General features: G+C 41.2%; 9 protein-coding genes, 2 long non-coding RNA genes and 1 other non-coding gene across 12 annotated transcripts in view; 6 read left to right on the top strand and 6 right to left on the bottom strand.

Moving 5' to 3' along the window:
- Positions 1-24,804: 24,804 nt before the first annotated feature.
- Positions 24,805-25,173, top strand: LOC103839721. Its single transcript, XM_009116207.1, has one exon. It carries the CDS (start codon positions 24,805-24,807, stop codon positions 25,171-25,173), a length of 369 nt encoding a protein of 122 aa, XP_009114455.1.
- Positions 25,174-48,803: 23,630 nt separating this feature from the next.
- Positions 48,804-53,252, bottom strand: LOC117133326. The gene is made up of 7 exons (XM_033289312.1): positions 53,136-53,252; positions 52,826-53,065; positions 51,866-52,074; positions 51,214-51,814; positions 50,558-51,103; positions 49,580-50,380; positions 48,804-49,466 (listed from the first exon to the last, which is right to left on the bottom strand). Exons 1-7 carry the CDS (start codon positions 53,250-53,252, stop codon positions 48,804-48,806), a joined length of 3,177 nt encoding a protein of 1,058 aa, XP_033145203.1.
- LOC117133523 (DNA ligase 1-like) lies at positions 49,831-57,723 on the bottom strand. The gene is made up of 2 exons (XM_033289925.1): positions 53,136-57,723; positions 49,831-53,065 (listed from the first exon to the last, which is right to left on the bottom strand). The coding sequence occupies exon 1, from the start codon at positions 57,659-57,661 to the stop codon at positions 56,471-56,473; it is 1,191 nt and encodes a 396-aa protein (XP_033145816.1). The 5' UTR covers positions 57,662-57,723; the 3' UTR covers positions 49,831-53,065; positions 53,136-56,470.
- LOC103848220 lies at positions 55,275-56,374 on the bottom strand. Its single transcript, XM_033289311.1, has 3 exons — positions 56,211-56,374; positions 56,030-56,132; positions 55,275-55,949 (listed from the first exon to the last, which is right to left on the bottom strand). The coding sequence occupies exons 1-3, from the start codon at positions 56,372-56,374 to the stop codon at positions 55,275-55,277; spliced, it is 942 nt and encodes a 313-aa protein (XP_033145202.1).
- Positions 57,724-60,927: 3,204 nt separating the features above from the next.
- Positions 60,928-82,429, top strand: LOC103849432 (U-box domain-containing protein 35). Its single transcript, XM_009126197.2, has 9 exons — positions 60,928-61,100; positions 61,174-61,241; positions 61,310-61,428; positions 61,502-61,671; positions 61,748-61,799; positions 61,900-62,176; positions 62,254-62,355; positions 62,454-63,662; positions 63,736-82,429. Exons 1-9 carry the CDS (start codon positions 60,944-60,946, stop codon positions 63,805-63,807), a joined length of 2,226 nt encoding a protein of 741 aa, XP_009124445.1. The 5' UTR covers positions 60,928-60,943; the 3' UTR covers positions 63,808-82,429.
- On the top strand, positions 73,605-74,966 carry LOC103849431. Its single transcript, XM_009126196.2, has one exon. The coding sequence runs from the start codon at positions 73,605-73,607 to the stop codon at positions 74,964-74,966; it is 1,362 nt and encodes a 453-aa protein (XP_009124444.2).
- Positions 82,430-83,851: 1,422 nt separating the features above from the next.
- LOC103849428 (PHD finger protein ING2) lies at positions 83,852-86,191 on the bottom strand. The gene is made up of 8 exons (XM_018656045.2): positions 85,840-86,191; positions 85,675-85,746; positions 85,395-85,609; positions 85,158-85,221; positions 84,480-84,724; positions 84,351-84,389; positions 84,135-84,267; positions 83,852-84,064 (listed from the first exon to the last, which is right to left on the bottom strand). Exons 1-7 carry the CDS (start codon positions 85,883-85,885, stop codon positions 84,157-84,159), a joined length of 792 nt encoding a protein of 263 aa, XP_018511561.1. The 5' UTR covers positions 85,886-86,191; the 3' UTR covers positions 83,852-84,064; positions 84,135-84,156.
- A 320-nt stretch (positions 86,192-86,511) lies between these two features.
- On the top strand, positions 86,512-101,187 carry LOC117133524. The gene is made up of 2 exons (XR_004457381.1): positions 86,512-96,174; positions 96,433-101,187. It is a non-coding gene; the product is annotated as an uncharacterized LOC117133524 (long non-coding RNA).
- A 2,609-nt stretch (positions 101,188-103,796) lies between these two features.
- LOC117133865 lies at positions 103,797-103,902 on the bottom strand. Its single transcript, XR_004457906.1, has one exon. It is a non-coding gene; the product is annotated as a small nucleolar RNA R71 (small nucleolar RNA).
- Positions 103,903-121,800: 17,898 nt separating this feature from the next.
- On the top strand, positions 121,801-130,155 carry LOC117133512 (protein FAR1-RELATED SEQUENCE 4-like). Its single transcript, XM_033289916.1, has 2 exons — positions 121,801-126,362; positions 126,435-130,155. Exon 1 carries the CDS (start codon positions 123,998-124,000, stop codon positions 125,465-125,467), a length of 1,470 nt encoding a protein of 489 aa, XP_033145807.1. The 5' UTR covers positions 121,801-123,997; the 3' UTR covers positions 125,468-126,362; positions 126,435-130,155.
- On the bottom strand, positions 127,640-129,411 carry LOC117133325 (uncharacterized protein At3g43530-like). The gene is made up of 5 exons (XM_033289309.1): positions 129,076-129,411; positions 128,840-129,007; positions 128,541-128,733; positions 128,042-128,468; positions 127,640-127,967 (listed from the first exon to the last, which is right to left on the bottom strand). Exons 1-5 carry the CDS (start codon positions 129,409-129,411, stop codon positions 127,640-127,642), a joined length of 1,452 nt encoding a protein of 483 aa, XP_033145200.1.
- A 6,214-nt stretch (positions 130,156-136,369) lies between the features above and the next one.
- Positions 136,370-144,179, top strand: part of LOC117133514 — a 12,480-nt gene continuing 4,670 nt past the window's right edge. Inside the window, exons 1-2 of the long non-coding RNA XR_004457371.1 lie at positions 136,370-136,469; positions 139,360-139,396. This is a non-coding gene — a long non-coding RNA (uncharacterized LOC117133514). The remainder of the gene's footprint in view (positions 136,470-139,359; positions 139,397-144,179) is intronic.

The following is a 144,179-nucleotide window of genomic DNA, read 5'->3' as shown; positions in this document are numbered from 1 at the left end:
TGGCTCAACGCCATGCAGGCAGTTCCATCAACCTACCACCTGGGTCTCAAGTTCCCAACGCCGAGCGGAGTCGCGGCCATCTGGGGATGCCAAAAACAGTCGCGACTGTGCTTCCTCGCGGAGCATAAGTTAAGGCAAATCACAGCTTCCACAAACGGCAAACGCGCGAAGATAGATCGATCTTCAGCCAAAAGCGCCCCGGGAGAAGACGAAGTAAAATCGTCTATCAACGCAAACGCATCGGACGTCGAGGCTCGACATAAATCCGAAGCCCACGCAACAACTGAACCGGAACATCCGGAAAATAGCGTCGACCCAGCCACGATCGACACGGTCAAGGCGGACATCGCGACATCTACCGCCGAGTAAGAACACTCGCGGCATGAAACAGAACTACGAGATGGCTTGATCCTCGAAAGGGGTACGTAGGCAGCTCGTCAAAAGACGAGTTCAGCTATCCCCCTCTCTAAAAAGGGGGGGGGGAGTGGGTGTGTATACTCGTATACTCCCACTTAGAAAAATCTTCATTATTGTAATCGAGTTTGTAGAAACTTCAAAAACTTTTACTACAATACGTTGTCTTTTCTTATCGAAAACGTTTACGCTTCAGTAAAACACAAAAGAAACTTTCAGGACACGCCTGAAAACGTTAAAACTCTTGTCTGCGGCCCCTTCCGGCCCAAAAATCGTAAAGATTATCATCTTTCAAAAATACACGCATAATCCTCGAAATAACTGCGAGACGTCGCAAAAGTTAAAATTCGAGGACAATGCTAACAAATTGTCCGAACGCGACCACCAAAAACCTTACACCCCGTTCGTCGATTGGCCCCGACGAACACGCCAGCCGTCTTAAACAAACGCAATCCGATCACTCTTTTGATCTTTAAAAACGTCCAGCACAAGGACAAAAGCGCGCTACAACAAAAATCCGAAATTTTGGTTTAGCACTTCCAGTTGATTCTGAGAAGATGCTCGATTCGTACCATACAAGTCATATAAGCCGAGAACATATCGCGGACTTTAAATCGGTGCGAGTCAGGAAGAAATCGCAACAGGAAAAACGATAGCCGGCTAGTCACCGCACAAACCTTAACCGAAAGTAAACCTAGGTCTTGCCCTAAACCCAACGCTCTGGTCTCAAACATCTCAAGGCATGATATCTAAAAGATACGAGATCATAAACCATGTCTCTCCGTTCGTATCTCAATGTTCTCGAAAATCGTAAAGACAGATAAATTTTTACGAAAATCACGAACGAACCAACAGATTGAACGTCTAATTAGAACTACATACGAGACGGCAACTCGTATTTACTTCAACCCTACTCAGGAAAACTCGAAACAAAACATTTATCATATAAATAAACCGCGTAAAGCGGCAAGGGATTCAAAGCCACCAACGGCCAGTCCCGGAAATACAAATACGGCCATCTAGGCCTAAACGAAATCCAAATTCAAAGGGCCACATTCGGCCGAAAACAAGGATAACTGATCCATCCCTCATAATCCAAAGTCAAAGTCCCCGGACAACGAAGCACCAAACGCATCCGCGGGACGATCCACTTCCTCGCCACCATCGTGAAAATCGGTCGGAACCTCCTCGGTATCAGGGGAAACCGGGATGGAATCCCAGAACCCTTGAATCCTCTCGTCGATCGGAGGGATAAGCGCCTCAGCGTGGGCACGGTCACTCATCCCACTCTTCATCAAGCTCATTTCCTCTTCAAACACATAGTCATCGGATCGCATCCTCCAAAGACTTCCGACCGAACCACGGCACTCGCGAAAGTCACCCACCGAGGTAAAGGCATTCTTGAGGTTCCTGTACTCAACCTGGAACTGAGATGCACGAGTCTTCATCACCTCGACGATTTCTCTTTTGCCTTTCCTCTCCGCTTTACGAACAGCCCGCGCATGATCACGAGTAAGCTGCGCCTCTCGCTCCAGCTTCTCGCCTTGCACGCGAGCGAGATCCCGCTCCAGCTTCTCGCCTTGCACGCGAGCGAGATCCCGCTCCGCTTTCTCCGCCTTGAAGCGGTAGACCATGGCTTCTCTATGGCCCGCCTCGATGGCCGAGCCCAGCAAGCTCAGGCCCTGCAAAATCGATTGGCATGTTATAAATATATACATAGGACAATCACCAAAAAATTCTCAAAAAAAACTAACCCCATTGATGATGCGAGATCCTTCCGCAACGACTCTCGGCCTCGCCGATTCTTTCGTAGGAGGAGGAGCATCGAAACCCGATGGCAGCCCAGCAAAGAAATCATCGAAATCCGGAATAGGGGTCTCGCTCGAACCGCTCCCGTCGCCGTAAGCAAGGTTCGGATCCCATCTTGGAAGCATAGAGTCATCCATCGAAAACTCTATGTCGCCAAGATCGACATCTTTTCCCTTCCAAGAACTCGACTCCGGCGCAGCTGTCGGAGCTTCGACGGGATTCTTGTCGTCGGGTTCGGAGTCGCTTCCTGTGTCCGCGTCCAAAGCAGGATCGGGTTGCACAAATCTCAGTGCCTTCCGAACTCTCTTCGGCGTAAAAGAAGTCCAGAAGAAGGGACCATTCCTGAGAAGATCCCTCACCGAAATGATGTCCTCGGGGAATGGAGCAAAAGGGTTGATGAAGGGACGATCATTCGGCAACCTCCGGAACAATGGAATGCAACTCTCTTCGACGGATGCAGCGTCTATACAGACAAAGAAAAAGAACTTCTTCCACGAGTTGAAGTTCGAAATAAACTTCTTAACCACTGACATAAATTTCCGAGGGACCAACCTATGCTTATCCGTATCCCTGACAAGTTGAAGCCTCAAAAGCGCTTCATAATGATCGACGGAAAGGGAAAGGCCATGCTCGTAGCTTAGGATCAGGATCCCAATAAGGTGCTGAATAGCAAGGGGTGTCAACTGACTTATCGCAACTTCGAAACGGTCCAACACTCGGACGAGAATTTCGGGTATGGGGAACCAGAGGCGACAACGCACAACGAACGCCTCATAACAAGTAAAGTAACCCTCCGGGGGATTGTTAGCACATTCCCCGCGGCAGGGAACCCGGAATTCCACAGCATCCGGGATGTGGTAGAACGATCGCATCGTCGCGAGAAACTCGTTATTAGTCCTGCTTGCATCCTCTTCCTCGACTCCACGATGGACCAGGACCGGGAACGGATTCTCCTTGGGAGGGGTCAACGAGCCATAATGAGCAACCCACCATGCCTCGTTCTCGGCAGGATGCACCGAGTGAGGCACGAACTCCATCTTCGGAACGACGAGCTCTTCATAAGGACTTGCGGACGAAGACCCTTTTTTCGCAATCTTTTTCTTGCTCGACATCTTTACACTTCTCTTGAGAGAATAGAGGAAAAGGGTGGAGAGAAAGATAGAAAGTTCTTTTTTGAAAGATCTTAGAGAAAAACAAGAAAGTGAAAACATTATGGAACAAGTTACCTCTCTTTTTATAAGACATGAGGATTTACTATTCAAGCTCGGACTTTCGGATATTAATTCCATCCATCACGCCTAACTTGCCAAACATGCCTAACCGCACGCTAGGATCCTACGATACATGATCCTAACAGGCTGGGGGGCTAACTGTTGGGGTCAAAAACGGTTACGACGGAATTACCACCCGAAAATCCTCGGAGATCATATTTTCGAAAGAGATAGTAAAAGAAGAGATGTAATTTTCGTAAAAATAACCTATACGAGGTTTTTACGAAGAAGTATCCTTTGGGAATCAAACCGAACAAACCAAGCTCGGTCGCTACGTATACACGCCGTCTGGTCGCTACGTAGCAACCAAACCCGAGCCAGGCTCGGTCGCTACGCAGCGACCGAGCGCTCGTCCCGATCGGTCGCTACGTAGCGACCGAGCGATCGTCCCGCTCGGTCGCTACGTAGCGACCGAGCTCGAGCCAAAGCTCGGTCGCTACGTAGCGACCGAGCAATCGTGCCGCTCGGTCGCTACGTAGCGACCAAGCGATCGTCCCGCTCGGTCGCTACGTAGCGACCGAGCTCAGCCAAGCTCGGTCGCTACGTAGCGACCGAGACCGAGTGCTCGTCCCGCTCGGTCGCTACGTAGCGACCGAGCTCAGCTAAGCTCAGTCGCTACGTAGCGACCGAGTGATCGTCCCGCTCGGTCGCTACGTAGCGACCGAGACCGAGCGCTCGTCCCGCTCGGTCACTACGTAGCGACCGAGCTCAGCCAAGCTCGGTCGCTACGTAGCGACCGAGCGCTCGTCCCGCTCGGTCGCTACGTAGCGACCTAGCTCAGCCAAGCTCGGTCGCTACGTAGCGACCGAGTGATCGTCCCGCTCGGTCGCTACGTAGCGACCGAGTGATCATCCCGCTCGGTCGCTACGTAGCGACCGAGCTCAGCCAAGCTCGGTCGCTACGTAGCGACCGAGCGCTCGTCCCGCTCGGTCGCTATGTAGCGACCGAGCTCAGCCAAGCTCGGTCGCTACGTAGCGACCGAGCGATCGTCCCGCTCGGTCGCTACGTAGCGACCGAGCTCAAGCCAAAGCTCGGTCGCTACGTAGCGACCGAGCGCTCGTCTCACTCGGTCGCTACGTAGCGACCGGGCTCGAGCCAAAGTTCGGTCGCTGTGTAGCGATTGAACCTTTCCGAACATCGATGCGACACCAGTCCATGCATTCTCGTCAAACCTTCGAATGCTATCTCCCGAAGACCGTAGCAAGCTCAGTCCATGTTTCCCGCTATTCTAATTCATCGATCAAACTTCGCGGATTAGAAACCGTGGAAAACTCGTAGTAAACGTGTCGAGTCGGAAGACGGCCCAAAGGGACCTAAAACACGATTCGAAGCCCATCCTACGATTTTCCTACCCAAAAGCTCGTAAACCACAGCATGGTTTACGCTTGGCCCACGAGGAAGGATAAATGTCAAGTTTCCGCAGATAAATACGGAAGTTTTGAAGATAATTATGAAGATCGGGAAAAATGGAAAATCTCCATTTTATGCAATGACGGCTTAAGGGCAGAAGAGTAAAAGCGTAAACCGACCTTGGAGCTAGTATATAAGGAGTCCTAGGCGAGGAGCAGAGGAGAGAACTTTTTCAGAGCAAACTTAGCACTTAGAGCAATTTAGGCAATTTTCCGTTTTTGTTATTTCGAGCTGCGACTCAATTAGGTTTAGCCGTCTTAGGGTTGCTAGAACTAGGAATCTCGCCGACAGCTCTCGAGCCCAGGCTTATACCTTATTGTAACGCCCATACGCAGATTCGGAATAAGATCTACTTTGCTCTCTTTTCGATTTCTTATTTTTATCGTTGTTATTCTCGTGTTCTGATTGCTTAACGTGTGGTAATTAACAGATATCCGGGTCCTCTGGGAAACTAGGGTTTTCTTAGTTTCCTTATTTAAACGGAAATCGACAGTGTGAATTTCGGTTCCCACACTCCTTATCTGTAGTTGAGGGTTCCGGTTACCAAGGTTGGTCCTTGAGGAACCAAGGAAGATGTTTTGGATTTATAGCTTCATCCTTCAGGGGGGATTGCCTACGTACCCTTCAATGATGGATCAAGCCGTTCATAGTTCATGTATTTCTGGAGGCGCGGAGCTTAAGTGGGCGCGTCGTCTAATGGGCACATGGCCTAAGGAGCACGTAGCTCTGATGGAGGCACGTAGCCTGGATGGGCACGTGGCGTTGTAGGTGATAGGACTCATCTGTTCTATGGGGCACATGGCCGAAACAGATGGTTGAGTAGTCGATATGCTTCGGAGAGCATGGAGCTTTGATATGCTTTGATGAGCATGGAGTGTCCCTGTCAGTGTGCCGGAGATCGTGGCCTGGGCCAGTATGTGGAGTTGTAGGCGTGCTGCAGAGAGCATAAGACGTCATCTTCATGGTAGTAATCGTAGGGATCAGCCTGTCATAGGCCTCTCATAGGAGAAGGTCTTCTCGGGGTGAAATATAGCCTTGGCGGCTGTAGAGTTGATGAGCTCTGGAGCTGGATCTTTTTCTCTCATAGATGGACATCCTCCCCCTTCTTTAGGTTTAGTAACCTCTCTTTATAGTGGAGGTCGTGCCTTTCTCTTAGGGTTTGGAAATATTCCATATATCCTTAGATAAGAGAATCTTTCTATTCTTCTTAATGGCGGCTTATCATATTGGAATACTTCATCTTTTTCTTGGATTTAGGAAGATTCCTTCTTCTCTAAGCTGGTTACCCGATAAATGGAAGATTTCCATTTATCTTAAGGCAGGATAAATCACTTGGTCCGGAAGACGGAGAAAGGTCCCATACCAGGGTGCAGGGACCCGTGACCGGAGGCAGGACCCAGACCTGGGGGCAGGGACCCGTGACCCAGTGGCAGGAACCTAGACCCTGGGGCAGAGACCTGGATGACGGAAGCTGGAGTAATCTCTTCATGGAATATTTTTCCCCAACAGTTTGCCCCTTATTTTTTGGCTTCATGTTTGAAGGCAGAAAATAACATGACTTTCTTCATAGGACTTTATAAGTTGCACCGTAGTATCACGCTGCCTTTGTTGATCGTTCTCAGATGTACTTGCGCTCGGTGTGAAAGGATTTGCAGCCTGGTTGGAGATGTATGACCTTTGATTTGGATGACCTGGAATTTGAGAATCTGGAAGGACCACAATGTAGGACCTAGTAAACGCTCTAAGGGTGGACATCACCGTCGTGCGAGATCAGGTCGGGCCTGTAGGACTTTCTTCTTTTCCTTTATAAGGATGAGACATTGCCCCTGCGGTGGGGATTTGCCAGAATTGGCAGAAAGTTTGATGAAGAAGCCAGGAATGCCTGCATAAAGGGTGATGCTTCTGCTCATACCCAGGTGCTTGTGCTTCTCCTGTGGCTGTACTCAGCCTTAGTTAAGGCCTGACTTCAGTTTGCGTTTCTTGAGGCTCTCTGGCTCCACGAATCGTGTGGAGGAGTGTATGGGTCAGGACCCAGGAATTCTAAGAGGGAGAATCTTGGCGAGACTAAGGACCAGGGGTTCTCATGCTTGATTCTACCGGCCTTGTGTGTTCCTCTCGAGCTCGTAAAGGCTGTAATGGACTTTCAGGAGCGTCTCCGTGCCGGTTTCCTTGCTGCGTTTATCACACTTGATGCTCCTTGAGGTGTTGATGTTGTAGCTATAGCTTCTTGCGTCGTCCCTGGATTGTACCTTCACTTTTGGCAGAGGGGACGTTCAGCATGTTCGCCTTGCCGCCTGGAGATAACCTAGTTGATTCTTGGTACCGAAGTAGATTTCTTGGACATGTTGTTTGCGGCGAGTAGTAGTTTCCATGCCAAATAAAGGAGGTGGAAACATTGGTTGAACTCTGCCATTGATTCTTGGCCACTCTCAACTATGTAGTATCGCAATCTGCCCATTGGAGGTAAGCCACCATCAATGCTGGGATGACCTTGCGTCGTGCTTTCATGGAACCCAGAGGATCATAGGCATGCTCTCCCAAAATCTAGAGGTTTAGAGATACTCTGAAACCCATAGGTTCGAGGATGTGATCGGAGGTTGTATAGACTTTCATCCAGGAACCCGGAGGCTGGATGGACGGACTTTAGTCAAGGAACCCGTCACTTGCATGAACCTTAGTCCAAGAACCCTTAGGTTATAAGGATTTTTGTCCGGGAACTTGACGGTTGTGTGGACCTTCAAGGGGACCTTCCCATATATCTTTTCAACTCGAAGTCGTCTTCGTCGGGTAGAATGTCGTTGATTGCTAGGTAGGCTTTTTGGAGCAGTGTCATCCTTTGCGTCGTCCAGCTATCCTTTGGGAAGTCTTAAAGACGGAACAAGATGTGTTAGACTCGTGAACCTGGAGTATAGGGATGCTTCACATTCCACCTTCCATAGATAGGTTACTCATGAATTTTCTGAAGAGATAGCAGGTCTCTCTTAGGGACCTGGAGATTTAATGGCAGGATCTTGGGATCGAACGAAACCGTGGTACTGCTTCAGAATCTGGAGATGTTGTTGGGACCCGAAGGTCGTTTCTGGAGCCCGAAGGCTGCCCTAGACCCGTAGATCGCCTTTAGAACCCAGAGGTTGAGTGAGGACCCACAGGTCGATGGGGAACCCGGAGGTTCCTCTAGACTCCAAGGTCATATTCAGGACCCTGAGGTTATTTAGGGACCCGGAGGTCGATTGGGAACCCGAAAGTTCCTCTAGACCCTTAGGTCGTATTTAGGACCTTGAGGTCGTTTTGGGACCCGGAAGTCGATTGGGAACCCAGAGGTTCCTCTAGACCTTGAGGTCATATTTAGGACCCTGAGGTCGTATTAGGACCAATAGGTCGATTGGGAACCCGGAGGTTCCTCTAGACCCTGAGGTCGTATTTAGGACCCTGAGGTCGTTTTGGGACCAGGAGGTTGATTGGGAACCCGGAGGTTCCTCTGAACCCTGAGTTTGTATTTAGGACCCTGAGGTCGTTTTGAACCCAGGGGTTGCTTCTTGACTTTGAGGTCGTTTGGGAACCTTGAGGTTCCTTCAGACTCTGAGGTCGTTGTTGGGCCCAGGGGTTGTAAAGAACCTGGAGGTTTACCTTTTTCAGGTGCTGAAGAAATTTGTTCAAGACTCGGAGACTGCATGGGGACCCGAAAGTTCTTAACTACCCAGGGGTATTTGATTTGTATTTTAAGGGACCGTATTCTGCCATCCTAGGTGAGGCCACTATCCGTACCTGTTGGGATTTCGCATTCTACCGTTCGGAATCTAGTCACTGTCGAGCTCCCGTGCTGCATGCTACTTTCTGCAGAAAGCCACTATCAGACTTAGGGGTGCTGGTTATGGATTCGGAAACCCAAGTGCCAGGCTTTTTCTTCTTTCCACGTCTAGAGAAGCAGACATTTATGTATTGCTCCCTGCACGTGGCAGTACTTATGCAATATGCAAACTCCCTGAATTAACCCGGAGGTGTCATAGTACTCTTGCTTATGGGGCCCCGATATTTTTATGGCTCTAGGCCTATATCGGGGTTATATGTAGTATGGCTCTAGGCCTATATCTGGGTTATAGGTAGTTTTGATAAGCATACTCAGGTTGATCAGACCTATTCCTACTTTAAGTCTCATACCCATTGTTATTGTCGCTCCGTATACAAACTCTGAGTTTGAATACAGTACATTGCGTTTGTGTAAGAGTTTGGAAAGTTTTTACCTTTCATTTTTACTTGGTGTTAAGGATAGAAGCAGAGGTCGGAGCCGGAGCTTCGTAGTCGGAGTCGGAGTCGGAACTTCTTCATGCGTGTGTATGGAGACCAGGTTCTGCCCGGAAACAAGAGTAGTATTTTCCAAAATTATTTACTCCCAATAGTTTGCACCTTATCTTTCGATTTCATGGGTGAGGTCGGGAGATAACATGTGTAGTTTGGCCAACCGGAGTCGTTTCATCCCAGCATGCTTATAATGGACAGGACGCTGCTTCCCTTTTTCTGATTTCTTCTTAGGCCTGAACCGTGTTAGAACCTGGAGGAGAGTCGTTTTTCCAGATGGTAGACCGGGGTCTTGATCAGTACTTCTAGGTTCTGGACCTGTTCGAATGTGATCTTGTAAGATTCGAGACCTTGATCTTGTATTTCGGTGGACGACAAGATTTGCTTTCCGGTCTTGTAACCCACTTAGGTTTCTCCCAGTGATGTAGGGTTCGACAGAGATAGACTTGCTGATGCTTCAGTGAGCTTTGACACTCGTCAGCTGGATACAGGGTCCTTAGACCTGTAACAGGACTGTGGGAACCGAAATTCGCACTGTCGATTTCTGTTTAAATTAGGAAAGTAGGAGAACCCTAGTTTCCCAGAGGTCCCGAATATCTGCTAATACCACACGCCAAGCAATCAGAACACGAAACGAGAACAATAATAAAATAAAAATCGAAAAGGAGAGCAAGACAGTTCTTATTCTGAATCTGCGTTTGAGCGTTTACAACAAGGTAAGTGCCTGGGCTACGAGAGCTGTCGGCCAAATTCCTAGTTCTAAAACCCTAAGACGGCAAAAATCTAATTGAATCGCAGCTCGAATAACAAAAACAGAAAATTGCCTAAAATCTCACTAAGTGCTAAGTTTGCTGTGAAAAAGGTCCTCTTGTGCCTCTCGCCTAGGACTCCTTATATACTCGCTCCTAGGTCGGTTTACACGTTTCCCCTTTTGCCTTAAGCCGTCATAGCTTAAAAATGAAGATATTCCATTTTTGTGTATAAGCGATCCGTGCTCAGTTCTACGGAATGATAGGGAGAAGGAGACATCTCGCCGTAGTGTATTCTCCCGCCTTGATAGTTGATGAACCCGCTTGCTCTTAGGAGACTGCCATCTAGATATGGGCCAGTATAGGTCGTCGGTGCGTTAGTAATAGCGGAGGAGATTGGTCGTTAGGCATGGACTGCTTGTCTATGGTGAAGGCCGCAGGGTCTTCTGGGTCTGCAATTGATGGTCCCAATTCCATGGTCGGTCCCTGGGTGCCTCCTCATCTGTGGTTAAGGGTTCCAGTTACCAAGTTTGGTCCTTGAGGAACCGAGGAAGATATTTGGGATTTATAGCTGCATCCTTCAGGGGGGGATTGCCTACGTACCCTTCAATGAGGGATCAAGCCATTCGTAGTTCATGTATTGGTGGAGGCGTGGAGCCTAAGTGGGCGCGTAGCCTAATGGGCACATGGCCTAAGGAGCATGTAGCTCTGATGGAGGCACGTAGCCTGGATGGGCATGTGGCCTTGTAGGTGATATGAGTTATCTTTTCTATGGGACACACGGCCGAAACAGATGGTGGAGTAGTCGATATGCTGCAGGGAGCATGGAGCATGGAGCTTTGATATGCTATGATGAGCATGGAGTGTCCCTGTCGGTGTGCCGGAGATCGTGGCCTGGGCCAGTATGTGGAGTTGTAGGCGTGCTACAGAGAGCATAAGATGTCATCTTCATGGTAGTAATCGCAGGGATCAGCCTATCATAGGCCTCTCATAGGAAAAAGGTCTTCTCGGGGTGAAATATAGCCTTGGTGGCTGTAGAGTTGATGAGCTGTGGAGCTGGATCTTTTTCTCTCATAGATGGACGTCCTCCCCCTTCTTTAGGTTTAGAAACCTCTCTTTATAGTGGAGGTCGTGCCTTTCTCTTAGGGTTTGGAAATATTCCATATATCCTTAGATGATAGAATCTTTCCATTGTTCTTAAGGGTGTCTTATCATATTGGAATACTTTCTCTTTCTCTTGGATTTAGGAAGATTCCTTCTTCTCTAAGCTGGTTACCTGATAAATAAAAGATTTATATTTATCTTAAGGCATGAGAAATCACTTGGTCTGGAAGACGGGGGAAGGTCCCAGACCTAGGGGCAGGGACCCATGACCGGAGGCAGGACCCAGACCTGGGGGCAAGGACCCATGACCTAGAAGCGCGTCGATCGATATTCATATTGGATAATCAATCGACGGAGCGAAAAGTGTCTCGACCGATATCCCTATAGGATTATCGATCGACACTGCTATTGATCGAACACATCTGTTTGGGTTATTAGATCTAGTTAATAGACGAGTTCAAACATGCGATAGCTGATGGACTTGTTGAATTGACAGTTGAGCTTTACATTATCATGCATGCAACTCATTAAGCATATGTAGGATTATAATTCCAAGTTTCCTGAATAGAAACCCTAAGTCTAGCTATTTTTTTTTAAGCACCAAAACTGCAAATTTACATTCTAAATCTTAAAAATTTCTTACTTAACAAATCATATTAGATCCATTAGGTTCCCTAACTCACTGTGAATTCGATCCCTAAGTACTACAACTCGACCTCTTATTTGAGAGAGTATAAATCACTTCTTAGGGTAATTTGAGTGATATCAAATTTGGTGCCGTTGCCGGAGAGCTTTGATCGCCTATTGATTTAATTTTTGTTAAGTTTCTTATATAATTTTTTTTTCTTGGACTTTCAGGTACATGCTCAGCAGTACTAGAAGCAACAAGAAAACTCAACTACTGTTCTCACCAGATCCTGCAAGCTTGGAGCGTTCAATCCGCAAAAAAGCACACTCCTCATTGATCGATAACACCACGTGTTCATCGATCGATTTCTATTAACCACTGTCGACCTAGACACTAGTCCCGTCGACCGATACTCGCTCACCACTATCGACCGAAGACACACATCTTCCGTCGACCGACATCCTCCAGCCAATATCGATCAATACTTCAAACCGAACATCGATCGATACTGAGCCGCGAGACATGGTTGCTACTTTGATACTTGTAAGAGATGTCAGAGGAAACCTGCATGATCAGGAGAGTCATCTGCGTAATGCAGCAGGTCAGAGGATAGATGCTCAGGGGGCTGCAATCCCTGATCCCGATACTGATGCTACAGGAGCCACTCTACCTGTATATGAGGCTGCTCGAACCAGAACGTTGGCTGACTATAACCGTCCAGATCCGTTCTACACCAACCGATCAGTCATTCGTCCTCTCACTATTCAGAGGGATTTCGAGTTGAAGCCACAATACTACACACTCGTGGGACAGACACCCTACTATGGGTTATCTCACGAGCATCCTATAGACCATATGGAGAGTTTTGAGGATCTTATATTTGCTATTAAAGTCGAGGGAGTCTCTGAAGACTATCTCCTATGCAAACTCTTCAAGTACTCACTTGCTGGAGATGCTTCCTATTGGCTTAAGCAGTTACCACCAGGATCTCTAACATCCTGGGACGCCATCAAGAATGCATTCTTATGCAACTTCTTCGATGAAGCGCGTGCTGAAAACTTGAGGAGTAAGATTGCTACATTCACTCAGGAGCTTGCAGAGCCATTTAAAAGCTCTTGGATTAGATTCAAGTCTTAGCAAAGAAATTGTTGATAGACCATGGATTTTACCCACTTTTAACCATGATCTATAAGTGTTTTAATATATATTTACTACTATATAGAGTCTATTTAGACTATTTAGAGGTTCAGGTACGTTCTGGAGAAATATAGTGATTTTGGAGTCTTTTGAGGTGCAGAACTGCACAGATGTGTCAGATGTCTAGCTATGGATGGAGACCTTCCGACCGATAGATGGAGCTCATATTTTTACAAATGATAGATCTTTTCGTTGGCTTTCCAATACCACCGGTTTGAGGTCAATGTTGGGGTCAAAAATGGTTACGACGGAATTACCACCCGAAAATCCTCGGAGATCGTATTTCCGAAAGAGATAGTAAAAGGAGAGATGTAATTTTCATAAAAATAACCAATACGAAGTTTTTACGAAGAAGTATCCTTTCGGATTCAAACCGAACAAACCAAGCTCGGTCACCGCGCATGCACGCCGTCCGATCGCTATGCAGCAACCAAACCTGAGCCAAGCTCGGTTGCTACGTAGCGACCGAGCGCTCGTCCCGCTCGGTCGCTATCGGTCGCAACGTAGCGACCGAGCTCGAGCCAAAGCTCGGTCGCTACGTAGCGACTGAGCTCGAGCCAAAGTTCGGTCGCTACGTAGCGACCGAGCGATCGTCCCGCTCGGTCGCTACGTAGCTACTGAGCGATCGTCCCGCTCGGTCGCTACGTAGCGACCGAGCTCGAGCCAAAGCTCGGTCGCTACGTAGCGACCAAGCGATCGTCCCGCTCGGTCGCTACGTAGCGACCGAGCTCGAGCCAAAGATCGGTCGCTACGTAGCGACCGAGCGATCGTGCCGCTCGGTCGCTACGTAGAAACCGAGCTCGAGCCAAAGCTCGGTCGCTACGTAGCGACCGAGTGATCGTCCCTCTCGGTCGCTACGTAGCGACCAAGCTCGGCCAAACTCGGTCGCTACGTAGCGACCGAGCGATCGTCCCGCTTGGTCGCTACATAGCGACCGAGCTCAAGCCAAAGCTCGGTCGCTACGTAGCGACCGAGCACTCGTCTCGCTCGGTCGCTACGTAGCGACCGGGCTCGAGCCAGAGTTCGGTCGCTGTGTAGCGATTGAACCTTTCCAAACATCGATACGACACCAGTCCTTGCATTCTCGTCAAACCTTCGAATGCTATCTCCCGAAGACCGTAGCAAGCTCAGTCCATGTTTCCTGCTATTCTAATTCATCGATCAAACTTCGCGGATTAGAAACCGCGGAAAACTTGTAGTAAACGTGTCGAGTCGGAAGACGGCCCAAAGGGACCTAAAACACGACTCGAGGCCCATCCTACGATTTTTCTTAACCAAAAGCCCGTGAACCACAGCATGGTTCACGCTTGGCCCACAAGGAAGGATAAATGTCAAGTTTCCACGGATAAATACGGAAGTTTTGAAGATAATTGTGAAGATCGGAAAAAATGGAATATCTCCATTTTTATGCTATGACGGCTTAAGGGCAGAAGAGTAAAAGCGTAAACCGACCTTGGAGCTAGTATATAAGGAGTCCTAGGCGAGGAGCAGAGGAGAGAACTTTTTCAGAGCAAACTTAGCACTTAGAGCAATTTAGGCAATTTTCCGTTATTGTTATTTCGAGCTGCGACTCAATTAGGTTTAGCCGTCTTAGGGTTGCTAGAACTAGGAATCTCGCCGACAGCTGTCGAGCCCAGGCTTATACCTTGTTGTAAACGCTCATACACAGATTCGGAATAAGATCTTCTTTGCTCTCTTTTCGATTTCTTATTTTTATCGTTGTTGTTCTCGTGTTCTGATTGCTTGACGTGTGGTAATTAATAGATATCCGGGTCCTCTGGGAGATTAGGGTTTTCCTAGTTTCCTTATTTAAACGGAAATCGACAGTGCGAATTTCGGTTCCCACAGTTTGGCGCTAGAACAAGGGGGGGGTACGGATCAATCTAACCCGCAAAAGCCACACACAGTCAGACATGTCAACCAACGACGCGGATAACGTGCAAACTCCTCTTAACGGAGGCAGCGGCACCGATCTCCACACTCCAGTAGCGGACGTATCCGCGGCCAACGCGCAAGCCAACGCCGCGACGCTCGAGGAGTTCAAAAAGATGTTCGCCACCTATGAGAAAAGGTCGGAAGAACAGGATAAGCTCGTGAATACCTTGACCAAACAGGTTGAAACCTTAACGGCAAGGACCCAAGCAATCCGTCCCCGCGGAACAACCAAAATCCGCGGGAAGAGGCTCGACTTCGCCACCCCACTCGATAGAACATGAGTCGCGCGGGAACGACCTTCCGGTCAAAACCCTAGCGAGAAATCTCCCATCGAAAAGGGGAACTCTGAAAGTCTTCCGCCCCCTGCAAAGGACTCGGAGGATAACGAAGCCGAACACATTGACCTGGATCCTAGCGATGTCTCCAACGACACCGACGAGGATGTCGACAGACATCCAAGAAGGACCAGGAGCCGATCTGCTCGGGAAGGTTCCCCGTTCGAAAAACCAATGACGAAAGAAGAACAGATCGCCTATTGGAACGAACAGGAGGAGCTGGCTGAAAGGCAAACCGAGCTTAATCGCAGTAAACGCCGACAGGCTCAGAAATCTACTGACGAGACATCGGACATCCGCGATCTTCGCGACTACATCACCAAGACTGCGGCAGAAGTGAGAGCCGTAAAGTCTCAAATCCATCATGCTACTAGTGCTGCCCCCGAGATCGATCGACTGCTAGAAGGAGCTCGAAAGACCCCCTTTACCAGTCGCATTTCGGACATGAGGGTGTCCGATCCGGGAAAGATCAAAGTACCGAAGTACGATGGTACGGCCGATCCAAAAGCGCATCTTCAGGCTTTCCACATCGCGATGGGAAGAGCAAGACTGAAGGACGGCGAAAAAGATGCCGGCTATTGCCGCCTGTTTGTTGAAAATCTGGAAGGAGCAGCGCTCGAATGGTTCGCACGCCTTCATCGCAACACCATCGGGAGTTTTCGACAGCTCGCATCGGAATTTCTCAAACAGTACTCTGTATTCATAGACAGAGAAACCTCCGATGTTGACCTCTGGAGTCTCTCCCAGAGGGAAGACGAACCCCTCCGCGAGTTTATCAGTCGGTTCAAGTTGATAATGTCCAGGGTCAGCGGGATAAGCGACAAAGTGGCCATCGACGCGCTGAGAAAGACGCTCTGGTACAAGTCGAAATTCAGAAAATGGATAACTCTCGACAAACCGCGAACGATCCAGGGCGCCCTCCACAAAGCAACGGACTACATCATAGTCGAGGAAGAAACTAAAGTCTTATCGCATAAACATAAGCCGGCAAGACCATCCTCGAAAGACGCAGATCCGAAGGGAAAAAAGAAGAACTCTCGTAACGACAAGTACGTCCATCACGAGGGGGAAGATCTCCAAGGGGCGCATAACTATGCGATCAATTCGGATCAAGGCCGGACCACGGGCAACACATGGACTCGCAATCAAGGGTATGACGAAAACACCTTCTGCGAGTTCCACCAATCCCGAGGACACTCCACGACCAACTGCAAAGTCTTGGGAGCAAGACTGGCCGCGAAGCTACTCGCTGGAGAGCTTTCGGAAGTAACTAGCGTCAAGGATCTCATCCTCGATTCTGATCGGCCTCCAAAGACGGATAGAAATCCGCCCGCTGAAAAATCCCCTCAACGAAACCAACCTGGGGATAAACGCGGTAGGAGGCCGGATGACAAAGGGAACGATAACAATCGTCGCAGAGTCAATATGATCATCGGAGGATCACAATACTGCGGCGATACCGTGTCGGCCATCAAGGCTTACCAACGGAAGGCAGAGTCAAGTGCAAATTGGCCTACATGGTCTCCTCCTCGAGACGGCCAAAGTTGCTCGATCACCTTCACAGAGGAAGAAGCCGGCGGTATCGACCAACCTCACTGCGACCCGCTCGTCATAGATCTCGTCATACGAGATTTAGAAGTCGGAAGGGTACTCGTCGACACGGGAAGCACGGTCAACGTAATCTTCCGCGACACTCTCAAGCGGATGAGTATCGAACTCGGAGAAGTAATTCCGACGCCAAAACCGCTCACGGGTTTTTCAGGCGAAGTGTCGATGACTCTCGGATCAATCCAATTGCCAGTCATGGCAAGGAGATCACGAAAATCGTCGAATTCGCGGTAGTCGATCATCCCGCTATCTACAAAGTGATCATGGGAACCCCATGGCTCAACGCTATGCAGGCAGTTCCGTCAACCTACCACCTGGGTCTCAAGTTCCCAACGCCGAGCGGAGTCGCGGCCATCTGGGGATGCCAAAAACAGTCGCGACTATGCTTCCTCGCGGAGCATAAGTTAAGGCAAATCACGGCTTCTGCAAACAGCAAACGCGCGAAGATAGATCGATCTTCAGCCAAAAGCGCCCCGGGAGAAGACGAAGTAAAATCGTCTATCGACGCAAACGCATCGGACGTCGAAGCTCGACATAAATCCGAAGCCCACACGATAACTCAACCAGAACATCCGGAAAATAGCGTCGACCCAGCCACGATCGACACGGTCAAGGCGGACATCGCGACATCTACCGCCGAGTAAGAACACTCGCGGCATGAAACAGAACTACGAGATGGCTTGATCCTCGAAAGGGGTACGTAGGCAGCTCGTCAAAAGACGAGTTCAGCTATCCCCTCTCTAAAAGGAAGTGGGTGCGTATACTCGTATACTCCCACTTAGAAAAATCTTCATTATTGTAATCGAGTTTTTAGAAACTTCAAAAACTTTTACTACAATATACGTTGTCCTTTTTATCGAAAACGTTTACGCTTCAGTAAAACACAAAAGAAACTTTCAGGACACGCCTGAAAACGTTAAGACTCTTGTCTGCGGCCCCTTCCGGCCCAAAAATCGTAAAGATTATCATCTTTCAAACACGCAAAAATACACGTATAATCCTCGAAATAACTGCGAGACGTCGCAAAAGTTAAAATTCGAGGACAATGCTAACAAATTGTCCGAACGCGACCACCAAAAACCTTACACCCCATTCGTCGATTGGCCCCGACGAACATACCAGCCGTCTTAAACAAACGCAATTCGATCACTCTTTTGATCTTTAAAAACGTCCAGCACAAGGACAAAAGCGCGCTACAACAAAAATCCGAAATTTTGGTTTAGCACTTCCAGTTGATTCTGAGAAGATGCTCGATTCGTATCATACAAGTCATATAAGCCGAGAACATATCGCGGACTTTAAATCGATGCGAATCAGGAAGAAATCGCAACAGGAAAAACGATAGCCGGCTAGTCACCGCACAAACCTTAACCGAAAGTAAACCTAGGTCTTGCCCTAAACCCAACGCTCTGGTCTCAAACATCTCAAGGCATGATATCTAAAAGATACGAGATCCTAGACCATGTCTCTCCGTTCGTATCTCAATGTTCTCGAAAATCGTAAAGATAAGTAAATTTTTACGAAAATCACGAACGAACCAACTGATTGAACGTCTAATCAGATCTAAATACGAGACGACAACTCATATTTACTTCGACCCTACTTAGGAAAACTCGAAACAAAACATTCATCATATAAATAAACCGCGTAAAGCGGCAAGGGATTCAAAGCCACCAACGGCCAGTCCCGGTAAATACAAATACGGCCATCTAGGCCTAAACAAAGTCCAAATTCAAAGGGCCACACTCGGCCGAAAACAGATAAAAGGATAACTAATCCATCCCTCATAATCCAAAGTCAAAGTCCCCGGACAACGAAGCACCGAACGCATCCGCGGGACGATCCACTTCCTCGCCACCATCGGGAAACCCGGTCGGAACCTCCTCGGTATCAGGGGAAACCGGGATGGAATCCCAGAACCCTTGAATCCGCTCGTCGATCGGAGGGATAAGCGCCTTGGCATGGGCACGTTCATTCATCCCACTCTTCATCAAGCTCATTTCCTCTTCAAACACATAGTCATCGGCTCGCGTCCTCCAAAGACTTCCGACCGAACCACGGCACTCGCGAAAGTCACCCACCGAGGTAAAGGCATTCTTGAGGTTCCCATACTCGACCTGGAATTGAGAGGCACGAGTCTTCATCACCTCAACGATTTCCCTTTTGCCTTTCCTTTCCGCTTTGTGGATTGCCCGTGCATGATCACGAGTAAGTTGCACCTCTCGCTCCAACATCTCGCCTTGCACGCGAGCGAGATCCCGCTCCGCTTTCTCCGCTTTAAAGCGGTAGACCATGGCTTCTCTATGGCCCGCCTCAATGGCCGAGCCAAGCAAGCTCAGGCCCTGCAAAATCGATTGACATGTTATAAATATATACATAGGACAATCACCAAAAAATTCTCAAAAAACTAACCCCGTTGATGATGCGAGATCCTTCCGCAACGACTCTCGACCTCGCCGATTCTTTCGTAGGAGGAGGAGCATCGAAACCCGGTGGCAGACCAGCGAAGAAATCGTCGAAATCTGGAATAGGGGCCTCGCTCGAACCACTCCCATCGCCGTAAGCAAGGTTCGGATCCCATCCTGGAAGCATAGAGTCATCCATCGAAAACTCTATGTCGCCAAGATCGACATCTTTTCCCTTCCAAGAGCTCGACTCCGGCATAGCTGTTGGAGTTTCGACGGGATTCTGGTCGTCAGGTTCGGAGTCGCTTCCCGTGTCCGCAGCCAAAGCAGGACCGGGTTGCACGAATCTCAATGCCTTCCGAACCCTCTTCGGCGTAAAAGAAGTCCAGAAGAAAGGACCGTTCCTGAGAACATCCCTCACCGCAATGATGTCCTCGGGGAACGGAGCAAGAGGGTTGATGAAGGGACGATCATTCGGCAACCTCCGGAACAGTGGAATGCAACTCTCTTCGACGGACGCAGCGTCTACACGAACAAAGAAAAAGAACTTCTTCCACGAGTTGAAGTTCGAAATGAACTTCTTAACCACTGACATAAATTTCCGAGGGGCCAGCCTATGCTTATCCGTATCTGTGACAAGTTGAAGTCTCAAAAGTGCTTCATAATGATCGACGGAAAGGGAAAGGCCATGCTCGTAACTTAGAATCAGGATTCCGATAAGATGCTGAATGGCAAGGGGAGTCAACTGACTTATCGCAACTTCGAAACGATCCAACACTCGGACGAGAATTTCGGGTATTGGGAACCATAGGCGACAACGCACTACGAACGCCTCGTAGCAAGTAAAGTAACCCTCTGGGGGGCTGTTAGCACATTCCCCGCGGCGGGGAACCAGGAATTCCACAACATCCGGGATATGGTAGAAAGATCGCATGATCGCGAGAAACTCGTCGCTACTCCTGCTTGCATCCCCTTCCTCGACTCCACGATGGACCAGGACCGGGAACGGCTTCTCCTTGGGAGGGATCAACGAGCCATAATGAGCAACCCACCATGCCTCGTTCTCGGCAGGATGCACCGAGTGAGGCACGAACTCCATCTTCGGAACGATGAGCTCTTCATAAGGACTCGCGAACGAAGACCCTTTTTTCGCAATTTTTTTTCTTGCTCGACATCTTTACACTTCTCCTGAGAGAATAGAGGAAAAGGGTGGAGAGAAAGATAGAAAGTTTCTCTTAAGAAAGATCTTAGAGAAAGACAAGAAAGTGAAAAAATTATGGAACAAGTTACCTCCCTTCTTATAGACATGAGGATTTACTATTCAAGCTCGGACTTTCGGATATTAATTCCATCCATCACGCCTAACTTGCCAAACATGCGTAACCGCACGCTAGGATCCTACGATGCATGATCCTAACGGGCTGGGGGGCTAACTGTTGGGGTCAAAAACGGTTACGACGGAATTACCACCCGAAAATCCTCGGAGATCGTATTTCCGAAAGAGATAGTAAAAGGAGAGATGTAATTTTCGTAAAAATAACCAATACGAAGTTTCTACGAAGAAGTATCCTTTGGGATTCAAACCGAACAAACCAAGCTCGGTCACCGCGCATACACGTCGTCCGATCGCTATGCAGCAACCAAACCTGAGCCAAGCTCGGTCGCTACGTAGCGACCGAGCGCTCGTCCCTCTCGGTCGCTACGTAGCGACCGAGCTCGAGCCAAAGCTCGGTCGCTACGTAGCGACCGAGCGATCGTCCCGCTCGGTCGCTACGTAGCGACAGAGCTCGAGCCAAAGTTCGGTCGCTACGTAGCGACCAAGCGATCGTCCCGCTCGGTCGCTACGTAGCGACCGAGCTCAAGCCAAAGTACGGTTGCTACGTAGCGACCGAGCGATCGTCCCGCTCGGTCGCTACGTAGCGACCGGGCTCTAGCCAGAGTTCGGTCGCTGTGTAGCGACCGAGCTCAAGCCAAAGCTCGGTCGCTACGTAGCGACCGAGCACTCGTCTCGCTCGGTCGCTCCGTAGTGACCGGGCTCGAGCCAGAGTTTGGTCGCTGTGTAGCGATTGAACCTTTCTGAACATCGATACGACACCAGTCCTTGCATTCTCGTCAAACCTTCGAATGCTATCTCCCGAAGACCGTAGCAAGCTCAGTCCATGTTTCCCGCTATTTTAATTCATCGATCAAACTTCACGGATTAGAAACCGCGGAAAACTCGTAGTAAACGTGTCGAGTCGGAAGACGGCCCAAAGGGACCTAAAACACGACTTGAGGCCCATCCTACAATTTTTTCTTAACCAAAAGCCCGTGAACCACAGCATTGTTCACGCTTGGCCCACGAGGAAGGATAAATGTCAAGTTGCCGCGGATAAATACGGAAGTTTTGAAGATAATTGTGAAGATCGGGAAAAATGGAATATCTCCATTTTTATGCTATGACGGCTTAAGGGCAGAAGAGTAAAAGCGTAAACCGACCTTGGAGCTAGTATATAAGGAGTCCTAGGCGAGGAGCAGAGGAGATAACTTTTTCAGAGCAAACTTAGCACTTAGAGCAATTTAGGCAATTTTCCGTTTTTGTTATTTCGAGCTGCGACTCAATTAGGTTTAGCCGTCTTAGGGTTGCTAGAACTAGGAATCTCGCCATCAGCTCTCGAGCTCAGGCTTATACCTTGTTGTAAACGCTCATACGCAGATTCAGAATAAGATCTTCTTTGCTCTCTTTTCGATTTCTTATTTTTATCGTTGTTGTTCTCATGTTCTGATTGCTTGATGTGTGGTAATTAACAGATATCCGGGTCCTCTGGGAAATTAGGGTTTTCCTAGTTTCCTTTTTTTAAACGGAAATCGACAGTGCGAATTTCGGTTCCCACAGTCAATCATCATCCTGTAGCAGAAGTTATGCCCGTTTTACTGAGGAGTGGTCAGTCTGCCTCGCGAGAGGAAGCTGTCGAGAAGAAGAACATATGTCGATCGACGCAGAACTCTTGACATCGATCGATATGGATGCCAGAACGTGGGCCGAGCATATTTTATGACTGATTGAACGTGGGCCGAGCATATTTATGTGTGTTTCTAAGCCATTGTTGACGGCTAAGCTTTCTTTTATCCTTATTCTCAGTTTGGAGAGAAAGGAGGAACTCCTTTAGAGTCTTCCTGGAACTCTATTGTGTTGGTTTTATATTATATATGCTTTTCATCTATTCTTTCTATGATTTTTGTGACAAACTTCATGTCTGAATAGATCCACCTGTTAGGTCTAGGGTTCAAATAGGTTAGAGGGATTAGCCCCAACTATAGAGTGATAAGTTGTGGTATTCATAGATTCATTGTTCTTAATGCTTGTTCCAGCCTTGCTAACTAGAATATTGAACCTAGGAATCTGCATGAGTCAAGCATCCTTGGCCATCCAGCCCTGAATCTAATCTGTCATACTAGACTACTGGAAAAAGGCTACCGCTGAACTAGAAAGCTAGTGAGCATTATCAACCTGTGCCTAGGGCTTAACTAGAAGCATCGATCGATATTGTCTTCTGACAATCGACCGATATTGTGAAAGGTGTATCGATCGGTATCCCTATAGGACCATTGATCGACACTTTCTTGTGATCAGTAAACGAAAAATGAGATCCAAGATCTAGTTAGTTAACCAATGAAACATTGCCATCGAAGATCACTGCGTGTAAGGGGTTGAGCTCTAATATATCATGCATGCTGTTGGGAAAAAATATTCCGGTATTATTTCCCCCAGCCTCCAGGCAGGAATCAGATCCCCGAATCCCTGGTAAATGAGTACCCGGGGTCCTCGCCGGAGGAAACCTTAAGCTCGGTCCCTGGACCCTGCTTCCTTCCAAGAAATGGAAAACTTCCGACAAGGAGAAACCTTCCATATTTCCGAATATGAAAGAGTTTAACCTAATGAAACCGACTTCTAGACGACTATATAAGAGCTACAACAGCCCTCAAGCAAGGGATCGACTTCTCCAAGGCTTAGAGACTAAAGTTAGACGGCTAGAACTAGGGTTTATTCAAAAATCATTGTAACCTCTCTTGTTCTTGTCTATTCATCTAATAATACGTCTCTTCAAGCCTATTCTCTTGTTATTCTCTTCATACATCCTTAAAACCTCACGAAGTATTCTGAAATACTCACTAGACCGCAAGGTTCACCAGCTCATTCATCGTTATGTGGTACTCACAAAGAGCCTACACAAAAATCCCCTAACAGTTTGGCGCTAAAAGGAGGGGAGTAATCTAAGCTACGTGACAATGGCGGTGGATGAGCAAGACAATCCATCAGAATTTACCCCAAGAGAAGCCGAGCTTCAACGACAGATCGACGGACTGCAGGGCCAAGTAACCGACTTGCACAAGGCTCGGGAAACAACCAAACATCTAGAGCTTTCCTCCGAGGTTCAGAGCCTGAAGGAGAAACTTGGTGAACACTCCAAACAGCTGGAGTTAAGCGCCAAGAAACTCAACCAACTACAAATGGAGAACACTGCACTCCGAAACCAGAACAAAGCTCCCAACACGACGAGCAACAAGAATCGTCGCTTCAACACTCGGGTTTGACCTATGGGAAGCCTGTGCACTCCCAACACCGGAGAAGGCACCACTAACACGACTCCCGCATCTGGGGCGGCCGGGGCAACACGAGAAGGGATCAAGGATCACCAGATCTATGACCTGGAGGAAAGTGATTCCGAACATGAATCCGAGAAAGAAGAACCCGAGAAGACGACAGCCGAGTCTTCCATAACCGCCCATCTGGAGCAGATGTTTTCCAAGAGGCTCGACACCATGCAATCCATGGTGGAACGTCTACCAGAAGTAGCTCCCCCAATCCAGAGGAGCAACCCCGACGCGTACACAGATACTCCCTTCACGGAGGAGATTGCCTCAGTCGAGATGCCTCGGAAATTCTCCTTCCCCAGCATCAAGATGTACGATGGTACCGGGGACTCCGACGATCATACTGCACAGTATAAACAGAGGATGCTAGCGGTTGCGCTCCTCAAGGAGTCCCGTGAAGCTACCACGTGTAAAGGGTTCGGCTCCACTGTAATTGGACCCGCCTTGCAATGGTACATCAATCTCACTATCAGGTCCATCTCTTCCTTTGCCGGCCTGAGCGACAAGTTCGTAAAACAATTCGCGAGTAGCAGGAGCCTAGAGAAGATTTCAAACGGTCTCTACGAGATCCTCCAGCATCGAGATCCTCTACATAGCCCGTTTAATCAAGAAAAGGTAGCGGTCCCTGAATGCAGTATCCCTACCGCAATCTCTGCCTTCAAGAGAGGCCTACTTCCAGATGGAGGGCTCTACAAAGAGCTAACCATGTACCCTTGCAAAACCATGGAGGATGTGCTATCCCGAGCGTGGGCACATGTGAAGTGGGAAGAGGACGTCCTTAGCCGCGCCAAGGCTCAACCCAAACAGGATCAATGGTCCACCCGATCAGACCGGGGAGACCGAGAAGAAAAATCCTCCCAAAAGGGTACCAAGGACTCCGGAAGCAAGAACCGGGGCAGGTTCCAATACCAGCCATTAAAAAAAGAAGAGGGGATGGCTGTATCTACCTGACCCGATATCTCCCATCTCTTAATATCCACACCATAGCTGGTCAACACACTGAGGCAGATGGGCCAACAGGTCAAGTGGCCCCCAAAGATGAAAGCACCTGACTCGTTCCGGAACCAGGGACTCTGGTGCGACTTCCATCTTGATCACGGCCACAAAGCTGAAGACTGCGTCTCCCTGAAGATCGAGGTCAACAAACTGCTCCAAAAGGGGTATCTCGGAGAATTCCTTTCAGAGAAAGACAAGGCTCATCTTAGCAAAGAAGCATCAGGGAAATCCAAAGGAGACGCACCAAGCTCACCACCTCGCCAGGACCGGGTGATTCATGTCATCTCAAGAGGCTCTGAAGTAAGTGGCGTGAGTCATGCAGCTGCGAAGAAGACATTCGTCTCGAAGGCAAGTCAAACCCCACGGGTCATGCATCAATAAGAGGTAAAACATGGCCTAACCACTGGGGTATCTCGCAAGCTGATATCTCGTACGGTCTCCGGAACATGATTTCTATATAATTATTCTATCTTTTATTTAAGTATTATGTTTTTCTACTCATATGTACGCTGAAAGTCTACAGACATAAGTCTATATAATAAAATAGTTCCGACTATAAGGAGAGCATGAATACCATAATACTTAAAGCGGCAAACGAGCTGGATCTGGTCAAAGAGACCTCTGATCCTGGCCAACCCTCAATGATAAGTGGCACGACCACACAAAAAGACAAAACGGATATGAGACATAAGGTAGGAATGGGTCTGCGCAAGCCCGAGTATCCCGTTAATACTACCTAAAACCCATGTATAGCCTCAGGCATATCGGGGTTCCAAACTAAAATACCAAAAAAGTGAAAGGTACCTGTATTAAAACGCTACGTGCTGAATTAACACAGGGGACACGAGGTGTGACACCCCCGATCTGGTCTAAGTATAAGTTGACTCGACCAGCCGTGCAACAATCAAACAAGAACATGCACAGCCGATCACTCGTAACTGAAACCAAACCGAGAAGCCACAATGTGTACATAAACGACTAACCTGAAGTTCCCGAAATAAATCCAGGTACCTTAGGCCAACCGCCTAAGTAAACATATCCTATTAGGTTCAACCCGAGGCTTTACAACCTTAAGAGTAATACCCAATAGTTGGTTCGTCCGGACAAGGACTAATATCATTTGGAACCCGTACTTTAAAAATATTCGTTATACAATATATACTTATTCATTTAAAAGAATCTTACAAAATCTTATAGATTAACCTCGAGGTTTTCGGTCAACAAACATTATACATAAAGTAAATCAAAACGACTGCAAGGATAATAAAACTACCGCTGGCTAATGCCGTTCCTTCCCGTCCTAGAGTAATGGTCTCCCACCTACTGGTTACCTACATATCAAATGAGTCATGAGTAACTAGTTTACTCAGTGAGTCTAATCCCACACCCAACACACATATCAATAGTATCCCGAGCAAGCGACACCATTTGAATGCAGTGGAATTATATTCCATAATTAATATAATTATAAGGCCTCTCAATCCATCCATGTGAATCTATCTTAAACATCACCTCCACGATACCCGCCAATCACTCACTCTTAATATATATATATATGCTAAACCCGGAAAACCACCAAGGCTAACCGAGCCTAACGGGGAATAAATATAACCATCATCTCCATCAGATATTCCAAGATAGAACATCCAATGCTGCATGCAGTTACACGGCCTCTAGGGTGCGACCCCATCATCGTGTCTTCATGACCTTGATCCGTATCGCAGGACCAATTCACGGCAATGCGGGACTTTCGGGAGATTGAGTATACAATAAGACTTCACATGATTCACACTTATTAATAGAATACTTATAGATTAGTACTTGAGAACAAGTACTAAGGCTCGGGATAACCTCAAAGAATTATTCTTATTAATTCTTAAGTATTTAAACTATATAAATACTTCATATATAAATATAGATCAAAGGATAATACTTAATCAATCAACCATAATTACTCTTTAATTAATCCATGATTAATCCTTAATTAATCAATGATTATCCCTTAATTAATTCATGATTAATTCTTAATCAACCATATTCAATATGCAATCATGCATACTCATTCATAATTCATTCATCATCTATCTAGACTCACCTTTAAATCCATGAGATTGGCTAAGGAAGACTAGACTCGAGCTCAAGATAATCACACTTCACTTCTGGATCACTCTCGGTTCAGAACCATCACAAGGATCCGGCTGATCCGAATACTCTCCTTGGCCATCTGAATTCAAAACATAACAGTTGGAACATAAGGTTCACTAGTCTGGTTCAAGAAGAAACTCAACTCAGTTCATAACATTTCAGTTCAGTTCTCTCATATCAGTTCGGTTCAAGACAGATTGATACCATGTTCAGCTTGGTTCAAGCTTTAACAATTTAACTCGGTTATACTCAGACGACATCAGTTCAAGACAATTTCAGACCATAGACAGCTCGGCTGAGATCAGATCAGAACATACTCAGCTCAATTCAGTTCTAAATAAGATCAAATCAGTTCGGTTTAATTCCCATAATTCTTATCAGTTCGTCTACTGGTTCTATGAGACTGATTAAATCATAAACCAACCAAGACTGAAGAGAACAAGACCATAGACAACTGATCCTGACAGGTTAACCAACATACAACAATTGGTTCTCATCAAAACATGGCTGAATCAAGAAGCTGAAGCTTACCGGTTTTACTCAACTAATTAAACTTGAATGGTTGTCTCTCTTCAAGCTAAGCACGAATTAACCTGATCAACACCACAAGAATCCATGGTTGGATTTATTCAGAATTTATCTCCAGTGTAGGCAAACCAACAAAACTTCTCACAGAAACTGATCCACAACCATCTTACCGATCAAAATCAAAGGCTGAAGAACATGGGTGATTCTCTACTTCAGGACGCCAAATCTTCAGCTCTTAAACACTCCAAAACTCACTGATTAAATTCACAGAAGGGTGAGAAAGGGTCATCCATGCTCACTTCTCTTCTCTGATTTTTTTTTGAATTTTCGCATGAGTTTTTCTCACAGATTTTTCTCTTTTCTTTCTCTCTTTCTCTCTGAAATTTTCTCTGGTTTTTCTTGTGCAACTGGACGTCCAGAAGAGAGAAGAAGGTATTTTATAGCATGAGGGGTTGCTTCAGCTGAGGGTTTGCTTAAACCAAAGCAAGTTGCTGTCCTTTCCCTCCTTTGAAGAAATATTATTTTGTTTTTATTAAACAAGCAACCAGCTTGTGACTTTCATGTGACTTTAGTGAAGCAAGCAAGCAGGTAGGTGCAGCTCATCTGACTGATTTACTGAGAAAGCAAGCAGAATAGCTGGTGAAGGTATTAGACTGGTCGGAATTTAGTTAAGAAACTTAACGACAATTTCGGACAGTTTTCGACTAAAATTTCTCATCCTTCGAATCTCGTCTTGCTTTCAACTAAGCTTGTCTAGCTTAAATAAAATTCGACCAACATTTTTAACACTCTACCAGAACTATCAATGAGAGGCCTTTCGACCACAAGACAGTCCCGTCGAGGTATTAATTCACCGGGTCGACTTTATTTTTAAATCTGATCGACCAACTCCAAACTGGTCGAGCGGAGTTTTTCTCGACCAAAAATTAACTGGCTCGTGAGGGTTATTACACGAGGTATAATTGCCACTGAGCAAATGAAAAAGTCCGGGAGCACCTTAATAATATCATGTTTCTCCAGACGTGAAAAACAGTGTAAGTCTGGCACTTGGGTTTTCACCCACACCAGACCCTCTAAGACTGATAGTGGCTTTCTGCAGAAAGCAAAGTGCAGCACGGGAACTCGATAGTGACTAGCTCTCGAGCAGTAGTATATGAAATCCCCACAGGTACCAGTAGAGGCCTCACCTAGGGTGGCAACATACGGTCCCTTTAAAATACAAAGCGAATGCCCCAGGTTTATCTTGAACTTTCGGGTCACCATGAAGTCTCCGGGTCTTGAACAAATTTCTTCAGGACCTAGAAAAGGTAAACCTCCAAGTTCTTTATAATGCTCGGGCCCAACCCCAATACAAAGACGAAACCCGCGGTTAGATCAATCTTTAAGAAGACCTCAAGGTCCAAAGACCATAAGTCTAAAACAAGACCTCAGGGTCAGGAACCTATCGGTTCTCTTTATAACTTAATTCCGGATTCTGAGAATTACATGCTCAGATAGGCTTTTAAGGTCAGGAACCTACGGATTCCCTAAAAAGAACCTCAGGGTCCAAGGACCATGAGTCCAATTCAAGACCGCAGGGTCCAGAATCTACGAGTTCTTAAAAACGAACCTCCGGGTCCCAACGTCATTTAAAGTCTCTAAGCGATCCTAGGGGCCTCGAAAGAGATTCAACCCTATGAGACCTATGAAGTCCGATCGTCGTAAAATCTAGAGGTTCTAAGGAATCTAGACTATCAGCATCCCTGAATCCATATCTAAAAAGCCTAGAAAGGCTCAAGGCTACCGAACAGTCGGATCAACGCCCAACTCTCCAGTTTTTCAAAGACAATTCAAGACCCGGAGGTCATCTAAGCAACCTACAATCTTCCGAAAGAGAGATGCGCAAACAGGAAGCAAGCACCATATAAAGACCTGAAAAAGAAGGAAAAAGCAAATCCGCAATGCATATTTCAAAAGGCCACAGGAGGGCCATTGTTAAAAACAACAAAATAAAGGCACAAAGGCCTGGTTTAGAGTTTTAAACCCTCACCGAGGGCAGTTACAAAATAAACCCCTTCGCAGGGTTGAAAATACAGGCAATAAAGGTAGAGATCAGTTGGGAGGCGGATCATCAGTAGAGGGTTCCCACCTGTCAGTCTGACCACTAAGCCACTCCCACATCAGCTCCCAGCGGGCCACGACTGTAACACCCCCGAACCGTCCTAGACATATGGTCGATCAACCGGCCAACAATCAAACAAGAACATGACCGATCGACCGTACAATACCCAGGGTTGGAGATGAAAGGCCAACCGGCCAGCCAACAATCAAACAAGAACATGACTGACCGTCCAACCCAACACCATGGTCCGGAAGCGCTACGTGACGGGCTAGGGACAATCCGGTGAGAGTCACAAACTTTACTCCACGACCTAGACCAGTTCATCCACTAACTCGTCCCGCTGCGTCAAGGCATAAGGCTTTGCAACCCGTACCTATTGTTAGCGTTTTCCGTTAGATCGAGGCCTAAGGCTTTTCAACCCGTACTACGACCTAACGTTGTGTTAGACCGGACTAGTCAAATATCAGAGTACTCATGAAGCGCATATAAAACAATTACTTTATTGATTCGAGAAATATCCATACATTGATATAATTCGAGACCGGTCCCGGCCTAATGCCAAATCGAGTCAACTAAACACAAATCCACAATACCGTTTACAAAAGGCATGAAAATCTACACCGGCGGTCCTAACGTCCAGCACCAAGCTATCCGATCATCCTTACCTAAAGCGACCTGCAAAAAGGACAACGGAGTTGGATGAGTAACCTAATGTTACTCAGTGAGCTGGCGGCCTCTACCCGCAGCCTAGACTCTAACCCGGACAACCCAAAATAACAATCAATCTAGCCCTAGCATGCAATAAAAGCTAAGGCTAAGCAAACCGTTACTAAGTTAGACTTGGCCTCCTGCCATGATCTAGCTTCAAGTAACGGGAACCTGCATAAAAACAAGTCAACAACCAATCCCTAGTTAACCATATATACGCCTGAGTTCAGTACTCATGTAGTGTTAGACACTTAGACTATACAAGTATCACTAGTCGATCGACCAACAATCAAACAAGAACATGATCGGCCAACCAATGATACCGCATAGCTTTAATATCCACCACCCTTCACAAGCAATCCCTCAAACACATACAGGACAACGTCGGGCCTACAATAACCAAATACACACCAAGCCTAATCCGGTACCTAAACCAGACTTAGGACTTAATGTCAGAACCTGCAAGCAAATCAATCAACCACAATCACAATAATAACTATAACTACGACTCGATCTAACACGTAACACCGTATATCGGTGCTACCCTAACTCGAGGATCCCATAACCCTCTATGACACACTAACACAACACTCTAACCTGGGCCCTGGTGACATCGTGTTCCTCCTCTCTATCGGCAATATCCTATCTCCCTACCACATAGGCCAGAAGAAGGAACTTTCAACCGACCGCGGCCCACAGTCCTTCGGGTCACCGCGCGACAGCCCACAGTCCTTCGGGTCACTGCCACATTACACCGTCGTGTAATCACTCAGCCATAGGCCATGATCCCGTCTCTCTGAGTCTTCCCGATCCAGCGAATAAGGGGTTTCCTTGAACCCGCTGGGTACGAGGCCGAGGAAACACTAATCACCCCTACACAAGCCTAGTATGGGCGGGTTACGCACATACTGTCGGCACACTCACAACAAAACAAACTCAATCTAGAACCTAACCTAAAGCCAAAGTTCCAGATCCTAACTAGACACTCGACTCCACAAGACTAACCATAGTACCAGTAGTCCGGCCTATATGGCCTAAGACCCTTAGTACTAATAACTAAACAATAATATCAATACTAAACAAATAAATCAAACCGTTACCCAGATAGTCCAGCCTCCCGCTGAGAAACTATCTTTAAAGATAACGGGAACCTGCACTCAACAATATCAACACGCAATAATAGAAAACATGATGCATCCTAGCCCTAGTCCTAGTCAGGTTATTAACTCAGTCTTAATTCCATTCATCTCAGCTTAGCCCTTGCTAAACTGAGTCCGGTTCCATAAATAAAATAACCCTAAGGACTCTACCATTCAATAGCGTGATCATTCTAATCTATATCCAGACTCGATCTACCCTAAATTCCAAGTGGAATTCAAACAAACCAACTCACAGTGTTCTAGGCGAGAAGCTGCTGGTTGATCAGAGAGGACTTGGCCAAAACCCAAGGGACGCCTTGACTGGACTGGACTGGACTGATCTTGACTTGGACATAACCTCGGCTTCATCATGAAGAAACTGACACGTCTGGACAGACTGATCTGGACAGAATCTCCTTTAGCTGCTGGACAGTTCTTCGGACATTTTGGCGGAGTATCGAGGAGAACTTCGACTGATCTGAACCCATGGAACTGAACTAATCTTGGACAGCACCTCCACTTGATTGTAGGAGAATGTGACTGGCTTGGACGGATTGAATTGGAGAGAGCTTCCGCGTCACAATCGTAGAGAATCGCCGATTGGACGGAACTGGCCTTCTCGGTGGAGTATCGGTCTTCAGAATCGACCATACTCTAGAATCGATCACTTCCTTTCTCTCTCGCTCTCTATAGCCACGTTGACTTGACTCCCATCTTATCTGATCTTCACTTGATTGACCTTCAGTTGGACAGAACCTTCCCAAGGCGATGACTCGAAATCAATAGAGAACTGATCTCGAAAACTCTCTAAAACTCTCGAAATAGCTCGGAATCACTTGCTTTCTTTTTCTACTTTTCTCTCAAGGTTTTAACTTTGTTTGGACAGGTCTGGATGTGAAGAAATGAGCTGGGGTCGTGGGGTATTTATAGGAGACACCAGCCAATCAGCTTCAGGTTGGTGGCAGCCCGTGTGTCGCTCCGCATGGCTCCGGACGCATGCACGGCGACACCTCATGCTCCACATGGCTGGCTGCATGTCCAGGACACATGCAGGACGCCACCACTCCTCCCAGATGTCAGGCTGAATGACTGGAGCTCATGCAAGGCGCCACAGCATCACACACATGTCGATCAGCATGCTTCGGTTGCATGCGTCGCGACATCTCGTGCTTGGCTAATCCACCTCGTGCTCCTACATGTCTTGCTGCATGTGCAGCTTCCATGCACGGCGACACCTCGAGCTTCTCTTGACACTCAGCTGGTTAGACAGTTGCCACCACGTTCTTATCCCTTCTGATCAAGCCACCTCGAGCTTCTCGGTTTCTTTGCGCGATTTCGACCCTTCTTGTGAATTTCTGACCCGCGATCAAGCCCGAATATTTTTCCGCTCCCATTCTGATTCTCTGAATATTTTTAATAAACTACAGATGATGTCTGATATCCCTTAAAAATATTTCCCGGGCTTCCTCAAAGAATTTCGTAATACCGAAATTAGGGTTTTCGCCCAACTTCGGGTTTTCCCGTCGTGCTTTAATCCCGTCGTGCTTGCTTCCCGTCCTGCTTAATTCCCGTCCTGCTTCCGACTTATAATGTCTTCAGAATAATATTTTACTGATACGAAGATATTCCGAGAAAACTTCGTGATGAAGAAACGTCAGTCTTCAAAAACGCCGAGCTTCTAAACCGTCGTGCTTCCAAAAATGTTATGCTTCCAAAACATCCTTCTGATCAATCTAACACTTTTCTAACCATGGTCCAGCAGGTTATGGTTCACCCATGATCAATTCTTCGACCATCCATTGCCCGCGGTACGACCACTAAATAATAATATTTTTTTTTTGTTTTTTAACGGGTTTCTACAACGACCTTGGCACCATTCACGGCCATGGTCTTATCGACATCAAAGGTCGCAGCGGTATCCTTCAGATCAATCAGCTCCTTCTCCCGCAGCCGCCAATTCCCCTGCTTCCTCTTGATTCTTCACCTTAAGAGTCAACTCCTTGATCTCCCTGTCCTTGGCCAGGACGGCGTCCTTCTCCTTGCGCAGTTGGGAAGTCAGATTGTCCATCTCCACCTTTGTGGAAACCGCAGACTCTATCCTCTCCCCGAGATGATACAATTGGGACGCAACCTATAAACAATATCCGATCAACAGCCAGAAATCAGAAAATCTCAAAAGCATTACCCAAGCAAGTCACCCTGAAGCGACTGGATGGCTGTAGAGGAGTCGTCTTCTGACGCCAAAAGCACCAGAGTAGAAGGAAATACCTTCGTATTGAGATTGTTCAGCAGTGTGGCCAAATCGTAAGGAGCAGAGGGAGAATCCTTGGGAGAAGAACCCGACACTTTAGATTTCTTCTTGGAGGAGGAAGGAGCTGCAGCAGCACCTGCGCGACGCTTGTTGCTCCTGATGAACTGCACTTCGTCATCAGTGGAGATAGCTCGCTTAGGGGCAGCTTTCTTTGCGGACATCACCTCAAGAGCTTTCTTGTACTCTGCCAAAGTCTCGTCACCCTTATATCCTGACATCCCACCTAGCACACAAAAGCAAATTAAGTCAGAACAACGACTACAAGAGGAGATATAAAGAGAAGTAGGAAGCTTACCCTAGACGCTACACTTTAATGCCGCTTCGCTCACAAGAAAGGAAACCTGACGACACACGAGAGGAAGCTTCGACACCTGCTCGATGGTGTTCCTCCCTGAAAAATAGTCAACACGAGGCAAATCTGCATCTAGAAGATAAGACCGTTAGTATAACATCGTCAAAATCAACTCTCTTGACTCCTACTACTAGCCTACCCTCTAACTGCCAAGTGGCTGAAAAGCCAGGAAGATACGAGAAGGCGAACTTCTCAGTCCAATTTCCCTCGAAAGCCATAAGCTTTTTCCTATCTTTCTTTGGAACCTCCCTGACTGGAGGCTCCTTGCTTCGAGGACGCAGATAATATCTTCACTCTGAACTATTCAAAGGAACAACGGAATAGGAAAACAGGACTTCGGCCACTCCAATCACAAACCCGTAAAGATCGCCTAAATTCTGCAAGGCTATCAAAGTCCTCCAAGCCGGAGGATTCAGCTGAGCTGGAGAAATTCCTAGGGTTTTGGATATTTTAGCTATCAGAGAAGGAACATGATCCCTGAAGTCTGAAGCGAAATAACCCTCATCTACGCCTAAATCTGAGACCACCTCGCCTGGCTCAGGTACTCGGATGACGACATCATCGGGAAGATTGTATTTCTTCCTCCAGATTGCCACTTCCTCAGCCCTTATTACCGAAGGAGGACCAATCGGGGGATACTGGCTACCCTACACCGGCGAAGTGTTCCTGGTGACGAAGGCCATAGGATTCTTTGCAGCAGCGATCAGATCCAGAGAAGAATCGGAAGAATCCATGGATTCCGTTGGAACAACCCTCAACCTTTAGATCTAACTCTACTACCTATGGAAGAAGAATCTGGATCTTCTCCATAAAAGAGAAAAAGAACAGAATTACCTGCGGAAAGAGAGCCAAGAAATTGGGATATGGAGATCGCGAGAGATTTTCGAAAAGGAGAGAAAAGGAAACTAAAGAAAAAACGGGAAGAAGAAATGAAGAGATAGGGCCGAAAAACCCTAGAAGTTCCTTACACGCGTCAGAAGGAAAAGCCACGTGTGGATTCGAATCTTGAGACGATGTGGCTAAGCTCGCCCCTTTTCCCGCCAAAACTTCGGACCAGAGGGCAGGGACCTTGAAGATCTCTTTGCTGTCTCCCCGATTCAGAGATCTCAGCTTCCAAAATCCCGGGTTTCTTTCAACAGGGATCTTTTTACTTTCAAAGACAAAGCGCCCTCAAATCTTCTCAAAAACCAAGGAGTCTCTCCCGAAAAATCGAGGGGTGATGAGGAACCAGTTACCAGCCAAATCTCTGACTCGCGCGTGAACTGCATGACAAAGCTCCAGCCTTGTCATCTCCAAGAAAATAGAAGAGACTACTATCAGATATCTGTGGGAACCGAAATTCGCACTGTCGATTTCCGTTTAAATAAGGAAACTAGGAAAACCCTAATTTTCCAGAGGTCTCGGATCTCTGCGAGAGCCAACGACAAGTGACCGAATATATGTGGAAACCATGAAAGGTAACAAACGAGTTTATAGAAAACAGTAGATCTTATTTCGAGTCCGCGTAAGAGCGTTGCGATCATTACAAGAGATCATAAGAGCTTTGGCCGCAAAGGCTGTCAGCGAGTTGCTTAGTTCTAGCGGCCTAAAAGCTCAAACCTAGTTGAGTCGCAGCTCGATAACAAAAGACGAAAAAGATACATAAAGGTTTTTGATAGATTTCGGACTGAACCTTGTTAAAGGCTGCCTACGTACCCCTTTCGAGGATCAAGCCGAACGTAGTTCAATTGATAGAGCTGGACAAGAGACCGAACTGCCTGGGCGAGTTCGTCTAGTAATTGAGTGCCAGTCATAGAAACCTAACTTGTCGAGAATAAAGCCTAAAGTTTCTAAGTGCAGAGAATCCCGAGTCTAAAAAGTTCTCCCCATGCCTCTGGCCTAGGACTCCTTATATACTAGCTCCAAGGTCGGTTTACGCTTTTACTCTTCTGCCCTTAAGCCGTCATAGCATAAAATGGAGATATTTCATTTTTTCCGATCTTCGTAATAATCCTCAAAATTTCGTATTTATCCGCGGAAACTTGACATTTATCCTTCCTTGCGCGCCAAGTGTAAACCGGTATTATTTCCCCCAGCCTCCAGGCAGGACTCAGATCCCCGGATCCCTGCTAAATGAGTACACCGGGTCCCCGCCGGAGGGAACCTTAAGCTCGGTCCCTGGACCCTGCTTCCTTCCAGGAAATGGAAAACTTCCGACAAGGAGAAACCTTCCATATTTCCGAATATGGAAGAGTTTAACCTAATGAAACCGACTTTTAGACGACTATATAAGAGCTACAACAGCCCTCAAGCAACGGATCGACTTCTCCAAGGCTTAGAGACTAAAGTTAGACGGCTAGAGCATAATGAAGTGTTTGAATACCACATGCTCTGCAAGATCTTTCCCTATTCCATCTCTGGGGATGCATTCAGCTTGTTCAGTCAACTGCAACCAAGATCTCTAACCAGTTGGGATGACATTGAAACAGTCTTCCTTTACAAATTTCTTGATGATGCTGAAGCAACTCGAGAAAAGGAGAAAAATGATAGATGGGAAACGTTCTTGGCATCGTTAGATGAGGAGAATATGATTCCAGTAAAGCTGCTCGACGACTTTATTAGGGATGAACAACATGTGTCTAGAGAGCTGAGCATAGTAGAGGAAGCTGGTACTGAAGACGTGACCTCAAAATCGACCGACGGCAGAACCTCAACGTCGATCGACATCACGACGTCAAGGTTGCTCGACATCACAGCCTCAACATCGATCGACATAACGACCTCACCATCGATCGACGGTACGACATCAGAATCGTTCGCCCATACAATCCCAACATCAATCGACGGAGATTCCCGTTCCTATCGAGACCACTTGAAATCCCTGAAAGTTTGAGTTGTCCTCAGGACATTGCAGACTCGACCCATAAGCACATTGATGTATCAAGTTGTTCTCCTTCCCCAGATGTAGAAAAAGGGATCACCATGGAAGATTCCTTGGAGCTAGAAGAGTTGGAGGATGGAGAAAAGCTTGAAGATTTGGATTCGAGTAGAGAAGTTACTATGAAATACTTCTTAGAGCTGGAGGAATGGCTTGAAGATATGGATCAAAATTCGAAGAAGAAGCTTGATGACGATCAACATACTACGAGAGGAGATCTGGAAACTTCACCAAAGGCTAGCATCGATCGACACCAACCTGATGAGATCGATCGACAAGAACCCCACATCATCGATCTACACCCACCCGAAATCAATCGACACCACCAACCAACTAACGATCGGCACCACCAACTTAATATCGATCGACGCCCATTGCTGGACAATCCGCCATGTTGCATAGTTGAGATGGAACCGATTGAGGAAAAGATGTACATGTCTAAAGCCTCACACCTTGCTGTCCCTAAACATCCGAGACCACCTATTTGGACATAAGAAGCTATTGGGTTTCACAAAACAGTGACGAGGATACATGATCCTGGGAAGATTGTGGTTCCATGCACTGTATTTGAAGCTGAATCTCCTATCCCACCAGATAGAAGTATGCAGTTCAGTTCTTACATTGAGGTATTGGATGATCATCGGCACGTAGAAGCTTCTCATAGAGGGTTGCTGTTTAGAGATGAAGTCGATAAAGACCCAGCAGAAGCAGCATCGATCGACACCAACCAGATACCATCGATCGACACTGGACGCGTATCAGAGCATAAGAAGTTTGATGTGTGTGGAAATCTTATGGATGGAGATACCACCACGCGATCAGACAAGTCTGGGGAAAGAAGAGGAGAAATTGGAAGAAGAGAAAAAGGATCAAGGATGGTCCTCAGGTATCATTGATCCCTCACGTCTCAGATTGTGTCAGGAAATCTAGAGTGCGCAGCAGATGCTTCTCACATCCATTTGCAAAGCTTCGAGCACTCCTTCTTGCTGAGATGATAGACAAATGAGAGAAGTCTATGGAGGAGGCTTTCACACAAGAATGATAAAGCTTCAGAGAGTAGACATTGAGACTTGTTTGGAGCATGTTCTCATTCCCATCCGGACTAAATCAGATCTCCAAAGTCAAGCTAAATGACTATAACAAAGCGCTGAGTGGGAGGCAACCCACTATTAGGTTTGTTTTAAATTTAGTTTTATTTTAATTTATTATTAATTCTTTGTTTTCTAATGATTTCTGGTAAAAAAAAAGACGGTTGAACACTAATGACGGCACTGTAGTAGAGGCAATATAGCATGGAAATCGATCGACACTGCAGCAGCGTTATTAGTTATCTATTACTGACTTTTACTGACTTTTAGTGTTTTTATTTATATTAGGTACTAGGAAAAGTTACAAGGAAGATGAGTTCTGCATCAGCATCGACCGAAACTTGATCATTGTTGCTCGACAGAGCATCACAAGTATTGATCGCCACTTAGCTGTGTTGATCGATACTCACATCATTGCAGGTATACTCGCGAAACCTTGTAAAATATTTTCCTTATGATTTATTTTCCCACCAATTCTTAGACTGTATAACACTAGAGATAGTGTTGTTTAAGTCTGGGGGAGGTTCTACTAATATTGTATTTAGTTAGGTATATAAAAAAAAAACAGATCCGAGTAGACAATTGCTCAGTACATCGACCGATGAGACCAGCTAGATATCGATCAATAGCACTTCTTATCCATCGATCAATTGTCTCTTCATTGTGTCGAATGATTGCTCTAGCCATCGACCGATGAGACCATGTCCCTATCAGTCGACAACACTTCATCAACAACGATCAATTGTCAATTCATTGTGTCGATCGACACTGAGCAGGTCACCGACTAGATATACATTGGGAACAATATAATTTAAGTATGGGGGATGTTTACTGATATTAGTGTGTTCATGAGTCTTATCAATGTTTTCAAAAGAGTTTTACTGAGACAAAAAGGGGATAATGAACTTATTAGATTTTCGCTTGTTATCTAACTGATACCACTCAAATTACCCTAAGGAGTGTTACTCTCGTCAAAAGAGGTTCTGATGTAGTACTTAGGGATCGAATCCACAAGGAGCTAGGGAACAATTAAATCTAGTGTTTATTAATTCTAAGAGTTGTAAATGTTTAAATGGAATAGCAATAGTAACAAGCGAAGTAAATAGTAAATGTAACTTGGTTGGAAATGATATTAGATGCATGGCCACTATTCAGGTGTTGGAGATTATAATATCTATAGATGCCTATTTGTTGCATGCATGATATGTTAGGACTCAACCGCTTAACTCAGTGATCAACTGTCGCATGTTTCACTGGTTAACAAGCTAGATCTCGTGTCTCAACGGTGAGTATGTTGACAACGAAAGAGTGTCGATCGATGGTCCTATTGGGACGTCGACCGATACACCTTTGCCTACGTCGACCGATAGTCAGTTGAGGACATCGATCGACGGGTTCTAGCCATGCCTATGCGCGGGTATGATATGCCCTATTAAGATACTAAATTGGCAGTTAGCCCTCTCTAGCAGTCCTAATATGATAGATAGATGTCAGGATGGGATAACAAGGGTGCTTGAGTATGCAATCATATGATCAAGTTCTAGTTAGCAAGGCTAAAACAAGCAATGAATACAAATCTATCATGAATATCACAACAAGCCAGATCTATAGTTTGGGGCTAATCCCACAAACCTATCTGAACCCTGGATCTAATAATTGAAATACTGAGACATAGCAAAGCAATTCATAACAATGAAGAAATGGGAATTAATAGTATAAATGAAAATAAATGAAAACAAGGAGTTCCAATCACAAGTGATATTTTCTCCAAAACTCTCTCTCTCTCTCTCTCTCAAAGTAAAACTGTAACAAAAAGCTCTCTCTGCCGTCAAAACATTTCGGTAGTATATAATCTACTAGGTTAAAAACTCGTCAGGGCATTTTCGTAATTTGGCTTGGCCTTGGGTTTTAAGTCCGCTGGATCCAAAATGTCGCGTGTTTAATGTCTTGACATCGATCGATGGTACTTGTGTACATCGATCGATATTGATATTCATTTGTCAAGGCATCTCTTGGTGTCGATCGACATCACTAGATGCGCATCGATCGATTGTTCTTCCTCTCGTCGACCTCTACAAGGTCAGCTCGGGTGAAATGTCCTTTAAGCTCCAAAATGCTCCAAAGTCATAGCTTTACTCCGAAATGCACCTGAACCTGAAAACATACCTAGAAGAGTAGAAAACATAGATATATATATATAGTAAAACACCTATATACCATGGATGAAAACGGGTCAAATCCAAGGTATATCACTAACCACCCTTTAGCACCATTCTAGACTTACGGATTGCAGATAGTACTAAAGATACTAAAGTGGATCAACCTGTCAACTATTCACACTTGCTGAGATTGTTTGAAGAAACCAAAGCTGACCTACAACACTAAACCTGACACAACTGCTTGTCTTGGGGCTTGGTATACATGGGATCGGATTCTTCACTTTTTCTCTCTCTATTTTGACTCTAGATTTATAGGTAGAGATAATTAAAAATAAACAAAGAGAAAAGAAAGAAAAAGAACAAGAAAAAGAAAAAGAAAAAGATATATATATATATATATAATAGATGTTAGTTAGGAGGAATCTGAACAGGACTTGGTGGCTAAAACAATTAAGTCTTGCTTCATAAGGATTCCAACAAAAAGAATTCGAACGGGACTTGGTGGAGGCAATCTTTAAGGCTCGATTCATATAAATTATTGGATATAGTTCAAAAAGAAGTGAACATGATTTGGTGACAACCACCATTAAGGTTTGATTCATGGAAGCAGACTTTGACTGAAGAGATAAATTAGTAGAGAGAAAAGATAGGAACTAACTTTTACCTGCAGATCTAGATACTTGTTTGAAAATCCTTGCATCTTGTGATCGATACTCCCAAGGTAAAGCCTACACTTTTATTTATCTTAAAAAATGAGGTTGGTAGAGGGGAATGTCAAACAGGATTTGTTAAGTTGTTGGCTAGGTGAATTTAGTTGCTAAGCTAGGATATGGTATAATGTACTTTTGTGATTAGGACCTTTTAGATGTGGATTGCAATATTGTAGAGGTGATGATATAAAGTTTTAAAACATGTGAGTCCCTGTTGTTTTCAAACCTCTTTCAGAGAGACTGCCCGTTTGTTTTGGTTGAGGACAAGCAAAAGAGTAAGTCTGGGGGAGTTGATAAACCATGGATTTTACCCACTTTTAACCATGATCTATAAGTGTTTAAATATATATTTACTACTATATACAGTTCATGTACGTTCTGGACAAATATGGTGATTTTGGAGTCTTTTGAAGTACAGAACTGCACAGACGTGTCAGATCTGTAGCTATGGATGGAGTCCTTCCTACCGTTAGATTGAGCTCATATTTTCACACAAGATAGCACTTTGAGTTAGATTTTCAATGCCACCGGTTTGAGGTCAATCACCATCATGTAGCAGACGTTATGACTGTTTTACTGAAGAGTGGTCAGTCTGCCTTGCGAGAGGAAGCTGTCGAGAAGAGGAACGTATGTCGATCGATGCAGAAATCTTGACATTGATCGATATGGATTCCAGAACGTGGGCCGAGCATATTTTATGACTGACTGAAGCCCATAAGCTACCCCAAATTACCAGAATACCCTTGGACGACCAGAAACCCTATTTATGTGTTTTCTAAGCCATTGTTGACAGCTAAGCTTTCTTTTATTCTTGTTCTTAGTTAGGAGAGAAAGGAGAAACTCCTTCAGAGTCCTCCTCGAACAACATTGTTTTGGTTTTATATTATTTATGCTTTTCATCTATTCTTTCTATGATTTCTGTGACAAACTTCATGCCTGAATAGATCTACCTGTTAGGTCTAGGGTTCCAATAGGTTAGAGGGATTAGCCCCAACTATAGATTGCTAAGTTGTGGTATTCATTTATTGATTGTTCTTAATGCTTGTTCTATCCTTGCTAACTAAAATATTGAACCTAGGAATCTGCATGAGTCAAGCATCCTTGAACATCCAGTCTTGAATCTAATCTGTCATACTAGACTACTGGAAAAAGGCTACCGCTGAACTAGAAAGCTAGTGAGCAATATCACGTGTCACATCTCGAAGAATGTTTTGCACAATTAAATTCCCATAACATGAAGTTCAACCCGACAAAATGTAGATTCGCCGTGGCATCGGGGGAATTCCTCGGCTACTTGGTCACATACCGCGGCATCGAAGCAAATCCAAAACAGATCAACGCACTAATCGAGATGGCTTCACCAAAGAATAAGCGGGAAGTCCAAAGGTTGACCGGCAGAATCGCAGCTCTTAACCGATTTATTTCACGATCAACAGACAAGTGCCTGCCCTTCTACGACGTCCTGCGATGAAACAAAAAATTCGAATGGTCGGAAGAGTGCGAAAACGCCTTCCAACAGCTGAAGTGTTATTTAGCTACTCCTCCAGTCCTCGCAAAACCTCTAGAAGGGGAGCCTTTATTCTTATACATCGCTGTGTCGGCAACGGCCGTAAGTGGAGTCCTGATCAGGGAAGAACGCGGGGAGCAGAAACCTATTTTCTACATAAGCAAAACCTTGCTGGATGTCGAATCTAGGTACCCATTGATGGAAAAATTGGCATGCGCGGTCGTAACATCGGCCCGAAAACTAAGACCATATTTCCAATCCCACACAATCGTCATCCTCACGACTTTTCCCCTATGGACAATTTTGCATAGCCCAAGTCAGTCAGGCCGACTGGCCAAGTGGGCGGTCGAGTTGAGCGAGTACGACATCGATTAACGACCGAGGACGAGCGCAAAATCACAAGTGCTCGCAGACTTCTTGGTCGAACTTCCAACGGGAACAATAACCAATGAGGAACCAAATTCCCCCTGGCTCCTCCACGTCGACGGATCCTCATCCAAGCAGGGATTGGGTATCGGAATCCGTCTCACATCTCCAACGAGCGAGATCTTGAAACAATCATTCAGGCTGGAATTCCACGCCTCGAACAATGAGGCCGAATACGAAGCACTAATTGCAGGACTACGTTTGGCTCACGGCTTAAAAATACGTAATCTCCACGCTTACTGCAACTCCCAGTTAGTGGCCAGTCAATTCAGCGGAGAGTACGAAGCCAGAGACGAACGGATGGACGCGTACCTCAAACTGGTCCAAGGTCTAGCTCAAGACTTCGACTGTTTTGCCCTTACGTGAATTCCCCATTCCGAGAACGTCCAGGCAGACGCCCTCGCGGCCCTAGCATCAAGTTCCGACCCAGGACTTAAAAGGGTAATTCCAGTCGAATTCATCGAACATCCAAGCATCGGACCACCAATCATCGTTAATCTCATAGAGGGTCAAGATGACGAGGAAGAAGGAATTACGATACAACCACCATCGGAGCAATCTGATTACGGCTGTGATACCCCATGGCTTCAGACGATTCGAGACTACATTGTCGACGGGCAACTGCCCGCCGAAAAATGGGTAACTCGCAAGGTCCGAACACAGGCCGCACGCTACGTGACAGTGGACGGCGAAATTTACAAATGGAGATTCTCCGGACCACTCATGACGTGCATGGAAGGAGAAAAAGCGAGAAAAGTAATGGAGGAAATACATTCCGGTTCCTGCGGCAACCATTCCGGTGGAAGATCGCTAGCCGTAAAAATCAAACGCCATGGATACTACTGGCCAACAATGATCGGAGATTGCAAAAAAATCGCACGAAAATGCGAAAAATGCCAAAGGCATGCACCAACCATCCGACAACCGGCCGAAGTTCTTTCCTCCATCACATCGCCCTACCGCTTTATGCGCTGGGCCATGGATATTGTCGGACCTTTGCATAATTCGAAGCAAAAGCGTTTCCTTCTAGTCCTTACCAATTTTTTCTCAAAATGGGTAGAGGCGGACTCATACGCACGTATAAAAGATGTCCAAGTCGAAAATTTCGTATGTATCATCTGTAGGCATGGAGTTCCTTACGAGATTGTAACTGATAATGGGTCTTAGTTTATCTCCACCCGGTTTGAGGCGTTCTCCGAAAAATGGAAGATACGACTCAACAAGTCAACTCCCAGATATCCGCAGTGCAACAGACAGGCTGAAACAATCAACAAGACCATTCTCGACGGACTGAAGAAACGCTTAGAGGCCAAAAAAGGCAGGTGGGCCGACGAACTCGAGGGAGTCCTCTGGTCTCACCGTACAACCCCAAGGCGAGCAACGGGAGAAACTCCCTTCGCTCTGGTATACGGCACGTAATGCATGATTCCCGCAGAAGTAGAGTTCCCCGGAGTTCGAAGAAGGTTATTACTCGAACGAGAGGAGCTCAACGATGCTATGCTCTTGGATGATCTCGACCTCATTAACGAGCGCCGAGATCGAGCGCTCATCCGAATCCAAAATTACCAGCATGCCGCTGCAAAAACTATAATTCCAACGTACGAAATCGTAGGTTCAATCAGGGAGATCTGGTCCTTCGCAAAGTCTTCCAAAACACCGCTGAACGAAACGCGGGAAAACTCAGAGCAAACTGGGAAGGTCCCTATAAAATCGAAAATGTTGTCCGACCAGGTTCTTACGAAATAGCCAACATGCAAGGCATAAAAATTCCTAGAACCTGGAACGCGATGCATCTCAAAAAATAATATCACTAAACAAACCAATTCGCAATTACTGAACTACGAGACGGCTTGATCTCCGCAAGGAGTACGTAGGCAGTTTGCCGAAAGGCAAATTCAGCTGTCCTCCCTCATTAAAAAGGGGGGGAGTGGGTACGTATACTCGTATACTCCCAAAAATCGCGGCCAAAACTTCTTACCACGCTCTTGGTGTTTTCGACTTATCAAAACATCCTCACCCGTAAAATCAGTACGAGGTCTTCGGAAATTAGTCGGCCGTTTAGGAGAAGCAACCTTTAGCATCGCGAGACATCGCAAAAGATGCCTCAAAGGTTATTTCTTCCGAACAGACGAAACCTCCGTCACAAAAAAGACATATATATGCACACATTAACACTTATTTTGCGCAAAAAAATCAAAAAAATAAAAATAAAAGAAAACAACGGCATTCGCCACCAAGTCCGATGCTGATCACATCGAACTCACAAACGTCCTAAACAGACATAGCCATCTCACGAACATGACTCTCTTACATCCGACACAAGGATAATAGCGCTATAAAAGAAATCCAAAATTTTGGTCTAGCACTTCCAGTCTCCGGAGAGATGCTCGATTCGTATCAAACAAGTCGTATAAGCCGAGAACCTATCGCGGACTTTAAATCGATACGAATCAGGAAGAAATCGCAACAGGAAAAACGATAGCCGGCTAGTCACCGCACAATCCTTAAACCGAAAGTAAACCTAGGTCTTGTCCTAAACCCAGCGCACTGGTCTCTAACATCTCAAGGCATGATATCGAAAGATAAGAGATTCCTAAACCATACCTCTATGTTTATATTCGACATCTTCAGCACCCCCGTAGAATTCACATCTCGCGGAAAAACTCTCGAAACAGATCTCGAATGAAACATTTCACAATCGAAGAGGGATATGAGACGACAACTCATCAGCTTCCTCCCCGCTACACACAAACTCATAAAAAGCGCCATTCGATTATCTTACCATAAAAATAAAATCCGCGGAGCGACAGGGATTCAAAGCCACACAGCCAGTCCCGAAATACAAAACAAGGCCATTCAAGGCCGAAACATAAAAACATAAAAAAAATCTCTCGCAAAAGATCTAACCCAAGTCATCCTCATAACTCACGCCCCCTCTTCACCCGCTGCCTCGTCCAAGCCTGGAGCTGCGTCACCTCCGTTTTCTCCGACCATCGGGTCTTTCCCCTCTGGGTCTTCTGAACATGTCGGAAGGAAGCACGCGGATTTCAGATCAGCGAGGATGAGACCGAAATCTCCATCCACGGCCGCCATATCTCCCTTGCAGCCGGACAGTCGGGCCTCTTCGGTCTCCAAGGTCGGGGGAGTCTCACTTTGGAACAACCGAACCACGGCCATCCCGCCCTCAATCGTCGCCAAAGCTAGGTCCCTGCGCAAGATACACTCGAGACAACCCAGGGAAGCAGAAATCTTCGCCAAGCGAGCCTAAAACTCTGCGCGAAGGGCATCCGTGGCCTCTTGGATCCTGCGGCTTGCTAGTCCCGCATCACCCTCGATCTGACGCTGGAGCCGACGCACCTCCGAGGATTTGGCCTTCCTGGCCTTCTTTTCCTTAAGCAAGGAACTCGCCGTCTTCCCAAGGTCCCTCTCGAGCTCTCCTATGGCGACCTCGAGCTTCGACACTTTCGCGGAGTGAGAGTCCTTGACAGCCGTCAGCATGGCCTCGGTTTCAGACCATCTGCCCTGAAGGTCCACCAACTCCCCGGAAAGGCGACTGGTCTCAGAACCACACTCGCTGATCATCCCATCGATCAATGATATGAACTGCGAACGGTGAAAATTCTTAAGACTAAGTCCGAGAAAGAATGCACATAAGGCGATCTTATTAAAACATACTGACTTATCAAAAGACTGATTTACGGTTTCGGTCAGGTTATGGTTACATAGGACTGAATTAAACCAACCTAACAAGAAACTCCATTAACGAAAATTTTATTGTCTTGATAGTATAAAGGTCTCGATATTTGTTTGAACCTTGACTTATTTTCACACGCCTAATAAAGGACGGCATAATTGATTGAAGTGACTAATATTAATTTTGATTTATTAGTTCGGATAATCACACAATATATAAGTATCCCTATATGTATAATAATGATAATGAATCTCGATATTATCATGGCAGCCAAAAATTCCCACACGCATAATAATGTTCACGATTTTCGATACTGGAATATGAACCGCAACTTTTGAAATAATTCTGATGCTGAGTATAACGAAAATTCGAGAAGGTTGAATAATATAATACATATTTACAAAGGCTTGTTAAATACTATAATTCATGTCCTTTGGAAAGCATCTCTACAACTCTGATAAGGCTGAGTTAGTGTTAACGGGGGCTGAATTAATTTTTACTAAGGCTGAGTTACGTTTGAATTAGTACGAAGTTTTTATACTATAATTCATGTCCTTTGGAAAGCATCTATACAACTCTGATAAGGCTGAGTTAGTGTTAACGGGGGCTGAGTTAATTTTTACTTAGGCTGAGTTACGTTTGAATTAGTGAGAAGTTCTTATACTATAATTCATGTCCCTTGAAAAGCATCTATACAACTCTGATAAGGCCGAGTTAGTGTTAACGGGGGCTGAGTTAATTTTTACTTAGGCTGAGTTACGTTTGAATTAGTGCGAAGTTTTTATACTATAATTCATGTCCTTTGGAAAGCATATATACAACTCTGATAAGGCTGAATTAGTGCGAAGTTTTTATACTAATGTGGTCGAATTTTTAAGAAAATAAACAAAATCTCATTCAAAAACCAAAATTATCATGTCCAAACTCTTCAAACATGTCGACAAGAGCAAGCCAAACTCTAGTTATCATCCACTCAGGCTTATCGCCACCCTGCGCCCAACACCTTTTCAACCATCGCATTTGAGATCGAAACATCGTTCTGGCCACCAGATTGAAATGCGTCCATACTAAAAAATTATGTCTCGGATCCCAAGTGTTTGTCCGCTAAAAAAAGAAGATAACAGAATATTAGAAACCCAGCGTTCCTTTAAACATATAACTGCTGTTTAATGGAATATATATACATAATCGGTGCTTACAGCGAGTATAAGAAACCAGCGTTCCTTAAAATGAGCGGGGATGAAGCGGTATGTCGACCACTCATGAACCCATCCTTCTCGAAGAATATTTGGGATCGCCTGCGAAAGATCATGTAAAAATCTAAACCACGTAACAGAGGTTTTGTCAACGTAGACCCCTGGACTAGGGTTTAGAACCGGGAGGTTTTCCCGATCTGCAGAACTTAGAATGGCATTCACACTGCTGGCGAACTTTAATGACCAGCCAGGAACAATCTCCATATCCATATGGTTTAGGTTTTTATAAAGAGTGAATGATAGTGGAAAGAGAATGAAAAGGGAAATTGGACATATATAGAGCCCAATTGAAATGCGAATAGTCGCCAAATTCAAAGAATAAAAATTCCAAGTTGCTATCTTATTTCCCCGCCAAACATCTACATTTATCAAACGTGGCGGCCGAGTTATATAGCCTATTACGGCTGATTTAATATTTGGGATTTAGGGTTTAGTATTTAGAGTTTAGGTTTGTTTATTTAGGGATTTATGTTTAGGATTTGGAATAACGGTGTGATAAATATAACAAATAACATAAATTTAGTCTTAAAATGCATTGTATATAGTTTAGGAGAGTTGTATTATGATCACACTCTATATCTACATGTAAGGTTTTAAGTAATTGTAGGACAACATATACCTCAAGATAATGATCGATTCTAAACTCGTTAATTCAATAAATAAGAGACGTTTGGTTGATTATATATTCACTTATTAGGGAATGTTATAACATTTTGAAGTATAAACATATCAATTATTTTAATTCAGGGTATGGTTTGAGGTATGGCTGACTTTTATCTACCTTAACGGCTGCTTTATGAAGACGAATCGGCTGACTTATTAAATATTTTCCAATCTTAGGGTATGGTTTGAGGTTTGGCTGAGCTATATCTACCTTAACGGCTGACTTAATAAAATAAAACAACAATAAACAACTTAAGGTAATTGGAAAGTCTGATTGAAAATAACAAACACAGATTCATTTGGAAAGCTAATTGTTCTCCGCCCTGTTTTCTCCTTCATTGAGGATCTTTGCCGCCATCTTCAACCGTAAACCTTGAATATTTTTATCGTTTATCCCAGCAAAACTTACACCAAGCGCTAGACACTCCACAAACTTCAACGCATACACCCCACAATCGCCAATCTGGGTGTTTTGTGGAGTGTACCTTTTGCTCCTCCTCCTGAATGCGAATTTCTTCCTACTCGGGGTTCGGAGATTGGCAGGAATGTTTTGATTCAAAATATCGGGAAGCATAAGCGTTATCGGTTTAAATGAATCAAGCATTTTCTTCTCACTTTTGGCTGTTACCTCTCCAATGATTGAATCATAGTAATCAACCTTCTCCTTCTTCAGATCCACGTGAAAAGCCACCCAGTGATTTCTGCCGGTTTGAAGACATCCGTACAAGTGTTCCACGTGTTCATACCACTTCAAGTTTGTTTGAAAGTTAGAGGGAAGCTTACCGTGTACAAGATTTTCATAACCATTCCCTGTGAACTTCATCATATTAGGTTTTATCTTGAACTGCTTGTAATCGTCAACCCACTTAGACAAGAACCAAGGATCAATGAAGGCAATTCGCTTGGTCCAGAATGGGGTGGGATCTCGCATGGACCTCTTAATGAGGACGTTAATATACGCAGAGATATGCTACACAATAGATATTAACATGTCAGCCGTAAACAAATATATAAGTCAGCCTTAATAGAAGATAGAAATCAGCTGAAAGATCATGTAAAACTCTGTCGTAATTATAGACTTACATCATCAAACAACCATCCATATTGGCTATGCGGCCACGGTCTTTCAGGGATGAGTATGCTGTAGAAGTCACCCTCACGAGCGGAAGATCTTACAACTCTTTTCTTTGCTGGTGCTGGTGGTTTGGGTGGAATTCTCGAGATGTGTTGCATAAGTTTATCTAATACAATCGGATCAACAGGTGCTAGAGGGTCATATATTGCTGATGAAGGCTCAACATTATTCCTCATGCACGTCGTTCCATTGTCTCCAATGTAAGGAAAAACTGGTCTTGAAGAACCTTCAGACAATGCAAACCCTTGTGGAGATAATTTAACTGTTTTCTCCAGATATTCTTTTACTATAGCAGATCTAATCAATTCCTGACTCTCCATAGGCGACTCCGGCAAGATTTCATTCTCCTCCGCAAGAACTTCGTCGGTCATTACAGCAAATTCACTGCCCTCTACAGAATCTTCAACCTTGCATCTTTTTACATTGGCACGCGGTGTAGTTATATTCTTTCTCTTCTCATTATCGGCTTCTTGATTTTTTAACTCAGCCAGTTCTTCATTCATTAACTCAGCCTGTTCTTGATTCTTTAACTCAGCCTGTTTTTCATTCATTAACTCAGCCTGTTTTGGTTTATTTAACTCAGGCTGTTTTTGCTTCATTGAGGCAGCCGCTTTTCTCTTAGCGGCAGCTTTATCCTTCCTCTTCAACACAGCCTCTGCTTGCACAGCTTTTTTCTTATCTTCTGCATCCTCATCCTTTATAGTACGGTTGCGCGTGGAGTGGCGACGTAAGTCTTCAGCCTTAGTTGCCTTTGCAAGAGAAACATATAGGAAATTAAGAACATTAGCACCCTCATTTTCAGCATGTGTTCCAAACTCCTAAGCCAAAGTTTTTTTCATCCCTCTCTCCTTATCAAGCTCGTTGGACAAATTGTTTCTAGGTCTCATATCCTTTCCAGGGGTTTCAGCTAACAGTGGACTACAGACAGACTTCTGCTGGGTATTAGGCTGTGGTGATGACAACGGTTCAGGTTGTTGGTCGGCGACGACGTTTGAGAGGTTATCTTTGTTTTGGGGATTTTTTCTTCTTCCCATAACTTTCAGACGCTCCTCCACTGCAACTTTCACCATGTCATCTATCGACTTCTGGTCCACCAATGGTTTTTTAAATCGCACGTCCATCAGATCAAATTTTCTGGAAAGTTTATCCAGAGTACTCGCAATGGCCATCAGACTCGCGTTGTTCCCCGAATCTTTATTACCTTCCTCTTCGCTTGAACCGTTTCCCGTTGCAGCAGCTTCACCCTCATTGGTCTTAACTTTATTATGCTTCTTAGTGGGTGGCTCAGCTTTCTTCTTCTTCTCGTTACCCTTCCCCTCCGCATTTCCATGCACTTCCCAAAAACCTTTTACAAATCTACCTGCATGTATGTCTGTTATCAAGTTAATGAGTTGTGGGTCGTCAGGTTGACACGACCATTCAGGAAACAACTCTTCGATTGACTCCTTCGAAACCATTCTCCTAACACGCACCTGTAACACCAGGTCATAATATAACTCAGCCACCAAATAAACACAACACTCAGCCATTAAGTCTAATAAATCAGCCATTTAAGAAATCAAAACGCAGCGTTACACCTTACCTGGCTATGTTGTTTTATCTCGGCAGACAACAAGTTTTCGAAATTTGCACGAGTACGCTTTCCACCCCATCGTAAAAGTGGAACGTCTTCATTATTCACCACTCTCCCAAAACACTCGCCAAAGCAGACGATGGATTCATACGCCCAAATCAATAACGCATCTTTTAGGCCGCTTAATGTGTATGACCCCCTGTCTGGAGCCAACGTTTTAATAGAGTCAATGAGAACTTCGTATGCAGTCCGACCCCATGGATACGACTTCATGGCTTCATCGTCAAACACTCTTTTGGCACTTTCAAATGGCACCCGAGAATTTTGATGCAAACAATAAAGTACCATGTGTTGAAGAACTAATAGCCCTAACCATTTACGCTCTTCAAATGTCCAACTCGGGCAGACCTCTATTGAGTTCTTCAGTTTATCCAACGTGGGTCCCCTCCCAAGCGACACCTTCAGCTTCGCCCAAAACGGTTTGTATTTATCAGGATCATGTTCAAAACTTTCTGTTGGCAATGGACCAGTGTTTAACCCAGTTATCTCACCAAATTCTACCAAACTAAACCTGATAGGCTCATCAACCACCAGACTCCATATCTCCTTCCTATGTACTCACAGCTGTCTACATAGTAGATAGTGTACTGTTCTACCAGACCACACGCTTCGGCGTTCAACTAGCCTAGCAACTACTCCAATGGGAGAGTTCACCAGTGCTTTCCATACATCTTCTCCTAGTGCTTCTATAATATGAGGTAAATCTCGTGAACGGAAATTGTGATTAATGTCTTTATTTTCTAGGTTAGAAGACCCTACAGGATAAAGTCTTGGAGGGTAACCCCGTGATTTAACATCAGAAACATCCATCTGAACAAATAAACAAACAATAACTCAGTCACGACATATAACAATAACTCAATGAATATAACAATAACTCTGCCACAACATTAAAATAACTCAGACACAACATAACAATAACTCAGGGAAAACATAACAATAACTCAGGGAAAACATAACAATAACTCTGCCACAACATAACAATAACTCAGCCACAACACAATAATAACCTAATCACAACTACACCCTAACTCACTCGAAACATAGCCCTAACTCACTCGAAACAACACCCTAACTCACTCGAAACAAAACCCCAAATCAATATTTAACGTCGCGACATCCTACCGAAAAGACGAACTTGTAGATATGAATGCGGCGAAGACGATTTCGTACAAACGAACGATAACGATAACAGAGATCTCACAGTTATTTTTAGGAAGAGGAAGTAAACACAATGTCGACGGCGATTTAGTATCCTTGCGGTTCCTTCTCCGTTTCCGACAATGTTTTTTTTTTCTAATTGTTTTGTCAATCAATGTTACTGGTTGATGAGACTATCTGAGCATAAAAGTAAATAAAACTAACCAAAGGCTATTTATGTCATTTACTAGAGGTAACAAAACATTCTCGCTTTTATCAATTTGATTTAACGGCTGAGTTATATATTAATAAACGCATAGTTTTGTTTACATACGACTGAGTTAAAACAACTTAAAAGTTAATAAAGGCTGAGTTACATAACACGCGAAAGCTGACTTATGATGACAAAACATGACTAAACAGAGAAGTAGTAGTAGCAAAATATCGCCATTCCAGCCATACAAACAACCACATTCCTCAAACACCTACTCTCACTCAAACATTCGCCTCCTTTTCTCTCAGATTCTGTCTTTACTCCATTCGCCAACCGAGCAACGTTAACTCGCAACTCCGAGATGTCTCTATTCATGCCATTTATCACTGCCTTAATATCTTCAACCTCTTCCACCAAGCACTCATCCGCCCATTTGAATAAATGACTCTGTTTTCACCAATGTTACCAGATCTAAGTATTACGTTTCCGAACATGGGAAATAAGAACCAGAACTAACCTTATGATATCCTTTTGCACAGCAATAGTACAATCTTCCTGGATTTGTTTCGCTTCCAGATGTAAAAATGTCAGATGGTGCACCACACCAACACTCTTTCGGCGTTCCTCTTTCCATATTCCTACGTCGTCTGTAATAATTTCCTGAGGTGAAGGATGAGGAAGACATTGTTAAAATAGATTTCAAAGTCCTTGAAAACTAAAAATTGTTTTACTTTGTAAGAAGAGATACGACATCACACATATAGTACTATTAAATATATAAAATACAATATAATATCAGTGTCTCGATATTGTAAATGAAACATATATATAAAAACTCGTAATAATGAGTCTCGATATTATCATGGCAGCCAAATTTTCCCACGCGCACAATGATGGAACTTCCCATATACCGCCTCTTAAAATTAAATCGATGCTGGGTTATTTAAATACAATGATGACTGAGTTATTTAAATACGATATGCCTGACTTATTTAAATAAAATGATGGCTGAGTTATACCTTAATTATATTAGATATGTGGCCGAGATAACATTCACAAACAGAAATAATGCGTTTCAAAATACAATTACGGCTGAGTTATTGAAACAAGTTATGCCTGAATTATATAAAATGTGTGGCCGAGATTACATTCAAACTAGTTGCGCCTGAATCATTGAAACAAGTTATGGCTGAAATAATGAAGTTCAAAATACAGACACGAAAAGACTTTCAGGAACCAAAATTATCTGGACCAGACTCTTCAAACATGTGGCAGAGATCAAGCCAAACGCTGGTTAGCATCCAAGTTGGCTTCTCGCCTCCTTCCGACCAAGTCCACCTCAAATGGCGCATCTGACAACGAAATAGACTTCTGGCCACAAGATTAAAATTACGCCAAACTGTCAAATGATGCCTTCGATCCCATGTGTTTGTCCGCTACAGCAAACAAAAAATACAAAGATTACAGACCGATGGTATATATTAATATATATGAACAAATGTCGGGCCTTACAGCGAGTTGAAGAAACCAGCGTTCTATAAAATGATCGGGAATGTCGCAGTATGTCGGCCATGCATGAACCCATCCTTCTGCAAGAATCGTCGGGATGACCAGGGAGAGATCAGTTAAAAATTTAAACCATGTAGAGCTGGTTGTGTCAAGCAAGTCACACGGACCAGGGTATAGAACATGGAGGTTTTCACGATTTGCAGAGCTTAGTATCGCAAAAACACTGTTCTCTAACCTCTCTGAATTTCCAGGAACAATCGGCATGGCTTTTGATGGGGATAGAGAGATATTGTTTAGGTTTTTTCTAGAGAGATAAAGGCGTAAGAAAGGGTATTAGAGAGGGCACTATATATAGAGAAACATAGAACGTGAAACGGCGGGAATTGAAATTTCTCAAAATTTATTTATCTTATTTCCCGCCAAACGACAACATTTAACAAACGTGGCATCCGAGTTATATAGCTTATTACGGCTGATTTAATATTTGGGATTTAGGGTTTAGGGTTTAGTATTTAGAGTTTAGGTTTGTTTATTTAGGGATTTATGTTTAGGATTTGGAATAACGGTGTGATAAATATAACAAATAACATAAATTTAGTCTTAAAATGCGTAATATATAGTTTAGGAGAGTTGTATTATGATCACACTCTATATCTACATGTAAGGTTTTAAGTAACTGCAAGACAACATATACCTCAAGATCATTATCGATTCTAAACTCGTTAATTCAATAAATAAGAGACGTTCGGTTGATTATATATTCACTTATTAGGGAATGTTATAACATTTTGAAGTATAAACATATCAATTATTTTAATTCAGGGTATGGTTTGAGGTATGGCTGACTTTTATCTACCTTAACGGCTGCTTTATGAAGACGAATCGGCTGACTTATTAAATATTTTCCTATCTTAGGGTATGGTTTGAGGTTTGGCTGAGCTATATCTAACTTAACGGCTGTTTTATGAAGACGAATCGACTGACTTATTAAATATTTTCCTATTCTAGGGTATGGTTTGAGGTTTGACTGAGCTATATCTAACGTAACGGCTGCGTAATTTAAACAAGGTGGCTGAGTTACGATAAACAAATCATAACTTTAAGTCAAGTACAAAATATCTAGCCATAAGTCATACAAAACTCATCTTCATTCATCGCCAAACAACCCTACCAAACTACAACTTCCTTCATCGAAGACATCTGCTGCCATCTTCATTCTCAGACCTTGAATATTTTCATCCGATATCCCATCAAAAGCTACACCAAGCGCTAGACACTCGACGAACTTCAATGAATACACTCCACAGTCGCCTCTCAGGTTGTTTTGTGGAACAATACGTTTTGTTCTTCGTCTGAATACAAACTCTTTCTTGGTAGGGACTCGGATATCATCAGGAATAAGGGCATTCAGAATCGCAGGGATAATACCAGTAAGCGGCCTAAAGAAATTTAGCATTCTCAGATCACTTTCGAGTGTTTCCTCTCCAACGATTGAATCATAGCAATCAACCTTCTCTTTATGCAGATCCACGTGAAAACCCACCCAATGATTACCGCCAGTATTAAGCACTCCGTACAAGTGATCTACATCTGTAAACCACCGCAACTTTGTCTGAATGTCTGTGGGGATCAAACCGCTTGCTAACCCCTCGTAACCACTTCCTTTGAATTTGACCATTTCCGGTTTGGCTTCGAACTCCTTATAATCGTGAACCCATGATTCAAGGAACCAAGAGTCTATAAAGGCAACGCGCTTGGACCAGAATGGGTTCGGATCTTGTTTGGACCTTTGAATGAGGACTCTAATATACGCAGCAATATGCTGCACAGATAATATATAACTCAGCTGTACCATACTTATAACTTAGCCGTAAAGTAAATATAACTCAGCTGCATACTTACATTTTGAACCAGCCATCCATATTCTTTGATGGGCCAAGGTCTTGGAGTGATGAGGATTCTGTAGAACTCAATATCCTCGTGAGCTTCTCCATGTGGAATTTCCCTGATAATTTAACACAACTCAGTCTCTGCAAAATCTTTTTATTAGCTAAAATCAACGAAATGGTGCAAAAGTCCTTACTCGTGTGGCTTTAGGTGTTGCAAAAGATTATCCCTTTTAACCGGATCAACAAGTCCTAGGGGATCATATATTGCAGGTGAAGGTTCTAAACCTTTTCTCATGCACGTCGTTACATTGTCTCCGATGTGGGGAAATGGTACAGAAGGACCAAATTCCGCACTCATTTGAGAACCATCTGGAGATAATTGAACAGCTTTCAGCCGATACTCCTTTATTCTTCCACACCTTTTCCTTTCATCTTCCTCCACATCAGATTCCGGTCACAGTTCGTCTGTTTCCGCCTCAATTTGCTTAGTCGGAATGGTTATTCTTTTTGTACCACTGCGAGTCCTTTTTGAAGCAGGAATATCCTTCTTTAAGTCAGCCTCTTCTTGCTTCTTCTTCTTCTTTAAATCAGTCTCTTCTTGCTTCTTTTTCTTCTTTAACTCAGCCTCTTCTTTCTTCTGCTTCTTCTTTAACTCAGCCTCTTCTTGCTTCTTCTTCCTCTTCAACTCAGCTTCTTCTTGCTTCTGCTTCTTCTTTAACTCAGCTTCATTCCTCTCCAAATCAGCCGCTAAGTTATTTATTTTCCCTAAGCCCCTGCAACCGAGTCCGAATGGTGGTTCCTTACCAGGAGAATCAGAGACCAAATCAGCATTTGTTGCATCGGCATTACCAAACGCCAAATCCAAGTTCTTTTTCACCCCAGCAGCCTTATCCCTGACAACCTTCGAATTCAGCTTTGCTCCCATACCTTTCGCATCAGCTTTAGCAATATCATCTGCCAGATTCTTCTCAGATTGGCCTTTATCAGGGGTCTTTTGCGGTTGGCTGTCTTCGGACTGTTTATCAATAGGGGTCTTAGATGCAGGTTGACCACTATTGGAGTCCGGCTGTCGGTTGTCTTCTGAGACCATCACGTTTTGACCATCAGGTTGACCACTATTGGACTCCGGCTGTTGGTTGTCTTCTGAGACCATCACGTTTTGACCTTCAGGTTGACTACTATTGGACACCCCCAAAACTCTCAGACGCTCTTCAACTGTAGTTTTCATTGTATCTCCAATGGTATCCAAAAGGCCTCGGGAAAAAGATCCAAACTTGGTGTCGTATTCTGTTAATCTCGAGTCAAATTTTTGGTCCAACTTCTCGAGATGAGCAACTATGTTCAGCAGAACCGCTTCGCTGCGACCCTTCTCCTTTGCACTCTCCTTCTCCTCTACAACAGCAGTTTCACCCTCATTGATTTTCACCTCCTTCTGTTTCTTACCATTTTTCTGCTTCTTTGAGGGTGGCTCAGCCTCTGACGAAACTCCAGCCTTCGTTTTTTTGTTCTTCTCATTCGATTGCACATAAAAATCTCTAACAAACCTATCTGCATGTATATCTTTAATTAGGTTATCAAGTTGTGGGTCATCTGCTTCATCCTTCCACTGAGGAAACAGCTCTTCTAGACCCTCCTTCATCACCATTTTCCTCACACGCACCTACAACACAAAAACATAAATCAGTCATTAAAATTAACAACTCAACCATAAAATAATCCAATAACTCAGACATTACATTACAGGATTCATATGTCTGATTTAAACCTTACCGTTCCATGATCATTCATCTCCTTAGCTATTGTAGTAGCAAGACTTGCACGAGTACGACTTTCACCCCATCGCAAAAGCGGAATTTCGTCTGGATTCACTTTTCTGCCATAAAGCTCTCCGAACACTGTGACAGATTCATACGCCCAAACCAATAACACGTCCTTGAAGCCACTAAGGGTGTACGACCCTCCTTGTGGATGCAACAACTTGATAGAATCAACAAGAAATTCATAGACAGTCCGACCCCAAGGATAAGTCATCAGGGCGTCATCATCGAATACTCTTTTTGCACTTTCAAAGGGTATTCTACAATTATGATGCAAGCCATAAAGTCCAATGGCTTGAAGAAACAACAGCCCATACCATTTCCGCTGATCAGCACTCCAGAATGGACACTCCGTTAAAGCTTCTATAAGTTCATCAAACTTGGATCCGTACCCAAGCGGCACTTTCAACAACTCCCACAACGCTTTGTAATTCTCTGGATCAGGTTCAAAACTTTCTTCTGGCAGTGGATTTGTGTTTAAACCTGTGATCTCACCAAATTCTATTAAGCTAAACCTGAGAGGTTGATCAACAACGAGAGACCAAATCTCCTTCTTATAGACTCGCAGCTGTCTACAAAGTAGATAATGTACGGTCTTACCAGACCACACCAATTTGCTCTCAGCCAGTTTAGCAATCAATCCAACAGGATACGTCTTCAGATTATCCCACACATCTATTCCAATTGCTTGTCTAAGTCGAGGGATCTCAGAAAAATGGCTATTCGTATTAATGCTTTTGTTTTAAAAAATAGAAGCCCCTTCAGGGTAAAGTCTTGGAGGGTAATCCCTTGCTAGATCTTTGGAAACATCCATCTGATCAAAAAAGACATATATAACATATCAATGATAAATCAGATGAAAATGCATAAAATAAACAAGCCACAAAACATAACTCAGCCATCATTACATAAATAAATCAGTCACAAAGCATACTAAACCAGTCACAATTACCTTCTATAAATCAGTCGTTAAGGATCCTAAATCAGCTGTAACGAATACTAACTCAAACTCAGACAAAACATATATCTAACTCACAGCATTAATTAAACTCACTCAAATACTCGAAAAACTCAGAGCAAAGCCTCGAAATATACCAGATAATACGATTACAGAGATTTGAGGAGACAACCAATCTGAAGAAGAAGCTTACGGACACACGATTTCAGAGAAAACGCTTACGGAGACTATAGAAGAAGATTACGGAGATTATTTCAGAGAAGCCGCTTTGCCGAGAAGAGTTGTAGGGAACACGATTTCGAAAACAGTTAGGGTTTAGTGGGAGAACAGTCTCGGAGAAGTTAATGATCGTCGTTTGATTTTCCTTCGTGTTAGGTGACGTGGTATCATTACTTCTGATGTGGATTTTCAAGTTAAAATTAATCACAACTAAAAAAAAAAAAAGAGCTTAAACAGTAATTTACTAGGGTTCTAAAAACACTCTAGTCATTTTCAAAAGATTTGTATTAGTCTAGTCATTAGCTCACTTTTTTGTATTAGTCTAGTCATTTTCTCTTATTTTATTAACTAACTCATAATATAACGCATTATCATAATTTAAATATAATATTTTACTTGTAATAAAGTAATAATTGTAAGTTTAATATGTACTACAATAACTTTTAATGTACTTGGACTTCTTGTGAAATCTATTTATATATAATAATCTAACATTCATTTTATACATACGCTAGCAGCACCATCCCTTTGAAACCCGAAATACCCATATAGTTACTTGCAAAATAAAAATCTAATGAAAATCTAATTCGCTCAGTGATTTGGGGTTACCTAGCAATTAAATCACCCTCCGAAAAATCATCATGAATTACTAGAAGATAAAAATATTAAGAAAAACACAAATAAGAAATCCAGTAAACCAATCACCCACTCTTCACGAGAGGTTAGATCATCATCGATTTCTGAGGCTTCTCTTTTCCATTGGTTAACCCCAACCTACACAATCATCGACATTCTTGCTCACATCAACTCGAGACCCAAAGTCTACAAAGATGACTGTATAAGCATCACCTTGATGCATCGTCATGCAGCTACACAGTCAAGAGTAGTTAATCCTATCACAATGTTTATGTGTCCTTTCCAAAACTAGTTTTGGTATGGTCTCGGACTAGACACGTCACTCAGGTGGAATCAATGATTATCATGACACTCCTCCTCGATCGCCGAAGTCTCACAAATCACTCGTTAATTTAAGTTAACTAAAGTTTGTGGCTACGACTAATATCATTACATAGTCAAACATGTTATACTCTCCGAATCGAGGTTTGAATGATATAACACAATCACATAAATATATGCATCAAAAACATGTTATACATCCACAAGCCTAGGCCCAAACGATAGATAATATCTCCCACATGTGCATCAATCATTATCATCATAATATCTCTCAGGAAGTTCCGAGTCTCTTACCTCTATATCACGGTAATTTAGTCAATTTTCATGGAATTGCCCAAGCTTAAGTTCACAAGAGAATACTACAGCTAGTGTAACATCGTCTTTTAAAAAAAAAAATATCTCTCGTTCTTTCTCTTATGTACGAAATATATTTGGATAAATTAATATAAACATTGTTATATATGCGGAAAAGTAATACAAAAACAGATGAATAAACTCCACAAATAAACGACATAAAAAGTTTAGCATGGTTTATCGAATATCCATGGGCAAAGAAATATCGTTACTTGGAAACAATTTCGAATTTCAAAATAAAACTAATGTTACAATAACACTATCAACTGGATGGAAAATATTTTACTTGTCATAACTGTCAAACTTACACACGTACGAACACCTTCTCTAAAAACTGAGATAAAAATTGGATGATTCTGTAATGAAATTTGTCTACAAAAGATAAAGCCCCTTCCTTTAAAGTAAGAAAGTAGAGATCTAGATGCATATAAAATTAGTTTGAAATGATAAAGACAATCTATAAAAGGATGATTAAAAAGAGAGTATAAAGGTTTTTATTGTTGGACTGCATTTGCTAAAATTAGCATATTTAAACGTGTCTCTCTCTCTCTCTCTCTCTCTCCAAATTCAAAATATATAAACTCATCGAGTATCTGTTTGTTGAAGGATCAAAACAGAAAGAATGTGCAAGAAAAGAGAGGAAAGCATTACGTTGGCCATCGACAGAGACAAAGAGAGCCAGAACGCTTTAAAATGGACAGTCGACAACCTTGTTAGCAAAGGACAGACTGTTACTCTTCTTCATGTCAAACTCAAACAATCATCTTCGCTTCCTTCGGGTACGTCACCATCTTTCTTTCTTTTTTCCAAATGTAAAATTACTTTGATTGATTTTGTTGTTTGTTAATGCAGGGAATAAGTCAAGTGATGATGGCGCAGAATTGTTTCTTCCATTTCGCTGCTTCTGTGCTAGGAAAGACGTGCGTTTTCGTTGCATCTTCTCTCTTCTTTCAAACATTCTTATTCATTTGATTTAATCTTGTAACAGGTCCTCTGCCAAGACGTGATTGTAGAGGACATTAGTGCGGCTAAAGGAATACTTGACTTTGTGCAGAAGAATGCAGTCGAGACGCTAGTACTCGGTGCATCCAAGATGACTCTTTTAAGGTAATTAGGCAATTGCTTTCTCCCATTTTAGACAAGACATGAGCACACTTATATAGATTACTTTCGCTGGTAGAAGGTTCAAAGCACCGGATGTTTCAAGCACTGTCATAAAAAGGGCACCTAGCTTTTGCACAGTATATTCAATCTCTAAAGGAAAAATATCTTCCATGAAATCTTCGACATCTTCACTTCCGAGTTCCACTATGCGGCAGCGTGTACAAACTATAAAGAGCAATATGAATGGTATATATTACCCCTTTTTAATTTTTCTAATATATGTTTTGTTAACCTTATTGATTAAATAGCTGTCATGTCCCAGTTGAAAGGAGGCAAAGTACAATGCAACGAACACATGACGAGATCGAGATCAAGTATGCTGGTTACCTATGTAACATGTTTCATTCGTTCCCATAAAAACAAGTTTTAAAACTTATGAAAACCACCAATGTTGATTAGGTCTCCCTTTATGAGAAGAGGATACGAAGGCACATACCAGCCCTCGATGATGGACTCCGATATATCGTTTGTGAGTAGTGGAAGACCTAGTGTGGATCTTATGTTCCCTTCCTTTCATGACCATGCTGCTGTTCCGCACCTCTCACTCATCTCTGATTACGAAGAAAATCGAATTAGTTATGCGACATCATGCTCGTCAGATAAGCAGTCAATAGATATTGGTTCTTCATATGCAGCATTTTCATCAAGCTCCCTTGGAAGTGGGAGACAATCATGTTCACTATCGCGCCAAGTTAGCTTATTTTCACCACTGAGTACCTACCTGCACATGATAAAGTTTTTTCATTTGTTTAAACTAAAATCTGACAGGATGAGATGGAAGCCGAGATGAGAAGGCTGAAAATGGAGCTAAAGTATACAATGGACATGTATAACACTGCCTGCAAGGAAGCAATTTCTGCAAAGAATGCGGTATGTTTTAGTTTTGAACAATAAACACATAAAACAATAATTTCTAGTCAGATACGTGCACACAATAGATAATCGAAATCTGATTCATCTCCAATCAGGCTACTGAGTTACACAAGTGGAAAGCAGATAAGGAACTGAAATTAGAAGAGGTAAGACTTGCTAAGGAAGCAGCAATGCAAATGGCGGAGAGTGAGAAAGAAAAAAGTAGAGTTGTTATGGAAACTGCAATGGCATCTCACAGAATAGCAGAATTTGAAGCTCAAAAAAGAAAGCATATTGAAACCGCAAAAGAAAAGAAGAGGGCGACGAGTTCTTTGGGGAAAAATGATTTCAGATACAGAAAATACATAATCGAGGAGATTGAAGAAGCGACAGAAGATTTCTCTCCCAGTCGCAAGATTGGAGAAGGAGGTTATGGACCTGTTTACAAAGGATCACTAGATTATACACAAGTGGCAATAAAAGTTCTAAGACCAGACGCGGCACAAGGAAGGTCTCAGTTCCAGCAAGAGGTTGAAGTACTAACATGTATGAGACATCCAAACATGGTTCTCTTACTTGGAGCCTGTCCGGAATATGGATGTTTAGTATACGAATACATGGCAAATGGTAGCTTAGAAGACTGTCTGTTCAGACGAGGAAACTCTCCATTTCTTTCTTGGCAGCTAAGATTTCGTATAGCAGCTGAAATCGCAACAGGTCTGCATTTCCTCCACCAGATGAAACCAGAGCCTTTGGTTCACCGTGACCTTAAACCGGGAAACATTTTACTTGACAAGCATTTCGTCAGCAAGATTTCTGATGTTGGCTTGGCTAGGCTAGTCCCTCCATCTGTTGCAGACACTGTAACACAATATAGAATGACATCAACAGCCGGAACATTCTGTTATATAGATCCAGAATACCAGCAGACCGGCATGCTGGGGACTAAATCAGACATCTACTCGTTCGGGATTATGCTTTTGCAAATACTTACAGCTAAGCCACCAATGGGTTTGACACATCATGTTGAGAAAGCAATCCAAAACGGAAAATTCGTCGAGATGTTAGACCCTATAGTTCCTGACTGGCCAGTCGACGAGGCCTTGGTTGCAGCCAAACTTGCTCTAAAATGTGCAGAATTAAGACGCAAAGACAGGCCTGACTTGGGTCACGCTGTTTTGCCTGAGCTTAACAGACTGAGAGCACTAGCCGAAGAAATCAAGCCATCAATTAACTTTTGCAGAAGCCATCGACCTTCACCGAATACTACTATGAACAGAAATCACTGCCACATCCAGCGTCCAGTTGCCACAACCTCACTATATGTATGAGTCCATTAAAATGTTTTAGCAGAGTTTAAACATTGCTTGGTTGGTAAGCTATATTTTCCCTTTGCAGGATATTATGAGTGATCCATCGCCAAAATATGGATCCGATAGCTCTGGTTTCCACAATGAATCTACATACTGAAGAGGAAAATCCAAGTCAAAAACATTGAAAGAAGAACATATACATCTCGAGAATTATGTCTACCCAAAGCGACGAATTCTGTACATTTCAACAGAGTAATCTATTTATATATATATATATATGCTGGTTTTTAGAGTTCATACCATGTTGAAACTAAACCTATATATACATCATAATCTATACTAACTCTGATCATTGTAAATGAAAACAACTTTTTTTTAGCAACACAAAATAGCTTTTATAATGTTTGAATGTCTTCCCCCACTCCAGACGTTAGAGATATCCTCTCATTTTTTGGGGTCAGATATTTTTAGTATTGCTGAGCTTATGCTTCAATAGGTTGAGGCAGGTTTCCCCCCACTCCAAATCAGGTCTAAGAATCCGATCAATTTTCACAAAACTCTAGAAGAAGACAATAAGCCCACAAAGGTCGAAGGCCTGTCCCGAGCTGAAAAAGTAATCCATGTCAAACTGGCACAGTCAAACCAAAATGTAAAGGAGATTGGGGCATTAAAGGTCATTTTAAAGACACTTGATACTCGCCAGAGATCATGTCACCGTTATGATCCATCATCAGCACCTATAAAAAAAGAACCAAAAAAAAAAAGAGAAGGGATCTCATCTTTTAATATTGAACCTATAGTCTAAAAATTCTTGTACTCTCTTACCCTTTGGGTCACCACATTTATATAACTTAGAAATATCAATATTATATATATTTTCTATACAAGATCAGCAGTTGACATCTTTTTATTAATTACTTCCTCGATACGTTATCATTAATCTTAACCATATTTTATGAGTGTATTTTGAGATCCATCATTTTGCGCTAGATGGAGAGGGAGGAATTCAACACATAAAACCATTGAAGATTCCAACGTCAAATACACACTACGATGATTGGCAAAAACACTTATTAAATTAACATTCCCGAAGACAAAGTGCATCAATTCAACCCAGAAGAAACTCCAATTACCCAAGAATCTGGAGTGCAGCAGGCCAGTCCAGACGGAAATCTACTCATTCAGCCTGAACAAATGAAGTAACCAGTTGCGCCAGTCGTCGATTTGGACGCCTTATTATCCCAAGTACTTAAAATTTACGACATCCTCTTTTTATTTTTGTTCAACGTGCAGGTCGGCACGACGCAGTGAGGAAACTAGCTTTGCAATGTTTGGAAAAATCACCTAGACCCAAGCGGATCAGCAAGCTGGGGTCAAAAATCTACTGGCCCGTCACCAAAACCCCCACAAAACTCCACTCTACGAGGATGTGTAACCTCAACATGAGTCAACAGATCGGACAACAACAATGGATCAATCCCAAACGACGAAGCAGCGAACCAAGAAGACGAGATCGGCAACTAGTGAAAACTTAGCACGAACCCAAGCTGATCTCCGGATGACATAATCCTTGATCCATTGAGCCACCAGATCGGCCTCCAAAATGGACAAAATCATTGAATAAACGAAAACACAAACAACAACACAGTTCAAAAATCACATCACCAGCACTCCTAACCCAAATATCAAGCTTAAGATTCCACCATACAGTGGAAAAAAATATCCCGAGCTCATATCGCGATGACACGAACTCGCTTCAAGGATGGAGAACAAGACGCCGACTAATGCCAAATTTTCATCAAAAATCTGCTATGAGAAACTCTCAATTGGTTTTCCCAAATGGAGGCCAATACAATCAACAATTTCAATTAGGTTTCAACTGTATTCATGAAGCAGTACTCCATGTTCATAGAGAAAGGAGCTTCTGACACCGACATGTGGACACTATCCCAAAAGAAGGAGGAGTCGCTCTTCTCTTTCAACAGAAGTTTTAAAACTCTCATCTCCAATATCATCATAAGCTACGGTGTGGGCGGTATAAGCACTTCAAAATGCCTAATGGCACGAGTCACGCTTTCATGACGAAATTTTACTTACAAAACCGGCAACTCCAGCATACGCTCTCCACCGACTTCAAGAAATTGACGAAGAAAAAAAAGCCCTCATCGAAAAAATCGGGCCAATGTTAAAATCCAATGATAAGACACATGAGAAAAAGACATCCAACAAAAAGGATGTGGCAGATCAAAAAGAGACGGAAGCGCCGCCAGAGACCGGGCCGGTAAGGTCAATGAACGAAGTAAGACATATCATAGGAATGTATAAAGAGAAGAAGGCAAAAGAGACAGCTCCAAAAATTTCTACAAATTTCATAAAAGCGAAGGACATACCACTCAATAATGGTACAACTTCCGATCTTATCAATATTCAAAATTCCATGAAGAAAGATTATCACGACATAAAGAATCTCCTCCAAGGGGTCACAATGACACTGACACTCCCTAGAGAGATCGAAAACCAAACCATTCGGACCCAGTGGATCCACCGAACTCAAGAAAGAGTGTAAATATAATAATGGGAGGAAACCCTTTTTGCAATGATTAAGTACGATAAATCAAAGGATACAGTAGACCAGTAGACTTCGTATCCACATGAGTTCGAGAAATGATAGAAAACGACGCAGTCATCGAAATTATGGAGCAAGAAACTGAGAATCTTGATTAGCCACACAACAATGCAATGACGATAGAGATAATGTTAGCAGACTGTGAAATAACGAGATCATTAGTTGATGGTGGCAGCTCGATTCACCTGAGAAGTTTCATTTTCAAGTTTCATTCGTTTTGGTCACATTACTCAGTCCACCTAAGCTTATGTTATGGATTTTGTTTGTCTTTTGATTACAATTGTCATTTCAATCAATTTGTGTTCTCAGTCTAGACATTTTTGGTGTTTTTTTGTTCATTAGTTTCCGTGATGATTATGGGTTGGTGTTCATACCTATAATGTATACTAGGTTAAGACCCGCACAATTAAGCGGGATGAACATTATATATAAAAATAATTTTTATATATTATTATTTATTTGTGTTCATTTCTGTATTATGTATATAATTAAATTATAGTAAGCACATAAATCAAAACAACTCTTGTTTATTTACGATATTTTTTGGTAAATAAAAAAAATTATTTTATTTATTTTATATGGTATATAACTAAATTTCAATGACATGGACATAGATATTTAGTATACTTTAATAAAAATATTTATTATTGAGAATTCATACTCATATGATAAACACAAAATTTTTAATGTGTGAATTTTTCAATTCAAATTTTAATACTAAAATATTATTATTTCAACAAATTTAGAAATTAACATATTTATGTATTTTTATATGTTATCTAGTTTAATTTTAAACTATATTTATACATAATATTAATGTCTATAAATGAGACTCATATTCATACAATTGACGATCATTTGTATCTTGTTATTACAAAAAAGTTAAACCACATGATCACAAAATTTTAGTGTGAGACATTTAACGTTTTTAGTAATTTATAGTCGTTTTAAAATTCAACATATAAGAAATTTTATTATTATTATATGGTTAATGTGATTGTTTAGTATATTTTACTAATATAAGATTAAACAAAAAATAACTAAGATGCAAAAATTGTTATCAAATATTTATTATTCATAATCATTAATTGTCATATATATATATATATATATGTTAATCATATTAGGTAATTTCGTAGTTTTTATTTAAGTAAAGTGCGAGAATATTCTTTTGTACATTAATTATCAATTTGATAGTTAGTGTAAAAAAATATAATTTAATTTAATATGGACCAACCTAATTTTCTAAGAATTCTGAATTTCATTCTCATGGTGACACGTGGCTACAAAACAATGTTGTAATGTTTCTCAATTAGTATATAAGGGATGTATATGAAATATCATAAATTTCTATGATTTATCATTGATTACTGGAACATGGTAATTGCAAAGTCAGTATCCTTGTGATTTTCGTTGAGAAAGGTTTGACTATAATATATCGCATATTCAAGATAAATATGATTATTCTATATTTTAATTGTTATATTTATTATGTAATGTAAGTGGCTCAAACCGATCCAAATTGACTCAAACCCTGATGGGACTCGACAATGTGTTCCATGACAAGCCCAAGTCTTCTAGGTTTACTTTGTCAAACTTGTATAAAGGGAGAATGTGAGCTTACTTAGAAATACTAAAAAAAAAAAAAAACAGATAGTGAGTTGTTGTGATTAGATTGCTGAAGGATTTTCATGGTGAAGAGTCCATCAAAGCTTACCTTGGGCAAAAGCTTACTTGGTGGGTGATATAGAACTATATAGGTTGATAGTTTTTGCTCGCGCTTTGGTGTTGAAATGGTTTAAGCTTTGATCTCTTGTATAGTCTTCGTACGTAACTGAGATAATGAAACTTGAGAGCTAAGTTTCTTTCTACCCGCAAAGGAGTTGGGTTACCAAATCTTGTGTCTCGTCTCATAAAAAAAAAAAACATGTTAAGGTGAATTGATCGTTGCATAGCTAAACAAATATTATCTATAGTATTAAGGTTTAAGTTACTCGTAAGCATATAAATTTTATAAGTGGTATCGGAGCATCATGCTAACCAAAGGAACTGTTTCAGTTTCTAACATGTGATTGGTACTAGCTAAAGGTGAATCAATTTTTTCCAAGTCTAGGGTTCTTTCAGAGAAGTATTGAATCACACAAAGCTACTCAAGTGAAAATTAAAGTGGAGAACTTAGATGGAAAAGGAGACTTTGGCATGTGAAAATTGAAAATGCTTATGCAACTTGAACATTTGTGATTGGACAGTGTTCTCAATGAGGAGGAGAATAGCTCTACATCTGACAAAAACATAGAATCACCCAAAGGACAAAAGTTGTTGGAGAGAAATGCTCAGATGCTCTTAATGAGGCAAAAAGTGATCTACCATACTCTTACGAAATCTGGAATACACTACAAGAAAAATGGGTTTTAATAGCAGATCGGGATAGCATTTTTTTCGATTGTGCTATTGTTGACATATCTCTTACTTTTAGATAGCGTTTGCGAAAATACAAACGCTATGTTAGGTTGGTCCGATTTTAATTTCTCCAAAACACTTTTCGGGCATAGTATACATAGCACTTTTAGTTTTGAAACGCTATGCATATCTAAAGCGGAAAAATAATTGATTTTCCCTCTCGTACTTGTTTCACTTTTCCTCTTACTATATTTTACATAACACTTAAGGTGAAAAATGCTATAATAGCATATGTTTAATAGACATATATTTAATAGCACATAATTAAAAATGCTATATTTGTCTTTTTAAATCCCTAAACCGTAAACGAATTAATAAACCCTAAACTTTAAACATATACTTTAAACTCAGATATTAAGTATATAGTCAAAAACTATTTCTGTTTCATAAATTTAATCTCAATCTCAATACCCCAAACTTTTAACTCTCAAACCCTGGGCTCAAACCCTATACTCAAACCTTTAAACCCTTAAACTAATTTCATTTACTATAATTCTTTTATTTAAAATCTTTAAACTAATTTAAGATTACAGTTTAAAAATTAATCTCAAATCTCAATACCCCAAACTTTTGATCCTCAAATTCTATTATATTTTAAATTTTAATTATCATGTTTAATTCTTTAAATTTATGCAATTTTTGAAGTGAAATGAGAAGAACAATTTGAAATTATCAAATCATATAATTTTTTTATCATATCAGTTTTAAATCATATAACCACAAAATTCAAATGCCAAACATAAATTCTCTAGTTCATAAACTTTAAACTATATTTCATATATCCAAATTCTAAACCTTAATTTTAAATTTCAAACTTAAATCCTCTAGTTCATAAACTTTAAACTATATTTCATATATCCAAATATAAATCACAAAATCATAAATTTTAAACGTTTTCTTAAAATAATTTTTATTTTCAAAAATATATCATAAATATTTTTATACTAAACACACAAAATAAAATAGAAAACAATGTTATTAAGAAAAATAGGAATCAAATACAAAAATTTGATTGGTCAACACAAACTGGCCAATCACATACAAGGACTGAGATCATGCTTTATGTAATCACAACCATTAGATTAAACTTTTTGAAGGGTCCAGATTATTCCTACTTCTTCTCCTCTCTCTCTCTCTCTCTCTCTCTCTCTCTCTCTCTGTCGCTTTTGTTTTCAGATCCAAAAAAATTGTAAGTGTCTAGACTCACAAAACTCATCTTCTTTCTCTCTGCATCTTCAGTTTCTGTAAGTCACAGATTCATTGTCACCATCCTCTCTGTCGCTCAGTATCCTTCTCCTTACAGATAATGGAGGTCGTGAGACAACAACAGAGGAGGAGCATCCCATCTACTCTATTCTCTCTCTCTCTGAACCGTGATGCCTCCTCTCTGTCCTGTGACGAAGTGACGCCTCCTCTCTGTTCTGGTATTCATTCTTCTCTTTTACCCTCTGTTGTTTACTTGATTAATTTTTTTTGGTTTGTAAGAAGGTTTCAGAGAAAGACTAGAGCAATAGCGTAAGCTTGGAGAATCAGAACAGGGTGGGAGAAGACAGAGCAACGGCGCGGAGAAGACCGAGCAGCGGCGTCGGGGAAGACAGAGCAGGGGCGGCGTTGGGGTAGACAGAGATGGTCGCGAGCAGAGATGGTCGTGCGGCGGGTGAGGACTGGAAGATGAAGAAGGCAACAAAGGTCATGGCTTGATAAGACGGCGAAGATCATGGAAGAACACGACAACGAAGGTGGTGGTGCGACGGGTGAGAGTTGGAAGATGAAGAAACGACGAAGGTGGTGGTGTTGGGGTGGCGCTTAGTTAGTACTAATTAGGTTAAAGCTTGGTTTAGTTAGTAATTAGGTTAAAGTTTTTGGTTTATTATTTAATTAGATTTTTTTTTATATTTTTGTAATCCAATTTTGCTACAGATCAATATTAATAAAGAAATTTTAAATATCTGAATTAATTTTAAATTTTAATTATGCTTTTATTTTTAAATTATTAACTGAAAAATAATTCTAAAATAAATAATTAACAAAATATAATTTACAATATATAGCAGAAACAAATTGCTATAGTAGTTTTAACAATAACAAATCAAAAACGCTGTTAATAAAATAAATAATAGCATTAAAGACATGCTATTAAAATTTATTTAATTGCATATTGAAAAGCGCTATCGTAGCGGAAGAAAAAATAGCAACGCTAAAAACCGCTATGTAATGTCATTTACCTATTATGACGGGCGATGATACAGCGCTTCAAAAACTGCTATCGTATCGTTACATAGCGTTATTCGTCCGCTATAAAAACACATTTTTCTTGTAGTGATATTCTTATCTATTCTGATACTCTTCACCTTGATGGGCAAAGTCGAAAGTACCCCTCTCTACTTGACCAATCAAAACTCCTCTCTACTTGACCAATCAAAACGCTCCTCTACTTGACTAATCAAAAAAAATAAAAAAAAGCGCGCGATTTCTCTCTCTCTCTCTCCTATCCAGGTGGATTTTCTTTTTAGTTTTAATTTTTCTCTCTCCTCCCCAATTCTTCTCCAGTTTGGCTGCGAGCGATGAGGAGAGAATTTGCGAGCGATCCTTCAATTGTAAAGGAGACTGCGGCTCGCTTGGATGCGAGTGCTGATCATTGTGAAATTGATCCCCAACCCAGGTCAAATAAACTTCAGGTAAAGCATTATCTTGGTATGTTTCTTATAACCCCATCATAGTAGAGTCGAATGGAATGCTGCTCGTTTGGTTGGGATTGTTAGACAGTACAGTAGATTTCGAATATTCAATTAGAGGAGAACGGGGAAGTTTGGGAGTTGAATTATCAACAAGAAATGTCGGGAATCAAAGCTGAATTACGGAATGAATAGGGTGAAACTGATAGACTATAGTGTAATTAGGTGAAACTTTACTCTTGATAAAAATGTGTAAAAAGGTATAACTTAGTATTACTTCAATAGTAAAACTGTATAACTAAGATTAACTTTAGTTGTATAACTAGATTTTCACCCGCGCTTAAAAAGCGCGGGTCTATTTTTGAAATTAAATAAATTATTTTTATATAATTTATATATAAGATAATGTATAGATTTGGGTACATTTACCCGGATGCACTAAATCGTATCAAACTGAAAAAAACACAAAATTAAACTGAATTTCATAAATAACCGAGCATATCATATATCTTTGAATAGTATCCGAATTAAGGATCAAATGAGTACTTAAAATTTTAAAATACAAATAATATACCCTATTAAACATAACTAAACCATTAAAAGTACTATTAATGGAACTATATGTGGTAATGATCACTTCATGTGTAAACATGTGAATAATTTGTCATATATTTATAAAAATTTATTGTTAGAGTAATTATGTAATAAATTATGAGAGAATAATAAATGAGTTCATTTAAATTATGTAAACTATTTATATACTTAAAGAAATATAAAGTAAGACCAAATAAATAGTTAAGTCTAATGAATTGGCCTAACAACTTTGTTTAAGTAGATTTTTTTAGATTCCTTCTCTTTTAATAGTATTGATTTTTATTTGGTACAACAGATAATGGGTTATTCTTCTACAAATATACACTTTGACTATGATGGACATTATGCGAAATCTGGAGATGATTATGAATGGATTCCAAGCGACGGTCGTTTGTATGGAATATCTTTTAAGACATCATCATTGGATGAGATCACTTATTCATTTTTGAAGGAGAGGATATGCAAGAAGAAGAGCATAGATCCGTGTTTAAAGAGGCTGAATCTGAGTTACATTCCACTGGTAGTAGAACCTAAGAGGCAATCATATATTTTGGATGATGAAGATGTGTTTGTGTATCTGACATCAGTGGATAAAGAGGGAAGAAGAAGTATTTTGCATGTAGAGGTCATCGAAGAAATGGAAATGGTTCCAGTAATAGAGCAACAAGCAGTAGTTGAGAAAGAAAGCTCATATGGTGGGAACTATAGTGAGGTTGCGAGTGGATTACCCGAAGTTGAAGGTAATCCGGATGCACTCACACTATTTACTTGCATTGAAGAAGCAGAACTATATCTACTGGGGGCTGAACGGGTGGAGAATGTTGTTAATGGAGAAGCCGAGGAAGGGAGCAAAGCCGAGGAAGGGGGCAAAGCCGAGGAAGGAGGCATTGGCTTGGACAATAGCGTGGACAATGAGGGCGACGTGGATAACTCTATGGGTGTTCGTCCTATTTGGGACTATGTTGAGCTCCCACGTGTTGCAAAAGAAATTACAGTGGTTAAAGAGTGGGAAGATGGTTTGGGTATAGAGGTATTTCAAGAATTTCCGTGTAAAGAAGCTGTGAAAGATATTATTGATAGAGCATCACAGGAGAACTGTTTCGGAATCAGTATCTCCAACTCGGACAGGAGTCGATATGTGGTGAAATGTCGGGGAGCAGCTGAAGGTTGTAAATGGGGTGTGAGAGCTACAAAGATAAATAATTCTGAAGCGTTCTCGATTAGAACATAAATGAAGATGCATTCATGCTCTCGCGCAACTTCAAGTACTGGAGTCAAAAGGAAAATTACACCAAGATGTGTTGTAGCTATAGTGCATAAGGATTATCCGGGACTATATGAGACACCAACTGCGAAAACCCTGGTCAGTCTGGTGGAAAGGAAATTGGGTGTGGAAGTGTCATATACGACATGTTTGAGAGGAAAAAATCAAGCTGTTGCGGATTTGCGTGATGATCCCGAGAAAGGATACAAAATATTGCCTTCTTATTTGTATATGTTAGAGAAGGTGAACCCGGATACCAAAATAAGTTTGTTACTGGATGAACACAAAAATACCTATTTGTCGCGTTGGGAGCCTCCATTGAAGGGTTTGAATACATGAGGAAAGTCATCACTGTGGATGCAACTTTCCTGAAGACTGTTGAAGGTGGTTGTTTAGTTATTGCCACGGCTCAGGATCCAAACTTTCACCATTATCCAATAGTATTTGCTGTCGTTGATGGGGAGAAAAAAGAAAGTTGGAATTGGTTTTTTACGACGCTAAAAACTGTTATACCGGATTCGACGGAATTGGTGTTTGTTTCAGACAGAAATGAAAGTTTGATAAAAGCTATTGCTGAAGTATATCTGATGTCTAAACATGGGTATTGTATCTGGCATCTATCGCACAATGTGAAAGTTCATGTCAGACAAGGCAGGGACGAGGTAGCAGTACAATTCAGAAAAATTACATGTCTTTATTTAGAGGCTGAGTTTGAAAAGCAGTATGAAGATTTTAGGGAGATGTATCCATCGTGTGCTAGGTATCTTGATAAAAGTGTCGATGTCAAAAAGTGGGCGAAGTGTCATTTCCCCGGTGCAAGGTACAACATAGACACCTCTAATTGTGCGGAGTCTTTGAATGCGCTATTTGAAAAGGCGCAGTCTTTATTGCCTATGCTTGATACAGTTATTGACAAAATGGTTGAGTGGTTCAACAGACATAGGAAGGATGCAGCAGCCGGACCGTCGTCTCGAAAATTGGTGCCTTTAGTGGAGAACAAAATCCATGACAGAGTACCGAAAGGTTCAAGAGTAAAAGTAACTCCGCTAAACACATTTCAGCTTGAATACAGTGTTATTGGAGCAGACGGGAAGACTTATTTGGTGGATTTGCACAAGAAAACGTGCAGTTGCAGGAAGTTTGATATAGATAAATATCCATGTAGACATGCAATAGGCGTTGTCATTAAGTGTTTGAGGCATGATAAACCAATAGAGTGGAGTGACATGTATGATTTCATCTCGCATTATTACTTCATTACAGTGTGGGCTTTGGCGTATAGAAGGACTGTATATCCAGTCCCTCATATGTCTGATTGGATGGTTCCTAAAAAAGTCGCGGATAAGTGTCCCTTACCTCCAGAGTACGAGAAAAGAAAGGGAAGACATCAGGAAAAAAGATTTCCTTTGGCAGGAGAAAGTCGGCCCTGTCCCCGTCGTAATAAGTATATCCCGAATAGGAAATTGGCTAGCTATTTCAACTGCTCGCAGGGAACTCAAGGAATAGAAGGATCACAAGGAACACAAGGGACTCAAGGGACTCAAAGGACTCAAGGAATACAAGGGACTCAAGGAACACAAGGAACTCAAGGAACACAAGGGACTCAAGGATCACAAGGGACTCAAGGAACACAAGGGACTCAAGGAACACAAAGAACTCAAGGAACACAAGGGACTCAAGGATCACAAGGCACTTAAGGAACACAGGGAAATCAAGGAAAACTGATGGGGAAGAGGAGTTGATTGTGAGTTAAATCTTTGAAAACTTTGTGAAAACATGCGTTAAATGAATGTAAAACTTTGTGAAACCTGATTAAAGTTATTGCGAATGATGTTTATACAACATGGTTAAACTTGTGTTATGTTATTGTTGATTTGGAGTAATTGATGATTTAGATTACAATTGCGATTACATAACTTATTCATGTTTCAGGAAGATGACGTAACTTACTCATCATATATATTCTGAAATCCGGATCACGTGGAGTAAAAATTTTTATAATCTGGATCACATTTTCTATCAATTGGAAAGGGAATACATCATTATTAGGTGTGTTTTTTGTATACACTACCTCGTGGGATTAGAAAAGTTACATATTTCACCAAATCAATTTTTCTTCTACATTAGCACATCTCACACGTTGATAGAAAATAGAATATAGCTGGTATAACCATAAAATTAATCATCTAAGTACAGTAAAACAAAAAAAACGCAAAAAACAGAAAAGTAAAGCTTTAAAGGTTTTTGTATAGCTACAAACTAAGTGAAACTCGAAGCACGAAAATCCTTTACAAATTTTCCCACCCATTTTTTTCGAATTTTGACTTTCCCCAAAATCGATGGTGAGTTGATGTAGACGTGTATTAAACCCATTGTTTTTCTGTTTCCTCCATTATCTCGTACGAATCTCTCTCTCTACTATTCAATCTCTCTCTAGATTAAAAAACTCCTAGATTTCTCGATAACTCAGAATCATGAATCATCCAGACGAGGAGTATAGGCAGATGAATGCTTAGAAGAGAGACATCAACATGCTTGGCTTCATGGCGGATGCCCATTGTGGGATTTCGACCAGATGCCCGTGTGGGGGGGGGGGGGGGGCGGACAATCATCAATGAGGTGTCTCGGGACCCGAAGTATCCAACCGATTTTGATACTTTACCGGGGAGAAAATACTTCACTTGCAAAAATTTTGAGGTACTCGTAATTTATGGATACTTTCGGGTTTTATGTGCAGTTTTTGATACTTTCCCGTTTTACGTGTAGAATGATGGCTTCCTTTTCCGTCAACCATGGGTCTTCGGAGTCCAGGAAGAGGTTGAAAGGTTAAGCAAGCGTGTGGATGCGATGGCTGCAGAGATTTCTGAACTGAAGTATAATCTTTTCCGTCTGAATCCCACCACTCCATGAGATGCGGCCGGTCCATGACATTAGTCTACTATATGTTGTTGTTGTTGTTTGTTTGAAATTCTGTTAGCTTTCGGATGATGTGAGATTCGGATTATGTTCCTCTTTTATCCAATCTCTATCTTATGTATTTATGTTCACGACGTTAGACTAAGTTGAATGTGAAACTTACTAAAGTTTCCCGTACTCTCTCTCATTCACGATTTAAGAATTACGTTAGATTCACGAAGTTAGACTAAGTTGAAAGTGAAATTTACTAAAGTTTCCCCTACTATCTCTCATTCGCGATTTAAGAATTACGTTAGATTTACGAAGTTAGACTAAGTTGAAAGTGAAACTTACTAAAGTTTCCCCTACTCTCTCTCATTCACGATTTAAGAATTACGTTAGATTTACGAAGTTAGACTAAGTTAAAAGTGAAACTTACTAAAGTTTCCCCTACTCTCTCTCATTCACGATTTAAGAATTACGTTAGATTTACGAAGTTATACTAAGTTAAAAGTGAAACTTACTAAAGTTTCCCCTACTCTCTCTCATTCACGATTTAAGAATTACGTTAGATTTACGAAGTTAGACTAAGTTGAAAGTGAAACTTGCTAAAGTTACCCCTACTCTCTCTCATTCACGATTTAAGAATTACGTTAGATTTACGAAGTTATAGATAACATAAGTCTTAAATACCATAAGTCTTCAACAACAACAAGAAAGTCATACTGGAATTCAAAGTCATACAAACCGAATAGAGTTCAACCACATTAAAACTAACACATACGGATTTCACTCCGTCTTCTTAACTACCTCCGTCTTCGATTTCTTCTGCTTCTTCTGATTCTTCTGGGCTGTGTCCTCCTCAGCTGGTGCCTTCTCAGCTGGTGCCTTCTTAGCTGCCTCCTTCTCAGCTGGTGCCTTCTTAGCTGCCTCCTTCTCAGCTAGTGTCTTCTTAGCTGGTGCCTTCTTAGCTGCCTCCTTCGTCTTCTGCTTCTTCTGCTTCTTTGGACCTGTGGTCCTCTTCTCTTCTGCCTCCTCCGCTGCCATGCTTCTTGTATTAATGGGACTCCTCACATTTTCGCAAACCTTTGCCTTTTTCAATGGAACTGCTTCGTTTCCATCATCTTTTATCGACCTCTTTTTCTTCGTCTTTATAGTCCTTGCCTTCTCAGTCTATGCCTTATCCTTTAAATTTCTCTCGACCTCGTCAGCATGTGCATACATCTCTGTATCATCATCATCCATGTCAACATCACCAATACCATCACCATCACCATCACCATCACCATCATCTCTCTCCGACTCCTTATCACCACCATCATCTCTCGCCGACTCCTTATCACAACCATCATCAGTCTCCGACTCCTTATCACCACCATCCTCTTCCTCCGACTCCTTCTTGTCATTACCATCATCTTGGTCCGACGGATTGTCACTACCACTCAACCTAAGCCTTTTCACTTCCTCTTCTACAAGATTTAGCTGGTTAGACAATGAAGTGACTTTTTTGTTCACTTCCTTCATAGCATCTCGGACTGCATCTCGGACTGCATTCAGAAGCCGACCTTCCATCGTTTTTAAAGCCTTAGCTCCAGTAGCCTCTACCGAATTTGCATGAGCTTGACCAGATTCTGCATTATTCGATGGTCCTCTGATAGCATTGGTGGGACCTTCAATCTTAGCTGTACAAGCCTCAATATCGATGTCGAACTGCTCTTCAAAGAAAACTTGTTTCTTTCCTTTCCGTATTTTCTTCGTCCAACAATCAACTGCTACATCATCGGCATCATCGGCCCAACAACTTTCCTTGTCCATCCCTATGGTTTTCAGAAGTTCCTTCTCAGCTGCTGTTGCTATCAAGATACTCTCAATATCCTGTGGCAAAAACACATAAAACAATAATTTCCTTAGTTTCACCAAGTTTTCATAAGTCTCATAAGTCCCTTCTCCTTAAGTCGACGAGATTCTAATTCGAGTACACATAAAACATCAATTATCTTTGCATTATTACTAAGTTTATCGTTCACAACATTCAGACTGAATTCCTTGGTTCCACTTTTGCGTTTGTATTGCATCTTGCACACCCGCGGGCAACCACTGCGTGCACCACTCACATTTTCTCGGAAATGGTTCCTCAAGCTTAGAATTGCCTCAAAGGCCAACAACTACGAACACACAACAAAAAGACATTAACATCAATTAAACAATAACACAACTAAGTAGAAGAGAGCTTAAGAATACCTCCAAAGGGATAGGAAAGCTTGTAAAAACCCAACTCGTCGGTGCAACCCCGTTGCATTTCTCCAAGAAGCTAAAGACATCCTTCAAGTTATGTTCGAATGCATACCGTCCCAAGGGAACGTTACACACGCATCTAGGTCATCAACAATAGTCACGAAGAAACTGTCCACAGGTGATGCTCTCTCACCACTCTTTCGGCCACCAACGAGGATGATGGCTAAGAAGTACATAGCGGACATCTTCTTACGATCCTCAGATGGCTTTGATTTCATTGTCAACATCTTCTCTTCCAGGGCAGCGTATGTTACCTTTTTCCCTCCAAAATACTTGTTCATGAATGTTGTACCACCCAACCTCTCATGGTTGGGGGGATACTCAAGGCAGTATAGTCTAGAAATGAGTCCTAATTCTCTAAGAGAGTATCGGATTGGGACGCCATTAATGACAAACCATAACTCATACTTCTTGGCGGAACAAGCTGATCGCAAAACGAGAACCCACATTCCCATCCACTTCTGCTTTCGGTTTTTAATATGGAAGAAATGTTGGAACTGTGGGTGCTCTATGAACCATTCCACCTCCTTCTCTTTCAGGATCGTTTGTATATTACTTATCGCCGTGTCAATGTAACATTTTCCTGAAAGCTTTAAAGACTTTTGATACTGGCTCGGAGGAAAGTGAAACTTCAGCGGTTGCATGCCTTCTTCTTCGTCATCTACAAACTGCACTCAAGTGAAAACCGGATCACGTACGACATCTTACAACAATCAACATATAGTTTCACAGACTTGGACTTAGTTCAGCAATCACTCACTTGAAGTTTTTCTTGGTTTCACAAAGTTCGTACATATATATTGTTGCAGTTCAACCATTACAAGTTTCACTTTGTTTCTCAAAACTACACTAACTTCAAATTCCACTTAGTTTTCCACACTTATCTAATCTTTCAAATCATCTACTCGAAAAGTTTTCAATTTGAATACTTACCGCTGCATGCGACTCAGTTTCATGTTGTCGTACCAATTGGATCGCCCTTTCATCAGCTTCTTCGTCGTTTCTTCGGGGCTCCATTTCCTCTTCCCCTTCTTTGGGCTCATTCTCTTCTTCTCCGGCTTCCTTCACTTTTTCTCCTTCGTCTCCGACTTCCTTCTCTTTTTCTCCTTCGTCTACTTCTCTTGATTCCTCCCCTTCATCTTTCTTACTTGATTCCTCCTCTTCCCCTTTCCCACTTGCATTTTCTTCGCTTTCATCTGCATCTCGGGGACTTTGGTCGGTTCCCGGGGCGACAGATTTGTCGATGGTCCTTCGGTTTGCTTCATCTCCGGAGAATGTAACCATAGCGGTGTCATCTCCTCCTACACTACTCGAGCCGTCTTCTTTTGCCTTCGGATCGTCTCGATTCAACATGATTTGGGTTTTGATTGTCGATTGAGGATTCACGATTGAGTAGGGTTTTCAGACTTGTGGAGAGCGAGACTTGTGCGAAGAAACAGTGAAGAGACTCTGTAAGGGGGAGAGAGATTCGAGGGGAATTCAATTTCTGGAAGTGGGTATCTGAATGTTTTGGGTCGGTTCTGGATAGTCCATAGGTAAAGTTGTAATCATCTAAGTTTCTCTTGGTTTCGTTGTCTTTTACTAAATTTTTGTATTTAAATAAAGATCTATTAATTTCCAAATCCGGTCAGTTTTGGGTAGGAGTATCCCAGCTCTTTTTTTCGGGCAGGAGTATCTGAGCGTTTGATTCAAGTCGTTGGGATGAAAATCCATCTTAGTGATATAACCGCCTAAAATCACTCAAAATGTATCGTTTATGAGAATGAGCCAAAACATTGAGATAAAAATTCCGCATACATGGGGTGGACGTAAACAACGATTCATCAGAATTGGAATAAATCTCGTATACGTCTTCCTGGAAAGTTAATAAACTAATTTCTGATCAATGAAGAATTATTCATAAAAATATTCCTCCCAAAAATTTAATGAGAAAACAAAAAGAACTAAACATTATTTTACAAGACAAACTTTCGTAAAACAAACTTTAGAATTTTTTAGAGAACATCTTTCATAAAACAAAACTAAACAGGTTTCTACGAAACAATTTTGCGTACGCCGTGCCAACTTGAACAAAGATACATAGAACAATCTCTGTATATTTCTTCCCGGAAAAAAAATAAAGAGATTACTGTCCAAATAAGAACTTTCCAGAAAAAACATTGTTTTGGAAGATTTTTACGAAAAAGACAGCATTTTGAAACAATTATCAGTGAAACTAACTTCTGGTAATTTTTATGGAAAACCTTTCTTAAGACAAAACAAAAAAGTTTTATAAAATAATCTTCCATAAAACTAATTGTGGATGTGTAAGCGTTGTAACCTAATGGTTAAGGTTTAAAGACTTCTACACATAGGTCCGGGGTTCAAACCCCAGACTATGCAATTTCATGCAGATAACAGGAAATTCAGGTTTCAAGTCCCGCACAGAGGGTTTACAAGGAATCTTCAACACGGTGCAAGTAAATCTGGTCAGAAATAGATCTTCATAAGACGGCTCATATGATATAGTTAGGCGTAGATCTCCATAAGGCAGATAGTATTGTCGGTTGTCGAATCGTCTATGTAATATTTCTTATAAATGTAATGTCATAATAAATCAGCTTTATAAAAAAAAAAAACTAATTGTGCAAGTTTATAGAAATTTCTTTTTGTCTCCTTCCAGTTTTTGGCGGACTGGGCCTTCTTTATTTGTTAGCTTTTAACTTGAAAATGATTCTATTAAAATCAGGCCGGGCATTGATAGAGGTGCGAAGCCCACCTCCAACAGGACTTTCATGTCTTTCTTTGGTATTTTTCCTCGGCAAGAGCATCATGATCAAAGTGTTGACTGTCCCCATCAGTTAGAAATACTTCCTCAGCATGATAAACCACTTGGAGTTTATCAAAATCCAGTTTAGCAGTATCTCTCGGAGCATCCTTATGAGCTCGCCTGAATATTTACCAGAGTAGAACCGCCATACAGATCTCGATCTGGCCTTGAGAAAATAACTATTTCCTTCCCTTTTCCCAACCATTTATGGATCGACGATATTTTAAGTGAGGAACAAATGAAGAACAAGAAGCAAATCGGAGGAATCAAACAACCTATGGTGGCAGATCGGAAAATAAAAATATAAAGGAGAGTTTGAGAAAGAGTACCTTTTAAACGCGGAGAGAAGTGAAGTAATGAGGACGAGATCCTCTATTTATAGTGAAATGGAGTGATTTCCAAAACGGGATCATCATTAGGTCTATATACCCTAAAAACGGTGGTACAATTCCCGCCTTTCTAGGAGCAACGATTCCACATCCTGGAGAAAATTGTTGCTCGGTTTGTACTAAATTGATTTCAATCAAACCAAATTAGCTTGGTTTGGTACTGTGTTGAACCATGGAGCCTTCAGTATACCAGACTGTGAAAGATGTTGATTAAGTTCATTTAACTGGGAAGACGTTGTCGAGTTCTTTATTTTTAGGACTCAATTCCTACAAATTCATTGAGATCGTTTGTGCCGCTCACATGTGAACTGGGGAAACTTAAAGTTGGAGATTGATTACATCCCTCAGATAAGGCCTACCAAATTAATTGATCAACTCGGTCCAATTGACGATAGTCGGCTAGGGTTACACCGACTAAGATAGAAAAGGGTAAAGACGCCGAGTGTATAAGGAGAAGGCATAGTGACGAGAGAGATTCATTTGAAACACACGCAGCTTGGCATTAACCAGGGTCTATACTTCAGTTTGTTCTTGCCGATTTGACTCAATCTATAAAGTCTGATCGTCTCTTCTAATTGTAATCGCTTCTTTTATCTTTAGTAAGACGATTTTCAAATAATCTACCATTCAATTTGAGCATACCTTTGGTACTTAGTAAATTACGATTAAACATTGTCTTGGGAATTCTTTTGTTTTGTGTAAGTTTCAGGTTCTATATATTTTCAACACTAATGTCGGTTATGTTTGTTTCTTATTCTTATCAACAGTACTATATCTGGTTTTCTTATTTTTGCAAGAATTAGGCCATTTCTTTTTGCTGCAGTTCCAAAGAAAATAAAGCTTTGCATTCCTTACCTCATTCAAAACATCACACTGGGCAGCTTTGGTGCAATCACACAGGTGATCATGTCCTGCTGCAACTCCTTCAGGTTCCAAGCAGCTTTAAATGCATACTTGTTCAGTTAAAAGTGAATTGTTTTGAGTAACAAGACTATTGGCTAATCTAGTTGCGCTGTTTACTTGAGTTGTACAGTGCACGTCAATTCTCCCACATTTCGCTACCTTGTCCATTTGTTGGAGCTGCACTCTCAGTGTCCATGTTTGATGTTGTTCCTATCTACAGATGCTGATGCAGCTAGCGATCTGGTGCAGGTTCCGAGCATGTTATACCAAGGTATCTTACTTCTTGGACTCATCGGTAGAGCAACTCTCGGATATGCGTAAGCTTTCCACAGCTAGCGACTTTTCAACCTAGACGAAAGTTTCTTGACTCCAACATCCGTTTCTATTGATTGCAGAGCTTTGCATGCTGCAACAGTTTCTATCCAGCCGCTTCTTATTGCTGGGTGGTAGCGTCTAATGCCTTGACTCATGCCCTATTAATCAATTGTGAAAAAAATCCCTCACTTTGAAGTTTCTATATTTAGGTGTGGTTTAACAACAACGGCTTTTATATATGCTTCCTGTTGGATGTTTGGATGGAGGAAGAGCGCAGGTACCTATCTTATATATGGAACGGTGTATATTCTATTTTAGAACTAGAAGCCTAATGTTGCCTTGTATAATTGCTTTTTCAAAATGCGTATCATGTTTCTTGGTTTGGGAAACATGCACTGATTACATTTGGTTTGTCAACCTATGTAATTCTTGGACTAAGAGTGTTAAATGTCCCCGCCATCTTTTGATATATTTGACATGTGTGATGCTTGGACTGAGTGGTATGTTCAAATATGCTATTTATTTTCCCTTCGATTTTTCTACTTTTCAGCTCGGCAGCCCTTTGGCACTTCCTTGGGGACTCTACGTGCTAATTTGCCAGTTACAAAAAAATTCTGAACTCTGCAACTTCGAATGTTACTTTTTTTTTTGGTCAAACAAAGAAGATGTTTCTTAAAGAGTACATTGGTTTTGAACGGAGAAAACCAGAGAAACCGTGTCTGAACGTTGTGACCAAGATTGGAACGATGTGGCCAAGATTGGAACGATGTGGCCCTGACGCTCCTGCCTGTATGAAACGATCTCGCAGAAGTAGTAGGCATAGGGCTTGTAACCACATTTTGATGATTGTCGTTGCGTATGTAAGCAGATGTTGTAGTTAGGGACAATCAGAGGCAATTTTTCTTGGCATTATTTAGACTGCCAGATATATTGAGTCATGTATGTATGCTGATGAAGAAGAAGAATTTTAAACTTGTTGAATTGTTCTTTTGCTCGACATTATATTCTTCAAATATTACCTCTCGATTTGTCTCCAAAGTCTAATTCATTGTAACAGGAAATGACAGAGAGTAGCATTTAGTATTTGCAAAATTAGGATTAATCCGAGGTTGTATAAAACATGACATGATTGCAATAAAAATGGAGATTCTTCTAGAAGAGAAGGTACCAAAGAAGATGTCATTGCCACCTACGAGACGCAATGCAGATCTCCATATTAGACAAAAGAAAAAACTAAGGGGTTACGACAAAAGTGCTACCTTGTCACAAGTAGGAATGATACTAATGTGACTGTGGGAGGAGCCTGCAGGTAGGGCAATACCATTTCCCTTTGAATCTGGTTTCGGGGGTAAGACCAACGCATGTATAGTGAAACCATTCACCTCCTTGACACTATGGAAAGGGAAAAACGATCACATGGTTTTGTAATAACTAAACATGAAGTGGAAAATAAGATGGTAACAGAGGAGACTCACATTCTCATTGTCACAGGCAATCATGTCCCCAAAGGACACCTGAACAAAAGAAAAAAAAAATAACAAGCGTTATTTAAAGACCACAACCAAAAGCATCTTGCAGAATTTATATATATATATATTCAGGACCTGATGGCAGACACAGTAGGTCGGTTCGTTTGGATCGATTGGCTGCTCATCAATAGGGGTGAAGTCTTTCCGATGGCTTCCTGGAGGAGGCATGAGCTCGAAGTCCCTGTCACGATCCCACTCTCTATCTCTGTAATCAATCTTCTTAGGCTGAGGTGTGCCATAAAAAGACTTGCGCTTTTCCTGCTTAGGAACTATAGGTAGTGGAGGAAGAACAGAGGGCTCGTCTGTTGGAATCTTCCCCTCTGATAGAAAAATATCATATTAGAAATAAAGAGGACCCCGACAATGAACAGGTTTAGCTACTTCTTTCATATTCACTGGACGAGGCATAAAAATAAGGCTTTATTTATGATTTAAGGGTTTAAGTGTCCCCATAGCTTAAAACAAATTGCAGTGCCTTGACGATGATCCAGAAGAAGTTTACAAGAGACGGCAATAAAGTAAAGAGCCCAAACACGTATGTAAAGGTGACCCTTTAAAACAAGATGAACACAGATTCCAACACTTGGCCTAACTCCTCAATTCATTTGGTTATTACCAACCGACAATTCTCAATCAATCCAGCTCAGATTGAGTCACAAACTAGGAATAAATTGAGCCTGTAGCCATTCTAACATGAAAAGACATAGTTCTAACCGATTATCCTTGAGAAGACAGTAATTAGACATGACATACCTTGCTTCAAATCTTCAGCAAAATTATTGAGATCTTCATCAAGTCGTTTTAAGTGACTGTCAATCTGCAACCGGAATAAGCATAATAGTCAGCACCGCAATTAAAAATTGGCTGAAACATCCAACAGGAGTTAAAATCCAAACGTCCACCATTTTCGAAATTCTGATTCGAATACATGATAGAATTCTTGTAAGAGACAATAATAAATCATAATTGCAGGGAAATTATGGAGCTTACAAGATCATAGGCTTGCCGGGCCAATAAGACCTTCTCCGTACACAAACTCAACGCATTTTCCTGGCTGGACTCAATCTCTTTACGCATTTTTTCAACGGTTTCGTCATCATCAAGTCCAGTGTTGTAATGATTATTATTGCCACTGCCCTTCTTGGAACTTTGTGAGGCAAGCCCTAAGCAATACTTGGTTTGCTGCCTCGTCTGGTTTATGAGCGCTTCAAAACCACAGACAATCAGCAATTCACGAAAACAAACACACTAAGGGTTTATCGATCTTTACATTGAGATCTCTCGTCCAGTTCGCGAACTGTATTTAGCAATCTCTGAAGCTCCGCAGGGAAAGTGCTGGCATCTACGGGAAAAAAAAAAGAAAAGAAAATTGAAGCCCTAAATCGAAACGAATCAGAAAAATAGAGGATTGGAGAGAAGAAATTTGGGATCTTACACTCGAGGTAATCATCAACGTAAACTCCAGTTCGCGCTATTGCCATCTTTTGTTCACCTTAGGAATCAGACCCACACTAAAAAAAAAAAAAACCTAAATCACAAAACCTCTTCCTCTTTTTTATTTCCCCTAGCAATCGAACGAACAGAGGGGACAAGAAACACGAATGAACCCAAAACTACAAACCCTTGAATCCTAACCTCTCTTCTCCAAAAAACCTAAATCACAAAACCTCTTCCTCTTTTTTATTTCCCCTAGCAATCGAACGAACAGAGGGGACAAGAAACACGAATGAACCCAAAACTACAAACCCTTGAATCCTAACCTCTCTTCTCCAAAGATCCCCGCTCCCGTTTCCAATTCGGGGTAAATCTGATCTACCCCACAAACTCTTCTAATATTTTCTTATATGCCCTCTTAGGAAGTGTCTTCTCTTCTTATGTAAATTCCTCATAAACCATTTAGTATTTATCTAATCTATTAAAAGAAGAGTACAAAATTATATTATCCCTTAGTTTTCCACTATATTTACAATGGCATACCACTGAAGTTATTAATTAACCTAATTTTTAGGATTTTTGTCTTTTTTCTTCAATTAATGTATTTCCAAAATCAAATTCTAACTAAAAAATCATGGCAACAATAATTAATAAACTAACTTTTAATATTCTTTGTCTTTTCCTTTTTTATTATACACTAGGTTCTGGTCCGCGCTACGCGCGGATAATGTTTCAATATTTTTTTTGGAAATATTGATTATATTTTAAAATTTTGGTGTTTCAATTGATTAGAGGTAGAAACTATTATAATTTAATATTAAAATTATTTTTAAGTTGATAAATAATAATAAAAAGTTACGTAAGAGTGATGTTTTAATTAAGAATTTTTTTAGTTTTCTACTTTTCTTTGTTATTAGTTTCTATTTACAACAATCTTTAAAAATTGTGACATTGTTTTCATATATTATGTTTTCTAAAAACATCACATTAGTAATAGTATATTTTAAAAGTGTAACAGATGTACTGTTCCATTATTTAATTCAAAGTTGTTCATTTATATATATTGAAATAATATAAAGTTTAAGTGTATATTTGTATGTCATATTTGTCATTTAGTGTAGCCATAGTGATTTTTATCGTTTTATTGTTTTGGCTTATTTTTATTATGCACTTTAACTTTTCTTAAAATATTAATATTTTCTAATTGAGAGTTGTTAATGATAGACCATATTGATTTGAAATATTTCTATAAAAACTGTTTATATATAATGTTTAATATTTTAGTAATGTGTAGATAAAAGAAGTTATCATATGAATTTTAACTAACTTAATTTTTTGAACAGAATGATTAGTACTCTTAACTATTATATTTCTTTCGGTAGCATATTTGTAGTTTCTATTAGTGATTTTTTTTAATTGGTTTCCATAACATGTAATCTTTGGTAGAATTCATTGAGTTAGTAGAACTTAGTTTTTTGGTTGGTATTTGTAGATTTTTATGAAATTAATCAGTGCTCTTACTGTTTTTTTCGTTTAATAGTTTTTAGTTGTATACTCCAGTATATTTTTATATGTAGAAACTATTTTTAAAATAATGAGGATACATAACAATTAAAAGGTTATATCAGCTATCACATATTCAAAAGAATGATTAAAAGTTAAAAAACTTGACATAGCTTTACAAAGGTAATGGATATATGTGTTTCTGATTTGTTTCTATAATAGTTGTTTTTACTTGGTTGATGTTAACTTTCTAATGAGTTAGTATTGATATCGATTTAATTTTAACAAAGCTTATTTTGAACTAAAATATGTAGCTATATTTTCTTATTCGGTGTATTAGAAGCGTATGATTTTATAAATAAAAATGAGTATGCTTAATATAATGATTACTCGAATCATTTACAATGTACATTTTAAATTTTAGTTTTAAAATTACCCTTTTGCTTTAAAATTAACATATAATATAAATTTAGAACATATGAATTTTCTTTTAAGATACAAAAAATTGTAAAATGAATTATTTCATTTTATTAAATTAAAAGGTAATTTGATCTTCTGTGTATTATTCTTATTTGCCTATTTAAAAAACTATTATAATTTGATGGAAAACAATACAATTTAGAAATACATAAATCGTTATATAAACAGATTATAGATACAAATATAAGAGAATTATAGATATTAACTTTATTTATTTGAGAAGTTAACAACTGAAACATTAGATATTTTTTTTTTTGCATATTTTTTAAAGTATATCTCATATATTTACCACATTCAGAGTGTTGCAAATAAAAGATTTTGTCAACCTTCCTAGGAATGAAGTAATTCTATGGGTGCCACATGAGACAAAATATTATCAAATCTTTATTATTTAAAATCATTAATTATCATATATATTATAATTCCGTATGTTCTATTCAAGGAAATAATGAATACTATTTTTATATTAATAATTAATTATATGATTAGGGTTAATGAACAGTATAAATATGTTTAGATGAACCAACTTATTTTTCTAAGCTTGATTTTCGTGATGACATGTGTCATGGTTCAAAAGTTGTAATGTTTCTCTTTTAATATGTAGGGAATATCTACGGAAAAAAATGATGTTCCCAAAAATGTAAAATAACGCATTTCAAATTTTCTGTTCATTGATAATTATATCATCTCATTTAAGATGTGTTTAGCACAAAAGGAAGGGTTTCAATATATTTTACTTGATATAAAATAATATACTCAATAATATTTTATCAGTTATTCAAAAAAAATCTATGCAATTTCTATTGAATAATTTCTTCTCATTTTACTTTCTATTAACCGTCAAAACACAACACAAGTTCATCTTTCAAGCAGTTATCTATTTCGTATAGAAAGAGCGTAATGGACGTCTTCATTCAAATGGACATAAGCAACCTATTTTGGTGATTAGGGGGAGGCTGAGTGTTCTCTAGATATTTAGATAATTGGAAACTTTTTTTTAAATTTAGAGTTGGACCGTCCGTGGTATTTTAGTTTTTAGAAATATTCTCCACATGTATAAGGTTGGGCCGGAATGGGGCAAGGTTGGGCCGGAACTTCAAATTGGTTTGAGACTCAGCCTGTAGTGACATGGCATATTGATTGGTGGGAAATATTTCTGTCTATGTGGCACCCCTTAGAAGCTCCTAAAATAGTACCTTTTATATAGTAGGATATGTGTGTTTGAAAATAATTAATTTCATATATACATTTCGTAATTACATACATTATACGGTAATTATTTTACTAATTCCACATATACATAATAAATAGTATACAACAATTTTATTATATATAGTCATAAAATTGTGATCCACAAAAACAGTTTATACAACAATTTTATTATATATAATCATAAAATTTTGATCCATAAAAAATAAAAATACATTTGTGTGACTTTACACGTCATATTCTAAATAAATAGATGATATAATTTAGGATTTACATGATAAAATAAAACTACTCAATACAAACTATAAAACTATTGTGTTTAGAAATGTCATATTAAAAAAAAAATTAAACGGGTAAATTTTAAAATATATATTATCACTTATACAAATAAATATTCATTTATAAAAAACTAACACCCGCGCGGGTGCGCGGATCAAGCTCTAGTTTATTTTAAAATACAACACATGGTTTTTTTTTTGAAGAGTCGATTGGCTAATAATACAAAAAGAACTTGTATATTAACAATCTGCTTCGACAGTAAAATTTTGGTCCAAACAGTATTGGAAAAGAGGTTAACTTGACCATTTTATCGCCAAGAGCTATACTGTTTAGAATATTGATTTTCTGATAGGTATTATATAATGTCAGTAGAAAATATTGTATAGATTTTGTTTAGATATTATTAGATATGTTAGATTTTAAAATTAAACAAAATTTTCATTTCTCTTCCTTTGTTGTCGTCGTCTTCTTTATCCATCTTTTTTCTCCTATTTTTTTTCCTATGAATCTAAACAAAATCATACAAAATCTAGTCCACCAGCTTGATTTTGAACCAACATACTTCAACAAGATGATTCAGAGTTCTCTCCTGAGTTCGGAGTTTACTCTGGTCATTCTTTTGATCCAACGATGAAGACAATATGTTTAGAGAAAGTGGTGAAAGAAATATTTGGGGAACAAGACATCCTAGTGCTCCACCTTGTTGTGCTTGAGATGGGATTTGCAGACATAGAACTACATCCTCCGGCAGGCAGTGGTGGTGTGCCGGGTATTGAGATAATACAACTTTATAAGGACAATGAGATGATGGAAGTTGGCATAGAGAGAGCACAAAATGGTTCAACGTCGGAAGCAATTAACGGTTAGTAGAAAAGTTAGCCATAAATAAACCACTTTATTTTTTTTTTTTTCCTAAACCTGATATCCGGCTAAGTATTAGTTTATTGGAATGAAAATAAATTGCTTAGACATGATATAAACTGTGATCAAATTCATAGTGTGTATGCTTCCAACCGTTATGTGAAGGTTATTGTCGAATGAGAATACATCCGTGTTTTATGGTTAGGTGCATGTGTCTAGCAATCAAGACCATGGCCTTCCTCTGGATGTGATCGCTTCAGGTGACGCACCATGCTTAAAACGTGCAGGTCTGCCTTGTGGTGGTGGTCCAACCATGGAGAACATAAACTTCGGGTAGATGTAGACAACTGGTCCATCGTCGTTGAAGCTAACTTTGGCATGCAGAGAAGTGGAAAAAACGTAGTGAAGTCAAAGGTTGGGGAAATATCATCGGAAGGCAGCAACACCCAGGGGCGGGTGTTGATTGGAGTCACCATTAGTGCTTGGGATTTATTTTCTAAATGTCTACGAGTTGTTGTAAAACGGTTAACATAAAATTTAGCCAGGGGTTACTAAGTTTTTAGATCGTTAAACTTCTTATAACCGTTTGTAGAAAATATTAGCGGTATGTAAGTAAGTTAACATGTTTTAATGATATGGATATATCTAATGCAAAGAATTCAAAGTTTAGCCATGGATAAACTTTTATGTAACCATTTGTAGAAACGATTAGCGGTATGTAAGTAAGTTAGCTCGATTTTGTTAAGTTAAATGTCTGGTGGTTAACATAAGTGTCTTCAAGTATACACAATAAATTAGCTGGTCAAGCAAAACCGTATCCCCCTGATGTATACTATAGACTAAAATAAGGCGGGATACTCTCATTCATCTCTGACAAAGATGACCGGATCTTTTCTTCACACCAACAAGATCATGCACACGAACATAAGCTGTAACTATATCTTCCTTAGAGAGCCATTCTCTACATCTTCTCACGAAGACAGTAGTAGTCTACCTGAAGGAGACGCCAAATAAACACACCACAACAAGAGTGAGGTTGATGAAGACCGAACACAACTTGTATCAAAAGATGCACCACTCGGACTGCTCTATAAAGACAGACGAGATCTCGTTAAATCCATGTAAAAAATATGTGAGCGTTTGGTGGAGATGAACAGTTCACCGAGCTGAAACGAGCATCTCACTACATCCGAAGACGTACGGTAGCTGCAAACAAGAGAAACCAAACAAAAAGAGAGACGATGAATCTTTGCTTTTATCGACACATTGCAAATCAAAACAAATCCATGTGAGACAAAGAGAGACAGAGAAGATCTCTCTTTTCGTTGTAATTAAAACAAGTCACTGTCGTAGAACCACCAGAACTGATAAATTCTTGGAAGAAGATGAAGCAGACGAAATTTTTTGTGGGAATATGTTTTGGGTGATTAATAAAGAAGATTCACTTCGTCGGTCAAAAGGAGATGGTGAAGGATAGGGAAATCTAAATAAAATCTACTTAAGAGATTACATAATCTCATAAGTCATAGACCGTAGATTATATTGATAGGGGCAGGAGTGTCTTTATTTTTTGTTCAACAGTGCAACACAGTGATTTAGAGTATTCGCCTAATTATGGAGTAAGTGATGTGTAGAGGATGCAATTTCTCTTCTTTTTTTTTGATAGAATATCAAATTTATTGATCAAAACTTCACATTTACAAGTAAAGATTATGTACTCTGTTTAGCTAGGAGCAGATGAAAGAATGAGAAAAAAATAACCCTCTCTATGCCTAAGGAACTTTCCTACTCCCCATAACTAGTTGACCTCAAACCATCTTCTCATCATGCCCTCCAACGGATGGCCATTGGTGTACCGGAGTGATGTTATTTATCAATGTTTCTTGTGAGCTGCTCAGTTGTGATCCACACACCACCATGCCTCCGCGAGTTGTGTTCCCTCCAAATTGAGTAGATGACTGTTTGAAAGGCCATCTTCCTAAGAATGTAATCGATCCGAGTACGAGCCTGTCGCAGGAGAGAGCTGGCAGTATCGTTCCAATCTGGGGTAATGGCGTTTCCAAACAGCTTCTCTGCAATGTTAAGCCAGACCGTGAAGGAGAAAGGACAGGCAAAAACCAGGTGATCTTTTGTTTCGTTTCCAATACATGGTTTTTTTAAAATATCAATACGACACATGGTTAATGATCATAAATATTTGGGTGCAAGATCCCAATAGAACTTAACAATTAAACGTGTTTGAACAATAGTACTCTAATTTACCCTAGTTACAAAAATTTTGTTTAAACTGTTCCACTTATTCCCTCTTTTACTTTATTCCTTTCTTACCCTTTTTTTCTTATTTATTTTCAAATGTTGCGGAACTCACCATTACTCTTTTTTTCTTCTTTTTTTTCGGTGGATCCAGATTATTTTTTCCATTGACCCGATAATTTTTTAAAATTTTTTTAGTGGATCCCATATTTGTTTTTCCAAATCACTTTAACTTTTTTTTTTTTAATTTGTTAATGATCAATATAGCTAAACATTATGAGAAAAAAATAAAAAATGTTTATCTTAAAATAATATTTTATAAATAACTAAATGAAAAAGAAATTATTGAAATAATATTTTTCATAATGAAAATAAACAATTAATTTCAAAAATATTTATAGAAATTATTTCAAAAATAACTCAAAAGTGAAAATTTAATAAAATATATATCTAGATAATATTTTAATCAACATTTAATTTTGAAAATAAACTTAATAAAATATTTATATAAATTTGAGTTACATTAAATATTTGCAAAATACAAATTAAATAAACATGTATTTTAATTATATTTTAATCAGAAATTAAATTCAAAATAAATTTAATATAAAGTTATTTAAATTATTTTCCTTAATTTAAGTTTGTATATATTTTATATAGCCTTCAAATTTCAAAATAAGATATTTCATATTTTTACTATTTATATTTGTAATTAGATTAACAATCTATATAAGTTATATATAATATTCTCTTTGTTCATAAAAGGTAATTTTGACACTTTTTATTGTTATGTAAAGATTATGATTTAAGATTCTAATTTAGTTATATCTATTTTTACTTTAATATTATTTAGAAAATGCTTTGATTTTATAAATATTTTATTTGTCTAATCACTGCCCGAAGCGACAAATTTTTTTTTTGAAACTATGTCTACAATTGCTAATAGTTTATTGTAATAGAACTACAGAACAATTTTTTTGGTCATCTGAAATGTATAGAGAAAATTATCAGTAAAAATGTATAGAGAAAATGTTTTTATTTAGTTATTTACCCAGATTTTTAGGAAAAAACAAACAATTGTTTCCATATATTTTTTGGTTTCTTAAACAAACCATGTTTTCAATCTTATATCAGTTTTTGCTTATCCATATCAATATTAAAGAGGCTATGTTTTATAGTTGTTTAACATAAGATCTAGTTAATGAAAAGTAATCATAATTTTTTTTTTAAAGATGTGCTAGGCCAATGATTATTTCTTTCTCCTGTGAGCACAGATGTTATAAACTTAGGGCATGATTAACACCGGTCTCTTTGCCGAAGTTTTTTAACTTATGATTTGATTTTTTTTTTGTTTTTTTTACAATTTTCAGCTAAGAGACGTCTCTTATATCTCTTATTTAAGAGACGGTTCTTAACTTTTCTTAGTTAAAATCTAAGAAAAACTAAGAACCATCTCTTAGCCGAAGCTTAGAACCCCAGTTAAGAGACTGAGGTTAATGATGGTATTAGTTACCAAAGATAGGATATCATAGCTTTTTATATATAAAAATGATGCCCTAAGCGACAGTTTCTTTTTCCCTCATGTGGGCCCAGCTCTGTACTTAAACTACTATGTGTGAACTACAATGTACTACTTTGAACTATCTTAAACTATCTTAAAAAAAAACCTTGAATTACTATGCATTATGCATGTTTCTAAGAATATTAATTTTCGACTTATTATTTATTTTTAGAATATGTATCTCATATATTACATGATTATATATGTTTCACTACAAGAAAACACAAGTTTAGCGAGGAAACTTAACGAAGAAAACTAATCCTCGTAAATTTACGTCGACTTTACGAAGAACTTACGAGGAAATATAAAATCAGCGTTATTTCCTCGTTAGCATCCCGATTTGATGGTGCCTCCGAGTGCTCCTTACTCGCAGTACACTGTCGAGGACCTTCTCGGTCAGCGAGGCAGAGAAGGTTTACCAGTCATAGATCCCGACCGACCGGACAGAACTTTATGGTATGTTACATTATATATTTTTTATTTCTCTTAAAACTCTTTTATAACATTAATAAATAATTTATACTTTAAATTTGTTTTTTACAGGTTTGGGGTTGACGGATGTCTTGCATCAGACATAGACGACACGATCAAAGGTTACTTCTCCATGCCACATCCAAACTGGAAAAGACGCCGATCTACGTCAAAAAGACGCCGATCTACGTGGTTCACAATTTACGCTATAAGTTACTATTAATTAATTAATTTATTTTTTTACAGCAAAAATATCATTGGTCCACGGGGGTCAATGAGAGGGTGAGGAAAGCGTTTTATGCGAAGGAGAAAGTTTGCTTCTTGGACACGGTCTCCAACTGGAAGGGTGACTAGATCGTGAAGGGGTATGAGCGTGGCAAACCCGCTGAGCTCACCACGGATGTGTGGGATGGCCTCATCTGTTATTGGCGGGATCCTGACTCCATTAGAATCGTTTGGTCTTGCTCTGCCTCCCGTAACACGGTAGATGTGCACGGCCACGGGCCGATGCTTCACTCTACAGACCAAAAACCCCCCACGCCAGTGTCCGTTTGTAAATGGCAATTAAATATTTTATTTAATTATTTTTTTAATATATATATATTCTAACTTTCTTAAATGTTTTTTAGGCCAAAAAGACGGAACAAATCCCGTCTCTTTTGCAACTTTACGAGAGGACCCGCAAGAACAAGGCGGGTCAATTTCTAGATGGCAAGTCCGAGCAAATTTTCAACGACTTCGTTGCTCAGGTTGACGACCGCCAGACCCAGCTGACCCAGCAATCCACCAACGGATTACCCGTCACCTTATCCACACTTGATGTGGATAGGATTTACGAGGAGGTAAAATTTTTAAAATTTTAATTTTTTTATTATTCATTTAATTTAACTATAAATATTTCTAACAATATTTTTCTTTTGTTTTTAAAGTTGTCCCTAAGAAAAAGGGACATACATTGGGGATTGGTTCTGTCAACGATGTTCCGAGAGCGACATCGTCTTATGGTCAGAGACGAGTCCACTCAGCTGCGTAAAGAGTCCACTCAGCTGCGTAGCGAGTTGGGGAAGATGAAGTCACTCAGCTGCGTAAAGAGTCCACTCAGCTGCGTAGCGAGTTGGACTTGACGCGATCTGCGTTCACAGCTCGTGTGGGTGGAGTCGAGGGCTTCTTGGACGTTATAGCAGCCACAAATTCGGAATGGGAGTCCTTGTTGAGGAACATGCGACGACAAAATCCCATTCCAGGCGAGTCATCATCCGACACACATGCCGAGGCAGATGTAGAGAGGAGTGATGAATTCTACTGGGCCATGAACGATCCTTAGTTCTTTTTTTCGGTTGTTGAATTAAAAATTCAAAACTTATTTATATATAAAATATTTTCGTATTTATTTTTATTTTAAATTATAATTTTATTAATAAATTAAATATTTTTAATTATTTTTTTAATTATTATTTTTTAATTCTATAAAAAAAAAACGAAGTAAATTCGTAGCTAAATTACAAATTATTTACGTGAAAAGTTTACGAGGAAATGACGAGGAAGGTTAAACGAGTATTTTACGAGGAAATACTTTCGAGGTATTTACGTGTACTTTACGAGAAAATACTTTCGAGATATTTGGGTGTAGTTTACGAGGAACTCCTTTTGAGTTACTTACGAGGAAATATAGCGACCTCCTTATGTGGAATAGTTACGTGGTCTTTACGATGAAATGATGTACTTCGGATCTAACTGGTGACCATTAGAGGAACATTATGAATGAGTAGGGAAAAAGTACAGAGAATAAAATTATAGGGATGAAAAGAAAAATTATTCCCCATCAATTTTGGGGGGGAACAAATTTATTCTATATTCCTCTAGAATAAAAGGAATAAGACGAAATGAAAAGGAAAAAATCATTCCTTACAAATGGCAAAATAAAAAAGGAATAACAAGGAATGCATTATTCCTTTTCATTCTTTGGTCAACAGTTAGACCCTTCGTCTCTACGACGAAATGTTTTCCTCGCTAAGTTACGACGAATTGGCGAGGAAATATGTGTTACGACGAACGAGTAACGACGAAACGTGTTTCCTCGCTAATTCCTCGTAAAGCCTCTTTTACGACAAACTCACGAGGAATACTGCCGTCGTTAATCTTATATTTTCTTGTAGTGTATATGTGTTTATTTGTCAAAATTAGACATAAAGTACTCTTAATTTCTCAAGTTCATAGAAAACTTCTCATTTCCATACAAAACATTTTTTTATTTCCATACTAATAATGTCTTGAATGAAAGACCATCTTGAAATGAATAACAGAAAATACATATTTTCTGAATTTGTTTTCTACAAATATGTTATATACAATCTAAAACTTTCTAAATATGTCGGCATTACTAATAAATTTGATTTTTTGATGTTGTATTACTAAAAATGTTGTAATTTGCAAAAGTATTACTATGAAGAAGGAAATATTACTTCTTTTTTCCGTCAGCAACATAAACAGAATCATGTAGACTCTGCAAAACAGATTGGTAGCTTCGCATCCATATGGACTACAACAGACGATTGCTTTCTTGCACTGCGTGCAAAGCTGTCCGCCCTTAAATTCTGCGTCCGTGGGACATGAATGAGCTCTGAGCTGTGAAAACTTGCAAAGGCTGGCTATTCTTCTGGTTCTGAAACCATCTTCACCAACTGAGAATAATCCGTTGCAAATGTAACTGTAAACGGTCTTAAATTCCTCATACACTCCATTGCCCAAATAAGCGCTTCCATCTCTGAATGAAGTGGCAATTCACTAGCTCTTGTATTGCTCGCTCCTATTAAACCATCAAAACCTTCGAGTGTACTATACCACCCTTGTCCCAAATGGAAATCTTGATTTTTCCATGATCCTTTCGTAAAACACCATCGACCTGCGATATCCGGTACTATCGCTTGTACTGGTAATCTAGTTTGCTCGATTCCTTTTGTTAGTAAGATCTGCGCCTCCACCCAAAGTAAAGACTCTGTTTCTGCCAATTTGAGAGTATCTCTAGGATCCATGTCCAAATTACTAAAGACCTTGTTGTTTCTTTCCTTCCATATATACCATAAGATCCATGCAAATTGATGATCTTCCAATTCCGAAGAAATCTTCCAAAATAAACAATCCATGTTCGAAAAAAGTGATTGAGTAGGAAAGATGTCTGGATTGGAGGGAATTCAAGAGAGTGCTCAAACCTAAACCGCCGGTGGACATTCAAAAAATACATGTTTTATTAGTTCCCCGTATGCTCCACATTATGAACACATCGTATCCCCCTGCACTGGAAATATTACTAAAACCTTGAGTACTACTAAGTTAATATATTTAAAAAATTTGTTCTCTCCTTTTAACACGTTTTATACATGTTTTTTTATTGAAAATTTTACCACTTTTTGACATTTTTTTTTGTTAAAATTTTCAACATGTGGTAGACAATTTTTTTTTTCAATTTCTTACACTTTTTAGACAAAGTCTTATTTGTCTTCTTAGCTGAGCCAGTCCTAGAAGTGTAAAGGCTGAAAACAAAAGGTAAACATGTGGCCACTTTTCAAAGGAAAAAACAAAGGAAAAAACCAAAAAATAAAATTGTAGCTACTGGTTGTCGAATCCATGAACTAATGGAAGGTTGGCCATATAAACTTCCACTAGACTAAGGAGAATATTTGAAAAAAAGGGGCCGAAAATAGTCTATAAATTAAACGGCCGCATGCGTGTGCTTCTTTAGCTTTGTACAAGGGCCGGCCCTGCTTCTTAGTAATACCTATCGAACATGTTACCTTCATAGATTATAAAACAATAAAGGTAGTTGGCTAACCAAAAAAAATGCGGAAAAATATGAAAAGATAACAAAACGAATTTATAGAAAAGGTAGATCTTATTTCGAATCCACGTAAGAGCGTTGCGATCATTACAAGAGATTATAAAAGCTTCAGCCGCAAGAGCTGTCAGCGAATTACCTAGTTCTAGCAACCTAAAACCTAGTTGAATCGCAGCTCGATAACAGAAGACGAAAAAGATATGAAAACGGTTTTGATTGATTTCAGATTGAACCTTATGAGAGGCTGCCTACCTACCCCTTTCGAGGATCAAGTCGAACGTAGTTCAAGAGTGAACGAAGAGATCAAACTGCTTGTGGCGTTCGTCTGGTAATCGGGTGCCAGTCATAGAAACAGAGCATGTTGAGAATATTGCCTCAAAGTTTCTAAGTGCCGGGAGTTTGCTGTGTCTCTCCTCCCCTTTGCCTCTCACCTAAGACTCCTTATATACTTACTCCTAGGTCGGTTTGCGCCTTTCCCCTTCTACCCTTAAGCCGTCATAGCTCAAACATTGACATATTCAATTTTCCCGATCTTCGTGATTATCTTGGAAACTTCACTTTTATCCGCGGAAACTTGACATTTATCTTGTCTTACGCACCAAGCATAAACCGTCATAAGGCTTATGGGTACTCAGTTAGGAAATCGTAAGTGGGCTTCGAGTTGCGTTTTAGGTCTCTTTGGGCCATCTTTGACTTGGAACGTTTATTATGGTTTCTTCGATAAAAACAAACTTCCCGCGGTTTTTATCATAAAGTTTGACTGATGACTTTGACTGATGAGAAACAAATAAAGGTTTAGCCATGGCCTACGGGAGATAGCATTAAAGAGTAGACGAGAATGCATGGATTTGTGTTGTATCGACGTTTTGGGAAAGTTCTGTCGCTACGTAGCGACCGAGCTTGGCTTGAGCTCGGTCGCTATGTAGCGACCGATCCGTGTTAATGCTCGGTCGCTACGTAGCGACCGAGCCGTGTGCGTGCTCGGTCGCTACATAGCGAACGAGCTTGGCTTGTGCGTGGTCCGATGGCCATACTTGAACTTGTCCGTGGCCGATTTGGATACGTGTATGTTGCCTTCGGATAATCGGTATTTTAGTGGTTCGATTGAGATTAGAACAAGATTTTACCGCGAGGCTCTTCGTAAAAACGTGCATGCTGATTTTTATGGAATTTCAAACATTGATTCCGTCATGACCGATTTTGACCCCAACAGTTAGCCCCCCAGCTCGTTAGAACCATGAGCTTCTAGCGTGAGGTTCTAGCGGGTGGCTTGGCAAGTTGGGCAAGTTAGGTGAGTTAGGCGGAATTAATGGTTGAAAAGGTCCGTGGTAAATGGTCTTCTCGCTCTTCTAAAATTGGAACGCAATAAGATTGGGGCTGCGCGTTATGATGGCTGCCTACGTACCCTTGTTGAAGGGATCAAGCCTTTCGTAGTTCGTCTTGGAGTTAAGATTCTTATGACTAGTTTTTCAGCGAGACCTTTACGGTCTAGTTTATATGTAGAGGTTATCTGGTGTGTTGCTGACGATGGCATTTTATATGGGTGTAGAGGGAAGACTACGAGTTGTCATCTCGTAATCTAACTCTGTGTGAACTGCTATATCTGTGATCTGTTTCGAGAGTTTTCCGCAGTGTGTAAACTTGCGGGATTTATGAAGACGCTCGAATATTGTCCAAGAGACAAATTTTGGGATCTCGTATCAGGGCGTTTGATACTATGCCTAGAGATGTTAGAGACCAGTGTGCTACGTTTAGGGTAAGACCTAGCTCTAGTCACGACTTTAGGGGGTGCGTTGACTACTTCGACTTACGTTTTTCGTATCGTTTTCGACTTGATTCCATTCGGCTTTAAAGTCCGCGATATGTTCTCGGCTTACGTGACTTGTATGGTAGGAATCGAGCATCTCTTCGAGGACAATTTTTAAGTCTCTCGAAAGTGCTGACCAAAATTTCGGATTTTTTTATATAGCGCTATTACCCTTGTGTCGGGTGTACGAGATCTATCTATACGAATGGTTAAGTCTGTTTAGGACGTTATGAGTTTGTTGTTATTAACAACAAACTTATCGGTAGATATTACCATTTTTGAGTCTTCGCGAAGAATACGTGTTTAAGGAGATGTTAGTATGTATGATTGTTTGGTCTTCCAAGAAGGTGTCTTTATCGAGGAAGGTAATTTTGTCGAAAAATGGTTCTTCAGGCGTCTGCGATGTCTCGCAATACTGAAGATTTTGTTCTTTTGTATGCCGCTTTTCGTGCTTGAAATGTTCGCGGGCTTGAAGATGTTCCGCGATATTGCAAGGGTTTAGTCTTAGCCCTGCATTTGAGAAACATTATGGTCTGTCTACGGATGTTCGTAGCCATAATTGTTGTTCATGTTTGGATGCTAATAATTTGATTTGCGATCGAGGAATTAGGACTGAGGGGTCGCGTAAATTTGTCCATGGGAAGAAGCGTTTTCCTTCATAGTGCTTTGTGAAGCGTCGGCTTCCGAGATCTATTTTGTGCATTTTTGAGGATGTTTCGTATAGCTCTAGAAGCTTTGTTACAAATTTTTCCTTACATGTCGCGTATTATGGGTAAAACATAGCGGGTTTAAAGTGAATTGTGGAATGTATCGAACTTAGTCGATTGTCGATAAGTTTTGGTTTTCTGTTAACCGTTTGGTTGTTAGGACTGAGTTTCGTTACGAAGAATTTATCATATGATTTCTGACTGTGGGTTATACGATAATTATTTTCTTAATAGTCTCACGACGTTTTTAGATAAATCATTGATTGTACAAGGGCCGGCACTGTTTCTTAGTAATACCTATCAAGGGCCGACACTGCTTCTTAGTAATACCTATCAAACATGTTACCTTCATAGATTATAAAACAATAAAGGTAGATGTCTAACCACAAAAAAAAAACTTAGCAACAACAAAGTTTCAACATATCTAAGCAAGCGTAAGGTCTTGCTTTATCCTCCAGTTTTCGAATGTAGTGGGAAGTGAGTCTAGTGTATCATTCCCGCAATAGACGTTATGTAGATTCCTCTTAATGCCTCTGCGAAATGGATGCATGTGGAAACCGAAATTCACACCGGCGATTTCCGTAATCGGAGGATGTGGGAACCGAAATATGCACTGTCGATTTCCGTTTAAATAAGGAAACTAGGAAAACCCTAATTTCCCAGAGGTCCGGGATATCTGCTAATACCACACGCCAAGCAATCAGAACACGAGAATAACAACGATAAAGTATAAGAAATCAAAAAGAGAGCAAAATAGATCTTATTCCGAATTTGCGTCTGAGCGTTACAACAAGGTAAGAGCCTGGGTGATATACCTTGGATTTGACCCATTTTATCCATGGTATATAAGTATTTTACTATATATATATCTATGTTTTCTACTCTTCTAGGTATATTTTCAGGTTTAAGTGCATTTCAGAGTAAAGCTATGACTTTGGAGCATTTTGGAGCTTAAAGGACATTTCACCCGAGCTGACCACGTAGAGGTCGACGAGAGGAAGAACAATCGATCGATGCGTATCAGTGCTGACGATCGATACCAGGAGATGCCTCGACAGATGAAGACTAATATCGATCGATGTACACAAGTACCATCGATCGATGTCGAGACACCAGACACGTGACATTTTGGACTCAGCAGACTTAAAACCCAAGGTCAAGCCAAATTACCAAAATGCCCTGATGAGTTTTTAACCTAGTAGAATATATACTGCCTAAGTGTTTTGACGGCAGAGAGCTTTTTCTAGACCTAGTTTTGTTACAAATTTCATTTGGGAGAGAAGATCACTTGTGATTGAAACTCTTTGTTTTAATTTCTTTTCATTTATACTATGAGTTTCTATTCCTTTATTGTTTTAAATTGCTTTGCTATGTCTGAGTAGTTCAATTATTAGATCAAGGGTTCAGATAGGTGTATGGGATTAGCCCCAAACTATAGATCTGCCTTGTTGTGATATTCATGATAGATTTGTATTCATTGCTTGTTTTAGCCTTGCTAACTAGAACTTGATCATAGGATTGCATACTCAAGCACCCTTGTTATCCCATCCTGACATCTATCTATCATATTAGGACTGCTAGAGAGGGCTAACCGCCAATTTAGTACCTTAATAGGGCATATCATACTCGCACATAGGCCTAGCTAGAACCTGTCGATCGATGTCCTCAACTGACTATCGATCGACGTTGGCAAAGGTGTATCGGTCGACGTCTTAATAGACCATCGATCGACACTCTCTCGTCGTCGACTTACTAACCGTTGAGACACGAGATCTAGTCTGTTAACCAGTGAAACATGCGACAGCTGATTACTGAGTTAAGCGATTGAGCTCTAATATATCATGCATGCAACAGTTACGCATCTATAAGTATTATAATCTCCAACACCTGAATAGTGGCCCTGCATCTAATATCATTTCCAACCAAGTTACATTTATTATTTACTCGCTTGTTACTAATGCTATTCCATTTAAACATTTACAACCTTTAGAATTAATAAACACTAGATTTAATTGTTCCCTAGCTCCTTGTGGATTCGATCCCTAAGTACTACATCTGAACCTCTTTTGATGAGTGTAACACTCTTTAGGATAATTTGAGTGGTATCAAATTTGGCGCCATTGCCGGGGAGCTTTGATCGCAATTAGATTTAGTTTTATTGATTCTTATTCTTTTCTCTACCCCCTTTCTAATAATCTTTTTCTTGTCTTTTTAGGTGCATGTCCAGCGGTACCAGAAGCAACAAGGAAAAAGAATTGCTGTTCTCAGACGATCCTGCTCATTTGGAACGCACCATCCATAGAGGTCAACGTTCCACATCGCTCGACGAAACAACTTCGTCGTCGATCGATACGCACAACCAACCGTCGATTAGACACCAGACCATCATCGTTGATCGATCCTAATCGTTCGACAACGATCGATACTACACCGCGTACGTCGATCGATACCGTATCATCAAAAATGGTAAACATTATTATTCTAACACATGACGAGAATTGAAACCTGTATGACCAGGCCGGTCATCTGTGTAATGCAACAGGTCAGAAAATAGATGCTCAGGGGACTGTAATCCCTGATGCTGATACTACAGGAGCTGCTCAACATGTAGATGAGGACGCTCGATCGAAACCACTGGCCGACTACAATCGCCCAGATGAGTACTATTCCAACAGATCAGCTATTCGACTTTAAGAGATCCAGAAGCAGAATTTCGAGCTGAAGCCTCAATACTACACTCTCGTGTTGCAGATACCCTACTCTGGGTTACCGCACGAGCATCCAATGGACCATCTGGAACGGTTCGAGGATATAATCACTGCTATTCGGATGGAAGGAGTCCCCAAAGATTACCTGCTGTGCAAGCTCTTCAGATACACGCTGAATGGAGAAGCGATGCACTGGCTTAGGCAGCAACCCACAAGATCTTTAACATCATGGACCGACATCAAGAATGCTTTCTTACGAATCTTCTTCGATGAGGCACGCGCTGAAGAACTTCAGAACAAAATTTCCATATTCTCACAGAAGGCTGTAGAGTCCTTCAAAGATGCGTGGATTAGATTTAGGTTTTTCCAGCGAGACTGTCCACACCACGGATTTAACGAAGTGCAGCTGCTAAGCACTTTCTTTCGAGGTCTCGCCTTACAGTATCAAATGGCTCTTGATACGGCGAGTGAAGGAAACTTCACTACTCGGAATCCGGTTGAAGCTGTGAGACTTATCGAAAACCTTGCTAACAGCAGCAGCACCAAAAACACTGACTCTGAACGTAAGAAGTCTGTAGCCTCTATCGGGAAGGAACATATGGACGAAGTAAGAGCTAAGTTAGATGTGGTGCACCAGCTTCTTAGGAAGCAAGTCTGTTCAGCTGAAGGAGAAGTAGCAGATACGGAAGGAGAAGAAAATGTGAACTACATCAGAGGTACCGGATTCCAGAAATTTGGAAACCAGGGCGGAAACATAAACTTCTTTGGAAATGGTCAAAGAAGTAACCAAAGTTCACAGTTTCAAAATCCCTTCAACAACAGCAAGAGCTACTCGAACTCTTACTACCAAAATCCACCACCCCAGACTCAGGAAAGCAAGATCGAAGAAATGCATGATCGAGTACTATTGGGACAACAACAAATCACCGTGGATTTCAATGGTAAGATAGACTCCGCCTACAACAATCTGAACACCAAAATCGAGACGTTAGGGACTCAGGTGAGAAAACTTGAAACCCAAGTAATTCAGACGGGCGAGACTATAAAGAGGCAAGAAGCTTTCGCTAGAGAGGCAGGAGCCGACAAAGGGAAACACCACGTAAATGTCATCATAGATGATGATTTCTGGCAAGTGGTGAGAAATGAAAAGCTTGAGGAAGGAGACTTCGAAATCGAAAGCTCCATGAGTCTCGGCGGTTCTCAATGGTGTCGACCGATGTCGATGAACTCGCATCGATCGACAGACCATGATGAAGATCGATGGACGGATTAATCCAGTCATCGATCGATGTCGTCCGCTAAATCGACTGATTGCAATGCAGTTCGAATTTTAACTCATGAAGAATTTGCAGCTAAGCATCCTCACCCACCCTCCCCTTTCTATGATAAAATCGATCGATCGGTTGAGCCAACCATCGATTGACAGAGTGAGTCCGATGTCGATCATCACAACACACCTCCCATCGATCGACAGGCACCTCTGACATACCGAGTGCGGTTACCCTCAATCGATAATGATTACATCAACGCACTCAGACCACCACCTAAACCATTAGCTAACCCACCCGAACCAAAACCCAACCCTTTAAATAGTTCACCAGAATCAGTGAAGAACAAGAAGCTGAAGGGAGAAGCTTAAGGAAAAGAAAGGAGAAGATTCCTAAAAACCTTAAGAGGAAAGCTAACGATAAGGAGATGGATGGTTTCACTAAAAGAATCCTCAGAATCCCAATCGAAAAACCTTTTGATGAAGCTTACTTCACACACCGGTTGTGGATGTTCTTCAGAGAAACAAAGGTAACTGAGGAGGACATTAGGAGAATGTTTCATCAAGTCAGAGAGAAGATGAAACACAGGATCACATTGACGAAGAAGAGTGATCCTGGGAAGTTTGCAATACCATGCGTAGTCAAGGGTGTTGAATTTCCCCATTCAATGTATGACACAGGAGCATCAGTTAGTATCCTCCCTAGGATCATGGCAGACCAGCTTGGTTTGACCATCGAACCTTCAACAGAATTCTTTACCTTTCTGGATCTTTCAGAGAAACGATCAGAAGGAATCATAAGAGATCTGGGGGTACAGATTGGTAATGCCCTTGTCCCTGTAGATTTTCATGTCCTAGATATCAAGCTTAACTGGAACTCTTCACTTCTGCTTGGAAGATCTTTCCTTGCTACAGTAGGAGATGTATGTGACATGAACAAAAACAAATTGTGTCTAACGCTCATAGACACAAACATCCACTACGACCACATCCGACCTAAGAGAAAGGTCATTAATTCTGTGGATTATGGGAAAGAACTTGGCTTCATTGGCGCATGCCATTGTGGAGTAGAGTATGAATCGGAGTACAAAACAGAGTACTCGGAATCGATCGACACCCCAACCTTTCCATCGATCGATTCCAATGCACCCAGTTGACCGATGACCGCAACAACACGTCACTCGACGTAATGCACCCAGTTGTCCATTTCACTTCACCTAATCATTGTTACCAACATTTTGCCTTCCAACCTCTAAGCAAGAGAGGACATGATGAATATTCCATAGGCAGTTGGGCAGACAGTGGTTTCCATGAAAGTTTTGCAGTTGACACTGTAATTACTTCACCTAATGAGGAACATACATAGGAATACGATGAGGATTATTGGAAAGAACGTGCAGTAAAAATGTCTTTGCAGGATGAAAGATTTGAAACACATAAGTTCACCAACACGATTCCAACATCGTTCAACGCTGTGCACTCCACATCGGTCGATACCCACCCTCGTCCAGCAAAACAACCGCTCACATCGATCGACACCTACAAAGGAACATCGATCGATATTCGCGCCGCAGCGAAAATTCAGGAGCAGGAAAATATTCTCTCCCCAACTAGGTTTATAGATACCTATATAAATCGTTTTGCACCCCCGAAACCACCTACACACATCAGAGCAAACACACAAGCAAAAAAGATGAACACTATTCCGTCTACATTAACAGAAAAATCCATGAAGATCAATCATCTTAAGAACACAAGTTCTGCAGAAATTACTCTGCCATCGATCGATGCAACTGTATCTACATCGATCAATACTACTCTAAACCCTAATCTTTCTCTTTCTAAATTGAATGATTATGCAAACATTGATTACGGTTTTCTAACACCTGATAAATTTGGTATTTTCAGGGACCCAGATGGCAACGCACGTGCAATGGATGGAAGGATCTTACAAGTGTCCAGAGAAGACATAGCAGGCATCCTTCAAGTAGCCGGACCTGACAACCTATTCTCACAGCAACGTGGCACTCCAGACGTCATTCAAACAGATCCTAACAACCACGTAGGAGTCGCCACAACAGAAATCAATCCAGATCTATCACGCCAACCAAAAAGGCAAGCATCGATCGATGGAACAACAGAGACATCGATCGACAGGGTAACACCAACGTCGATCGATAGAGATGATCCAACGTCGATCGACAGATGGCATTAATTTGGGAGCCGCGCTTTTGACATGTACGGAGCCAGAAAGTTCACTTCGGAACAAATGGACGAGTATGGAGTCTACAGATATGAGTCTGGACACGCACGAGGCGTAGCTGGTGAGATGATACCTATCACAAAGGACGACATCAGGAAATTGCTGGAAAGAGCATCTCTTTTTGAAGAGAGCCATATCTGTCTTCCATAACATGCCACTTCCTTCACACTCACAAGACTGGCACGAAAACTCTACACCAAAGATGAAATCGATGAGATGGTGTTTGGTATTTATGGAGCTCAGGAGAAACTCGGAGATGAGCTCAAAACATTGGTAGAAGATACACATCAGCCTTTGGATAGAGGCTATGATGAGCTTTTCAGAAGTATGGCAGAAATGAGGACAAAAATTGAGAGTCTACGCAACTTGAGAAGGAAGCTACAACCTCAGCATCGATCGACGCACCACATGCAACATCGAATGATGTCAGTCTTCCTACAGCCCATATCCCTGCAGAACCACAATGTTCAACACAACACAGGGATGAATGGGAAGTCTCATACATCGACACGAGGATAAAAAGACGTTTACTGCCCTCTCAACAACAACGTGGACTGGCTAAGAACTAAAATAGAGCTACTACAGCAAGATCTGGACACTATTCGCAAGAAGGACCAACAACCAGCCACATCGATCGACATGTGTACCTTCACATTGCTCGACGCTAAAGTCTCAGCCATGAATGAGAGGCTGAGGACTTACAAGGACATGCATGACCGCTTTATATCACCAGTCATGATATATTTAAACAAATTGTCTAGTCAATTACTTCATGCCCAAAAGGATACTGAGAACATTACTAATCAAAATTTTTTGCAGGCAAAATCAGCATCAATCGACAGGCTACGAGGGCCTTGGATCAGTGGCAAGAAACCTGTGGAGTTACTTCCTTACACAACAGCAGAGGTTGACAAGATCACATCCAAGATCTACACTGCTCTAGACACCATGGAGGAACGACTTGACAAACGCTGCGATAACATCTACTTTCCATTCGACAACAAAATCAGTGGACTAGACAGCCACGCAGAATGGCTATAGAAAGAAATCAAAGCCATTCAGAGGAAACTCGCAGCCCAACACCAGATATCAGCATCGATCGACAGGACACGAGCGAAATCGATCGATGGCAACTCGCCGAGATCGACCAACGAACACATAATCGCATCGATCGACGCCGAGTCTACACTAATCAGCGAGCAACTGATACACAAGACGATAGAATCAATGCAAAAGGAACTGGCAGATCTTTCAGCATACGCCTATGACAACATAGGCTGGCACCAGGTCAGCATTGACAACGTTCAAGAAAGGCTACAGAACATCTCCAATGTACTTGAGAAGATGGATGACAAATGGACAAGAAATGATGAGGCCACAAGAAGTTTCATTGCATCTTGGTTCAGAATATGCAGAGATGACGTGGATGCTTGCTTTCCAACCAACAAGCAGCTGTTTCTCCACCCAATAGCCAATCACTACCACAGTCAAGCTAAATGACTATAACCATGCGCTGAGTGGGAGGCAACCCACTATTAGGTATTTTACTTTGGTTTTATTAGCTAGCATTTAATTACTTTTGTTTTATTTCTTTCAGATTTAGAAGACCCAAGTAGGAGGACCTGAATATCGACCGACAACGAGAGGTAGACATCGTTCGACATAGACAAGCACATGACGATCGATATAACACTTACACATCGATCGATATCTAATCCGGTCAGACATATCTTCCTTGTTACATTTCGTACATCATAACTATTCATCATAACTCCGGCTGAGTTACGCTGGGACAGTGTAATTTAAGTCTGGGGTGAGATATACTGATATAATTTATTTTATTCTTATATAAAAAAGAATTTTAATAAATTATGTTTAGTTATTGAGAATAAGGACTATAATCTTATATTGATTTAAACTTGAATATCTAACCAATCTTTAGCACCATTTTAGATTTACTGATTGCAGATAGCAGTAAAGATGCTAAAGCGGATCAACCTATCAACTAAACACTTTCCTTGAACCATATGAAGTAACCAAAGCTGATTTCCAACACTAAACCTGACATAACCGCTTGTCTTGGGGCTTGGTATACATGGGATCGGATTCTTCAGACAGGTCTGGAAGGTATCGCCTGGTTTATATTATTTATCACATTTTTTCTCTCTAAATTTCGACCCTAGATTAGTTAGTGAGTTAATAAAAATAATAATAATAAAAAATAATAATAATAATAAGATCTATTGTTTAATTAGGATGAGACTGAACATGACTTGGTGGCTAAAACCATTAAGGTTTGATTCATAAAAACTCAAATAAAAGAGTTCGAAACAAGACTTGGAGGCGGCAATCTTCAAGGCTCGCTTTCGCAAAGAACTCTTGGAGAAGGTTAAGGAAAAGGAAGGAGAAGATTCCTAAAAACCTTAAGAGGGAAGCTAACGATAAGGAGATAGATGGTTTCACTAAACGAGTCCTCAGGATCCCAATCGAAAAACCTTTTGATGAAGCTTACTTCACACACCGGTGGTGGATGTTCTTCAGAGAAACAAAGGTAACTGAGGAGGACATTAGGAGAATGTTTCATCAAGTCAGAGGAAAGATGAAACACAGGATCACATTGACGAAGAAGAGTGATCCTGAGAAGTTTGCAATACCATGCATAGTCAAGGGTGTTGAATTTCCCCATTCAATGTGTGACACAGGAGCATCGGTTAGTATCCTCCCTAGGATCATGGCGGACCAGCTTGGTTTGACCATCGAACCCTCAACAGAATCCTTCACCTTCGTGGATCTTTCAGAGAAACAATCCGGAGGCATCATAAGAGATCTGAAGGTACTGATTGGTAATGCCCTTGTCCCTGTAGATTTTCATGTCTTAGACATCAAGCTTAACTGGAACTCTTCACTTCTGCTTGGAAGATCCTTCCTAGCTACAGTAGGAGTTGTATGTGACATGAACAAAAACAAATTGTGTCTAACGCTCATAGACCCAAACATCCACTATGATCCCATCCGACCTAAGAAAAAGGTAATTAATTCTGTGGATTATGGGAAAGAACTTGGCTTCATTGGCGCATGCCATTGTGGAGCAGAGTATGAATCAGAGTACGAAACAGAGTACTCGGAATCGATCGACACCCCAACCTTTCCATCGATTGATTCCAATGTGTCAATGTTGACCGATGACCACAACAACACGTCACTCGTCGTAATGCACTCACTTGACCATTTCGCTTCACCTAATCATTGCTACCAATATTTTGCCTTCCAACCTCCAACCAGGAGAGGACATGATGATTATTCCATAGGCAGTTTGGCAGACAGTGGTTTCCATGAAAGTTTTGCAGTTGACACTGTAATTACTTCACCTCATGAGGAACATACCGAGGAATACGATGAGGATTACTGGAAAGAACGTGCAATAGAAATGTCTTTGCAGGATGAAAGACTTGAAACACACAACTTCACCAACACGTTTCTAACATCGTTCGACGCTGTGCACTCCACATCGGTCGATACCCACCCTCGTCCAGCAAAACAACCGCTCACATCGATCGACACCCGTAAAGGAACATCGATCGATATTCGCGCCGCAGCGAAAATTCAGGAGCAGGAGAATATTCCCTCCCTAACTAGGTTTACATATACCTATATAAATCGTTTTGCACCTCCGAAACCACCTACACACATCAGAGCAAACACACAAGCAAATAAGATGAACACTCTTCCTTCTACATCAACAGAAAAATCCATAAAGAGCAATCATCTCAAGAACACAAGTTCTGCAGAGATTACTCTGCCATCGATCGATGTAACTCTATCTACATCGATCGATACTACTCTAAACCCTAATCTCTCTATTTCTAAAAAAAATAATTTTGCAAACATTGATTACGGTTTTCTAACACCTGATGAATTTGGTATTTTCAGGGATCCAGATGGCAACGCACGTGCAATGGATGGAAGGATTTTATAAGTGTCCAGAGAGGACATAGCAGACATCCTTCAAGTAACCAACGGAACCGACAACCTGTTCTCACAGCAACGTGGCACTCCAGATGTCATTCTAACAGATCCCAACAACCACGCAAGAGTGTCCACAACAGAGACCAACCCAGATCTATCACGCCAACCAAAAGGACAAGCATCGATCGGCGGTACAACGGAGACATCGATCGACAGGGTAACACCAACGTCGATCGATATGGATAATCCGACGTCGATCTACAGACGCTATGAATGTGGGAGCCGCGCTTTCGACATGTATGGAGCCAGAAAGTTCACTTGAGAACAAAGGGACAAATATAGAGTCTACAGAGATGAGCGTGGACACGCACGAAGCGCAGCTGGTGAGATGATACCTGTCACAAAGGACAACATCAGGAAAATACTGGAAAGAGCATCTCTTTTTGAAGAGAGCCACATCTACCTTCCAGAACATGCCACTTCCTTCACACTCACAAGACTGGCACCAGAACTCTACACCAAAAAAGAAATCGATGAAATGGTATTTGGTATTTGTGGAGCTCAGGAGAAACTGGGAGAAGAGCTCAAAACACTGGTAGATGAAACACATCAGCCTTTGAATAGAGGCTACAATGAGCTTTTCAGATGTATGACAGAAATGAGGACATAAATTGATAGTTTACGTCAGCAACTTGAGAAGGAAGCTACGACCTCATCATCGATCGACGCACCACGTGCAACATCGATCGACATCAGTCTTCCTACAGCTCAGATCCCTGCTGAACCGCAATGTTCAACACAACACAGGGATGAATGGGAAGTCTCATACATCGACACAAGGATAAACGACGTTTACTGCCCTCTCAACAACAACGTGGACTGGCTAAGCACTAAAATCGAGCTACTACAGCAAGATCTGGACACCATTCGCAAGAAGGACCAACAACCAACCACATCGATCGACATGTATACCTTCACATCGCTCGACGCTAAAGTCTCAGCCATGAATGATGTTGGGGTCAAAATCGGTCACGACGGAATCAATGCCTGAAAGTCCGTAAAAATCAGCATGAATGTTTTTACGAAAAAGTAATATTCGCAAAGATATCTTTACAAAGAGCCTTGCGGTAAAATCTTGTTCAAATCTCAATCGAACCACTAAATACCGATTGTTCGAAGGAAACCGACATGTATCCAATTCGGCCGCGGACAAGCTCGAGTACGGCAATCGGACCACGGATAAGCCAAGCTCGATCGATTCGCGGCGACCAAGACAAGCCAAGCTACGTAGCGACCGAGCGTCCGTCCCGCTCGGTCGCTAAGTAGCGACCGAGCTCGGAGCCAAGTTCGATCGCTACATAGCGACCAAGCGTCTGTCCCGCTCGGTCGCTATGTAGCGACCGAGCTCAGCCAAGCTCGGTCGCTACATAGCGACCGAGCGTCCGTCCCGCTCAGTCGCTATGTAGCGACCGAGCTCAAGCCAAGCTCGGTCGCTACGTAGCGACCGAGCGTCCGTTTCTCTCGGTCGTTACGTAGCGACCGAGCGTGCGTTCTGTTCGGTCGTTACGTAGCGACCAAACTCTTCTGAAACGTCGATACGACACCAATTTATGCATTCTCGTCTATCCTACGATGCTACCTCCCGAAGACCGTAGCGAACTCAGTTCATGTCTTCCGACCATTCTAAGACATCAATCAAACTTTGCGGTAAAAACCGCGGAAAGTTCGTTCTTTATCGAAAGAAGTCGTAATAAATGTTTCGAGTCGGAAGACGGCCCAAAAGGACCTAAGACACGACTCGAGGCCCAACTTACGATTTCTTAACCAAAAGCCCATAAACCGTATGACGGTTTACGCTTGGCGCACAAGGAAGGATAAATGTCAAGTTTCTGCGGAATAATACGAAATTTTGAGGATAAATACGAAGATCGGAAAAAATGGAATATCTCCATTTTATGCAATGCCGGCTTAAGGACAGAAGAGTAAAAGCTTAAACCGACCTTGGAGCTAGTATATAAGGAGTCCTAGGCGAGAGGCATGGGGAGAACTTTTTAGACTCTGAATTCTCTGCACTTAGAAACTTTAGGCTTTATTCTCGACAAGTTCGGTTTCTATGACTGGCACTCAATTACTAGACGAACACGCCCAGGCAGTTCGATCTCTTGTCCAGCTCTATCAATTGAACTACGTTCGGCTTGATCCTCGAAAGTGGTACGTAGGCAGCCATTAACAAGGTTCAGTCCGAAATCAATCAAAAACGTTTTATGTATCTTTTTCGTCTTTTGTTATCGAGCTGCGACTTAACTAGGTTTGAGCTTTTAGGCCGCTAGAACTAAGTAACTCGCTGACAGCCTTTGCGGCCAAAGCTCTTATGATCTATTGTAATGATCGCAACGCTCTTACGCGGACTCGAAATAAGATCTACTGTTTTCTCTAAACTCGTTTGTTATCTTTTCATGATTTCCGCATATATTCGGTAACTTGTCGTTGGCTCTCGCCGAGATCTGGGACCTCTGGGAAATTAGGGTTTTCCTAGTTTCCTTATTTAAACAGAAATCGACAGTGTGAATTTTGGTTCCTACAGTTTGGCGCTAGAAGGAGGGGGGGGGGGTAACGGATTACTCTTACTCATGGCCACAAAACGCTTGATCGAAACGATGTCTGGATATATGAAAGACAAACTCGCAGCACTGACTGCTCTTATGGCCAACGCTTACGCAAACGCCGTAGTTTTCAACAAAATCGAAAACTTAGTCGCGAACTTCCGCCCGCCACAGGAAGAATACTAAAATAAGCTCGCGATTTCTCCCTGTAAACACGAAGGGAAACAATAAATCTTATCAAAACCCCAAAAGTTTGGCTCATTACCGAACAAAAGAAATCTCGATGCGTAAGGGTTTTACAAAACACGTTTTCCGAAAACATTTCGGAAGGATAAAACTTGTTCTCCCAAAAAAACCACTGAAAAACCCCTATGTTAATCGTGGAAAAAGGAAACACAACAAAACGATTACACAGTAGCGACCGAGCACGCACACGGCTCGGTCGCTACGTAGCGACCGAGGACGCACACGGCTCGGTCGCTACGTAGCGACCGAGCACACACACGGCTCGGTCGCTACAAAGAGACCGAGCACGCACACACTGCTCGGTCGCTACGTAGTGACCGAGCACGCACACACTGCTCGGTTGCTACGTAGCGACCAAGCACACACACGGCTTGGTCGCTACGTAGCGACCGAGCACACACACTGCTCGGTCGTTACGTAGCGACCGAGCACACACACGGCTCGGTCGCTACGTAGCGACCAAGCACACACACTGTTCGGTCGCTACGTAGCGACCGAGCACGCACACTGCTCGGTCGCTACGTAGCGACCGAGCACACACACTGCTCGGTCGCTACGTAGCGACGAGCACGCACACCGCTCGGTCGCTACGTAGCGACCAAGCTCAAGCCAACTCTCCACTCGCTACGTAGCAACCTGTAATGCCTCAGAAAGGTCCTCCTTTGGGTTCTCTTTTGAATCCTCATCGAAACTCTTTTCGTTTCGTCTCAATCGGAGTTTCCGTTGAGATTTTACGACAAAAACAAGTAGGACTCTTCTTGGCTTGCTTCCACTCGCTACGTAGCGACCTGTCAGACTGTCAGTCGCTATATAGCGACCTGTAAGGCCTCAGAAAGGTCGTCCTTTGGGTTCTCTTTTGAATCCTCATCGAAATGCTTTTCGTTTCGTCTCAATCGGAGTTTCCGTTGAGATTTTACGACGAAAACAAGTAGGAGTCTTCTTGGCTTGCTTTCACTCGCTACGTAGCGACCTGTCAGACTGTCAGTCGCTATGTAGCAACCTGTAAGGCCTCAGAAATGTCCTCGTTTGGGTTCTCTTTTGAATCCTCATCGAAACGCTTTTCGTTTCGTCTCAATCGGAGTTTCCGTTGAGATTTTACGACGAAAACAAGTAGGACTCTTCTTGGCTTGCTTCCACTCGCTACGTTGCGACCTGTCAGACCGTCAGTCGCTACGTAGCGACCTGTAAGGCCTCCGAGAATTTCTCCTTTGGGTTCTCTTTTGAATCCTCATCGAAACGCTTTTCGTTTCGTCTCAATCGGAGTTTCCGTTGAGATTTTACGACGAAAACAAGTGGGACTCGTCTCGGCTGCCTTTCACTCGCTATAGCGACCGAGATGACATCCTCACTCGCAATAGCAACCCGTCAGGCCTCAAAGGGGTCCTCCTTTACGTTCTCCTTTGAATCCTCATCGAAACGCTTTTCGTTTCGTCTCAATCGGAGTTTCCATCGAGAATTTACGATGAAAACAAGTTGGACTCGTTTTGGCTCCCTTCCACTCGCTATAGCGACCAAGATGACATCCTCACTCGCTATAGCGACCTGTCAGGCCTAAAAGGGGTCCTGCTTTGCGTTCTCCTTTGAATCCTCATCGAAACGCTTTTCGTTTCGTCTCAATCGGAGTTTCCGTTTAGATTTTATGACAAAAACAAATAAAACTCATCTTAAACTCCTTGGCTTGTTCCTGCTCACCCTACCTCCATCTTTGCGTTCACTTTCGAATCTCGATCGAAACGTCTCTTGTTTCGCCTTGATTGAAGTTACCATTGAGACTTTATGATATAAAAAAAAAAACCGCAAAGATGTGTTTTCTCGCATGGATTCAGATTAATCGTATAAAACGGCAATGATTAACTTAACACCTTAGCCGCCTTAACTATACGATTACGTTGAACCTTTTTTGACGTCGTATCTAAGGAGAAGATAACAGTTAAGTTCGGAAAATAAATGTCAAGTTTCAAAGGATAAACACCAATATCGGAAATGGCGAACATACACGAGAAGAGGAAATGGAAATGAGCAAGAAAAACTGAGAAGAAACAAAACTGCATCTTCGAGAGAACTAAGGTATTTTTGACTTGAAATTTTTGAAATCAGACTTGGAATTTCCGTACTTTGAGGCTGCCATAGAACTTTAGGGAACGTAAAACCTAGGCCGATAGTCTAGCGAACTAAGTTTTAAGCGATTTTTCCTGTCTTGACATATTGTCCCATAATTGTTCATCCAGATCTTGCAAACCGATCTAAACTCTCCGAAAGTCGAGAAACGATCGCCACGCATTTCAAGCTCGCTTCCTAAAGAGAGAAAAAGTTAGAGACATGAACGTCATCTTAAAACCGATTCATTTCTGGCAATTTTCTCGGAACCGACATATCCCAAGTCGTCAACTTGGAAACAACCAAATCACAGTCCAAGCGTCGTCTATAAATCGTCCCGGATTATCGATCATTCCAAACATCAGAAGAAGAAAGGTACACAACCCTTCAAAGTATCGGTTCAATTGTTTTCTTTCGTAAAAAAAAGGGGGAGTAGGTACGTATACTATACTCGTATAATCCCAAACTTCAAAAACTTCTGCAAATCGTCAAGAATAGGCAAACGACAATCTTAATATTCGTCTAAACGCTAGCAACATATCCAGACGATCATGAACATAATCTCAAAAACTATACATCATTTCTTGTCGCAATCATGCGTACAGAAAACTTGTACCAATATCAAACTGAAACTCGATGATTAGCCAAAGTATTGAAGCCTTTTCCGGCTTCAGAAACCTAGTTTCGTTTTAAAATTTTTTTTACGAGAAATCTTCAATCACCAAAGCATTTCTTTCAGTTTCCGTTGTACCAAGTAAGTCACGGAAAAGCATCGAAAACATTTGCGACGAAGAAAACTCGAGAATAGATGTAGCATTGTGCACTTTAAAAGGAGCACTTTCCTCCTGTTGGTTAGCTAGATCCACCTCTGGTTGACCAATTCATTAAAAAGACGAATGTGTCATGAGAATCTTCTCAAAAAAAAAAACCTATGAAAAACGTTCTGCGACTAGATCGTATTGAAATAAACTTCAGTAACACTCCATGAGTAACTCCAAGCAACTTTCACCTAAGATCGAAATCACAGCAGGAACGTTTCTCGTAAAACCCGCAGAAACAACGCTACTTTGACATATGTATACATATCACTGATTTACAACCTTCGTAAAACCAGTTATATGATATGATAAATTATCGTATAGCCCACAGTCGGAAAGCATATGATAAATTCTTCGTAACAAAACTAAGTCCTAACAATCAAACGGTTAACGGAAAATCTAAACTTTTCGACAATCGACCAAGTTTGATACATTCCACAATTCACTTTAAGCCCGCTATGCTTTACCCATAATACGCGGCATCTAAGGAATAATTCATAAGAAATCTTCTAGAGCTATACAAAACATCCTAAAAAATGCACGAAATAGATCTCGGAAGGACAACACTTCACAAAGCACTATGAAGGAAATCGCTTCTTCCCATAGACAAATTTACGAGATACCTCAGTCCTAATTCCTCGATCGAAAATCAAATTATTAGCATCCAACCAGGAACAACAATTTTTGCTGCAAACATCCGTAGTCAAACAAGAACGTTTCTCAAACCCAGGGCTAAGACTAAACCCTTGCAACATCGCAAAACATCTTTAAGCCCGAAAACATTTCAAGCACGAAACGCGGCATACAAAAGAATAACAAATCTTCAGCATCGCGAGACGTCGCAGACGCCTGAAGATTCGTTCTTCGACGAAATTTCCTTCCTCGATAAAAACATTTTCTTGGAAGACCAGACAGTCATACGCACTAACATCTTCTCAAAACATATCCCTCGCGAAGACTCGAAACGGTATTTTTTACCATTAAGTTTGTTGCTGATCACAACAAACTCTCAACGTCCTAAACAGACTTAGCCATCTCGTAGAGATGACTCTCGTACATCCGACACAAGGATAATAGCGCTATAAAAAAAATCCGAAATTTTGGTCCAGCACTTCCGATCTCCGGAGAGATGCTCGATTCCAACCATACAAGTCGTATAAGTCGAGAACCTATCGCGGACTTTAAATCGGTATGGAATCAGGATGAAACTGAAACGGGATACGTAAGTCGAATTAGTCATCGCACCCTCTAAAACCAGGAGTAAACCTAGGTCTTGCCCTAAACCCAGCGCACTGGTCTCTAACATCTCTAGGCATAGTATCAAACACCATGATACGAGATCCCAAAATTTGTCTCTTTGCCAATATTCGAGAATCTTCAGAAATCCCGCAAGTTTACACACTGCGGAAAACTCTCGAAACAGATTACGGATATAGCAGTTAACATAGAGTTAGATTACGAGATGACAACTCGTAGTCTTCCCTCTACACCCATACAAAATGCCATCGGCAGCAATACGCCTTATAATCGCTACATAAAAACTAGACCATTAAGGTCCCAGTGGAAAACTAGTCATAAGAACCTTAACTCCAAGACGAACTACGAAAGGCTTGATCCCTTCAACAAGGGTACGTAGGCAGCCGTCATAAGGCGCATCCCCAATCTTATCGCATTTTCTACTTTTAGGAGAGCGAGAAGATCACTTACCACATACCTTTTCAACCATTAATTCCGCCTAACTCACCTAACTTGCCTAACTTGCCAAGCCGCTCGCTAGAACCTCACGTTAGAAGCTCATGGTTCTAACGAGCTGGAGGGCTAACTGTTGGGGTCAAAATCGGTCACGACGGAATCAATGCCTGAAAGTCTGTAAAAATCAGCATGAATGTTTTTACGAAAAAGTAATCTTCGTAAAGATATCTTTACAAAGAGCCTTGCGGTAAAATCTTGTTCAAATCTCAATCGAACCACTAAATACCGATTGTCCGAAGGAAACAGACATGTATCCAATTCGGCCGCGGACAAGATCGAGTACGGCAATCAGACCACGGACAAGCCAAGCTCGATCGATACGCGGCGACCAAGACAAGCCAAGCTAAGTAGCGACCAAGCTCGAGCCAAGTTTGGTCGCTACGTAGCGACCGAGCGTCCGTCCCGCTCGGTCGCTACGTAGCGACCGAGCTCAAGCCAAGCTCGGTCGCTACGTAGCGACCAAGCGTCCGTCTCGCTCGGTTGCTACATAGTGACCGAGCTCAGCCAAGCTCGGTCGCTACGTAGCGACCGAGCGTGCATTCTGTTCGGTCGTTACGTAGCGACCGAACTCTTCCGAAACGTCGATACGACACCAATTCATCAATCAAACTAATGCATTCTCGTCTATCCTACGATGCTACCTCCCGAAGACCGTAGCGAACTCAGTTCATGTCTTCTGACCATAGACATCAATCAAACTTTGCGGTAAAAACCGCAGAAAGTTTGTTCTTTATCGAAAGAAGTCGTAATAAACGTTTCGAGTCGAAAGACGGCCCAAAGGGACCTAAGACACGACTCGAGGCCCAACTTACGATTTCTTAACCAAAAGCCCATAAACCGTATGACGGTTTACGCTTGGCGCGCAAGGAAGGATAAATGTCAAGTTTCCGCTGATAAATACGAAATTTTGAGGATAAATACGAAGATCGGAAAAATGGAATATCTCCATTTTATGCTATGACGGCTTAAGGGCAGAAGAGTAAAAGCGTAAACCGACCTTGGAGCTAGTATATAAGGAGTCCTAGGCGAGAGGCATGGGGAGAACTTTTTAGACTCTGAATTCTCTGCACTTAGAAACTTTAGGCTTTATTCTCGACAAGTTCGGTTTCTATAACTGGCACTCAATTACTAGACGAACACGCCCAGGCAGTTCGATCTCTTGTCCAGCTCTATCAATTGAACTACGTTCGGCTTGATCCTCGAAAGGGGTAGGCAGCCTTTAACAAGGTTCAGTCCGAAATCAATCAAAAACCTTTTATGTATCTTTTTCGTCTTTTGTTATCGAGCTGCGACTCAACTAGGTTTGAGCTTTTAGGCCGCTAGAACTAAGTAACTCGCTGACAGCCTTTTGGTCAAAGCTCTTATGATCTGTTGTAATGATCTCAACGCTCTTACGCGGACTCGAAATAAGATCTACTGTTTTCTCTAAACTCGTTTGTTATCTTTTCATGATTTCCGCATATATTCGGTAACTTGTCGTTGGCTCTCGCAGAGATCTGGGACCTCTGGAAAATTATGATTTTCCTAGTTTCCTTATTTAAACGGAAATCGACAGTGCCAATTTCGGTTCCCACAAATGAGAGGCTGAGGACTTACGAGGATATGCATGACCGCTTTATATCACCAGTCATGATAGATTTAAAGAAATTGTCTAGTCAATTACTTTATGCCCAAAAGGATATTGAGAACATTAATAATCAGAGTTTTTTGCAGGCAAAATCAGCATCGATCGACAGGCTACGAGGGCCTTGGATCGATGGCAAGAAACCTGTGGAGTTACTTCCTTACACAGCAGCAGAGGTTGACAAGATCACATCCAAGATCTACACTGCTCTAGACACGATGGAGGAACGACTTAAAAAACGCTGCGATGACATCTACTTTCCATTCGATAACAAAATCAGTGGACTAGACAACTACGCAGAATGGCTACAGAGAGAAGTCAAAGCCATTCAGAGGTAACTCGCAGCTCAACACCAGATATCAGCATCAATCGACAGGACACTAGCGAAATCGATCGATGGCAACTCGCCGAGATCGACCAACGAACACATAATCGCATCGATCGACGCCGAGTCTACACCAATCGGCAAGCAGCTGATACATAAGACAGTATAGTCAATGCAAAAGGAACTGACATAACTTTCAGCATACGCCTATGACAACATAGGCTGGCACCAGGTCAGCATTGACAACATTCAAGAAAGGCTACAAAACATCTCCAAATTACTTGAGAAGATGGATGAAAAATGGACAAGAAATGATGAGGCCACAAGAAGTTTCATTGCATCTTGGTCCAGAATGCGCAAAGATGACGTGGATGCTTGCTTTCCAACAAGCAACTTCTTCTCCACCCAATAGCCAATCACTACCACAGTCAAGCTAAATGACTATAACCAAGCGCTGAGTGGGAGGCAACCCACTATTAGGTATTTTACTTTGGTTTTATTAGCTAGCATTTAATTTCTTTCGTTTTATTTCTTTCAGATTTAGGAGACCCAAGTAGGAGGACCTGAATATCGACTAACGACGAGACGTCGACATCGTTCGACATAGGCAACCACACGACGATCGATGTAACGCTTACCCATCGATCGATATCTAATCCGGTCAGATGTATCTTCATACTTGGTACATTTTGTACATCATAAACTATTCATCATAACTCCGGCTGAGTTACAATGGGACAGTGTAATTTAAGTCTGGGGGAGATTTACTGATATAATTTATTTTATTCTTATGTAAAAAGGAATTTCAAATAAATTATGCTTAGCTATTGAAAATAGGGACTATAATCTTATATTGATTTATACATGAATATCTAACCAATCTTTAGCACCATTTTAGATTTACTGATTGCAGATAGCACTAAAGATGCTAAAGCGGATCAACCTATCAACTACACACTTGCCTTGAACCATATGAAGTAACCAAAGCTGATTTCCAACACTAAACCTGACATAACCGCTTGTCTTGGGGCTTGGTATACATGGGATCGGATTCTTCAGGCAGGTCTAGAAGGTAACGCATGGTTTAGATTATTTATCACATTTTCTCTCTCTAAATTTCGACCCTAGATTAGTTAGTGAGTATTCTATTAAAAAAAATATAATAATAATAATAAAAATAAATAAATAAATAAATAAATAAGATCTATTGTTTAATTAGGATGAGTCTGAACATGACTTGGTGGCTAAAACCATTAAGGCTTGATTCATAAAGACTCAAATAAAAGAGTTCGAAACGGGACTTAGTGGCGGCAATCTTCAAGGCTCGCTTTCGCAAAGAACTCTTGGATATAGGTCAAAAAGAAGTGAACAGAACTTGGTGGCAACCACCATTAAGTTTTGATTCATGGACGCCTGTCCAATCTTGGTCACTGATCCTGCAATGGAAGCAGACTTTGACTCAAGAGATAAATTTAGAGAGAGAGAAACTAGGAACTAACTTTTACCTGCAGCTCCAGATACCTGTCTGAAATCCTTGCATCCTGTTATGAGTCAAGTGCTCAGGTATTCTTAATGAGGGAAAAAGTGATCTAGCGTACTCTCATGTAATCTGCCATACTCTTATCTGTTTTCCTACTCTTCAACTCGATGGTCAAAGTCGATAGTGCCCCTCTCTACTTGACCAATGAAAATCCTCTCTACTTGACCAATCAAAACGTTCCTTTACTTGACCAATAAAAAAAAGCGCGGTTTATCTCTCTCTCCTGTCCAGGTGGATTTTCTTAATTAGTTTTAATTTTTCTCTCTCCTCCCTAATTGTCTCTCTCGACGGACGGCGAAGAAAGTGAATGAAAGCTAGAGCGATCATTCGGAGTTTCTATTGTAAAGAAGATTGCGGCGAGCGTGGGTGCTGTAATTGACCCCCAACCCAGGTCAGATAAACTTCAGTTAAAGCATTGTCTTGCTCTGTATCTTATAACTCAATCCCATCATAAAGGACTCGAATGAATGAACTCAATGCGGCTCGTTAGGTTGGGATTTTTAGACAGTAGATTTCAAATATATGGGTCTTTGTGTTGTCAATTGAGAGCTGTATGGTGTGTTTGTAATCAAAGTCAACAAGAAATGTCGGGAATCAAAGCTGAAATCCAGAATTAAAAGGGTGAAACTGGTAGACTATAAAAGTGTAAATAGGTGAAACTTTACTGTTGAGAAAAAGTGTAAACAAGTATAATTTAGTAGGACTTTAATAGCAAAATTGTATAACTAGGATTAACTTTAATTGTATACTTTTATTTGGTACAACAGATAATGGGTTATTCTTCTACAAACATACACTTTGACTATGATGGACAATATGCGAAATCTGGAGATGATTATGAATGGATTCAAGCGATGGTCGTTTGTATGGTATATCCTTTAAGACATCATCATTGGATGAGATCACTTATTCCTGTTTGAAGGAGAGAATATGCAAGAAGAAGAGCATAGATCCGTGTTTAAAGAGGATGAATCTGAGTTACATTCCACTGGTAGTAGAACCTAAGAGGCAATCATATATTTTGGATGATGAAGATGTGTATGTGTATCTGACATTAGTGGATAAAGAGGGAAGAAGAAGTATTTTGCATATAGAGGTCATCGAAGATATGAAAATAGTTCCAGTAATGGAGCAACAATCAGTAGTTGAGAAAGAAAGCTCATATGGTGGGAACTATAGTGAGATTGCGAGTGGATTACCCGAAGTTGAAGGTAATCAGGGTGCACTCACTCTATTTTCTCGCATTGAAGAAGCATAACTATATCTGCCGGGGGCTGAACAGGTGGAGAATGTTGTTATAAATGGAGAAGCCGACGAAAGGGGCATTAATGTTGTTAATGGAGAAGCCGGCGAAGGGGGCATTAATGTTGTTAATGGACAAGCCGGCGAAGGGGGCGTGGACAGTGAGGGCGACGTGGATAACTCTATGGGTGTTCGTCCTAGTTCGTACTATGTTGAGCTCCCACGTGTTGCAAAAGAAAATCCAGTGGTTAAGGAGTGGGAAGATGGTTTGGGTCTTCAGTTGTTTCAAGAATTTGAGAGTAAAGAAGCTGTGAAAGATATTATTGATAGAGCATCACAGGAGAACTGTTTCGGAATCAGTATTTGCAAGTCGGACAGGGGTCGATATGTGGTGAAATGTCGGGGAGCTGATGAAGGTTGTAAATGGAGTGTGAGAACAACAAAGATAAATAATTCTGAAGCGTTCTCGATTAGAACATACAGGAATATGCATTCATGCTCTCGCGTAACTTCAAGTACTGGAAAGAAAAGGAAAGTTACACCAAGATGTGTTGCAGCTATAGTGCACAAGGATTATCCGGGACTATAAGAGACACCAACAGCGAAAATCCTAAAAGGTCTGGTACAAAGGAAAGTGGGTGTGGAAGTGTTGTATACGACATGTTTGAGAGGAAAAAAACTAGCTGTTGCGGATATTCGTGGTGATCCCGAGAATGGATATAGAATATTGTCTGCTTATTTGTATATGTTAGAGAAGGCGAACCCGGATACCAAAACAAGTTTGGTAGTGGATAAAGACAACCGGTTCAGATACCTATTTGTTGCGCTGGGAGCCTCCATTGAAGGGTTTGAATACATGAGGAAAGTCATCACTGTGGATGCAACTTTCCTGAAGACTATTGAAGGTGGTTGTTTAATTATTGCCACGGCTCAGGATCCAAACCTTCACCATTATCCAATAGCCTTTGCTGTGGTTGATGGGGAGAAAAACGAAAGCTGGAAGTGGTTTTTCACGACGCTGAAAACTGTTATACCGGATTCGACGGAATTGGTGTTTGTTTCAGACAGAAATCCAAGTCTGATAAAAGCTGTTGCTGAAGTGTATCCGATGTCTAAACATGAGTATTGTATCTGGCATATATCGCACAATGTGAAAGGTCATGTCAATCATGGCAGGGAAGAGGTTGCACTACTATTCCGAAAGGTTGCATGTCTTTATTCAGAGCCTGAGTTTAAAAAGCAGTATGACGATTTTAGGGAGAGGTATCCATCGTGTGCTAGGTATCTTGATAAAAGTGTCGAAGTCGAACGGTGGGCGAAGTGTCATTTCCCCGGTGCTAGGTACAACATAGACACCTCTAATTGTGCGGAGTCTTTGAATGCGGTATTTGAAAAGGCGCGAAGGATGTCTTTATTGCCTATGCTTGATACAATTATTGAGAAAATGTCTGAGTGGTTCAACATACATAGGAAGGATGCAGCAGAAGGACCGTCATCTCGAAAATTGGTTCCTTTGGTGGAGAACAAATTGCATAACAGAACACCGAAAGGTTCTAAACTTACAGTGACTCTGCTGAACACTTTTCAGCTTGAATACAATGTTATTGGAGCAGACAGAAAGACTTATTTTGTGGATTTGCAACATAAAATGTGCAGTTGCAGGAAGTTTGATATAGATAAATACCCATGTAGACATGCAATAGGCGCTATCATTAAGTGTTTGAAGCATGATAGACCATTACAGTTGAGTGACATGTACGATTTCATTTCGAAATATTACTTCATTACACTGTGGGCCAAAGCGTATCGAAGGACTATATATCCAGTCCCTCATATAACTCATTGGATGGTTCTAAAAGAAATCGCGGCGGCGAAGTGTCCTCTACCTCCAGACTACAAGAAAAGAAAGGGAAGACATCAGGAAAAAAGGCATCCTTCGGCGGGAGAAAGTCGGCCCCGTCCCCGTCCTAATAAGTATATCCCGAATAGGGGTCTGGCTAGCTATTTCAACTGCTCGCAGGGAACTGAGGGAACTGAAGGAGCTGAAGGAACTGAAGGAGCTGAAAGAGCTGAAGGAACTGAAGGAAGTGAAGGAACAGAAGAAACTGAAGGACCTGAAGGGACTCAAGGAACACAAAGCACTCATGGAACTGAAGGACCTGAAGGAACAGAAGGAACAGAAGGAACTGAAGTGTTATATGAATGTGAACCTTAGTGAAACCTGATTAAAGTGATTTCGTTTTATGTTTGTAAAACTTGGTGAAACTTTCGTTATGTAACCTTTCGTTAGTTGATGATTTATATTACAGTTGCGATGACATAACTTATCCATGTTCTAGGAAGATGACGTGACGTATTCAACATGTTGTGAAATCCAAAAAACTTCGAGTGAAAAAATTATAATCCGGAACACATTTTCTGTCGAATGGGAAGGGAATACATCATTGTTAGCTATATTTTTTGTATACACTACCTCGTGGGATTAGAAAAGTTACATATGTCACGAAATCAAATTTTATTCTACATGAGCACATCTAAAACGTTGATAGAAAATAGAATATATCAGGTATAACCATAAAATCAATCATCTAAGTACAGTAAAACCAACAAAATCGGAAAAAACAGAAAAGTAAAACTTTAAAGGTTTTTGTATAACTACAAACTAAGTGAAACTATAAGCACGAAAATCTTTCACCAAAAAATCCCGCCCAGTTTTTTGAATTTTCCCACCCATTTTTTCGATTTTTGACTTTCCACAAAATCGATGCGGAGGCGACGTAGATGTGTATTAAACCCGCCATTTACCTCAGCCAATCTCTCTCTCTACTATTCAATCTCTCTCTAGATTTCTCTCTACAATCGGTCCCTCTTCTTTCTAGATTTCTAGGTTACTCAGAATCATGACTCATCCAGACGAGGAGTATAGGCAGATGAAGGCTTGGAAGAGAGACACCAACATGCTTGGCTGCGTGGCGGATGCCGAGTGTGGGATTCCGACCAGATGCCCTTGTGGGGGGACAATCATCAACGAGGTGTCTCGGAACCTGAAGTATCCAACCGATTTTGATACTTTACCGGGGAGAAAATACTTCACTTGCAAAAATTATGAGGTAATCTATGGAAAACGCCCAGATTTTTTATTGATACTTTCGGGTTTTGATACATTCCCGTTTTACGTCTAGAATTATGGCTTCCATTTCCGTCAACCATGGGTCTTCGGAGTCCAGGAAGAGGTTGAAATGTTAAGGAAGCGTGTGGATGCGATGGCTGCAGAGATTGCTGAACTGAAGTATAATCTAACCCGTCAGAATCCCACCACTCCATGAGATGCGTCCGGTCCATGACATTAGTCTACTATCTGTTGTTGTTGTTTGCTTGAGATTCTGATTTACTAAGACTCTTCGTATTTACTAAAATATCCTTATTCTCCCTCATTCACGATCTACGAAATATCATAAATTAACGAAGTTACACTAAGTTGAAAGTGAAACTTACTAAAGTTTCCCTATTCTCCCTCTTTCATGATCTACGAAATATCATAAATTCACGAAGTTACACTAAGTTGAAAGTGAAACTTACTAAAGTTTCCCTATTCTCTTTCTTTCACGATCTACGAAATATCATAAATTCACGAAGTTACACCAAGTTGAAAGTGAAACTTACACTAAAGTTTCCCTATTCTCCCTCTTTCACGATCTACGAAATATCATAAATTCACGAAGTTACACTAAGTTGAAAGTGAAACTTACTAAAGTTTCTCTATTCTCCCTCTTTCACGATCTACGAAATATCATAAATTCACGAAGTTACACTAAGTTGAAAGTGAAACTTACACTAAAGTTTCTCTATTCTCCCTCTTTCACGATCTACGAAATATCATAAATTCACGAAGTTACACTAAGTTGAAAGTGAAACTTTCTAAAGTTTCCCTTTTCTCCCTCTTTCACGATCTACGAAATATCATAAATTCACGAAGTTACACTAAGTTGAAAGTGAAACTTACTAAAGTTTCCCTATTCTCCCTCTTTCACGATCTACGAAATATCATAAATTCACGAAGTTACACTAAGTTGAAAGTGAAACTTACACTAAAGTTTCCCTATTCTCCCTCTTTCACGATCTACGAAATATCATAAATTCACGAAGTTACACTAAGTTGAAAGTGAAACTAACACTAAAGTTTCCCTATTCTCCCTCTTTCACGATCTACGAAATATCATAAATTCACGAAGTTACACTAAGTTAAAAGTGAAACTTACTAAAGTTTCCCAATATATAACATAAGTCTTAAATACCAGTCTTCAACATGAATATCCTTCAACATCAAACAAGAAAGTCATACAAACCGAATAGAGTTCATCCACATTAAAACAACCACATACGGAATTCACTCGGTCTTTTTACGTACTTTCTTTGTCTTCGGCTTCTTCTGCTTCTTCTTAGCTGGTGTCTTCTTCTTAGCTGTTGCCTTCTTCTTAGCTGCCTCCTTTTCAGCTGCTGCCTCGTTCTCAGCTGCTGTCTCCTTCTCAGCAGCTGCCTTCTTCTTAGCTGCCGCAGCTGCCTTCTTCTCAGCAGCTGCCTTCTGCTTCTTTGCACCTCTGGTCCTCTTCTCTGCTGCCCTGCTTCTTAGCTGAATGGGACTCCTCACATTATCACCACGGTCCACCTTAACCTTTTTCACAGGAACTGCTTCTTTGCCATCATCTTTTCTCGACCTCTTTTTTTCGTGTTTATAGACTCTGCTGCCTTAGTCTTTAATTTTTTTTCGGCCTCCACAGCATGTGCATACATCTCCGCATCATCATCATCCATGTCAACATCACCATATTCCCTCTGCACATCCTTTGAAATATCGAGAATGGCATCTTCAACATCATTGTCACTACCATCCTCTTCGTCTGGCTCATTATTGTCACCACCATCCTCTTCCTCCGACTCCTTATCCCCACCCACATCACCATCCTCTTCTTCCGACTCGCTATTGTCACTACCATCACCATCATCTTGGACCGCCGGATTGTCACTTCCGGGAACACTCCACCTAAGACTTTTCACCTCCTCTTCTAGAAGACCTAGCTGCGTAGACAATGAAGTGACTTTTTCCTTCACTCCCTTCATAGCATCTCGAACTGCATCTCGGACTGCATTCATAAGCCGACCTTCCATCGCTTTTAAAGCCTCAGCTCCAGGAGTAGCTCCAGTAGCCTCCACCGAATCTGCATGAGCCTACCCATATTGTGCATTATTCGATGGTCCTCCGATAGGATTGGTGGGACCTTCAATCTGACCTGTGCGAGACTCAAAATCCATGCGGAACTGTTCTTCAAAGAAAACTTGTTTCTTCCCTTTCCGTATTATCTTCGTCCAACGATCAACTGCTGCATCATCGGCGTCATCGGCCCAACAACTCTCCTTGTCCATTCTTATGGTTTCCAGAAGTTCCTCCTCAGCTGCTGTTGCTACCAAGATACTCTCAATATCCTGTGGTAAAAACACAAAAAAGACTAATTACCTTAGTTTCACCAAGTTTTCATAAGTCTCATAAGTCCCTTCTCCTCAATTCGACTACACATAAAACATCAATTACCTTTGTATTATTACCAAGTTTATCGTTCACAGCTTTCAGACTGAATTCCTTGGTTCCACTTTTCCGTTTGTACTGCATCTTGCACATCCGCGGGCAACCACTGCTTGCACCATACACATCTTCTCGGAAATGGTTCCTCAAGCTTGGAATTGCCTCAAAGGCCAACAACTACCAACACACAACAAAGAGACATTAACATCAATTAAACAACTATGTTAAAGAGAGCTTGAGAATACCTCCAGAGGGATAGGAAAGCTTGTAAAAACCCAACTCGTCGCCGCAACCCCGTCGCATTTCTCCAAAAAGCTAGAGACATCCTTCAAGTTATGTTCGAATGCATACCGCCCCCAAAGGAACGTTACACACGCATCTAGGTCATCAACAACACGCAGGAAGAAACTGTCCACAGGTGATGCTCCCTCACCACTCTTTCGGCCTCCGACAAGGATGCTGGCTAAGAAGAACAGAACGGCCATCTTCTTACGATCCTCAGATGGCTTTGATTTCATTGCCAACATCTTCTTCTCCAGGTCAGCGTATGTTACCTTTCTCCCTCCAAAATACTTGTTCATGAATGTTGTACCACCCAACCTCTCATGGTTGGGGGGATACTCATGGCAGTATAGACCAGAAATGAGTCCTAATTCTCTAAGAGAATATCAGATTGGGACGCCATTAACGACAAACCATAACTCATGGTTCAGATGTAGTACTTAGGGATCGAATCCACAAAGAGCTACGGAACAATTAAATCTACTGTTTCTTAATTGTAAGAGTTGTAAATGTTTAAATGAAGTAGCAATAGTAACAAGCGAAGTAAATAGTAAATGTAACTTGGTTGGAAATGATATTAGATGCAGAGCCACTATTCAGGTGTTGGAGATTATAATATATATAGATGCCTAATTGTTGCATGCATGATACGTTAGAGCTCAATCGCTTAACTCAGTGATCAGCTGTTGCATGTTTCACTGGTTAACAGGCTAGATCTCGTGTCTTGACGGTTAGTATGTTGACAATGAGAGAGTGTCAATCGATGGTCCTATTGGGACATCGACCGATACACCTTTGCCTACGTCGACCGATAGTCAGTAGAGGACATCGATCGACAGGTTCTAGCCAGGCATATGCGCGAGTTTGATATGCCCTATTAAGATACTAAATTGGCGGTTAGCCCTCTCTAGCAGTCCTAATATGGTAGATAGATGTCAGGATGGGATAACAAGGGTGCTTAAGTATGCAATCCTATGATCAAGTTCTAGTTAGCTAGGCTAAAACAAGCAATGAATACAAATCTATCATGAATATCACAACAAGGCAGATCTATAGTTTGGGGCTAATCCCACAAACCTATCTGAACCCTGGATCTAATAATTGAACTACTCAAACATAGCAAAGCAATTCATAACAATGAAGAAATGGGAATTCATAGAATATATGAAAAGAAATGGAAACAAGGAGGTCCAATCACAAGTGATCTTCTCTCCAAAACTCTCTCTTCTCTCTCAAAGTAATATTGTAACTCTCTAAAAAACTCTAAAACTAACTCCTCCTCAGCCGTCAAAACACTTAGGCAGTATATAATCTACTAGGTTAAAAACTCGTCAGGGCATTTTCGTAATTTAGCTTGGCCTTGGGTTTTAAGTCCGCTGGATCCAAAATGTCGCGTGTCTGATGTCTCGACATCGATCGATGGTACTTGTGTACATCGATCGATATTAATCTTCATCTGTCGAGGCATCTCTTGGTATCGATCGTCAGCACTGGATGCACATCGATCGATTGTTCTTCCTCTCGTCGACCTCTACATGGTCATCTCGGGCGAAACGTCCTTTAAGCTCCAAAATGCTCCAAAGTCATAGCTTTACTCCGAAATACACCTGAACCTGAAAACATACCTAGAAGAGTAGAAAACATAGATATATATATAGTAAAACACTTATATACCATGGATGAAAACGGGTCAAATCCAAAGTATATCACTGCCTACCTGATAGACTATGGATTTGATCCATTTTATCCATAGTTTATAAGTGGTTTTTCTCATATTTATGTTAGTATAGAGTTTATATATTATATTTATAAGATCAGGAAGTGATGATTTTGGAGCATTTTGGAGATATTTGGAGCAAGCACCCGAGATGACCATCGAGATCGACAATCGGTCGATATTGGAGAGCTAGAATCGATCGATACACAAGTTATGGTGTCGATCGATAGCGAAGCGCGCAAAAGCCCGTTTGGTCACAACCGACTTGAAACCCAAGAATTCACTATTTTACAAGATTGCCCCTGACGAGTTTTACCCTAATTATATAAGCTTTGCCGTCATGTTAGAGGCAAGGAGTGCTTTTGTTTTGTGTTCTTATTTGTGTTTTATTGTTTACTGATAGATAGGAGAGAAGATCCAAAGTTATAATATGTGATTGGAACTCCATTGATATTTATCTTATCTATTCTATGCAGTTTTTATATCTAACCATTGTTATGAATTGCTTAGCCATGTCTGAGTAGTTCTCTTGTTAGATTTTAGGGTTTAAATAGGTTAGGAGGGATTAGCCCTAACTATGGATTGCTGAGTTGTAATAATCATCATTAGAATTGTTCATTAATGCAAGTCTCTAGATTAGCTACCTAGAACTTGTCCTAGGATTGATTGATAAAAGCCATAACTAATTCTCATCCTGAAAACATTCTAATTGAACTTTGTTTCTTACTATGAGCAAGGCGAGAGCTGATCTAGTAAGCGTAGTAAGCATTTATTCAACCTGCGCATAATGTTTGACTAGAGCGCGTCGATCGATATCATACTTGAATAATCGATCGACGGTGCAAAAGGTGTATCGATCGATACGCCCATTGGAATATCGATCAACACTTTCTATAGGTCAATATAACGAGATTTGATATCATAGATCTAGTTAATAGTCAATAAGTCAATACTCGCAAAGGCCGAAAGACTTATTGATCGAATAGTTGAGCTTTACATTATCATACATGCAACTCATTAGGTATCTATAGGATTATAATTCCAACTTTCATGGATAAAAACCCTAAGTCTAGCTATTTCCTTTTTAAAGCACCAAAACCCCAAACTTGCTATTGAACAATTATTTGTTCAATATATAATCTGCAATTTACTTTTAAAAACTCTTAAAATATCCTGCTTAACAAATCACATTAGAAACTCTAGGTCCCTTAGCTCCATGTGAATTTGATCCCTAAGTACTACAACTCGAGCACTTATTTGAGAGAGTATAAATTACTCCTTAGGATAATTTGAGTGATATCACTACCTACCCCTTTCGAGGATCGAGCCGAACGTAGTTCAAGAGTGAACCAAGAGATCGAACTGCTTGTGGCGTTCGTTTGGTAATCGGGTTCTAGTCATAGAAACAGAGCATGTTGAGAATAATGCCTCAAAGTTTCTAAGTGCCGAGGGTTTGCTGTGTCTCTCCTCCCCTTTCCCTCTAACCTAAGACTCCTTATATACTTGCTCCTAGGTCGGTTTGCGCCTTTCTGCCCTTAAGCCGTCATAGCACAAAAATGGAGATATTCCAATTTTCCCGATCATCGTGATTATATTGGAAACTTCACATTTATCCGCGAAAACTTGACATTTGTCTTGCCTTACGAACCAAGCATAAACCGTCATAAGGCTTATGGGTATTCAGTTAGGAAATCATAAGTGGGCTTCGAGTTGCGTTTAAGGTCTCTTTAGGCCGTCTTTGACTCGAAACGTTTATTACGGCTTCTTCGATAAAAACAAACTTCCCGTGGTTTTTATCATAAAGTTTGACTGATGACTTCGAGTGTTGAAAAACAAAGAATGGTTTAGCCATGGCCTACGGGAGATAGCATTAAAGAGTAGACGAGAATGCATGGATTTGTATTGTATCGACGTTTTGGGAAACTTCGGTCGCTACGTAGCGACCGGGCTTGGATGGAGCTCGGTCGCTACGTAGCGACTGAGCTTGGTTTGAGCTCGGTCGCTAAGTAGCGACCTAGCCGTGTGCGTGCTCAGTTATTACGTAGCGACCGAGGTTGGCTTGAGCTCAGTTGCTACGAAGCGACCGAGCCGTGTTCGTGCTCGGTCGCTACGTAGCGATCGGCTTGAACTCAGTCGCTACGTAGAGCCGTGTACGTGCTCGGTCGCTACGTAGTGACCGAGCTTGGCTGGAGCTCGGTCGCTACGTAGCGACCGAGCTTAGCTTGTGCATGGTCCGATGGCCATACTTGAGCTTGTCTGTGGCCGATTTGGGTACGTGTTTGTTGTTTTCGGACAATCGGTATTTTTGTGGTTCGATTGAGATTAAAACAAGATTTTACCGCAAGGCTCTTCGTAAATATTTCTTTACGAATATTACTTTTCGTAAAATGTTTATGCTGATTTTTACGGACTTTCAGATATTGATTCTGTTATGACCGATTTTGACTCCAACGATGTACTCATTCCGGAATATACCTACAAACCCCATATTAAGCTCTATTATCACAGAATCCATACCATTAAGGTCAAACATGACTGCACAAATATACAACACATTCACGGGTTGATTAGATAAAGTCACCTAAACAAGATATTTAAACAAAAGAATAAGCAAATATGGAAAAATAAAAAGAGATTAAATTGAAAAAAAACTGGTCAACTTGTTAATACTTCTGATTAATTGCTAAAACCCAGAAACATAATATCTTTCACTAAGGTAGAATTATTTAAGATGTTTCTTTTGAGCTCACAAATTCTCATTACATCATTATCAAGCCTCGAAAATAGCTATGTTCAAGAACATTTCCAAGCTTCTCACATGGACTAAACAGATTTGGCAGTGTTTCACGAGCGACAAAATTATAAACACCAAAAGAAATTGAATTCTAGTAAAAGATCCACAAACTGAGTCCTCAACACAGTAAGCAACCATCTTGGTATCAAAGAAGCGACAAAAGTTTAACGATGACTTATTAGCTAGTTTGTCTGTGAATACTTGGCCATATATACTCATATGCATTGGACTGAGCATTAACCCTAATCTCTTTGAGAGGGAGTCAACTGAGGAAGAGAGCACGGTGGCGTGATCGTCTTGGCAAAGCTGTAGTCCATGACTTGCAATCTACCAGAAAATGAAGGCGGAAACATTTAGGGTTTTGACAAAAGATGCAGTGGAGGTTTCGGAAAGTGAAAGAGCTTTTAGGATGAAGATTCCGGTAAATGAAGAAATCAGAATTAATTGGGTGTTGGATTTGCGTGGCTGGATGGCTGACAAAAATCGTATCACTATGGTGAACCAGAGCTTGAGAATTGGTGAGCATGAATGCTACAGAGGCGAGTCGGATGGATACAGGGGCGAGGCTGAGAAGGATTAGAGAATCCACATGGCAGAGCTTCTAAAATGTATGGGGTCCCATGAGGTTGGAGATTCATCTTTGCGGCGACTGCATGGCTGAAGAGAAGAAAGATTGATTATGGGTATATGCAAATCTATGAGAAATACCACTCTTTTAATGTTTTGGTTGAATTAAGGTATTAGAAAGAGAGAGAGATAAGGTGTTTACGAGAAGAAGAAATCGAAAAAGAATAAATAACAGAGGGGGAGTAGAAGACACATTAATTGGAGAAGAAAAGAAAAAGGAGAAGAAGAACTGAAATCACCTGATTTGAAAGTAGGATAACTTCTTCATCCCAACTCTTATGAAGTTTTTTTTCAACTTTCTGGTGCTTTTCCTTCACTTTATGTATCCAAATCAAGTTTCTTAAAAAGTGATTCATCCTGGTTTGATAGGAACGATGAAGATGTTGTGGTATTCCAAAATGGGAAACTGGAATCACCTTATTTGAAAGTGGGATAACTTCTTCATCTCAACTCATATGAGATTTATTCAACTTCCTCGTGATTCTCCAGCACTTTATGTATCCAAATCAAGCTTCTTACAAAGTGATTCATCGTGTTGAATTTGAACGACGAAGAAGTTGTCTTATTTCCAAATTGGGAAACTAGAATCACCTGATTTGAAAGTGGGATAACTTCTTTATCCCAACTCCTATGAGGTTTTTTCAACTTCCTAGTGATTCTACACTACTTCATGTATCCAAATCAAGTTGCTTACAAAGTGATTTATTCTTGTTTGATTGGAACGACGAGGAAGTTGTCTTATTCCCAAACTGGGAAACTGGAATCACCGGATTTGAAAGGGGGATAACTTCTTCGTATCAACTCCTATGAGGTTTGTTCAACTTCCTGATTGTTATCCACCACTTTATGTAACCAAATCAAGCCTCTTACAAAATGATTCATCCTGGTTTGATTGGAACGACGAAGAAGTTGTCTTATTCCTAGACTGGGAAACTGGAATCACCTGATTTGAAAGTGGGATAACTTATTCATCCCAACTCCTATGATATTTTTTAAACTTCTTGGTGCTTCTACTCCACTTTATATATTCAAATCAAGCTTCTTACAAAGTGATTCATCCATCTTTAATTGGAACGACGACGAAATTGTCATAATCCCAAACTGAGAAACTAGAATCACCGGATTTGAAAGTGGGATAACTTCTTCATCCTAACTCCTATGAGATTTATTCAACTTCCTGGTGATTCTCCACCACTTTATGTATCCAAATCAAGCTTCTTACAAAGTGATTCAGCCTGGTTGAATTTGATCGACGAAGAAGTTGTCTTATTCCCAAACTGGGAAACTAGAATCACCTGATTTGAAAGAAGGATAACTTCTTCATCCCAACTCCTATGAGGTTTGTTAAACTCCCTGGTGATTCTCCACCACTTCATGTATCCAAATGAAGCTGCTTACAAAGTGATTCATCCTGGTTTGTTTGGAACAACGAAGAAGTTGTCTTATTGCCAAACTGGGAAACTGGAATCACCGGATTTCAAAGTGGCATATCTTCTTCGTCCCAACTCCTATGAGGTTTGTTTAACTTCCTGGTTATTCTCCACCACTTTATGTATCCAAATCAAGCTTCTTACAAAGTTATTCGTCCTGGTTTGATTGGAACGACAAAGAAGTTCTTGTATTCCCAAACTGGGAAACTAGAATCACCTTATTAGAAAGTTGGATAACTTTTTCATCCCAACTCCTATGAGACATTTTCAACTTCCTGGTGCTTGTCCACCACTTTATGTAACCGAATCAAGCCTCTTACAAAGTGATTCATATTTGTTTGATTGGAACGACGAAGAAGTTGTCTTATTTCCAGACTGGAAAACTGGAATCACCTGATTTGAAAGTGGGATAACTTTTTCATCCCAACTCCTATGAGATTTTTTCAACTTCCTGGTGCTTCTCCTCCACTTTATGTATCCAAATCAAGCTTCTTACAAAGTGATTCATCCAGCTTTAACTGGAACGACGACAAACTTATCGTATTTCCAAACTGAGAAATTAGAATCACCTGATTTCAAAGTGGGATAACTTCTTCATCCCAACTCCTATTAGATTTATTCAACTTCCTGGTGATTCTCCAACACTTTATGTATCAAAATCAAGATTCTTACACATTTATTCATCGTGGTTGAATTTGAACGACGAAGAAGTTGTCTTATTCCCAAACTGGGAAACTAGAATCACCTGATTTGAAAGTGGGATAACTTCTTCATCCCAACTCCTATGAGGTTTGTTCAACTTCCTGGTCATTCTCCACCACTTCATGTATCCAAATCAAGATGCTTACAAAGTGATTTTACCTGGCTTGATTGGAACGACGAAGAAGTTGTCTTATTCCTAAACTATGAAACTGGAATCACTGGATTTGAAAGTGGGATAACTTTTTCATCCCAACTCCTATAAGGTTTTTTCAACTTCCTGGTGATTCTCCACCACTTTATGTATCCAAATCAAGCTGCTTACAAAATGATGCATCCTGGTTTGATTGGAACGACGAAGAAGTTGTCTTATTCCCAAACTGGGAAACTGGAATCAACTGATTTGAAAGTGGGATAACTCCTTCTTCCCAACTCCTATGAGATTTTTTCAAATTCCTGGTGATTCTCCACCACTTTATTTATCCAAATGAAGCTTCTTACAAAGTGATTCATCCTGGTTGAATTGGAACAACAAAGAAGTTGTCGTATTCCCAAAATGGAAAACTGGAATCACCTGATTTGAAAGTAGGATAACTTCTTCATCTCAACTCCTATGAGATTTTTTCAACTTCCTGGTGCTTCTCCACCACTTTATGTATCCAAATCAAGCTACTTACAAAGTGATTCATCCTGGTTTGATTGGAACGACAAAGAAGTTGTCTTATTCCTAAACTGGGAAACTGAAATCTCCTGATTTGAAAGTGTGATAACTTATTCATCCTAACTGTTGAGATGAAGACCAAGAAGTGAAGATATGAAGCTTTAGGGTTCAATGAAGTGAGAAAGTAATTTTGGAGTTTTTACCACATTAACTTTTGAGTTTCACCATTTCTGGATAAAGGTAACTACGTTAAAGCTTGTGAAGTTACTTTGCATCCATTTGGAGAGAAAAAACATCCAAGGGCATTTGGAGAGGATACGGGGCACGTGGACATGCTGTCTTGAGCTGGAAAGGAGAATATACTTTATTACTGTATAAAACATGTGTGAAACCATAACCAACCATTTCAAAAGGAGTTCCAGCATGTCCATTGACTCCCACATGCTTATGGATTTCGAAATCCCCTTTGTATCAGCCTTATCTCTTCATATATAATTTGTATCTGAGACATTAAATTAATTAGTGGAGTTTTGAATATTTTCTTTGGTCTCTCTCTACTTATTCTCTTAATCTCTTCAATCTTACACAAAACAGTCTGATTGTTCTTAAATTTGTTTAAACACACTCTAATACACAAAAGTGTATATGGTATCAGAGCCAGGTTGCTAAAAGGGTGGGAGTGTGTTACTCTTGTTTTTAAAAATATAGGTTTGTGTTCTTGGTGTTCTTGAGCTGTTCTTGATGTTCTTGAGTGTTCATGATGGTTTTGAGCTCTGTTCTTCATTTTCTGGGTTTGATTGAGTTCATCTGATGGAATCAAACGACTCTAGCATAGAAAAGAAGACCAGATCAATTTATCAAGTGAAGAAAGAGAGAGAAAACTAGTGGATCTGGTCAGATTGGATTGAGACAACTTTGGAAAGCTGTGGGATTTGGAGTAATCAGATAAAGGATGAACCTTTAAAGGAGTTGGTTATTTTTGAAGATGAAGCTGTTCAAGAAAACACTAGAAAGAGTGGGATTGAAGCAGCTTATGAAGAAAGGTCCAAACTTGTGAAGGTCAGTGAAGACAAGAGGGTGATATGTGACTGGAAACAAGGAAATGATGACCTTTATCAGCTTGTGAGAAGGCTGAAAGAAGTGTGGGTGGAGCTTACAGCAAGGCCAGAGGTAATTGAAGAAAGGAGAGAACAAGATGTTATCTTTAACTTTATTGTGAATGAGATATTTGAGCTTGTTCAATACACTTGTGATGTGTGTGTGAAGAACAAGAAATCAATTCAGTGGAAGGGTGGTACAAACTGTAAGAAGGGAAGGTTGAGAAAACTTTCCACGGTATGGTTCATGAGGAGAAAGGCTTGGAGGAAGAACAGTGAGTCTGGTTATGTGAGTGACGAGATGAGCTTAAAGATGATCAAGGAGGCTGTACAACAAGTGGTGAGATGAGAGTGTTCTTACTCAGGCTAAATGGGGGAATCAGTAGAAGACAGTGTGGTGTTAAGAGAGCAGGAGAATGAGGGTGGAGCTGATGATTGCATCACCATGAAGGAATGGTGAGTGTTCATGGAACATGGACAAGCTTTAGCAGCAAGCAAGACACATGGTGTACAATCCGGAGCTCCTAAACCCAGTGTGATTGATTCTGGAGCAAGCCATCATATGATCAGTGATAGGAGGATTATAAGTGAGATCAAGGCTGCAACATGGAGTGTTATGATAGCTAATGGTGCTATGATCCCAATAGAAGGAGTGGGAAAGCTCAAACTGTTTGAGAAGGACAAGACTGCCTTCTACATGCCCCGGTTCACTTCAAATCTGTTATCGGTGAAGAAAACTACCATTCATCTTGATTGTCAAGTATTGTTCAGACCTGATGAAGTTGAATTTCGAGATTTGAAGACTGGGAGAGTTATTGGCATAGTAGACATCAAGAATCAGCTATACCATCTTCAAATGGCTAAGAATTCTAAACCCTTTGATTCTGTGTGCTTGAGTAGTGTTGTTGATAGGTGTGATAGTATGACTTGTAAGTGATTCATGCTGGTTCGATTGGAACGACGAAGTAGTTGTCTTATTCCCAAACTGGGAAACTGGAATCACCTGATTTGAAAGTGGGATAACTTCGTCTTCGCAACTCCTATGAGATTTTTTCAACTTCCTTGTGATTCTCCACCACTTTATGTATCCAAACCAAGCTTCTTACATAGTGATTCATCCTGGTTCGATTGGAAGACGAAGAAGTTGTCATATTTCCAAACTGGGAAACTGGAATCCCCTGATTTGAAAGTAGGATAACTTCTTCTTCCCAACTCCTATGAGATTTATTCAACTTCCTGGTGATTCTCCACCACTTTATGTATCTAAATCAAAATTCTTATAAATTTATTCATCATGGTTGAATTTGAACAATGAAGAAGTTGTCTTATTCCCAAACAGGGAAACTGGAATCACCTGCTTTGAAAGTGGGATAACTTCTAAATCCGAACTCCTATGAGGTTTGTTCAACTTCATAGCTATTCTCCACCATTTTATGTATCCAAATCAAGCTTTTTACAAAGTGATTCATCCTGGTTTGATTGGAACGACGAAGAAGTTGTTGTATTCCCAAACTAGGAAACTAGAATCACCTGATTAAAAAGAGAGATAACTTTTTCATCCCAACTCCTATTGTTAAACAATATGAATGAGATGAGGCAGGCTTGTGTTATGAGATATAAGAGTGTTGAAGAATGCAGAAGACAAGAGAGGATGAGTTCGGGACGGTCGTACGATCAGGCCAAACATGAGACCGTACCATGGTAACTTTTGGATCGACCAAAGTTAACTTGGATCGTCCATAAGTTACCCGGTTGAAGAGTAACTCGGCTTACCTTACCTTGGAGGCTCTTATCTACAATAAGACCGTTGGATCAGATGGATATGGCGTGGCTACAGCTAAGGACAGCCTGTAAAGTAAAAGCAAAAGGTGTCCAAGCATGTGGCTAATCCCATTGGTTATTTTTCCTATAGTCTCTCATCTTATCCTTGACTTCACATGCTTGTATTTTGAAATGCCCTAGCTCTCTCTCATATATATATTGTACCTGGTCATTAATAAAAAATAACACAAGAGTTTATGAGTTTCTCTCTCAAGTTCATCATGATTATCTCATACAATTACTCGTAAACATCTTAATCTCTCTTAAACTCTCTTAAATATCTCAATACCTTTCTTATTCTGTAAAATCATATGGTTTCACAGCCAGGTTGGCTTTGGTATTGAGATCTTGTGTTCTTCAGCTTCATTCAAGTTTATCTTTGTGTTCAGCGTAAATAAAGATGGGAGGCAACAGCAAGATTGTTAGGTTCTGATTTCACTCAAGGGTGGAGGAAACTACCTGTTGTGACCAAGGCTGGTGAAGACAGCCATTTGGAGGCTAGGGCTGTGGAGTCTCATCACGGATGAATCTCCAAAGCCAGTGGCCGGTGAGGAAGAAGGTGGGAGATAGCTCGCGGTTGTTGATGAGAAGAAGTGGGTTCAAGATGATCTTATGGTACTGTCCGCACTACAAGGGTCTCTTGAGGTTCATCTATTGGAAGCATACAGCTATTGCGAGACTCCTAAACATCTGTGGGAGACACTCCAAAAGACATTTGGGAACATTACCAATCTGAGCGGTGTGTTTGAAATCAAGCGAGATATCAACATACTTGTGCAAGATGGAGAGGAGTTCACCAAGCATTTGGGAAAGTATAGATCATTGTGGTCTGAGCTTGAAACCTTGAGGCCTAGCACAACTGATCAAGAGGTGCTGATGGAGAGGCGTGAGCAAGATCAAGTGTTTGGACTGCTGTTGACATTGGATTCTCCGTTCAATGATGTGATCAAGCACATACTGAGGTCGCCAAATCTCCCATCCATGGAGGAGGTGTGTGCGCAGATTCAAAAGGAGGAGGGATCTCTTGGTCTCTTTGGAAGTAAAGGAGACCTATCATTGGCCAATAAGGCTGAGGAAGTGGCACTGGCAAACCGTGCAACATACAGATCAGATGACAGGAAGTATGGTGATGAGAGGAGGTTTGGAGGCAACTGTGATCACTGTAAGAAACCGGGAGACAAGAGGAGCCAATGCTGGATCCTACACCCACATCTTAAGCCAGCCAAGTTCAACAAGGATAGAGAGGCTAGTGCTAACCTGTCTGCTGAAGCAAGTGACGCCGGTCCATCAGGAGCTGGCTCAAGTGAACACGCGGGTGAAAGCGCATCAAGAGCCATGGCCTCTCATTACACGGCTGGGAAGAGCATGGAACATGAGGTGATCAGGAAATCCGACATCGTTGCCCTCATCAAAGCTCTTAAGGAGTCTGGTACATTCGGAAACACTCTTGGATACTCATATTGAAACACCCGTCCCTCCCCATTTCCAACCGGGGTTCCAGGGCGCGGGGTTTAGAACACACATGTCTACTTTTCCGACATCTCCGTGTGTCCCGTTTCTGGTCCCATGAGTTTCAGGTGCATTTCCTTCTTTACCGTCGACATTTCCACTTATAGTTCTGCAAAAATGGGAGAGGGAAAAGAGGGGTGAGTATTAATACTCAGTGAAGCGATTCTAGGCCAGTCTCCCCCATGAGCTTTTATACCGCTCAATGCGAAACGAGAACTGACTAGTCACTACACCCATTTCTTAACTAACTATTAAGGATTTATTTCACAAAACAAGCAATGCAATGAACTCAGTCATCGCTCAATTCACACATTTCAGTTTATTATTTAAGACTCCATTCATCCTATAACTCTAGGACCTACACAGCTCAAGCGGACCAACCCTCCCCTTTTCTTGCTGCATCCCTATGAGGTCGCCTGCCCTGGTACACCCGGCATCCGGTTCCCTTGGATGTAGTCCATACCCCTTGCAGTGTATTACGACCCCTTCCCGCCAAGACTCGGCGTGACTCAATCTTACCGGCGCCTCTATTCTTACTTGCCGTTTTTGAACGCTACGGCCGCCGCGTTTTCCCATACTCCCCACCAGTCCCTCGGTGGTTCGTATTCCATTTCTATTCATTTCCCATACTCCCCACCAGTCCCTCGGTGGTTCGTATTCCATTTCTTAACTTTTCCTTTTTTCTTATCATTTCCTTTTTCCTTAAACCCTTAGACTCTTTCTTACTTTCCTTTTTAGACGCCACCCGTTCTCGGTGTCACACTCAATCCATTCAACAGTCATTCATAGGTTTCCTATCATTCATCTAACAGACCGGTTAACAGTTCTCTTATTACCCTACGTTCATTTCTTTATAACCATCCTAGCTCTCAATCACAACCACAGGTCTTCAACCAATCAAACAATCAATCAATCATCAACCCAGTTTATTTAGAATCTTAAATCAGTACGAGGGTTCTAATGCAATATGATCTATCATCCTAACAACAAACAAGATCTAATCAATCCTAGCAACCCATTCAACGATATAAAAGAACATAGAACAGATCTGGGTAGAACACCTCACCTTAGCCTAGATCTGGTTGGATCTGAGATGCAGGAGAGGTGAGATCTGAGATCGACGACCCACACGGCTACCACCACCACGCGCGGCTGCTCACGGCGAGAAGAGAGATACGCGGCCGAGAGGGAGAGAAGGAAACGCGGCGAGGAGAGAGAGAGAGAGAAGAGACGCGGCGAAGAGAGAGAAGGAGGAGAGAGGCGGCGCGAGGAGAGAGAGAGAGTTGACGGCTAGGGCTTTCAGTCTCCGGGAATTCTCTGCAGGGCTTCGCTTCTAGATTTCTGATGAGAGAAAAAGAAGTGGAGGCTTGCTTTTATAGGGGGAAGAGAAAGGGAAAACCCTAGGGTTTTCTAGCTGGGCTGTAGAGAAACCCATTAGCTTTTAAAATTTTTTTAATTGGGCTGGTTTTGGGGTGTTACACATATACTGCTCATGCTATGACTAAATGTGATAATAGGTTGATAGATATCATTGATGAATTAAAACTTAGAAATGAATCACCTAGAACTCATATTGTTCAAGGGATAAAACCATTGATTGTAGATTCAGGTGCTTCTCATCATATGATAAGTGATGATAGTCTTATAAAAAACATAGAACCACATGGACATGTAATAATTGCAAATGGGGATAGAATTCCTATTAGAGGATAGGAAACTTGAACCTGTTTGATAAGAACTCTAAAGCCTTTTACATGCCTGAGTTTACTTCTAACCTCTTATCTGTTAATAGATGTACTACTGATCTACAATGCAATGTTATCTTCAGTCCTAATGATGTGAAATTTCAGGATATTGGGAGCAGTAAGTTGATTGGACAACGTGTAGCCAAGGGAGACCTTTAAATGCTTGAAGACATTAAATTTATTTCTACTTCTAGTTGCTTGCTTAGTTCTGTTTCAAATGGTGCATTGTGGCATTCTAGGTTAGGACATCCACATGTTAGAGCCTTAAGCTTAATGTTACCAGGTGTCATGTTTAAAAATAATGAATGTTAAGCTCCTATTTTGGAAAAACATTGTAAGACTGTGTTTCAAAGATCAACTACTATCTATGAGAATTGCTTTGATTTGATACACTCTGATGTTTGGACTACTCCCTGCTTTTCTAGAGATAACTACAAGTACTTTGTCACTTTCATAGATGAAAAATGGATAACTCCTTCTTCCCAACTCCTATGAGATTTACTCAACTTCTTGGTCATTCTCCACCACTTTATGTATCCATATCAAGCTTCTTACAAAGTGATTCATCCTGGTTCTATTGGAACGACGAAGAAGTTGTCTTATTCCCAAACTGGGAAACTGGAATCAACTGATTTAAAAGTGGGATAACTTCTTCTTCCCTACTCCTATGAGATTTATTCAACTTCCTGGTCATTCTCCACCACTTTATGTATCCAAATCAAGCTTCTTACAAAGTGATTCATCCTGGTTCGATTGGAACCACGAAGAAGTTGTCATATTCCCAAACTGGAAAACTGGAATCAGCTGATTTGAAAGTGGGATAACTTCTTCTTCCCTACTCCTATGATATTTATTCAACTTCCTGGTGATTCTCCACCACTTTATGTATCCAAATCAAACTTCTTACAAAGTGATTCATCCTGGTTCGATTGGAACGACGAAGAAGTTTTCTTATTCCCAAACTGAA

Source organism: Brassica rapa, chromosome A04 (assembly GCF_000309985.2).
Source record: "Brassica rapa cultivar Chiifu-401-42 chromosome A04, CAAS_Brap_v3.01, whole genome shotgun sequence".
Taxonomy (NCBI): domain Eukaryota; kingdom Viridiplantae; phylum Streptophyta; class Magnoliopsida; order Brassicales; family Brassicaceae; genus Brassica; species Brassica rapa.
This window is presented reverse-complemented; position numbering and strand designations above follow the sequence as displayed.

What these genes read in the sequence shown, in the direction of transcription:
- LOC117133523 (XM_033289925.1), bottom strand. Translation starts at nt 57,661, where the DNA reads ATGGTGATGAAGGAGGGTCTAGAAGAGCTGTTTCCTCAGTGGAAGGAT.
- LOC103839721 (XM_009116207.1), top strand. Translation starts at nt 24,805, where the DNA reads ATGGGCCAACAGGTCAAGTGGCCCCCAAAGATGAAAGCACCTGACTCG.
- LOC117133325 (XM_033289309.1), bottom strand. Translation starts at nt 129,411, where the DNA reads ATGAACAAGTATTTTGGAGGGAGAAAGGTAACATACGCTGACCTGGAG. An exon ending in GCTTTCCTATCCCTCTGGAG is followed by an intron (nt 129,008 to 129,075) that starts GTATTCTCAAGC and finishes GTGTGTTGGTAG; the next exon opens with TTGTTGGCCTTTGAGGCAAT. An exon ending in GATGATGATGATGCGGAGAT is followed by an intron (nt 127,968 to 128,041) that starts GTATGCACATGC and finishes CGAAAAAAAGAG; the next exon opens with GTCGAGAAAAGATGATGGCA.
- LOC103849431 (XM_009126196.2), top strand. Translation starts at nt 73,605, where the DNA reads ATGAGGAAAGTCATCACTGTGGATGCAACTTTCCTGAAGACTGTTGAA.
- LOC117133512 (XM_033289916.1), top strand. Translation starts at nt 123,998, where the DNA reads ATGTTAGAGAAGGCGAACCCGGATACCAAAACAAGTTTGGTAGTGGAT.
- LOC103849428 (XM_018656045.2), bottom strand. Translation starts at nt 85,885, where the DNA reads ATGGCAATAGCGCGAACTGGAGTTTACGTTGATGATTACCTCGAGT. An exon ending in ACTGGACGAGAGATCTCAAT is followed by an intron (nt 85,610 to 85,674) that starts GTAAAGATCGAT and finishes GTGGTTTTGAAG; the next exon opens with CGCTCATAAACCAGACGAGG. An exon ending in TTGCCTGTGACAATGAGAAT is followed by an intron (nt 84,268 to 84,350) that starts GTGAGTCTCCTC and finishes CCCTTTCCATAG; the next exon opens with TGTCAAGGAGGTGAATGGTT.
- LOC103849432 (XM_009126197.2), top strand. Translation starts at nt 60,944, where the DNA reads ATGTGCAAGAAAAGAGAGGAAAGCATTACGTTGGCCATCGACAGAGAC. An exon ending in CAATTTCTGCAAAGAATGCG is followed by an intron (nt 62,356 to 62,453) that starts GTATGTTTTAGT and finishes ATCTCCAATCAG; the next exon opens with GCTACTGAGTTACACAAGTG. An exon ending in TTGCCACAACCTCACTATAT is followed by an intron (nt 63,663 to 63,735) that starts GTATGAGTCCAT and finishes TTCCCTTTGCAG; the next exon opens with GATATTATGAGTGATCCATC.
- LOC103848220 (XM_033289311.1), bottom strand. Translation starts at nt 56,374, where the DNA reads ATGAGTGCGGAATTTGGTCCTTCTGTACCATTTCCCCACATCGGAGAC. An exon ending in CAACACCTAAAGCCACACGA is followed by an intron (nt 56,133 to 56,210) that starts GTAAGGACTTTT and finishes TTAAATTATCAG; the next exon opens with GGAAATTCCACATGGAGAAG. An exon ending in ATGGATGGCTGGTTCAAAAT is followed by an intron (nt 55,950 to 56,029) that starts GTAAGTATGCAG and finishes TTATCTGTGCAG; the next exon opens with CATATTGCTGCGTATATTAG.
- LOC117133326 (XM_033289312.1), bottom strand. Translation starts at nt 53,252, where the DNA reads ATGGAAAGAGGAACGCCGAAAGAGTGTTGGTGTGGTGCACCATCTGAC. An exon ending in TTTGCTACTACTACTTCTCT is followed by an intron (nt 52,075 to 52,825) that starts GTTTAGTCATGT and finishes TTATTTGTTCAG; the next exon opens with ATGGATGTTTCTGATGTTAA. An exon ending in AGATAAAACAACATAGCCAG is followed by an intron (nt 51,104 to 51,213) that starts GTAAGGTGTAAC and finishes CTGGTGTTACAG; the next exon opens with GTGCGTGTTAGGAGAATGGT.